The following is a 144179-nucleotide window of genomic DNA, read 5'->3' on the forward strand; positions in this document are numbered from 1 at the left end:
GGATATCACTGCAAAAAGAGATGGGGAAGGCTCTATCTCTGCTGCCATATAACGCAGCTTCCTGACCCGGTTGCTGGTTCTGTGATTGTGCATGCTTGTGGATATGTTAATTCACTCCCCAGCTCTGTTCTGGAGGGAGCTAATTAGTTCCCTTGGGCTCTGTCTGCTTTTGTAATTCAGCACACAAGAGTGGAACAGTCGGTCAAAACAGATGGCGCTGAGGATCCTCCTCTCTCTGTCATTTGTGTGGTATCAGTGCTGTGAAGGATGTCACAGGCTGCTGCCCTCCTGTGATCAGCTAGCTGGGGTTTCCTCTGACAGGAAAGCTTGCCTCTGTGTTCTCTTGCATGGGGAGAACACTTTTATGGTGTGCTCTGCTCTGATGTGCCACCAGGAGCAATGGAATGCCACCACAGCCCCCATTTGGCTCCCAACAGAATGAGAATCACCAGAGCCCCCAGAATGGCTCCCAGGTTCTGGGTCACAGCTCACAGCATGGGCACCGGGCAGGAGCTGTGCCTGGCACACCTGGGACCTTGTGTGCACCACTAATCAAAGAGAAGAGACTGAGAGATGGACCCTGTCTGAGGACAGGAAAGCACTACCTTGAGCTGAGACTCTCAAGAGTATGCAGAGTTTATCTGTACCGCTCTAATAAAAGATATGCTCTCTTCCTATAAACTTCCCATTGAAAGGAAGAACATCTTTTATAGGATACTGTAAAACTCATGCTTCATAGGTGAGTCTGAAGGTTGATTTAAAAAATCAAGGTCGGTCCCTGGGATTTTCTGATATCTCTCTGTTTTTGCAGCCAGTCTTCTGCAAGTTTGGCAGTCTTATCTGTGGAGTAATCATATTTCCTCTCAGCTGGTTTTGCTCACTTAGGAGAGAACTCTTTGCCCATTCAGGAAGGACAGTGTGTCTTTAAAGAGCAGCATAGGAAATCCCCTGCAGCGTGTTGTATGGCAAGATCAAGCTCCTTGGTAGCAGGTCTGGCTGAAGGAAGAGTTTCTGTGTGCTTGGAACCCAGAACAGCAACTTCCACCACCTACAAACATGCCCCCCAAAATGAGACAATTTGTAGTCTATGATTCTGGGAGTGGAAGGAGTGTGGTGGTAAAAGAATTAATATTCAAGATTGAGAGGGCTGGCTAAGAAGCAACTTTCAACTTAAAAAACATTCATTTCAACTGAAAGCTAACAGTCTGTGATGGTTTGCAGCTCCTCGCTTCTGAGCTAAGCTCATACTGGGTGTGCCACTCCTAGAGGCTCCACCAAGGGCCATCCCTCCATATGCTCATGTTATTTACTGCTTGAGTCCTCAGAAATATGAGAGTTAGCAAATGGATTACAGAGATCATCCCTCCCAGGGGTGGATATCTGGCTTTCCTAACACTGAAGTAATGAAGTAATTGTTTTTTCTCACCTCTTTTTTTTATTTTTTTTGAAAGGGTGTGCTGGTGCATCCATCTCCCCACCCCCGCCAGGTCACATTATGATCTGAGAGTTCTTTAAACAACCTCAAAACAACCATTTGTGACCAACAGTACATAGGCTGGGTCTCTACAACACTTGGGAGCAGAGAAATATGCTGTCCCAGAGTTCAGAGTTAATCAAGCTTCTGTCAGACCTGCCCTAAATTGTACCTGCATATTCCACCTTTGGAGCCCCCACATTCTCCAGTGGAAGTTAAATGTCACCTTCTAAGGCAGCAAAACCTGAGCTGATTGAGACACAGGGTCAAGGCTATGCCCACAATTATGCAGCACATGCTAATAAGTGCTGCAAACACACAGCTCTTTCAGGCAGAAGCATTTTCAGAAATGATGTGGTCAGATACTCACAACCTTAATTTAATTTCTTTCCAGACATAAGCAGGAAGAAAAAGGCTGAGAGGATCACAGGGAAGGCACTTGTAGAGCAGATAGAGATTCTCTCAGGACCATGCTATTTTTCAAGAAGACACTTGGATGCTGCACAGGTCCAGCATACCTGCCATGCCCTGAGCATTAGCAATAATGAATATCTTTCTTTGAAAGCCCAAGAAAGCAGTGTCAGGTAGGATAATAGTACAAAATGTGAGCCCATCTGTCTGTGTGATTAATGGAATGAGCCCCTTCCAGAGAATGAATGGAGGCAAGGAGCCATTTCCAGAGTTTGGGCTCAGTTTGGCTTTGCACAGAGGCACAGAAAGGCTGAGAATTCATGTAAGTGTTGAAATTCCCTGGGAAATACCAACAGAATGTGCTGGGTGATTGAACAGGGAATCTGATCCCTGCACCTTTTTCCATGATCTGAACTAAAAGGCAAAAGATCCACCAAGTCCAGCCATGTTAAACCCTTTGAAGGGGAATGGGAGGGAAAAAAATTAGCAGCAAACAACATGATAAAATTTTCTGTAGCAAGTATGAGTCACTCAGTTTTCAGTTAACCAATTTAATTTCAGAGAGCAAAATAAAACCATAATTTGCCTGGTCATCCATGAGGAAGCAGATGAGTAATTTTTGCAACTGGCCTGTGTCTCAAATTATATTTATAAATTAATTGCACTCTGAAACCAGAAGACCCAGACCCACCAACCTGCCGTGACGGTTCAGTAATGGCTTATCCTAAAAACTGCTCCCACTTACAAATACAGGAAAATTCTAAATAATTTTAATATGATCGTTTTTTTCAATGATACTTAGATACTTTCCCCAAAGACCTCAATGGGGATAAAGTACCTAGATTTTGCTGGCCTTTTTAAAAAACGGTTTTATTTTGTTAATTGTGACAGAGACCATCAGCAAGATGAAATCAGTGAGTTGTGTCCAGTGACAATATTGATAGACCTTGTATCTGAGGCTCTCTTTCATGCTCTAGGGACAAAATACACCCCAGTGCCCTCAAGGCTGAGTCACAAACTCTCTTGCTTTACCATAACACAAAACATACTATCAAAACCAAAGTTCTCCAACAACCAAATCTGTGATCCTGAGTCACAGGTGAAATTCTGAATGTATTAGCAAGCTTCTCTGGCACATTTGTTGAACAACTATTTCCATGGCTTTAAGGAGACTCTTTAGTCTTCAACTATTTTAAGACAGTCTATCTTTTTTTTAAAAATAAGATACATTTGGCTTCATTTTGGTATCATGTTGTCATCTGTCTCTGAAGCTTCCCTAGAAGCCTGTAGAGGCAATGTGTTCTCCATGGTGCTGTTAATTTGGGTACAAGCTGAAGAGCAGCACTGACACTCACCTGCTGGGACGGCACCGGGGCCGCCCACGCTGCTGTCTGGGGCTGGGAACTTGCATCTCTCCTCAGCATCTCGCTGCACTTTTCCAGCTCCTGGAGAGGGAACATCTATTCATAGCTGTGCCAGCATGACATTCTCCCATATTTACCAGGAATAATTGCTCTCTTCAATGTTATGCCTTTTGGCCCTGTAGGAGCCAACAGCAAAGACTCTTTTTATGTAGATGTAATTGTCTGCAGTGCATTTTTTTGGTCCCTCTTTCTTCATCACTTTTACCTTTTTCAAGTCCCTCCTTCACACGTTATTTTTGGTCTGTGCTTTTGTTTTCCTTCTGCCCAACCTTGAATATCATGAACTGCTTCCACTGAAAATGTTTCCGGTTTTCTCTCCCAAATAAGTGCCAAGCACGAAGACAGGACTGTTGGGTGCACTTCATTGTCTCCAACAGCCCCCTGAAAGGCAATCCTTGCCTCCCCAAGACCTCAGTGATCTCTTCTGCCTCAGACTGAAGGATGGGTGTGTGTCTTGAAGAAGCAGGTCTGCCAAGAGAACACAGAGTTATTGTATTTACTTGGGAAGAGGGAGGTGTGGATAGCAGAAATGAGAGAGTTTTACCTAAATTTAGGGGTGTTCTCAATTTCTTTCCTCGTTACAAATTTCTTATTTTCTTCCTTCTGGAGACTGCAGTGTTTTCCTGCCTGAAAACAAAAGCTAGTTTGTGAAAGATGGGAGTAAAGTTGGCTTGGAAAGCCTAACTCATCAATGGCAGAAAAATTGCTTTAAGATCAGGACAACAGTGCTAGATATCTGTTAGTTCTCTGATAGTTCATCATGACAGCACAGGAAAATTTTGATCCAGCCTTGAAGCCTGACTAGTCACTATTAAGCTGTCTTTTATCTCTGTGGTAAGAAAAATACAGTTAATTTTCTTTTTTTTGGAAGGAGAGAGGAAAAAAAAATGTCCCTCTGGAAACCCTGCAGAAGGTGTATGTCATTTAAATGTCTTTTAAGCTTTGGTTTGAAAACTTCTGGAGCTCTACACAGTAATTACTTCCATTGAGGATGTGCACACATTCTGCTACTCATGCTAATTGCTGATAAGGAAAAGGCAGAGGGCTCAATGATGAAATGTTTCAGGCGCTTGTCTTTCTTTTACTGAGCCAATTCCTGCAAAGCTGGCAGCAGCTAGGAAGAGTGCCTTCTGTAATCATCTTTCCTCAATGCAATTTTAAAAAAGTTTCTCCTCTTCTTTCCATCAAAGAAGCCAAGGTAGCAGCTCGTGTTGTGTCAAAATGGGCTTCGCATGCTTCGTGCACTGAGCAGCAGGCAGGTCAGCAAGAGGCCATGCAGATGAGTGGGAAAAGGAAAAGCTGCCTCATTTCTTCATTTTGCTGCTCAATATGAGGGAATAAATGCTGTTATAAACATGGGGAAAGGGAAGGAGCAACAGGTTAGCCAAATAATGGGTTTGAACCCAGAACTCAGTTTGTCACCTTAATTCTGATAGTTAGGATTGACAGCTTCTCTTCAGACATGTAACACTTGGCAGCCAGACAGGGAGGAAGGGAGGAATAGATTCCAGACTATTTCCTGCTTCCTAGATGTCTCTAGCTCTTGTGATAATTCTGTAAATTTTGTAATTGGGATGGATTAAGCTTCAAGAGTAGATGAGTAAAATTGGAATGAAATTTTAATTTTTTAAAAATAGGATTTTAAAATCGGTTTTGTCGTTAGGGTTTTTAGTATCGGAAAGTAGCAATATTGTCTGTTAAGGGTCAAACCCAAATTTTTGTAGAAGGCAAGGGGTCCCATTTGAGATTTTAGCCACTTATCAGATAAAACAAAATATTGTTAATGTGTCCTTTGTTTAGTAAATGTATTCTGATACAACTGCCTGCTATTGAAATTAGTTAAATTTCCCTAACTTTACCTGACATTGCTTTAGATTTAATTGACAAAAAGCTGCGCCAAATAATCAGGCCAAAATTAGACAATTTACATTTTGCTGTATGTTAAATTGACATACCTAAAAATATTTTAGAATCTAGGTATCCTTAATATTTGCAAAGCAGTGTATAAATGTGGAGAGTCTTGGGTAGATTTTATAAGGTTTTAGAATTCATTTAAAAAGAAGGCTAAATATCCCTCTGGGAGTGAAACAGTAATTTATGTCCTCTTGAGCTGCAGTACCAGAAGTACAAAACATTTACAGAGATTTTATTAGAATTCAGCATTAACACTGATACTGTGCTTTGGACACTTTGAGGTAATTTTAATTTATGATTCTTGAGTTTCACTTGGAAATGCTAGGTAGAAACAGCTCTCTTGTCTGTTATGACTTCCTTGGTAACTGTATCAGGGGATGAGAAGGTCAAACCTTTCTAATTTGAAGTGTCATTTGAAGAATGACAAAAAGAATAAGCACCTGATACAGAGAGACTGCTTTATTTATCACAAACCTTCAGATTTTGACATTATTTAAGATCAACGCTCATGTTTAACATTTAGCCCATGTTTAACTAATTTTTTTTCTTCCAAAACTGACTGACAAGTTTATACAATCTAAAACTGAAATTTTAAGTTTAAAAAAAAAGAAGCATAAGACATAGTGGGGCTCTTTGAGAGGTGCTTTGCTTTATGTGAAGACTCACAGATTGTGAACCAGAATCTCTTCCATCTCTGTGAAAAAAGTATTCAGATGTTGCATTTTAATATAAAAATCTGTACTGGTTGGGTGAGGAGCTGGAATTGTGTATTGCCTCCCTCCCTCCTCAGATGTGGTACATACAGCTGGGAGCTGTATTTACCTGCAGCCTTGAGAGTCTCTCATGGACTGAGAGGAATTCCTTCAGGATTTTGTTTGTGCATCTCTGTGCAGCCTGTTCTTTCCTTTCTAACATGCTGGGGATCCATTTTCACCTTGTGATCCACAATAACCTCCAAGTGTTCTCCAGCAGAACGTTTGCAGAGCAAGTTGCTGCCTGTGTTTTTTGGCAGTGGATTTGTTTGTGCCTAAGTGTGTTCCTTGTTGTCCAGTTGTCCCCACTGAATTTCACTTTAGTGTTTAGAGCTTTCTACAGACTAAGAAAGTATTGAACTCTAACCCTGGCTTCTAGGATACTGGAATTCAACCTGCTTTGGGAGTGTGTGTGTTTAGCTTTTCTTAAAGGAGGGAGGTGAGGGGAGAGAAGTACTATTGCCCTTGTCATTGTAGGGAAAAAATGAAATATATCCCGACTTCAGAGCAAGGTGTGAGAATTCAGGATAATAAAATGAAACTAAGAAATTTTCATAAAATACAAGATGGTGCTTGACCTGCTAATTTCTGAGTGTATAAGGAGTTATAACACTGCAATTTACTGTGAATCCTAAACATGTCATGCTAGATTAGAAGTGCAAAGAAAGGTCAGACCATGGAGAACCATAGAGCAAACAGATGATATGTATGGAATGACTAAAAGGAGGTAATGTGGTATTGATCTTTAAAAGCATTGTCCAACAAATCTAACTCAATCTCTGCTAAAGTAAAGGAATAAATATTAAGGAGAGTAAAAAGCTGATGTATAATGGTAACAGACCAAGAAGCAATAAGCATCATGAGCTGATGATGGAGGAAAAATCATGTCAGATAAACTTGATTAATATTTTGCAGATTGAATTACAGATGGTTGCAGTGGAACAGATGTAATTTGTATGGCTGTCAGATCCTGCTCCTATTTTTACAGATGAAAATTGTGACTGACTGTTGACATCCATCGAGGAGATTTCGCTGACTGAACTCAGAGAACAGGGAATAACACATCCCTCATGTTCCCTGAAGCAATATTTTCTTTGTAAATATGCATTCAAACACTGCTATGCATATTTGCTCAGTGAGGTAAATTTATACACCATAGAAATGGATAAATGTATAGATCTGTGGTTCTGGGGGAAGTAGGAAATGAGCTATGGATAATATTGCAAGCTTGTTTTGAATTGAAAACGAGATGGTCTAAATGGGAAGTTCCAAAAAGATAGAGTTTTCCTGAGAGGACCCTGCACTTGAGCAGCTTGTACCACATGTTTTATGGTCTGAAATGTGGTGTGAGGAGAATGCCAGGAGTGGTGGAGAATGTAATCCATAGTGGGTAAAGCCAGAGGATTGCAAAGGCTGGAGGGCAACACAACTTCATGCATCCTGCAAGAACTGATCATTAGGAATGATCTTCCCTAACCCTAATTTTGAAGTGCAATAGCTGGAACAACTCAGGACAGAGCTATGGGATGAGACTGGAAACTGCTCTCATTGTCACTTCCAGCCCTGCCCGTTCAGCAGCAGACACATCTGGAATCACAGAGTAATCCAAGACAATTTACTGAATGAACTTGTGCCATGCTCACAGTTCTGAAGTGTGAGTGGTTGCCTCTTTGCAGTGGGAATTAAGATCCCCAGACAATGTATAAACTGCTGACAATGTACTCAGTTTATGAAGAATAATGTGCCAAGTTGTGACAGGACAGCAATATTGCAGAAATAGATCTGATTAAAGTAGAAGTTTGGATACAAAACCAAATTTGTTTTATCTAAAAGTGATTTTTTTTTAATACTAAGAAATACCAGGATTATTTTGAACTTGGTTTGGATAACGCTGAATTTCAATTGCAGATTCCAGGAGTATGGGAGAACCATCAGTGCATAAACACAGGCCTTGAAGTATCATTTTGGCTTGCTGAATTCCCATGTTGCTGCTGCCAGCTCTGGCAAAGGGCTCTCTCTACAGAATGGAAACAGAAATGCTAGTAAGATTCAAAGTTCTGATGTTAGTACAAAGGGATAGAATAATTGGGATTTAATAGATTCTACAGCCCAGGGGTAGTTTTAAGCATACTCAATGTGCAGTGTGACAAATATTGAGGAAAATGTAGTAGGACAGGAAAGCAGAGTTGTTGTCATATAGCTGGAAGGAGCTGCTTGATTGCTATATTACTGCTTGCCCTGAAAATATTGCTAATTTGATGTTTACACATCAAGAGGTAATATTTTTATACAAATGCAATTAAGTGGCAGGACTCATTTTCTTAGTCATCCCTGTTCTAGTCTTGATGTCTTTTTCTCAGTCAGGCACCTGAATTTTTACATCAATGTGATTAGAAAAGCCAAGTTTTAACACAATAACTCTTTAACTCAAAGGATTATGCAGCCTTTGTTTCTCACTGCTGGATACTTAGGATAAGTACTGAGCATGCAGACCTGCAGAAGTGCTGCTACGAGGAGAAACAAACATATGCTGTGGGTGAAGGAAATGGAAGGCTAATGAGGCTTTTGTCAGATGCCTTTCCCTGCTTTTTGTGCGGCTCCCTTTCTCTAGCTTGTTGTTTAGCCTACAAGCCTCAGGGAAACAGATTGTGACAACCCAAGTTTTTTCAGTGCCTTCCTGATCATGGGAGCCTTACATTACAGAATATTTGCTTTACTGATGACTCAAGTATAGTGGGATTTGCCTTCTGTACAGCTTTTCCCTCCTGGTCTCCAGCACCAGCATAAGCCAAAGAAGAGAGAGATTTTACCCAGAGAACAGGGAATCCTAAAGAAAAACTCCTCTGAGGATGCAGCAGTAGCACTGTCTCTCCAAGCCACAAGGGACCTATCCATGTGCCGCGTGGCAGTGATTGTGGTAAAAATCCCTACACTGAGCATTTTAAGGAACTCAGTATTTTCACCCCTGCTCAGGAAAAGCACCCATTGAACTCAGCTGGAACAAAGACAAGGAGAATGTGCCATTCTGCACTGCCCAGGCTGCGAGGCAGTGTGAAACACAAAGCTGTGTTTCGTGTCAGGTACACACAGGCAACGTGTGTATTTGTGATTGTGAGATGTGTGGAAACCGACCATGGGACAGTTATAAAGATGAATTCTAATAATAACTGAGAAAAGAAAAGCATGGAAGAAGGCATTTGAAATTATCCTTTATTTGCAATTAACCTTTATATGTCTTAAGTTGATTTAGGAACATTTGAATTAAAGCTTTAAGGATGTTGCTTTTTGACAGGAACTTTCTGCTTGTAAGCCTTAAAGAGTTTTGCAATAATAACCTTTTGAAGTATAATTTTAGAATATTGCTTGCAGTAAGGATCTTTTGAAACTATAGCTTTAGAATATATAAAAAGGAAACATTCAGCTTGAGAAAGGAAGATGAACACCAACTCAAGGACTAATAGGTTTGACCAAGGGAAGCTGGACATCACTGTTATGAGATTTATAGTCCTTGCAATCAAAAGGTGGACCTCAATCTGGAAACTGGACTTCACCAGATGAAATACTCCTTCCTTCTTTTGGAAACTGGACCACCACCACCTGGGATACTCCTTTTGGGATGTACATCCTGAGAAAATAGTGTATAGAATTGTGATGTAAAAATTTGGAATTAAAACTGCTGATGAGTAAAAATTTGAATAGAAACTGCTGAGAAAGCTTATGAGTACCCCTATAAACACCTGTAAGCCCCAACTATCGGTGTGCAGTTGGAGGGAAAACTTCCCCCACTGTACCCAGCGCTGTATTGCTCATACTTTATCATATTAATTAATAAATTTATTGCTGCTTAAATATTGGCCTAGTCAAGCTTCTTATTTATAACAGCAGTGACAGATGAAGGGGACAGTGAGAATAAATATCCACTCCCCACTCAACTCTGGCCGTGGAGTTGTTTACATGCCCAGTCCCTGCTTGCAGGACACTGGCTGATCACTGGGTATAGGAATTTGTGCATTAATTCTGCTTTTTGTTCTCCTCGAGCTTAGCTCATCCTTTTCTTCGTCCCATGTGGAGGGCACCACTAGCAAAGGTTTTGCTGCCTATTGGTGTAACACCAAGACAGTTTAGTTCAGGTCCCTTTTAATCTTGCCATCTGCCTTTAGCCCAAGAGAGTAAGAGTAAAAGAATTTTTCAGTGCTAAAACTAGGCGGAGTAGAATTGTAAGGGCAGTTCATGTGGAGCCTGGTTCCAAGTGGCTTCTTCCAGCTGATGTAGCTGCTGAGAGTCTGAATCACTGCTCTTCCTTGATACATCTCTCCAACACTATTGTGTCTTTCATGAATGAGTCCTCAAATGTCCTCTAAAATGAACAATACAGTTTTGTCTTGTTTCGCCAGTCAGAAGATAAAAAGATGAAATGCTGTATCTCAGGGAACATTTATTTCCAGGCATTTTTATTGTAAGAAACTGGCTCTGTGAGCATAGCTTCGAATTATCGCCCTTATAGGAAAAGAAGGACATCTGTTCAGGCCTTGCACCAAGTGACGTTAATATCAACTTAATGGACAAAACTTCCAACAGGAGACTATTAAACTTTCCTGACAAATTAATGTTATGCAGTTTTAATGGAGATCTGAAATAAATGAGAATTAAAGAGAATATAAAAACTAGGTGTTCTGTGGAGTTTAACTTGAGCTGATATAAAATCCTCTGCTTCAGATGAACATATAAAATGTAGTTTTCAAGCTGTCTTTAGTGCTTTATGTCAACTTCACTGCACTGAAGAAGAAGAGCTTTTAAGTTATGGCCTTAAGTGATGAATAAAAGTATCTACCATCATCTCTGTGAGATGTACACATTCAGCTGGATCAAGCAATCACCAGAAAGACCACATCTGAGAAGACTTAGTTGGGACCAAGTGGTTTTAGGACTTGTTCCCTATTAGCCCCATCCTATTATAAATTAACCTTGGATTGCATTTGTGCTTTCTGGTTGTGATCTCTAATGGGTCTGCAGGTTGGGATTGGATGCAGGCGCTTAATTCCTGTCCCTGATTTGTGCCTGATAAAATCAAGGCTGCACCTGGAGGGCAGGGAAACAGGTATACAGGCTTCTCCAGTTCTCTGCTAAAGGTAGGTGTTGCTTGCTTTTTTCTTCTTCTTCACTTTGGAGCTTGTTAATTTAGGTTCTCCGTTTTTTTCTGCTCTATTGCACCAAAGCTTAAATTTGTTGTTGCAGCTTTATTGTATTGGTGAGTCCTTTTAAATCTTTTAGTGACTGTCAAGTGCTTGTCATCTCTTTGGAATTTCTTTGCAAATCAATCTTGACAGATTTGGAAAAGTTCTGCAAAATCTGGTTTTGTGTCTCTTTGGGGTGACACTGTATAATCCTCATGAACACTTTTTATGGACTTCCTAATGTTTTGTACATTATATAATTTAAGGAAGTAATTATTTCAGCTTTGTGTGCATATATAAGTGCATTCTTGTTTCTTCTAAAAATTTTAAGAGAAAACATAACTATTTTCCTTAGGCTTGTTTTGGTTTGATGTTTTTGTTTTTGGTTAATTTAGGAAAGTGGGTCTCAAGCAGGAAAAGACAAGTTACTTGGCCCTGAACAAAAGATCTCTGTTCAGGTGGTTTGTGTGTTATTATTACTGTAGCTAATCATGTCCCTGGGCTTTCAGTTTCAAAAATGAGCACTTATGTCTCTTTAAGTAGTTGCCATGGAAATCTTCACAGCATGAACCCCTTCAGTGAACACCTTATGGCAGATAAATGATGTCTTTTGTTTCCGTAAACACATCAGAGACTGGAGTCAAAGGGGTTTGTGTGTCTTCAAAGCACAGGCACAAGGACTGATACTTGTTTGTTCTAGCATATGTTTCCTAACCTCACTGCAAATCAGATAAATCAATGTAAGATTCTAACAGTGCTTTTCTGTTATTTGAGAAAACAATACAGTGAATTGAAGAAATCTCTTTTCAGCTCCTAGTCCTGCTAAAGATTTTCAGATTTTTTTTGTTTTTATTTTTAATACAAAGACTTCTGTATATAAGGCTTTTAGGAATACAAATATAGGAGATACTCCTGGCATTCGAATGCTTTCCTTTTCTCTGCTGTAGAGTCTTCCTTGAGCAGGTGTGATCTCTGTGAGAACAGGGTGAAAGAACAGAAAAGATGAACCAATAAATTTTGTGTTTTGTGTTTTTTGGCTTTTTGATGATTAGCAAGCTAATTTTTAGTTGAATTATAAAATAATGGAATGAAAAAGAAGTTTGTTCATGGACTCTTTTTTTTTTTGGGGGGGGGGTGGTGTTCTCATTGTTTTCCACTGCTGTCTTTTCCATGTATCTTAATGTTGAAGATCAAGATCAAGAATGTGGCCAATAATTTCTGGGGGTTTAACATTTCTGGAAAGACCAACTTGGCTGTAAGGGTATTTAAAGCCCCCAAAATAAGGGTATTTAAAGCCCCCAATATTTTGTTCCATCATCCCGAATAAGACACAAGATTAGAGTGGAGTTATGACCTGGCAGGTTAGCAGCATCATATTGGGGTGTACTGTGTGTTTAGCAACCTTCATGTGCTGATGCAGTCCCACCATTGTGTCACTCTTTAGCCAGAATTCCTGTGCACACAGAGAGCCAAAGTGTCCTCTGTTGCAGTGCTGTGAGATCAGGGTGATTCCATCAGCCACATATTTACCCAAGTACTGCTGAGAATAAAATTTGTCCCAGCATAGACATATAAGGAAATTAATAAAATGGGTTCACTGTAAAATGTTAAGATATAAAAATGGAAAATAACATTTTAATGACAAAATGCACAGGCTGTAGAGTATCATTAGTAACATGGGTCTTAAAAAATGTTTTCTACTTTTTCTACTGCTTTTTTGCCCTGTTTTTAAGCAAGGTGAATAATAGTAACTTTCACAGAGAATATTTTTGTCAGTCCTTGCAGGACAAGGAAGTTGCAGACAACTGTTCAATACAAGCTGTATTTATTTGTCCAGTTCCCATCACTCTGGTGTTGTTGCCCTGGAAGCAGCATCTGTGACTAGTTTGGTGCCAGCTGCAGCAAAAGCCAGTCTCAAATACATGTGGACATGGCACTCATGGTGGGTTAAAGCATACAGCTGAGCAAGAGCTGAGAAGTTGGCTTTGCCACAGAACAGCTCCCCCCATAGTAGATTAAAGGAGCACTTCATTCTCCTGAGCTTTCGGTCTGTCTCTCCATTCACTATGTTCTCTTTTAAAATTGAGTCTGTTTAGCTTCCCCTGCCAGACACTCTGGCACAGTTCCTCAGGCACTTAAATATCATTGCGGATTTGGGCTTCTGAGCCTACATCTTATTTCCCTCTGAGGGGGAGGAAGCTTTGCAAGTAGAGTTAATTTTGCTGCAGAGGAAATAAATGCCATGAACCCTTTCTATTAGATTAAAACTGATAATAAAGAGCAGCCTTTGTCCCTCCATGAAGAACATCTGTGAGCTGCACAGCCCCACTGCCTGGGATGCTGTGAAGAGCCTGGGATTTGTGGAGCATTTAGTGAGATTGGCTCCCAGTGAAGCCCAGGATAGCACTTCCCTCTCGTCTGATCTGCTTTTTCTATCCTCCAGCAGTGTGTATGGAGTGGATCCAACCCACAGAGAGCACAGATGTAGCTGCTTCATAAAAGCTTCTGAAACATCCTGTGTCTGACATAAACAAAAATGACCTTTAGTATCGCTCTCTCTGACTGCCAGTAATGGGCTAGTCGTGGTACAAACCTCCAAGCACACGAGGCATGCTTGGCACAAACCTCACCAGTATGGGCAAGATACAACTAATTAGGACATAAAAATACTCAGAAGACAGATATATATATATGTGTGTGTGTGTGTTTGTGTATAATGTGTGTGTATATGCAGTATGTAAATTATGCAGCTATGCAATGGCATTTAGGGCGATGCAGTACACAGCAAGGCAACATCTGCATTATTGTAGTGTAGCTGCCTGATTCTGTTAACACACTGGCATAAATCAGGGCAGCTGCATCTATAATGGCAAAGATGGAAGTAGTGACAAATTGCTTTCAGTGAAGAACTGGGTGTAAATTGCCTCTTTTATATCCAAAAAATGGAAGAAATGGCTTTAGACAGCTGAACATTGTCATCCATATTGGAAACAGAAGCCAGAGTTGGTTCATTTTCATTTTAAACTCGAATTCTGATGGCATATGGCAATCTCATTCCAGTGCTCAAATACATTTTTCTATCTTAGTTTAAAAATAAGCTGAACTAGTATGTTTTGGTAGATAAATACAAAGTCTTATCCTTTTCTTGTGAAGATTTTACTTGGTTTCTTTCAGTATTTGCCATTTTCCTTTTGGCGAGAACAATGAGCCCTTGTCTGATGAGTGGATCTGCCCATTGAATGTTGATTTGCCACTCAATAACAAAGCACATGAGGTCTGAATCATGTGGCTTGTTAGTCACCAGTATCAGGAAACAATTAGGAGCTGTTGGCATTTTTCTCAGGTTGTCATAAGTAAAGCTGATCTATTTGTGTTTCAACAATTTGATGATGATTTTTTCTCTAGGCAAAACGTGGTGTACACATTCTTTTTGTAATGTATGCCAAGACGCTGTAGACAGCTCAGGTCACAAATATGTTCAGGCAAATAACTGCTGATGGAACAATGGCTTTGTAATGATATGTTCTTTCTCTCAGTATTTCTGTTATATAGAGTAATATCATCTATAACTGCATTTGGGGAGTAGGAATTATCTCCTGGCTCACCAGCAATGCTGTGGTGCTTCCTGCAAGGCTCAGTTGAGCTGCATCAGGTGGGGATGGAAATGCCTCTGACAGCAGACCCTGTGACTGGGGTGCTCTGCAGGACAGCAAAGATTTGGGTTTGACTTCTTCCTCCTCCTGTGCAGAGGTGGGAGTTGTTCCTGGGGCTTCTGCTGCTTGTGGAAATGTGCTTTTGGGTCAACAAGGTTATAGATCTCTAGCAGTGATCTGCATGAAGAGGATGAGCTTTGCTTGGCTCTTGGAAAAAGAGCCCTGTGTCTCCTCAGTGAAGGTGGCCTTTGGAGCACCCTGAGAGCAGAGTGTGTCAGAGTGACATAAAAATCACCCCCCAGGAATTTCCTTGTGGTTCAGCTGTGGACAGCTGCCTTGTCAGTGCAGTTCTCTGCTCACCCCAGCAGTCAATGTGGAGCTGTTTGAAGGTGCCCAAGTTTCCTTTCTGCATGGAATCTAGAATTCCACCCTGGGGTCTCCTTGGAGGAAGAGACAGTTAGCAAAAAGCTAGGTAAGGTGCAATGGCTGCATTTCCGTGTCAAACCCCTGTGGCATTTGGGACTTGCATACTGAAACTTTCATGCTTCAGTTCTACAAATTGGCATGTGTTTAGTTGCTTTACACAATTGGATTGTCAAATTTATCTTCAAACTATCAAGTGCATGGTTTGAATATATGGGTAACTCATTGTCTAGAAAAGTTTGTCTGTGCTGAGAGTTTGTAAAGCAGAACTTTTACAAACTCCATCATCTGTGTCCTTTGGTTTTGCATTCTAAGCACACTAGGGTTTTTTTCTTTAAGAGGAAAAACATTAAAACATGCTAAAGTGATATTTTTGCTGTAGTTGTATAGCACTTCAGAAATCCTTTTTTTCTCTGATGTACTAAAGATGTACTTAAATTCCTCACTGAATCTTCAAAAGTGCTTATCCTTACTTTACTTTGTCATAGTTATGACATCTTTCTCTGGAGCTTATGAGATAGTATAATGAAGTGTTTTTAGAACTCAAGTAGTTTTGCTTAAATTTCAGTGTAATTTATCTCCAAAACAATGGTCAGAATTTTACATTTAGCATTATATTTAGCCATGTACATGTACCTATTTGACAACTCTAAAAATACAAAGCAGTGTTCAAATCTTTGGGTATATGGTTCTCATGCAATTCCTACTGAATTGCCAGGCCAAAGATCTTGGAGATATATTTAACCTGGAGCAACAATGATTTAGAAAGAATTGTTTTATCATTTGCAGACCTCAAAAAGGGGAGATGATTTCCCTTATGATATCATAATTTAAGGGCTTATTTTTGGAGTACAAACTGTCTGACTCTGTGTGTGTCATCACTCTAGATGTCAAGCTTCCATCAAAATTACAGTGACATTAAAAGGAAGAGTTTTTATTCACTGCCACAATTTTTGGACAATGACTGAAAATATTATTGACTGGATCCAGCATAAGATCTTTCTCTACCAGACAGTGCTAAGACCTGTAGATCAGGTACCTTGAGCTGAGGGGTGGATATTAAATCTTTCTCCTTCATTATTACTTTAAGAATCAACAATTTTACTTTGGGTCCAATCAGGTATTATTCTGCATCCTTTGATACTAAAGAGTAGCTCTACAATAACTTGTGTATTGAAAAAGAAACACACCAGGAGGTGATGACCTTCATGAGTCTGAAGTGTTCATTCAGGTGCATCTGGCTTGTTAACTGAAAAGAAACTAAACAAAAACACTCCAAAGCCTTAAAATGTCTCCAATATGAACAACAAGCTGGTTATGTAGGAATTTTTTAAATAGCTTAAGTATTTTTTTCCTTTACTTATATGCAATGATGGTGGGAGGATTGCTTTCTCTGCATCTGTTCTATTAGATGTGACTGGGGAACTGAAATCATTACAATTAATGTTTTTAACAACAGAATGAAAGCATTTGTTATCTTCACGTAGTAAGATGAGATTGATTTACAGGTATAAGTAAATACTGTGTGGGTCCGAGGAAAAACCTTACTACAACACTCCTGCTTTTACCAGTTTCCTGATCCACCTAGTCAGTTTTATGCCTCTAGTAGGGTTCACTGCTTCAAATAAACAAGCAACATCTAAAAGTAGAGCAAGCACAGAGGAAGAAGGGTTCCTCTATTGACTTTTACAAGCTGTCAGTTTATCTATTGCAAGCTCAAATGTAGCTAGCGCTAGATCTTGTCTTTTCTGTGGGTTTTTTTGGTTTTGTGTTTTTTAATTGGACAATCTTATGCTCTTCTGTTGATCTCGGATATGTTTACTACGTGATCTGTGTGGATAACTCTTTTCTAGCTCTCTCATAACCATAAACATACAAGTTTTTCATGAACTTGTTTTTTGTAGGTTTTTTTCAAGATTATAGAAAGGGCTGGTGAAAGCTGAAGCTTTATTTGCTGTACCAGGATTATTTAATTTTTAAGTTACTTCAAGCAATACTATTTATTATGAATGGGTGATGATGGTAATCACATATCATTAATCATGTAACCTTGCTAATCAACTATTTTTAAGTGTTGGAATATGAGACCATAGTTAGGAGGAATGCAGTGAGACATACCAATTTACTTCCATCATTCATATAAGTTAGCATAGCTCAAAATAAAAACCTAAGTACCCCATGAGATCAAGCCTGCCTAGCCTAGGAGTAATAGGAAGCATTAATTACTTCAAATATTTTGATCTATATTGCTGATTTGCATGGAAGACTGACTGTAAGTTCCTTGCTCAATATGAAGTACTATAATAATGCTTATATCACTCTTTATATGATTTAAATGCTATAAATAGAAATCAGAATACATCTATAGCTAAAAACAAGTGGTTTAGCTTTCTCTTTACAAAGTTTACCTTTGATCTCCTTAGGGTTAAACATTCTAAAGGCACTGAAAAAGCCCAGGGAAAGCCTTGCTGCTTTAATCAATAGCTGGCAGGATAAGGCTGCATCACCTTTTCCCATATGAAGTGAAAGGGAAAACTCCTGCTGACCTCTAGGATAGGTGAGATTCTTCCTTGGAATAACTGTGGATGCTTCTAGGTGGATTCAAACTTCTTTGTGTGCATCTCTAAGCTTTCAAATCACCTCAAACTTGTGATTCTGGACAATGCTGCATGTGTTTAATAATTTATCAAAAATGGTGCAGGTATAGCTTTGTATCTGTGTAGATTTTATTTTAATACTGCTTAGAATATTTATTTGTATAAAGGTTTTGCTTTTGAGTCTTGCAGAAGCATCAAACAGCAGATGGTCTGTCTGCGCAATACTCTGCTAATAAGGATAGCACAATCCTGTCAAAATGTACCAAGTTTGCTAAGTATCAGGTGTCCCAATATCTGTCTGATTTAGATAGAAAGTAGGCATCCAAACCAGGGTGCAGCTGTACCAGGTATAAAAAGAGCTGTAAAGAAAGGCAGTCATGTGTGTGTAAATCATATGAAGTGTGTCTTGTCTAAGGCACATGAGGAGTGCCTGGGGATGTTAAGCCTGGAGAAAAGACCAGGATGTCACCATGATATCTTCTGAAAAATCCCTTTGCCAGGATTTCTTCTCCTGAGAAGATGAGAAGCCTCAGCTTCTCCATGTTTTGCTCCTCTAGAATGTGTTCTGGAGATTGTTTATCCAAACATGTGAATTGTTTTTAATTAATGGCCAATCACAGCCAGCTGTGTCAGACTGAGTCAGTCACAGGTTTTTATAATTCATTCTTTTCTAGCCTTCTGATGGATCCTTTCTCTTTCTTTAGTATAGTTTTAGTATATAATTTCTTTTCATATAATATCATAAAATACTATATCAGCCTTCTGAGAACATGGAGTCAAATTCTCATCTCTCACCTCATCCTGGGGACCTCACACCACTACACCAGGGAGACCTTAGTGTGCTCCACCATTGCCTGAAAGGAAGGTCTAGTGAGGTGAGGGTGGGCCTCTTCTCCCAGGCAAACAGTATGAGAGGAAAAGGTCTCAAGGTGTTCTAGGGGAGAATCAGGTTGGACATAAGGAAGAATTTCTCCACAGAAAGCTTTGTTAAACATTGGAATGGACTGTTGAGTGAGGTGGTGGAGTCACCATCCCTAGGGGTGTTCAAGAAATGACTGGATGTGGTACTTAGTTCCAGCTGACAAGCTGGTGTTCCATCAAAGGTTGGATCTGACAATCTTGGAGGCCTTCTTGAACTTCAGTGATTCTGTAGGACATGGTTTTGCCAGGTGTGTTTCATGGACAAGCATGAACAAGCACAATGTCAGGAGCGGTGCATTAGGGTACTCTGCAAACAACATGCCTAACTTTGCCTCTGACTTTAGCCTGAAATCCTTCTCTGAGGCAAGACCAGCACTGGAGTCTGCAGACCTGGATGCTGAAGTATCTGCTGAGCTGACTGCACATACACAGAAAGAGCAGCTAAGAGGGCTCCAGGAACCAGATTTGCATGTGGCAAACTTCCTCCTGAGACGAGTAGCATGGGCGCATCTAAATAAAAATGTACCATAGTTGGGGCAGTTTAAAACAGATTCATTATGGAGGAAGAGCAAAGCACTTGAAAATTATTCACTGCCTGCCCAGGAGCCCGGTGGAACTATTTGAAAACCTAGGAAAAGGGAAGTTGCAGGTTTCACAGTTGAATCACAGTGGTTGTTAAGCACCTTGGAAGGAGTCAATGACAAGTACTCTCTGTGCTCTCATTTGTACTCTGGCCATAAGTAACTACTGAATGAAAGAGAGAGTGGGAGGGGAAGGGGTAGGAAATTTGACACCAAAACAACAGAAATAATTGTCAAAAGAGAATATATCTAGAAAAAAAAATTCTTTTCTCTTGGTACTTGGTGTTTCACTGTTTTTATAAATCATCTCCTGCTGTTTTGATCCTGATTTTTTTCCATACTTATGGGCCTTAACACCTCTTACCTAGTCCTTAGAAGACAGGAGCTCCTCAATAGAAATTAATTACTAAGTCCTGGTTTCTGATTGTGGGCTGTGGTAAAACTGAGGATGATGGAGCTCTGGTTTAGCACTCCTGGTCTTGCACCTAGTGTGTGACTTGGGCAGAATTTAGGTGTTCAAGCACAAGTTGTTGTAAAAGGCATCATAAGTATAGTTTGAGTGGATATCAGGGGAGGTACCTAATCTGGAGATGCCTTAACTTTTATTCTGAAAGTTCCATGGCTCTGGGTGGATGAAGAGCTGCTGGTTATTCTGGATTTTGTTCTACATGTTGCTGTGTTTTACTCACTTATTATTCAGTGTGAAATATTTCTGTGATTACCCTGTAACTGCTGGACTAAAAATATAACACTTTGGTGCCCTAGATCCCTCAATCATAGATGTTCACTCAAGCTTTCAATTCTGCAGAGACATAAACACACTAGTACCAATGGTAACCAGAAAAAATTACTCCCTTGTTCCCATTTTGTGTGTGGCAGCTCACACCTATAACACCCTTAAGGACTAGGTTCAGTTTTGCAAGTTAGGCCCCCTGTTATCAGGAGGATGAAGCAGAGTTTTGCTGTATGCTTTGCTAGAAAAGCTGCTGATGATAAATAGAAGTTATAGATTAAAGCCAAGGCATCTGTGTCTTTCTCATGAGATGAATGAACACTTCAATAAAACATATATGACATCTCAGTTTAATGAGGTTTGTAGGTGATAGATGAAACAAATATTTTTCTGAACTTAATTAGAAATAAAAAAAAAATCAGGAATCAGAAACTTTTGCTTTCTCAAATATTTAATTGATAATACCTGCAGGTATCTAAGCAACCTGTTTTCTGATGACAATGTGAAGAACAATTAACTAAAACCAAGAAGAAAACTCTTCTGCAGAGTTCTTGGAATAAAAGCAGCAAAATATAATTTGACATTTCTTATTTCTGCAAGAAACTTGATTGTTCAAAAAGAAGCAGCTGTTAATAGAAACTGATTATAATAATTTTTCTGCTCTCTTGTCCCTTAACGTACCTCTAAAGGTGAATTTGACTTGAGAATTCTGCTGCACAGGCGCACACCCATGACCCAGGTGCTCAAGTTTAGTCCCATGTTCAGGGCTATGTCCAGTGTAGCATGCACACAGCATCCAGCCTGTTACCTAAGAAGTGTAACAGTATCTGTCCCATCTCCTTTTCTACATCTTGTGGCAGAGACTTGCATTTCAAAGCAATCTACTTTAATCTAGATAGTACCAGGTATTATTAGGTAAGTAATCCTGCTACTTGGATATATTGTCATTTCCTTTCAGATAAAATCAAACAAAATACTAGATCTTAAAAAAAAATACTGATTGTAAATTTTGCTAAAAATTTAACTACTTGGGGAAAAACGTTTTAATTGGGCACAGCACTTGACTCCATCATTGTGTTAGAGTATTCAAATTTCCAGGCATTCTGAGTAGAATATAATTAAGCTGGGTAGGTTAAAACTTGGTTATCCTGAAAGCCAAGCGACACAGGAGTTATTTATAAGGCTGCTTGCGTTTTGGATCCTGAGCGATGCAGAGAGCAACACAATCTTCTGCTCTTTTCCAGCAGTACCTGGAAGAATTGAAAGAGAGATGATGCAATGTGTATAGAGGGAAATCAGAGACTCAAACCAACAAATGAAACATGGATGATATTGAAAAGGAGGAGCAGGCACTTTATCAGCTTCAGCCATGCTCTATAGCTTCGTTTCCCTTCTGGAAGCTATTTTCCTTTATGTTTATCACATGTGTCAAGGTTATCAAACAGCTGTATGCATCCTACTCCAGGAGGGAGAGCTGTGTTCTTAGCCTGAACCCCAAATCTTCCTGCATTGATGTTGATTAAGCCTGTTCTGATGCTTCTAGCAACTGCTGTGAGTTGTGAGTGCCTGTGGGTAGTTTCAGGCCATATATCTTTATACAGGGTCTTTTTCCCCCTTTTATTCTTTTTCTTTTTCCCCCTTTTTTTCTTTCTTTCTTTTTCCCCCTTTTTTTCTTTCTTTCTTTTTCCCCTTTTTTTTCTTTCTTTCTTTTTCCCCCTTTTTTTCTTTCTTTCTTTTTCCCCCTTTTTTTTCTTTCTTTTGCCCCCTTTTTTTTCTTTCTTTTGCCCCCTTTTTTTCTTTTGCCCCCTTTTTAGTTTTTTTTCTTTTTTCCCTTTTCTTTCCCCTCCTTCTTTCCCCTCATTCTTTTTCCTTTCTTTTTATTTATTTATTCTTATTTTTTTTTTATTTTCTTCAGCTTTTATCATAAGAGGTGAACTAGAATGAATGTCTGGCTTTTCCTCCTGAAAACACTTTTGCCCCGAGAAATAACAGAGGCTGTTGCAAATCCTGCATTCACAGATGCTGTGTTTCTGCACCAGTGAGGCCCAACACGGTGTGCACTGAATACACAGAATTTATGTGGCTGGAAGCTGGGGGATCACGCTCTGAGCCCCTGCTCATCTCTACTCACACAGACTGGGCACGGACAAGCAGGCTGTCACCAGCAGAGAGAGTCAGGGTTTTACCATCCATGGCAACAGTCGATGTGCCCTCCTGAAAGGAAAGAAGGCTTTTAGTTTTCCATGTCCTGTCCCCAGCAGAAAGAAAATGCTGCATGTACAGAAATCTGTCGTACTGAAAGAACACCTCAAACCTGTTCTGGTTCATGAGGTCTAGCTAAATATTCAGTTGATCTTGTCTGTCTAACACTATTATCATCAATAAAAATATGTTTCTTTGTTCATAAAAAATGAACTATCATAAAGCAGCAACCCATTGCCTGATTCTTGGGGTACACTGCCACCAATCTAAGCTAGCAGCCTACAAGTTGGTACAGCTCCAGAAATTACAGAGAGAATCTTCTGGAGTAGTTTAAGCTCCTCTCCTACTTTTCTGATTCTTCACAGCTTTTTAAGTCTTGAGGAGCAATTCACAAGTCAGCAGGGGGCTGACTGAAATTGCTGAGTCTCTCCATATTGGAATGCACTGGTTATTATCTTGTCAGGCACAGGAGACAGGTTCTTGCCAGCCACAAGGTCTTGATTCCACAGGCTGATGCAGTGTAAACAAATGTCCTTCAAGATTTTTTTTATTTCTTTGATTTCTTTAATTAGTATTTGATAGTCCCTGTGAATTTCAACAGAAGAGGAACTAATAGAAATATCTGCCTCCCAAGTTAGCCTGACTTGTGTAAGCAAAAATTAGCTTTTCTTTTTCTTTGGGTTGCATTCTAGAAGCAAGTTGAACAATGGACGTCTGGATCACCTATGGTTCTAATTTAGTATAAAAAAGTTTTCAGATTTTTTTATTAGCTTATTCTACTTGATTCCAGTTTGACTTTAGCATGAGGGCAAATGTTTCGAGGCAGAACTATAAGAGGTGATGTTGCTTTATTGCTTGAGCTGATATATTTACAGGATATAGCCTACGTAGTGTGCATTAAAATTCCCAACAAGGATGGATGCCAGTATCTCTGGCATCAACATACATGATGAGGAAAAAGAGGCTATTTTTATTGTGGCAGCACTTTACAGTTATTTTTCATTACAGTTTAAAGCTGAAAGGTGGTGCCTATTGGTGATCTTTTCTGTGAGAAGGAAGGGAATCATTCCAGTTTCTGTTGCTAGAAGGCTTTACTACTGTTCCGTCTGAACTTAAACATGAACTCATCAGTTAACAAGTGTGAATTGCCACATACCAGCTGCCATATCCAGATATCTGAATCCTTTTTACTTTTCTCAGTTGTTCCTGGTCCATAAGCTATAGCCTAAAAAAAAAAAGTAATGGCTTCATCCAAATGACCAAAATGCCCATATTCGTCTCCCAGCAGCATTTAAAACATTCTATTTTTAGAGGAGAATATTCATAGAAGATGACATTATTTTTACAGACATTAAAATTCACACTATGTTTGGTTTTCTCATATTGATTCCTACTGATAAAAAGGGAGCTGGTCACACCTGCCACTCCTTATGCTCCTCTGCATCCTTGCTTATCTACTCCTCCTGCCTCCTCCCACTCTCAGCTTTGCATCTATATGTTTCCTGCTTCTGTTCCTGGAACAGGCACTTCCTCCTCATGAACTCTGGGCTCTGTCAAGAGCCTGTTGAAGTAGAAAGGTTTCTTCCATTAACATTAAAAATTCTGCAGACAGGACTTAATCTTTGTCATTTTCTATCCCCTCTGTGCTCTTCCTGGCATTCCCACACTCTGTCACTTTGCTGTCAGCTGTATTGGGTTCTTTGGAGTGTGACTCCAAGTAATTCTGGGGAAGAATATGTTTTGTAAACATCACGTGTACAGCACAGATATCAAATGTTGACAGCTTCATTTAAACCCAAACTAGGCTGTGTTTGACTAAACTGTGAAGTGGAATGTTTTAGGGCAGCCCAGGCTCTCTGGTTCCTGTCCAGTTTTTCTTGTTTCCACTTTACATAGATGGAGGGGGAGGAAAAAAAAGTGTGTTTACACACACAGATTAGACTTGGACCACGAATGCTGCTCAAACACATAAAGAAGCTTGATTTGCAGCACACTCGTGCTTCTGATTTGGGAAATATGGAGAGAGGGACTGGGGAATTAATGAACTGTTTTACTCCCAAAGGAAATGAACAGAAATGCGGTTCAGGTTGACTCTGGACACGGAAGTAATGAAAAGAAAAAAGCCCCTGCCCTAAGCCAACCAAATCAATGGACAAAAGACAGGGGTGCATAACTTTGCTGGGGTGCCTAACTTTGTCTACTGACTTTATATTGATCCCAAGCCTGGATTCATTCATTCTGAGCAGTAGGCACCAATAATCTGTACATTTAAAAATATCTCTTTTTTTAATAGAGAAATGATACCCCCTTACCTCTGTTTCAAAGTTATCTCCAAACATACTCAAAGACTTTTTCTGTTTTATTTCACCACGATGGTCATTTAACCAGCTTGAGAAGGAAAATGGCTCCATAACAGAAGTGGAATTCAGTGGGAAAGGCATTTCTTTCAGGAGTTCATCTGTAAGCAAGGCAGAGGGCTATCAGTGACAGACCTTGTTCCCTTGGTCTTTGCAAACATTTTAATTGAGGGATCAATTTACAGACACTATCTAGCCAAAAGTTTTAATGGTTAGCAGTGTTATGGTCATTATCAGGACTTTTTGAGGTTGAAAGATGCATATGTTATTTGTGAGTCTTGATGGAGTCATCAAGACTCACAAATAACATATGCATCTTTCAATCTCAAAAAGTCTGACTACAAAGATGTCAGAACTGTGCATTCAAACAGTGTGCAATATCCTACCTACTTTTTCCTGGCATAGTCCTCATTCTCTTTCAGACCATCTTTTGGTCTGGTAAAATATGATGATGTGTCATCTCTGAGTCTTTGCTCACATCATATCCCTCTAAAAGAGGACTTGGGCCTATAGAATAAGGTTATTCTACATCTCTCACATAGTTAGTACTGGCTTCTATGTTTCTTCTTTATGCTTCTTCTCCCCTATGTTTTTAAATACACTGGCCACAGTGAATCAAACAGATTAGTACAACTTAAAATTTAATACAATGTATTTTTTGTGGAGTTCTTGGAGCGTGTCATGGCTTTGGTTTTGGTAGCTGGATTTAATTTCTAGTAATTCTCCTTCCTAAATAATTTGATTTAAAATAGCTGGAGGACTAATTGCAGTATAGCTGGCAAAATTCATGCTGCATGTTGCTGGTATATGAAATGAGCTTTAGTTATTTAGCAGCTCACAGGGAAGTGCAGAGACAGAGCAATTGCCTTGGTGATTCTGTGTAGTTTCTTCTGAGATATCATGGGAGAACACCCATTGAGTAATTTCAAGCAGTAATGCCAACCAAATGCTGGGAAAACTCCCTGGATGGTTTGGTCCCAAATGTATTGTGGTAATAAACCTGCAGCCAAATCTTAGTGCTAGGAATAGAACAGCTCTTTTTTTAAGTATTAATGTATTCATTATGCAATATTCTTTTGGTTCTGTTCTAATGCTGAATTTCACTGCTCTGCAGTGTTTTGAATGTAATATTTCAGTTTTTCATTGAAGACCATTTTGTACACAGCCTTTGAACAATATGTGGGAGGGTCAGGGTATGCAGTGTACTGAAGATGCTGTTTCTGCTCACAGGATCTCAATAAGCACTGGGTACAACCTTCTCCAGATAATCTGGGTGGGATCCTACCCCTTTTGTTGTAGAAACAAAATTTTGCTATTCAACTTTCTTTTCCATTATTTTGGGAGGTTCGAGTTGCTAACCCACTGTGGTCCCTTAACCTCACGTGTGCTGTGATTTTGTGATATTAAAATAATTATATTTTAAAAAATAATTTCTCTTGGAAATGCCTCTTTCAGGAAATTCTGAAAGTAATCTGAAGAAATCTGTAGCAAAAGAATACATTTATTGTTTGAAAATTTTCTTCTGCAGGTTTTTGTTTTTTAAAAAAAACTTCCTAGTTTTACATTATTTAACTCAAATATTTTAAACAACTTTTACTGAAAAGCAAACTTGTCCAGAGAAACTAAGAAGCACCAAAGTAAAAAGAAAGCCTTTACATTAGATTTATTTTTTCTGAACTTGTAAGCATTAACATGATCTATTCTTGAATGTTCTATATATTGTCTGATAACACTAAAATGCAATGTAAAGGTATTTGGTGATTTAGTTTTGGTCCTTCATTTTTCTCACTGTAATATGACTGCTTGGGGTTTTTTCCTTAATTTTCACAGGTTCATCAAACATCCTTTGGAGGTAATTAGGAACACATACACACTTTGTCCTTAAATTATGGATATGTGCAAATGAGATTTGAGTGAAAAATTGCTTTTTTGACTAGGGACTGATGTGAAACAAAGGTCTAAAATATTATTATATATGTTCAGACACAGCAGAGGAAGAAAAGAAAATTTATCAGAAATTTTATGAGAAAGTACTCGATGCAGCTGGTGTTCCAAAAGACATTAAAAGATTTTGTTCTATTAATAACAGAAATCTTTACCAGTTGTTTTTGGTTTATTTTGTTTTCAGATTAAAACTCATCATTTGAATTCAGAAAAGTTCATTGTAGTTTTGGAATACCAGAAAGTTACCCATTTGTAGACTTTCTACTAAAATGCATGTCCTAGTTGTGAGAGGTATATGGGGTTTTGGTGGTGGGCTGTTTATTTGTTTGCTTGCTTTTAAAGAAATAAAAGCATATGGGAGCTGGTAGGATAAGAGACAAATACTGAGATACCAAAAACTGAGATGTTGTGAGTATCCTGCTCAACTTGGGGAATATTTCTTCTCCACAGTTTAAGAATTCCAGCCTCAAGCTGACAAGTAAATTCAGATTTTATATGCTGGAGAATGCATAGCAAAAAGCTGAGTCTCAAGGATGGGCGTTGTGATGTTTTGTGCAAGGAGAATTATGAATGTTCCCCATGAGCTGCAAGGAACTTGGGGTAAAAAAAGAAATCCAAAGTACTTGTTTATATTTTGACCAAGAAGCAACACAAATCTAGAAATAAGAAGTCTAAGTTTGTAGTTTAACTTCTGTCTGTTATTCTCCATAAACAGAATTTCGCTATTTTCCTCTTTCTGCTGATCTCTGACTCCGGTTGCCCTGATCAGCTGGGACAACACTCAGGGGACAACAGCACAGAGTGATCTGTGCCTGCTCAGGGCCAGTGTAAGTGCAATGCATCCTGCACTTACTGCACTGCCCTTTCTTGCTTGTGATAAACAGCCACCATCTAACAGTTTATTTTGCTTTCAAGTGAAGGTGGGATTTTCTTTATTTAGACTTTCAGTTCCTCAGTTCAGAGCTCTTTTTTTTGACACTTGTCTTATCAGCAGGCCCAGGCCTGTGATGGGGTATTGGCTTAATACTATCTTTGATGTTAATGGCACTTGCTCAGTGACAGCATAATGGCCTTTGAAAGCTGTGCCTGCATGGAATTAAGCTTTTAGTGTGACCTGCTATGATGACTTGATTATCTGTTACTGCAGAACAAATGAGAGAGTGCTGTGGTGATGAGGTACGTGACAGATGTGTGACATTATCAATAGACTGCTTGGCTGAGTCCTTATGTAACCCTGATGCTGATCCCTTGCATGATGCCAAGAGCTGTAGGTGTTCTAATGCTTGTGAACTTGAGCTAACAAGCTACAATGAAGAGGATCTAACCTCTTGCAGTTCCACACATATTGGAGTCGAAGCCTGGTGCTACTAAAGGAACTGAGTATTTCTAATCAGGCTAATGGCTTATATTTAGATATTGTTGCATATATTTCTGTTTAGCCTGTACATTTGCTTTCAACTCAGTATCTGCGGAAGTGCAAGCCTGTGTTCCTGGAGTTCTGTTCTAGCAATACTGTGAGACAAGGAGACAACATGTTTAAAGATGGGAAAAGTAAAAATATGCCAGCAAAATGCAAGAAAATGGCACTTCTAAGCTAGACAGCTAATAGTCTGGTGTAGGTTTTTCCAAGTAATATAACACTATGTGGAACATCAAATCTAATATTTTCTTACATTTTCAGACATCCATTTAAAGGCTCAATACTGAAGTCCATTTCTGCAGATCATTACTATTAAAAATTTATATCACAGTTCTTTATGGGATTATAGCTTTTTTCAGATTTTAATTACAATGTGATGATATCATGTTAAGCTGAAAAAATGTCATGTTTACAGAATGAGTTTTTAAATATTTAAAAAAGGAAATTACAGGTTTTAGAGGACCTTGACTTCAGTTAAACAGTATTGAACTGTACTGAAACTGTGAATATTAAACTGGGCAAAGAAGGGGAGAACAGCCTTTGAGAAAAGAGCAAGTTGGATGTACAGGTAGTTACAACCTCAGCAGAGACTATCTAAAGAAGAGTCTGAGCTTGCTGGGAGTGCTGTGTTTCTGATGCAGTAAAGAGAACAGGTAAAGAAGGCTGACAGTGACCTACCAGGAGCATGTGGCTGATCTGCTTAATTCATATGTAACCTGGAAGGCTTCCCTTCCCTTCCCTTCCCTTCCCTTCCCTTCCCTTCCCTTCCCTTCCCTCCCCTTCCCTTCCCTTCCCTTCCCTTCCCCCTCCCCTCCCCTCCCCTTCCCTTCGCTTGTGATGCCTCTAAGCTTTCCTGTCAAGAAATCAAACCATGTCATTCTCCTGAGCCCTACTATCCCCAAGCTCTTCTCATAGCTCTCATTTCTTCAAGATTTGTTCAAAGGAAAAGAGCAATAAAGCACTTGAAATATATCAAAATAAGGTCAAAAGATTGCATGTTGGCTTTATGAAGAACTGTATCTTTCAGTGATGTGTCACCCTTCACTTGTAGACAAAGCATTCTAGATGGAACAAGGTTCAAATCGTTAAATCCCCATATATTCTTACTAATTATCCCACCATCCTGAGGTGCTGTGCTGCCTCAGTCTGTCCCTACATGCTGTGCCCCATCTCCATGCAAGGATGTGACACAGTCCATGACAAATGGTTTCCCCCCCTATAGCATCACAAGACATCATTCAAAGTGGAGTAATTGAATCTTCTTTGTTTTTTCATCCTTTAACTGTAGTGTCAAATGGCCCAGACTACTCGTGAATTATTTTTAAATTATGTATTAATTTTTCTGCACGCTTTCTAATAATCATTTCCACGTCTTCAATACTATATCATAATGAATAATTCCAGTGATAGAGTTTTGCAGCATTTCACATTTAATTGCCAATGCCAGTAATAACACATTCCCTAGGATGTTTTTCCCATATGTGCCTACCTAATTTCTATGAAAAAGTCTGTTTTATTCTCCAAGTTAACAGAAATGTCAATGAGACTAGTAGGATTTTAATACCTCTGCAAATAAAACCTGTGAAATGTGGGACATAATTTCAGACATCTGGGTTTAAGCCCAGTCCATACAAAAACCCAGAGTGAAAGCACTGAAAGTGACTGATTACTCTGAGGGTTGTTGGTTCATTTTCCTGTTGTGGAATATAGATGCAGAAGCATTTAGTTGAAAATACAGTACTCACTTGGTGCAACCATACATTTCCCTGTGTAACTGTATTCTTTTTTTGTAGCATGTCCTGAGAATTTTCATGACTGCTAATTTATGACTTGTCCGTGTAATTATTTCTAGGCAGATTTTTCTTTGTGTCATTAAATCTATGCTAGAAACTGAACAAGCCTTTTTTTCCTAATTGAAACGAAGAAGTTTGAGAAAAGCTTTGAAAAATATTTTTGTAATAAAGAAATATAGCTTTTTCAAAAGGAGATGTCATCAGCCAGAAGGAAAGGAACAAATTAAACAAAAAAAAAAAAAGTTACTATTATGGCCATAATTTTTTAAAGGTTTTTCATTATCTAGCTAGGTTATTGTAATTAAGAATGATAAATTGGATTGAGAAATGCTGTCCACTCATCCAATCCTAACATAAAGAATCTTAATTCTGTTTCTGAATCTGCCTTTTATAACTCAGGGCATTTCATTAAGCCTCTTTGTATGTAACTTCAGTTTGCATAGAATGGGAATAGAATACTTCATTATAACAAAAGTTGAGACCTCACTCTCTTGGTGAGACAAGGATTTTTACAGCATGTGTGAGCTATTACCACTAAATAGCCTTAGAAACACTAGTGAAAATGTCAGACAAACTCCATTAGTGAGTCTTCTGTTTCAGATGTTGCTGTCTGGGGAGCATTTAAGAATGTAAGGAAGAAAGAAGCTACTTTATTAGAGAGGACATACCTGCTGTGAAACTGCTGAGCTTTATAGCTCTTAAATATTTCTTATTTGTTTCACAAAAGTCTGAATAGAAAGGAAAACAACACTATAGGGCATTTCTTCCTATTGCCATGATAGGTTTATTGTGTACATTATGCACTGTAGGTATGTATAGATCAGTAGTGGCTTGGTTCATGTGGTGAAGCATCAGGAGAGCTCCCAGAGCCTGTAGTTTATGTTCTGCCCCTCTATGAGGAGGCTCACTTGAGAATATTGTGGGAGAAGCAGATTTATTCCTGAAGACTTTCTTGGGGTTTTTTTTTGATGTTGTCTTTAGCAGCTCTGGGCTCTGAGAGCCTAAGGAACCTTTTGGCTCCAGAGAATGTGCAGTCTGCAGTCCTGAGTCTTGGATGATCCACTGTAGTTTGGAACTAAAAAAACTCAGTAAAGTTTTCATATGGAAAATTATAGCAGCTCTACTCCAGACATTGTGATCCTTCTTTATTTCTGCATTAAATATTGCTGACTTAGGTTGGTCTGTCTGAGTAGCTCATTTTCATTATGAGCTCTGTACTCATTAGGGACTCCTCATTTAAATATGAGAGGAGAGGAAATAGATGAAATGTGAGAGGTAACATGCTCATAAGAATTGAAGGAGTTTATTATATGGCTGTATCCTCTTCTTCCACCTACATATCCTTTGCAGTTTGGGTGCAGATTGAGGACTGATATCAACATGACTTGGATATTACTTAAATGATTGCCTATGACAGGCTGAAGATGAATAATGTGTTTATATGGTCATCTTTGCCAGAAGAGAGTAATGAGGATGGTAGAGAAAAGGGGAAGATTCAAGTTGTTGATAAAAGTTACAGAGATGGTGTTGTGGGGAACTGTACAATTTTGATGGGTCTAGACAGTTTAAAATTATTTGGTCTCTGTATTGGTTAGTCCTTAATAGGATATTCCTTAATATCTAAATGCTCATATACTGTTTTTTCTAAATACAAGTACTCAGAGCAGAAAGGAGTACCATGTTATAGAAGAGAAGGAGTGATCTATTTAGGTGTGTTGGAAGTCCTTCAAGATGAGAGTAAAGAGAATCAAATAGTCAATTTTGTAAACAGATACACAGCAAATAAATTTTATGTTCAAAATTAGAATTCTTATTTGGGAAAAAAATACCACAGAGACAGTATCTTTAGAATTATTTCAATGTACTGAAAACAGAAAGGCACAAATGTTTATACAGTTATTTGAAGTTCAAAACATGGCCTTGTATTTGCTCTAGTGCAACTGTAGACAGAATTTATTTCTGCAGGTTTTTAGTCTTCTGAAGTAGTTTTAATTGAATTAACATTGCCAACTAGCCAGTTAACTGAAAAGGAAGAAGAAAAATAGAAGAAAAAATATCTGCTTGTTTTTATATATCAGTGAAACAAGACTGAGCAGCAAATATTGTCTATGGAGGTTCACTGGATTAGCTACAGAGGACAACCACACAGAAGCTGATTTTTATAGTGCTGAACTTACCCTTGTAACTTTTTTAGCACTGCTGAGACCACAGAACATTTACAGAGCATGCCCTAGGCTCATTGGTAACCCCTGCTCCACTGACTGAAGAAAATAGCTATTTCTTCATGCTCATTCAGTTGCTTAGGTCTTGTTTGCTCTGAACCACAAACATAAAACTGCACTGTATTCTAACTATCTTGTACTAACAAGATTCCTAATCTAGACTGAAAATTACCCTAGATGCACCAAAAATCAATGAAACTTTTTCTAGTGAAGTCACTACAGGACTGGTTTTTACATTACATATCTGAATGTTCAATCACGATAAAGCTTGTTTGGGAAATAAAATTTCATTGATAATCAGAAGCAGAGTAGTTTGGATAAACAAATTCCTGACCTTCTACCTATACCATTAATGTTCATGAGGTTCATTTTCAAACACACCTAACTGTAGAAAAAAATTTTATTGCAGTTTTTTCTCCATCAAATTACTCCTAAAAAAAGTCTGGATTATTTCAGGCATGGCAGGTAAAGCTTTGGAGCTTCTGGTTACTGCTGCAAAGAATATTTAACCATCACTCTTTATTAGAACTGAGGGTCTCTGTCTGAACTAGAGTCTTCTCTTGACTAGAAAAGTGGGGTGAAATTGTTACATTGGGGATAATCTTGCTCTCAGGCTGATTGAACTGAAAGTAGCAAGGCTTGTTTTGATAACTATGATTCCTCATGTCAAAAAATATGACAAGTAACCCAAACCAGCCCATCTTGAGGGTTCCCTGTACAGCCTATATCCTAAAAATATTCGCCCTTTTTGATAAAAAAAGGGGAGAGTATTCTCTTAATTTCTGCACATGGAAACAAAAGAGTCTCGTAATAAAATACAAAACAGTTCCAGAGAGGATGCCTCAAGTAGGGATTGCATGCAATATATATTTCTGATTATATTTTTCCTGATTTAAGTCCCTTTTCTTCTGTGTCTTCATATACTCTGATTGCCCTGCTTTCAGAGGGACTTTCCCTGCTTTTGGCTAAGCCAGAAACCATAAATAAATCAAGAAAAGGTCTGGATTTAGGGTTGGGGTTTTTTTTGAGGGGGGGGTGTCTTTTTTTTTGCTTTTTTAAAACCCATTGGAGAGCTTGATTGATTCCATTTACAGCTTTCCTTTATAAGTGAGCTGCAATCCAGGATTTCTTTTAAGATGTTTTTCCTCAATTTTATTCCATTTCTCTCTAAGAAGGTGAGGCAATAGTTCAGGCTTATGTGGAGAGGAACCTGAGAGTGCTTCAGCTGGCACTTTTAAATTGAGGTGAATCTGGATTTTCAGAAGAGAAACTGAAAAAAAGGGCTGAAACTCCATCCTCTGCATAAGCCAGCTCAAATGATGTTGAGATAGGTATTGAGTGAAATATCATGACAACTGGTGGTAGCTTGTTATGTGTTACAAATGTCATGCTGGTTGCTGAACTCTCCTTATGGAAAAAAAAAAGAAAATTAAAAAAATAATGAGAGCTGAATAAATCCAAAGCATTATTTTTATATCAACTGGATATGCCTTCAGAGTGAACATATTACCAGCTTAATTCTATCTCAGTCAAACTGTTTGTGGATATTTTTTTTTTAACACTGTCAGTCTCATTGAGAGTTACAGGAGCTATGAACTAAAACTTTTGTAACTAAAAATGTGGGGTGTTTTCCTCATGCATAAGATATCACTGAGATATTGAGTTAGTTATTGTCAAACCTGAAAATTGGAAAAAGGGAGCTGTTCCCCAGGCTGCAAACCTGCCAGGTAAATTACAAGGAAATAGCTTCTGTACTAAATTTTTCAATAACAGTTTCTCAGAATTACTTGTTTAAAAAAAGGTGTCAGGATGCATTGTAGCTTCTGATTGATTGTCAGGTTTGTTCTTTAGCCCTAATCTTCTGCAAAATTATCAAAAATATAAATCTTTAATGTTATTTGTTTCTGACATTATTAATTTGTTACTGACATTTAAACTCTTAGCCTGGTGAGGGATGCTTACTGCAAATCCCTGTATTGAACAAGGATATTAAGCATGATATGGTATTTTTTTTATTACAGCAGCATCTAGAGGCTTCATTTGAAATTATATTTCCTCTGCTAATCACTGTATGAAGACACAGTGAGGCAGTACCTGCACTATAGCTCTCACACATTCCATGCAAAAAAAACCCCAAACAAACCAACGCACCAAAACCCAAACACTGGTGACATGTTCAGACTAAAACAGATTTGGACAGTGCATAGAAATAATAGTAAGATCTTGGAGACAACCCCATTTTATTGATAAGAAACATGGAGCCTTTCCCTGAGAATGACATTCCCCAGTCAGTGAAAGAACCAATGCCTAAAGCTGGTTCGGCAAAGTTTTCATTCAGGGTTCCTGACTGCTTTGCCACTTTCTGACTGCAAGGGATTTAAGCTTTCTATCCCATAGAGAAGACTCTTTAAACTTCATGTTGGCAACAGTGTTTTAGTTAATTATTTTTAAGAACATTGATATTAAGACAAAAACAGCTTAACCCAATTTTAGGATTTCAGTAAGAGCTTTGTTCTGTTGTTGGTTGAGATGGCAGACTGACTTTTTAATGGTGACTATCAATGGAACAGATGTGGAAATAACATTTCCCTGAAACTTTTCTCTCTCTTAGAGTAATTCATAACAATCATCTTAAGATGTTTAGGAATTGATGTGCAGATTAAGGACAGCTGGTTCCAAAAACCTTTCGGAGAGGGGAAACTAACATTTCTCTTGTGACAAGAGCTATGGAATTCAAATTTTAAGTGTGACTGGAAGATGGCATTCAAGTTGGCCATGAGGTCAAGAGTAGCATAGCTGGGTGCAGTGCACCTGAGCTATACATACATTTCTTGGTTGGTGCAGGATGTCCCTCAGTTGCCAGCAAAGATGAGACAGATTTGAAAGAACAAACCTAGCTGAGCAGTGGGAATGGCTGAGCTGGTAGCATTTGGCTAACTGGTGTAGGAGCTCTCCAGGAAGGAATCTCAGGCTCTCCTAGAGATTACACAGGCAGCTTCTGCTGCTCTTATGATGATTTTCCATGTTTCAATTAAGAACCTTGAAATGTCATGGAGACTTTCCAGGTAGTTCTTGTAGGAGAACTGACCAGGCTGCACCTAACTAAAGCACTTCCAAATAGTCTATAGAGCCTGCTCCTGCAGGCACACAAATGGTTGCATAGTGTGGTCTTTTGTACATAATTAAGATGTAAGGGTGATATTTTGGGCATAGTTTATGTTTTTAATGGCAATGGATCGTGCATATGCTGGGTGCTCATTTAAAGCTGTGGTCCAACAGGATTGCAAGATTTCAGCAAAACAAATTTCCTACTGAAGGTGCTGTTGCAAGATTCCTGCAACTGAGGCTTTTGTTGCCATGCAGAAAGGCACCATCTTGTTTGAGAGATCTGACTCTTAAAGCCAAAACCAATAACTCTGCTTTCTAGAAGTCACTTTCTCTGTCCTATGTCTCTTTCCATCAGATTTAAGTGGAGTTACAACTGGAGTATCTGTTCCAGTGTGGAATTTTGCAATCACTATCCACAACAGAGACAAAATAAAAAATGTGGCAAGACAGCATGGAAATAAAATGTTAAACAGATCAGACCCTATGGGAACTAAAATCATCTAGGTTTCCCAAGAGTAGATCACAGCTGTAGGTAGAGGAGTACAAATAGGTATAAAGTGTATTAATTCTACTTGTAAAAATCACTTTATGGGCTGTCAGAAGTGAATTTTTGTTAGTATAAGACTTGAAAGGCATGTAAGGATAGAGATACTAGCATTTCACATTAATATAATTATCTGATAAGTGGTTATGATGGCATCACATGACCAAGCAAGATGCTGTTGGCAATCATTTATATGGAATTTCCTTGTGGTCATGGTAATGAAAGGAATTGCTTCCCAAAAATAACTTTAATTTACACAACCAGAAAGAAAAACAGATACTTATTTTATATGGTGAGAATCATTGCTCTTCAATCAGCAACTGTTCTAATTCTGAAATTAATTTGTATTACCTGGGTTTGGTTTTCCAGTTTTATATTGCCTTGAATTGAAAAACCTGCAATAATGAACATTTAAATAGAAGTGAAAAAGTTATGTTCTGTAGGTTAACAAAGACTAAGCAGTAACACTGGCCAGTAAGTTTTGTGCTGATTATCCTCAGATACTATCACATCTATGCAAGACTTTATCTATTTTAGTGATAGAGGATTTGTCTGAAGGTCCTACAAAATTAATGTTACTAAACACTTCCCTTGTTCACCTTTAGTAACCATTTAAAAACTGATTAGTTAATGACATTCATATGTTTCTTAGAAAGCAGCTCTCTACCAAATTTGCCAGAGTCCTAATCATGCATAAATAATATAAATTTAAAGTATTTAGATTAAAGCAACAGTGAAAAAAAGCCTTAAAGCAGTTCAGTGATTCACCTTGATAACCTAGCATTAGTCAGTGACAATTTTTCACACAGTTCTTTTTGCACTTAGAAGCAGTGTGCCACAGTTCTGTGAACAGTTTACTGGTTCAAAAAAGTGTGCTCCAGATGGATGTGTGAAATACCTGATTTCTCTTTTTTTAAAATCTGATTTGATGAATTTGGGGCATACAAGACATGATTAAAAATTTATAGAGCAGCAATTAAATATTAACAAGTGTATGTAAAATGCAGCATAAATAGCAAATTAATGACATAAGCCACAGACTGACAAAGATCTACAATATAATTTCAATTATTTAAAAAATTTACAAAGGAAAAAGCTTACTCTTGAATTATTGGTATAAGTTGAGTGCCGAGATCTTCACAGTGAAACCATTTTTCAAAGAGGACATCAGTTGATTCTCCAACATAGTATCTGATAAAGTACACACATTAGTCAATCCTTTTACTAAATACTGATCAGGTAGTTTCAGTGTTTTGAAGAAAATAGCCACTTGATGTGTAAGAGCAACTTATTGTCAAGCCTGGTGTGCTTCATTCTGAGGAATGGTTATTTGGGAAAGGTTTCTGTTTCCCTGGTTAGGTGACTTGGTGGTGAGGTGCCTTGTAGTTCTGTTGATCAATCACAACTCACCAAATTCCTTCCCTGATTTCATCCTGGAAATGACTGCAGCCATAATCTCTTGGGACCAATAACTTTCACCTTGGATAAAAAAACCTGAACTATAAAAAAACCTGAACTAAATACCATTTCCAGTAACTGCTTCCATGCAGCTATGTCATAAATACCCAGATTTGATTAAGTCGGCTTACTTAATGCCCATGCATGGGCTGATGAGAAAACAAGGTGGCTTATGGACTTGTTAGTGAAAAATAGATGGTTTTCAGCTATACAGATTTGGGAAGTGCTTGAGTCGCCCCTCTGAAGAGGAATTTAGTGTTTGCATTATTTTCTTGTCTTAACAAATAAATAAATTTTGGTGAGGTCAAGTCAAGGTTGCCATATGAAATCAAGCTATGGAACAGCAAATACAGGATTTACACTCAGATTTTTAAAAGACTGCAAAAAATGGCAAGGAATGATGCTCCATTCCTGTCACTCACACCGTAAATGTTTTTAAAAAGGTCCCATGTGTCTTTTAGGTTAAAGTTATTGCAATGTGTGTCTGAAGACGAAAACAAAACTTAGGTAATTATCCTGTGCATATCTGTATGTTCATATCTGTCTTAGGTATCAATACACATACTGTCCACAAATTTTCTGAGAGCTCCCTGGCTCCTCGTGTTTGCAAAAAGAGGATACACTGAAGAGAATAAAAGTATTCTCTTCGATTAGAGAATACTATATTCTCTAATATATATAGTATATTATAGATATACTATAATCTATATAGTATATAGATTATATACTATAGTATATAGATTATATTATAGAAATATAATATAGAAATATAGAATAGAATATAGAAATATAGAAAAAGCTGTGTTGCCAGCACAAACTCTGAACACAGACAATCTACAGAGAAAGGAGATGCTAAATATATCTTGTTTGGTACAAATAAAGTATCTGGCAATATGACTAACATCAAACTTATTCGGTTTTGTACTTATTTGCCATGGAATTAAGATTAGCTAGATGATTTTTCTCGTAGCACAAGACACGTAATCATTACTTAGGCTGGAACACTGGGGCAGGCTACTTATTCTTCACTTGCGCAGTAATCAGCATGCTGGGGGCTCTGATTTATGACTATGGTTTGTAGACATGATAAATAATGGAACAGTAACACAGTTCTATTAGACTTTGAGTCAGCATACTTCAAAGTGCATTATGATTTCCTCTTGTGCAGTCTTTGCTGCAGGTGGCTGGTATTGAAAAAAGTAAGAGAACATTAGGGGTTCTGGTTGTAAATTCCCCATCTCTCCCAGGAGCACACAGAGGGAATGTAGGGTTCAAAAGCATGACAAGATTGATCACTTCCAAAACTTCAGATATCTTTATTCACCACATCAGTGTGAACACAAGGGCACTAAAAACGCCTGATTTATTTTCAAGCATCTGATTAGATACTTTTAATTGAGGATGTGTTAATTTCCACCTGCAAGCCATAAGGCAGCTTTCAGTTTAGGCTCTCCACACGAGCATGCCTATACTGGAGTGCAAATCTTTAGATCAGCCTGGATCCCTAAAAAGGCATTCAGCATTTCTCATACCAATCACAGACATCACATGATAGGTTGTTTTACTTTAAGTGAAGTTTCCTTTACTTTAGTACTTAAGTTCTTTTTTTACTATTTTGTTCTTTTTATTTTAATAATAATCTTTTTTATCTAAATCACTAGTAATTTTTTTTCTACCTCAAAGTATCCTTTAAATACTGTAAGTCCAGACAATCTACAGATCTGCAATGAAAGGAAAAAAGAGAGAAGTGCATGGGTAAGCAATACTTTAAATGAATTGGACTTGTTTTTAGCTTGGAATTTATTGTGGGTTTCTTTTCTTGAATGGTCCCTTTCTTAATATCTTTCCATAGCTTTTTTTTTTTTGAATAAAAAAGTATATCTTTCTAGCTCTGCATACTTGCAATCTTCCTGCTGTGACACTACCCACGCAACAATCAAAATTGTAGGTAAAAGGACAGGGACAGCACTTTACAGATATCACTGCACTTTTAAATCTGTATGGATTATATGGACAGTTATAAATTCTGCTTGGTCGGTGATCTCTGGTTAATACCAAGACAGCTTTTCTAGATTATTCTAATGTTGTACTGTTGTGACTTTCCCTCTTAGACTTGTGAGTCTAAGAGGGAAAGTCACAACAGTATGGATACAAGACAAATTCTGTATGGATACAAGACAAAGCTTAGTCCTGCTCCCTCTAGAATACAAATCAAACCACTCACTTACATGAAGATGTTCTTCTCAAAAGGCAATAAAACCTAGGCAGAGGTGTGTACAATGTAGAGGGACTAGTGGTGAGAAAACTGACTTTTGTTTTTAGCTTCCCACACACTTGACCAGAAAGCTGCTCTTCTTCTTTTTACTTTCAGTGCTTGCAAAGGAATTAATATTCTGCTTGCCTGAACTGATAAAAAATCTTTTTTATTTGGGTTGTAAGAGAGCTCTGATATATTTTTTAAAACTTAAGGCAATAGCAGCATGTAGTGCATAAGTAGATTTCTATAACCACAGCATGTATTTCAGAAATTTCAATATGGTCCTTGTTTAACTAAAGCAAATGCTAAATGAGATCTCTGTTTATGCATATATAGAAAATTAGATGTGTGGACAGAATTAGTACAAAATTGCTAGAATGAATCAGATAAATTATCAGGAAATTAAAACACATCATTGTATTGATACGAGAAATTATTTTATATTATGAATTCTAACAGATTATACTTCACCTTAGCCCATCCATTTCTGTTTTTAATCTTTCCCTCTCAATCACAAGACCCACAGTGTTTTTGTATCTCTGAGGAGAATGAGGTATCCTGGCAGGTAGCAGGAACATCTGTTAAGAGAAATCAGAAAGCATCAGTGTCAGGAAGTCTTTGTCTTTTGCATTGTCCTTTTTCTGCCCCTCAACCTGCAAAGTCTTCTGCTCCTTTCCCTGCTTCTCCCCTTTTTGTTGATCCCGTGTTGCTCCTTTGCAGCTGCACCCTGTGGTACCCACAGCCCTGCCAACACTGTTTCTTGCTTTCTCCGTGAATGATGACACAGTGACTGCAATCAGCACTGCCTCGATGGCAGCCAAGTTCTCTCCTCCTGAGGTTTGATCATCATTGCTAGACAAAATTGAAATGAAAATCTAATCAATTGCTCATCTGAAAGTTATAAACTTACTGCAATTTCTGAGTAATCGAAATGGAAATAAAAAAGCAGATTTTTTTGTCTGCTCAATAAAATGTCTAAACTAATCAGCCACATGTATCCTCCCAACTCAGTGAGCACCTTTGATTGCATGATGAGGAGTGCTACCCTCTCCAAAAATAAATAACAAATATGAGGGGCTATTTAATCATGCAAGTGACAAAGTGAATAGGCAACATGTGGTTAAGAGAAGTCTATTTCTGAAGCTTGAGAATAAACCCTTTCCTAGCAGCTAGCTGGTAACCCTGTATTCTTCAGCAGTACAGAGGTTTTTGCTAAGGCTGGGCAGTCATTAAAGTTTCTCTGTCTACAAACGGAGCTAATGAGGGTGCCTCAGCAGTACTAGTGTCAGTCCTTCCACCAAGTATTGTGCGCTCCTTTTCATTAGCACTTCTCTGACATGCTGAGATCTCAGCTGGGTGTGCCCCTGAAGTGTAATATCCGAACCTCATAGCTGAAAAACGTGGTTCTGTTTTGTCACTGAAAAAGTTGTAATACTTTCAATGGCATTAAGCTATTAGGTTTAACACTCCTTCCATTTTAAAGACTGTCTCCACTAGACCTAATAATCCTTTCCAAGACTTGAGTGCAGTCCAAGCTTGTGTCAATAACCATGAGTGGCAGTTGTAGTACATCTAAGTGGTAGTAACAGCCAGTGTCTATTCATGCTCTCGGTAAAAGCACAGCAATCCATGCTTTAGCAAGTGTAATACTAAAAGGAAAAACTAGATACATTTTATTCGTAAACTGCTCTTTTAAAGCTGTCCTACTGTGATGGTTGGAAAGGCAAGCTGTGAGGACTAAAGAAGGCTGAAAATGTATGAATAATTTCAATTCCTCAGTTTAGGCAGTTTGCTTAATGGTGTGGGTGGGTGAGTGAGAGTGTCTACCTGGCAAGGTGTAAATAAAAGACTGATCCAGCTGAATGTACATGGCAGATCCCATGCAATGCAGGGGAATAAGAACTTCTCTCAGTATGTTCTATGACTATCTGAATAGATGCCCCAGTTGTTCAGAGGGATTTTTATCTGTTATTGAAACAGTCAAATGTTGAACACAGTTTATTGTAATTTCCTATTATTTACTTAAAGTTTTCTATACAACATTCAAGCTTTTGTTTTTTTTTTTAATAAATTCTGATGCTGTCTCTTGCACAACAGGGATAAATTGATTCTAAATAACACATAAAACGTTCATTTAACATACTTATGTACAACTACAACAGAACAACAATCCTGTTTTACCTCCCCTTCTCGGATGACAATGTCTTTGTGTTTCCCATTTTCAATTATCTTCAAACACATATCTCCTTGAACCTGGTAAAAAAGCTGAAGAAATAATAATATAGCGTTAAAGCAGTTACTCCAAAGCATTCTGTACTTTATATTCTCTATACAAAGAATACATGTATAAATACATTCAATTTGCAGTTGCAAGTATTTACAGATTTTTTTCTAACAAAAACTGGCTTCTAAAATCTGTTGATTTTAAAAAAGTTACAGAATATGTATTATTTCTATTAGCTTACTAAGAATTAACAATCTATCGAAGAGGACTGTAACTGCATATAGAGCTATTCTCTGGACCTGGTGGAATTCCACTGTCCTGGTTTTACCCTTGGAATTACTTTTTTGGAGGGCTCAACATTGCAGTTCAGGCATCCATTAATTACACAATATAGAAAGCTTAATTTCAGATGTAGCAGAGTTTTTAATCAATCAAATTATATGCCAATTCTCCAAATAAGCTCCAAATATGCACAGCCAGGTTTTTTGGTGTACTTTTTCAATTTTTTAATGGTGCTTTCTCATTTGGGAAGAATTGCCTGTTTGGAAGCTGTTCTGCTTTACTTTTGAGGCTAAACCTTTTGTGGATACCCTCAAATCCAGCAACAGCTGCTGCTCTTCCCACTGTGTATATGTAAAAGGGTTACATTCTAAGGGTGTATAAGGACAGAACCACTGAACTCAAAATTCTGTCTTTGGTGACCTTTCCCTGGCTTTCAGACCAAAACCAGCTCTGCTTTGTGGGGGCTCTGAGGTGCTCAGCTCCTCATGTTTCATGACAGAACTGGATTTTCATCTGTAAGCAGATCTGTATCTTTGACCTGAAATAATGGGCATATTCCTCCTCATTTTTATGTAGTGCAGAGCAGTAATATCTCCAGAAGTCACTTTTGTCATGCTTTCCATGTTCACTTTACCACATCTAGAAACCAGAGTGCTAGTGCAGCTGAAGTAGTCTGAAACATGATTCAAAGTTAGAACTATAATTGAAAAAATCCCTTATTCATAGCAAGTCACTACAATTTCATCAAAATAAAAATAAATAGGGGAAAGAAGAAACCACTGGAGAATGAAAGCCCCCTGAACTGAACTCTTTCCAACATTAGAAAAGTTTAATCAATTTTTTAACCAGTATTATTTCTGAAAGAGTTTTTAAATATTAATACATGCCCCTTGGAACTGAAGAAACACCTCTGTGAACACGAGAAAGAATAAGTATGCATAAGGGAACAAAACAATAGGGAGAACTGAAGATACACTGGAAAAAAGCTCATGCTGAGAGCTTTTACATGAGTGAAAAGTTCACCTTGTGCCAGGGACATCACTACAGATAAATTATAACTCTTGTCTAGAAGGCCACAGTGCCAGGCTACTGATACTCACTGCAGTCCATTCCCCTGTGTTCCTTTGCTCTGGCTTTCCTTGGCATTTCCAAAGGGCAGCACCCAATGCTAAAGCAGCTCTCCTTCCACTGGGCAGGGCCAGCTGCTCCCTGCACAACAGAGTGATCTCAGTGGGGAAATGGCCTCTCCTTCAGTTCACAGGAGATTGATCTAAGACTGTATGATCTAGATGATTGTCCCACCAGCTGTGGGTCCTAGGGCGCTGATAATACTAGAACCTAAAGTATCGTTGTGGAAATCTTGAGCTTTGGAGTGTTACTTCCCCTGCAGCTACTGGGGCAGCTATTACTGAACACATGCACAGGACGTGTAGAGGAGGAAAAGGACAGCAGAGGTAGAGTTTAACCTGGTTCTGACATGAATCATGCAGATGAGAAACCTTACTGGAAATGACAAACTTGAGAGTTTGGATGTCAGCTATCCAGTTCAGAGGCAAAGCATGACAGCCATAAGGAAAGATTATAAACACTAAGTTATGAATTAGAAGAACTGTTTTGCAGTGGGAGAGGAGGAATGACGTGGGCTACGCATTGTCAATGAAAGTGTTTTTCTGACTGAATTTAAATAGTACCTTTCACTGAAAATTATGGTCTGTTCTTAAAAACGTTTTTTCTTTTAAATTGCCTGAGTGCTTCAGTCATCCATGAATCATCTGATGTAACTCTGATTAAGACGAGTGGCAGCAATTAGTGAATATACTGCTTTGCTTATAATATAACCTGAACTTTTTATCAAGGGAACTGTCAGCTATTTAATATCTCAGTGAGTTACAGTCCACGCCCATTTCAGAGGCCAGATTGGCAACACTGTCTTTTTCTTGGAAACTTTTTTCTAAATACTGACTGACTTTTGCCTTTTGGGCAAATCTAATGTTTTCGTAAGTCTTTCTTGGGAAAAAAAAAAATCAAAAAGTTAGAAGATTCAGGTGTATATATATGCATATACACAAATATATACACCTATAGGATAGTAAACCAATAGAGTTCATGCCACTTGAAAATATAAGCTTTCCCAGCTGTACTGTTCTTACTGCAATGATCTAGTATCCATTCTCCCCAGCAGTACTAAAAACTGAGGAAATGTGCAATATTTCTGCTCTATCAACATGTTATTAATGGCAAGGCCTCTTGTTACATTAAATGAATATATCTCTTCTTGTAGAAAAGCCTGGATTTGTATATTGCTACTGCATAATAGCTCACAATTGGGCATGAATTTTGTCTCTTTCTGGGTGAAAAATGTGTCTCAAGGAAGAAACAAAGGTTGTTCACCATTATTTTTATCCTTTGTTACTAAATGTGCTTATTTATTTATTATTGTATCTTCCTCCTTCCTTCTTCTTTTCCAGACTTCAGCATTTTGTTTAGTTTTCTGCTTACTATATGGTATCTTCTCGTTATGATTACACTAAAAACACCTCCTTTATTAATGCTCATCTTACCTCTAGAAATTATGAAGCACCTAAGAGTGCTTCTTTGCCCCAAGCATAACATTATTTCATAACATTACTCAATATGATCATTAAAACTGCAGATATACCTACGAAACTCAAATGAAAACACCTTAAGACTGAGAGGGTTTTTTTAAAATTAATTTAATTTCCCTTAAATTTTCTTTGCTGTAGGAGAAATGCATCCTTCTTCCTTAGTCTGCCTCACCCTTTTTGATCATGCTTCAAACCTGATAGCATTATGCCTGCAGGGGAAGGTAGAGTGGCCTGTGCTGAATCACTCTCGATTCTGTACAGGGGTATTCCATTCAATTATGAATACTCATAGAATGAAGTATGCTGGCATTTCTGGAGGCAAGAAGGGGAGATGCACAGAGATAGGAATTCACTGTTGCCATCAGTGGAAGCATTGCTGAAGCTGCTTGTCTTGACAGAAATTTCAACAGGGTAGTAGAACAAGTGGATACTACCTTAAAAGAAGCGCTAACATCCTCACTATATTAGTGTGGTGAGAATTGCTCCTTCATCCCGGTATCCTAGCAGAGTAAACAAAGAAGCATCTAGTAGTGGAAGAAGACAGGATCTGTAATTGGTTTGTATTGACTAACTAAAAAACCCACAAGTCTATTTTATTTCATGTACAGCAGTGAATGTAATTTAATTTGGATCCACCTTTGATATCAAACTCTGCCTAGACACAGGAACTCGGAGCTCCATGAGGGCTTTGATAACTGACAGCTTACTTACAGACCTCTAAAGTAGCAAGATACTTTCAGTTCTGCCTGCATCTAAAAATGGAATTTGGGATTGCTCAGCCACTTCTGGGATTAGGCTCTGGCTTGGTACATCCTGGCTTGTATTGCTTGTCATATGGCTAAGCATTAAATTAATTTGCAGAGCAAATCAAATTCTGATGTGGGAGTAGAGCCTGGGTGCTCTCCAGACTTCAGTGGTGACTGATCTATTTGGATACAGAAAAACACTTTTCTCCCTTTCTCATCACAAGGGTTTTTCAGCCATCAGAAGTCTACAAGACAAACAGATGAGGAAGGTAAAGAAAACTATGTTGAGGGCTTTTGGTGTGGTTTGGTTTTTTTACTTCCTTTTGCTCATTTACGTGTCATCTGTGAGATCTGAATACTAGCCAAAACTCATACCAACAATCTTACACAGCAAAACCATTTCTGAAGACACAATCTCCTTCTGATGGAAAAGGATCATCATTCTTATTACATTTTAATAGGAGCTTTGTTTCTTATTAAAATATTCTAAGAGTCTTTGACAGATAAATGTGGGTTTTTTTAAATGTAAAGAAGCAAAAATGTTTCTCTTGCTTTGCTGTGATTCAGGTTCTCAGATTTATTTGAATATAAGCACCACAAAACAACCTATGGGAATGCTCACTGAGCCCCACTTTCCCCTTGTTTTCAGACATCCACTGTCCTTGTAAAATGCCAAGGACAAATTGATCTGAGAGGGGAGAGTTTCTCAAAAGCATGCTGACTGGAGAGCAGCATACACTAGAAGGGGTCAGGCTGCATTTAGGCAGATAATCTGTCAGAAACTGGAGCCAAGTCTTACTTGTGGTGTCTGTGGGAGAGGGAGAGAAAGAGAAATCAAAACTCAGATGAGATGTGGCAGATGTGACCTCAAACCTGTATCATGTTTCAAAGCATGAAGTTGTATCTCAGTCAGACCATGTGAATGTGCTAGAGGAAGCTGAAGAGATTCACCAAGGTGATCAAGGGAGGGGGAACTCCTTCTCTGAGAGTTCTCTTTAGGACTGCAGTATGAGGGCTTTGGTTTGTGGGACTGTGCCAACAATTAGGTGGCTCTATCCATAGGAAACAACTTAGATGCTGAGAGCAGAAATTTAGTGTAAAATACAGCACAGTGAGAAGTGGGACTTCTAAATCCAAGTGGGGTTTGTGTCAATGCAAATGTGTTGCAGGTGGTAGATGAAAAGCTGATTTGAATTTCTCTGCATGGAACTGCACTGTTTTACATAGACTCAACATCAGAATGTAAATTGTTAAGAAATCAAAGTCAACAAAATGAAAGTCAGTTGAGATTCACTGTGTGTAAATGGTGGACTGAGGTGGGTAAAGAGATAGCATCCTAACTACTTTTGTAATCCTAGATTGAGCTGTTAGCATATTTCACTTTTCCCCAAAGCAGCCCACACATTGCAGTAAATAAATAAATTCTGAATTCTTGTACTAGAGCTAGGATTTGTTATGATTGTGGAGTTTCTCTGTCATTAACTTTCTCCAAAATATATGGTCCTCTTGAGTTTTCACTTACTTCTTTGGAAGAAGGTTTGTTTTTTTTTTTTTCTACCCTCAGGCTTTACAGGTAAGTAAAAATGCAGTAAATACACCATGAAGCCGGTAGGCTATGTAAACACTGAAACTCTTCTTGTCACAAATTCTATATATGATGAAAAATCCAAGACAAAGGTATGTTGAGGACTGTTCCCTAGTACCTGCTACCCCATAGTTCTGAAAGGTTGAGCACAAGAGGACACAGCCTCAAGCTGTGCCAAAGGAGGCTTGAGTTGGACAGCAGAAAGAATTTCTTTATGGATAGGGTTGTCAGGCATTGAAATGGCTGCCCAGGGAGGTGGTGGAGTCATCATTCCAGGAGGTGTTCAGAAACAACTGGACATGATACTCAGTGCCATGGTCATCTAGACCATGGTGGTTTCAGTCAAAGGCTGGACTCAATGATCTTGGCAGCGTTTTCCAACCTTAGTGATTCTGTGATCACATCAGGCCTGCCACAGAAACTTTCAGGGGCCTCAGCAAGTTCACTGCACAAGAATTGTAGTTACTAGTCCATGGAACACAAAACTGTCTTGACAAATGAGGCACATCAGAATAATGATTCTTTTGAAACCCTCAGAACTCATTACGTAGCACAAACACTTGCTAGAAAGTTCTGTCAGTATCAGATATATAGGTCCATCCTCACAGTACTTTTTTGCCATGTTCCAACAGAAGATGCATTTTCCAAAGCATTTCATTTTGCATGAGTCTGATTTAGAGGCAGAGAATGTCTGAGTAGAGGTTTGCTGACTCTACCTCTGTTCTGATGGAGAAGGGAGCAAAAGGGAACTTAAAAATAAGAATGAATATGACTTCCTGGTAATTCCAGCCGAAGACTGTGAATGGTTTAACTCTTCTAAGTTACAGCTTCATATTTCTCTTTAAAAAACCTGTCCCATGTAACACAGTCTCAGGTATGAGATTCTTTTTGTGCAGAATGGTGGCAATGAAGTAGTGCACAGAAGTTTAAGAAGGCAGTGAAGAGCTACAGAGAAAACTAAGAAGGAACAAAATATAAGGGTTATTTAGGAAATGCCTGCTTGTTGAGAGGAGGAAAGAAATTGTGCTAGACTAGCTGTCATTTTAGCCTAAATGGGTTCAGGAGACAATTCTAAAAGGCTTTGAAGAGACTTCAAATCAAGCTTCTGGGTTTTTTTCCTCCTAATTAGCCAGTCAGACCTAATCTTCCTGATACACCTGCACGTTAATGGCACCAGCAGAGAGCAGCTTGGGAGGAGGAGGATGCTCCTCAGCCCTTATCTCTGCGTGCCAACCCTTTGCTGCTGTGAACTGCAGGCTTTCAAGCACAAGTTCTGCCACAGGACACTCCATAAACTGTGTGATAACAGGCACGAGATAGTGAGTGGACAGATATAAACAATCCTAAATTTAACTTTCTCTCCAAACCAACCCTTCTTTGCTATGGGAATACTAACAGCAGAAGAGCATCAGCTAAATTTGCCTGAAGGATTTGTGGGTTTTCACATTTGTGATTTGGCCTGCTGACAGTATGTCTATACAGTCTGCCTTCAAATTATCACCCAGAACTATAAATTACCCTTTTTCTGACAAAATAATGAGCTGAACATGGCTTTGAATGTCTTTTTTTTTTTTTTTAAATCCCAAATCTAATTTAGGAATATGCCCTTTTGCTAGGATACTCTCTACCTCACAATTCTTCTCTAATGAGAAACATGGTTCTAAGTTAGATCATGGGAAGATGTAAATGTGTCTGTTAAAAAGCTATGGTAAAATGCAATGAATAACTATAATGTACTTTTATAAAACTGAACAAAATTGGCCCATATGTCAAACTGGTACATAACTGATAATGCTTCCAATGTGTGTATTGCCAAGTTTCCGATGTTATAGGGTTGTTATGTTTCCATTTCTGGTTTCTGAATAACTGTGGGAAGCTTACTATGTAAATGAGCATATACTGATACCTAAAAAACCTTGTTTCTACTTAAGTTAACAACAACATCACTATGCAACAGTAAATTAAAAATTACACCTTTACAGATATGGCTAACTTTTATATTGTTGAGAAGTCATATAAAGAGTTTATAAAAGGGTAGGCCATGTTATTTACAAATACAAGAACAACTTGCCGCATGAAAAAAAAAAAAAAAGTTACATTAAATCAGCCTAACTTTGGTTTTAAGGAATCCCAAACAGAGTGATGGCCTGGTCCCAGGTGCTGCCAGAGCTCTCCCTGCACAGCCCACGAGAAGGGACACAGTGTTGGTAACCTGGCACGTGATGGATGTGCCTGTGCCCACAGCCACAGGTGGGCTGGGAGATGGCAGTGACAATCCAGCACAGGTGGGAGTCACCCAGGGAAAACTCAGCACCTGCTCTTCCAGAGCTGTGTGTCTGCAAGGACTACACTCACCTGCACAGCACAGTTAGAACAGGAAGTCAGTGAAGGCTCCTGTGAAATGCTGGGGTGGGTTTGGGGAGAAGTGATTCAATGATAAATAAAGGAATTTTTCTTTCTTTTCAAAAGGATTTATAGGAACTTGACCCACTTCTGCCTTAAACTATGTCGATGCTTAGGCTTATGTTTCCAAATATACTTAAAATTAGGTTGCCGAATGTCATTGGAATGACATAAAGTTAAATTATTCTGCCGGGAAGCAAGGAAAATTGCCTCCATCCTGATACCCTTACTTCCAGGCCTCTAGTAATCACTTTCCCTTAGGATTCTTTCAGAGCCAGGGGTGGTGAAGTCCCCAGACAGAGCAAGCAATTTCAAGAAAAAGGCAGTAAACAAAGAAGGTGAAAATTGTTACAAATTTGTTAGGTTTATACTTTTTCTTCCTCCATGCTGCATTTGGTGCAATGGCTACTCATAACTCAAAGTTGGAATGACTTTGAGCCACCAGTGGAAAGGCTTTGAGCACAGGGGAATGATGCGAAAAATATTTAAAGACCCAATTCTTTACAAACTCAAATGAAAGCTGAAAAGCTGATGATTCTCACAAAGTCCACAAAAAGAGAAATTTCTAGTGAATTAAAATATTTTTGATTTTTGAATACCAAAGTAACTTTTGAAATATAGAGCAATCTTCTGCAATAAAATATTTTAAAATGCTTTGTAAAATGTATAAAAATATCATTAATAGTTTTTACAATGTTTTAAAAATATCATTACCTTCCTAAAATTCTGTTCCAGAATGTTGAAATTAGACACTTGGATGTGTCAAAACACTTTCTCTAGTTTCCTGTTGGAAATTAATTACAGCAAAACAGATCTGATCTCACATGCTTGTTTCAAAAGAAATGCACAGATGATATATGGTTCTGGTGAATGATTCTGTTTAAACCTATGAATATGTCTAATGAATAAACAGCACTGAGCCTGTCATTGCTAATCTGTAGCTTTAAAAGTAGCTGCACTTAATCATTATAGATAAATTAAATCTGAATAATAGAAACAGCCTATAGGTTACCTCTTCTCCTTCTTCAATATGATAATCTTTCCTTTCATTTGGCCCTCCAACAAACATCACATTTAATTGATAGCGATGCCTAGAAGAGAAAGTGACATTTTGAAGCTACTTCTGTTAATGATGTTCTTTATTTCATTTATTATTTTTAATTCTTTTTAGGACAGTGAGTCAATGAAACAATGTTGAGTGGAAAGCAACAGCCTATACAAGAACTCATACACCTTGGATGCACCTCTCTGCTCTGGCACTGTCCTGTTGGGTGACCTGAGGCCAGCTACCTCCCTCCTGGAGTTTCAATGCCTCCAGCTATGAAAAGGGGACTACAATAGCTGCCAGCTTGAAAAGAGCTTTGAATTGAAAAGATGAAGAATGTTACCTAAGAGACAGGAACTAGAAAAGAGGTTTTTCAACCTGAGCTGATTATGTAAAGGTAAAACTCTTAAAAGTTAATAAAGGTAAAAACATACTTCCCCCCCCCCCCCCCCCCCACACACACACACACACTGGTAGAATTACTAGCAGTACTGATGGTAAAAATTGCCAGTTAATTTCTGTTCTGCTTATACTGGTTTTGCTAAACTGGAATAACATTACAATGGTTTCATTGTGGTTGTGGCTATTTCAGAAAAGGAGATTCCAGGAAATTTCTTAACTCTGCCCCTCTTAAGAGCCCCAGTGAGCATTCCTCTCAGTTATCACAAGAAATGGCTATCACCTCAATTACCTATCAGTCCATTCACACTAATATAAAGGTAAGGTAGTAGGTTTTCCTTTGCTAAACAAACCCCTCAAAATCAGGCCTGTTAGCTGTGAATCAAAATTTGTTGGTCTGCTGTTGGACAAGCAAACTGAGGTGTATGAACCTCTGCTTTGCAATGAAGAGGTTCTGGGCAGCAACAGGGAACCAGCAGGGCCACAATCCCCTGAAACACAGGGAATGACAACGTGTCCCTGTGTCAGCACCATGTAAGGCTTAATTGAGAGAGGCTGTTCTGAGCGGTGGCACACACACATTCAGTCTGCTACTGTTATCACTTTTTCTGTGAAGAATGTTTAAATGATAATGACCAACACAGTGGGGACTAGTAAAGCAGTTAACCAGTAACAGTGACAAATTAGTTGGTCAAATAAAACTAAAGAATTAGAATTGACTGTTCTCTCCATAGGAAGCTGTATATTTTACAGCACTGGGCTTCATATCTGTATCACAAAATAAGGAACTGAAATCCAAATTGTTTGTACCACGCAGATTTAATATTCCTTTTCAACAGCACACTGAAATGCTTCTGCATTAATGAACACTTCTACTAAAGAAGGGCAGGATGACTGAAACAGCAGCAATACAGAAAATAATTAATGAAATAAATGAAAACTAACCCTGAAGAATAAAATAAGAGAAAGGCAATCTGTGTATCTTGTAGTCTGCTGTTAAGATGGGTTAGTTTTGGTTTTTTTTATAAACATTCAGTTTTGTTATTAGATCACTAAGTAAAAGTGAAAATATTGCTAATTACTGCTTGACTTCTTAATTTGGCAAATTTATGATTAATTATCCCATAGATTTACCTGGGCTATGGGTTAATCAATTAATGATTAACAAATGTATACTGACACCATTAAAAGATTCCAGCTATGAAATATGAGCAGGAACTCAGTGTGCCCACCTTGTTAAATAAAGTTATCTGGTTATTTACAATAAACAAAACAATATTTAAAGTTGCTTTAAATATTGTTATATTTAACAATTACTTATTGTTATTAAATATAACAAAGAAAGGTTTCAGTTAAGACTGCTAAAATGCAGGTAGGAGTATTGTAAAGGTTTCAGGGATGTGAAAATTACTTGACTGTACTGTTGTTAGAATAAGGACCTAATTAATGGAGTATTATGTTTTCCATATTCTAACATTTCTGTTCTCATCCCCATAAAGAAAATGGTACCAGCAGGTAACCCTTTAAAAACGTGGTATGACTACAAAGAATCAGATGATCCATGACCATACTTAGTAGTCCTTTTGAAAGGTAAGCATCATATTCTGAACTCAGAAGAGCTTTAGAAGTACCTGTGAAAATCAGCTGTGTCAAGGGGTTTGATTTTGCACTAATTGCTCATTGTTGAGGTTAAAAAGCATTTAAACTTACAAGGTAGTGTCATTAAAATACAATGTCAGAGCTACAATTTAATTAGATGTATAATTTTCTTTACTTTACTAAAACTCTGAATAGGGAGTAGTTCAGGAATTGAGGTTGTATGCTGCAATCCCAAATAGGTATTTAAAAATTGTGATCCTCTCAAATGTATGGAACACAATGTCATAAAAGCCTGAAAGCTGTAATAACTTTAGATACCAAAAGCCCTACTGATTTGCTGTAAGACCTAGTTTAAACTGCTAAGTCTTCTTCCTTGAAACAAAGTTACTTAAATTTTGTGGTGGTTGCCTTCCATGAGGCAGTAGGGCAGTGAGAAGATTGCCTTACAGCACGTGAAGGATCAAGCCTTTGAAAAAAAAGTTGAAAATCTATTAGCTGCTTCTTGAAAAATCACCTAAAACCTTTTCGAAAATCCTGAAAATTTAGGTAGCACCAGGTGCAGGTGATGGTAGACTCAGAACCCATGCAGTAGATGGTTTTACTCTCCTTCTACACAGGCTAAAGCCATGTTGGAAAAATGGATTTTGTTTTAAACGATGTGATTTTTATCACAAAAAATGTTTCTTGTTTCACTGTAGCTTCCTAAAATGTTTATGGGGCAAAGTTCTACGATAGATGCCACATTTCAGATTTACAGAACTACTAGTAAGCAATACAGAACAGTGTAGTAAGCACAAAGAAGATTCATTGTGCTGATAAGGAAAGAAACACGTGAATATTCCATATAAATAAAATACTAAAATTTTCCCATTATCATTGGTAGGCTTCAGAAATGAATATACGTCATAAAATGCTTCCTAAAATCCATTTTGAAAATGAAAGAAATGGGAACACTTGCAGTGATTCAAGTTTCAGAATTTTTCAGTTCTATGCACAGCTGTAGAACTACACAGACATGGCAGTAATCATGCACTCTTTACCTTTTCTTTTTTCTTGTAACCACTGCTTTGAAAAGTAACCCTTGCCCCTGTGAATGGAAATTAACGTCACTGATACATTACTGCCAATTCAGCTTTTCATTAGAAAGGGGAAGGGCAAGAGGCTTTTTTTTTTAATGACTAAAATTGTAAAGGAAGTTTTTTTTTTTTAATTAAAGTTATAGAAAGAAAATGCTTTTTCATTTCTTTATAAAACCTGGGTCTATGTCACTCCTTAAAGAGAATACTTCCTAGTGAAAGCTTTCTGCATACAGAGTTTTAGACAAAGTATATTCCCCTCAGCTTCACTGACAAAGAAATCCTCATTAATATTTTGAGACACATTATAATAATTTACATTGGAATTTGGAATAATTTACATTGGAATTTGTTCACAAGCTTTGACACAGAGTATATGCATGGTGCACATACAACTGCATAATGCCCACACTTTTTTCCTTTATACTGGCTGTCTCATTCAGAATACTGTAAATAAATGGCTGTAAACCACCCCTTCAGGCTCCCTACCCTTCTGCCTTGACAGATCTGGAAATGCCCTGGGAATCTGATCCTCTGGTACCTCTGCCCTTCCTTTCTCCTTGTTTTCCAGCAATATAGCCTTCTGATTTTGATTGCTCCTGCAGCTTTGGCTCCTCCGTGATGTTGGAATGATTCTCAGCAGCTTTAGCTACTTCAGGTTGTAATTTGGTTTTGGATGTGATGCCAGCTCCTCCAATTTCTAGGAGTTTGTTGTCACAGAGCCTGACACAAATTCTTTTAACTCAGTCTCCCTGCCTACAAGTAACTTTGAGTTGAGACAAGTATCTTGTATTCAAGTTGATCTTTACAGATTCTACTGAGTTATTGCAAATCAGATTTCACTCACTTTCTTTTCTTTGGAACAGCACTATGGCTGCAGCCTGAGAGGAATTATGGTTCCTCATTAATCTTTGCCATGTATGCATTGTTGCAGCTTCCTCATATAGCTAGGAATATTTGTATATATAATAACTTGTTTTAAAAAAAATCTTCATTTACTTACATAAGCTTATTGCAAACAGGTGGCAAAAAGGCAGCTTTGTTTTCTTCTATCCATTTTCTTACATTCACAAGAAGCTCCATGGCCCACCAGCTATGAAACTTTTGCCTGAGATATCAGAATTTGCAGAGTGCTTTCTCCGTGAGCAGTCTGCCTGTGATTCCAGCCCCAGTGCTCAGGGGATTGGCTGCTAGGAGAGGTGTCTTCAGGCTTCAGTGTCAAAAGGGACAGGTCCATCAGCCAAAGGTTACTTCATAGGGAGCACTAATGCTCCAGCAGCTTGGCTAATAATTGACTAGTGTTTTTAAAATATATATTTTTACTGGAGACTGGGTTTTGTCTGCAGGGGGTTTCTTAATTCTCTTTATTGCATCAACTGGAGTGTGAACATTACAAAAATAGCCTTATAACACAGTCAGAAAAAGTCAGTGAGGCTGGGGCATTCACTCCTTTGAAGTCTTATACAGAAACCTCCGTTGAACATTCTACAGCTGAATGTCTGTGGTATGTGTATTTATTTGAAAATACTGGGATCGTCTTTTGTCAAGTAGCCAAAACACAGATGTCTCCTGCATTTTTAAGACCAAGAGTAGCTGTCCATAAATGCTCATCTTAATCTGATCCACTCTGCCAATGTTATAGCAGGGCCTGTGGAGAGCTGACCCTGATTCTGTGATGCCCTTTGGGAAAGTGCATCAAATTGTCAGGCTGTCACGATTTGACGCTGCCACAATGCCAGCGCCCCTATGAAAATCCATCCTCCCTGGTGTCTGCTGTGAGATGCGACTAGGAATAGAGCAAAGCAGGCTCCAACTTAGGAATAAAGAAGAGAAAACTTTATTAACTTATAACTATATGTAAAAAGAAACACACAGAAAGAATTAAAACCTTCCAAAAAGATTCCTTCTCCCCCCACCAAATTTCCAATACATCCATCCCTCAGATCACCAACTCTCATCCATTACCATCCTTCAGATAATCAATTCTCAGTTCATCAAGGAGTGAGGAGTCCCTCTTGTGCCATAGGCTTCCCCTGGAAACACAGTTGAGACCTCATGTGTTTCCTGTCACATGTGGCACCGCCTGGAGATCATTGCCATTGTGACCTCTTCCTTCCATGTCCAGTGCTCTCACCACTGAACATGGACCAGAGCTGCTTCTAGGGTTCTCCTTTTTAAGGGTGCTTTGCCCAGTTCTAAAAAGAGTACTGTCTCTCACTTTTAGGACACCTGTCCTCCCCCAAATTCACCCCCTAGGGCCGAGGGGTCTCAAGAACAGTGACCTTCTCCTCCACTGAAGATCGAGGGCACTACCACCTTCCTCATCCGTTGTCTCTGTTCACACACTCCTTCACATAACATCACTGCACTCTCTTGGCTCCAAGTCATTGCATCCCCCTAAATGCAGTCTCCATGTCACAGGAAAAATGGTTCTGTCCACGGCTATACAAGAAAAGTCCAGCCAAAGGCCACTCCATCACCTCCTCCCACCTAAGATTCTTCTCTACTTCTCTCGTGGCCCATTTCCTCTTATCTCATTTCTATCTCTCTTCTCATTCAGCTCTAGCAGGATCAGCATCTGTAAGGTTTCCATCATCTAAGAAAAGGGTTAAAAATCTCAGGCTCTGCCTGTCCAGAACTCCCACGCTGCCCTGCCAGGCACCTCCTCACCCCACTCCCTCTTGCCGGCCGTGCTATCAAATTCAAGGTGGCACAAGCACCAGCACCATCTCTCTCTCTCTCTCCTGGAGGGGGAGTGGCTGCCTGATGTCTCTTGGTGCTTCTCCACCCTTCCATCCTCAGGGCCCAGGCCTACCTCACCCGGCTGCACCAGACCCCAAGAGAGAGTTTTCCTGGGAGTGCTCTGCTTTTAACCCCCTGTGTTCTCAGAGGCATATCCATGTCCTCAGTGGCCACACCAGGTGCCAATATTCAAATCTGAGCACCTATTGGTTTGACCACAGCATCCCAAAAAACTCACTTCCTCTCAAACCAGGACACTGGCAAAAAAGAAATTGAGAAGAAACAGACTTTCCAGATCTTTATTAGTTTCTATTCCCTCACAAGTTGCTGTTCAAGATGTACACAGTTGCTATAGAACTGCTTGCTCTGTTCCCTGCCACCCCCAATTTTTTAAATGAATAAATCTATAAAAAGACTCAAAACACAGGAGATGAGTGGGTAAACAAAAAAATCCCAAGACATTACAATATCTTAGCACTTTGCTCTTGACGTATCTCAGTCTTCCACTTTTGTCTACACTGTGCTTAGTGGATGTGTATGGGTATAAGGTGATAAAATGATCTGGTTAAAAGCAAATGGCACATTCTCCATGGCTTGCACTATGAGCGGCGCAGCTACAGGCCCAAAAACTCAGCATGATGAGCAGTACAAAACTGGGAGTTCTTTAACTCGTACTGTTGTAATCTTCCACCAGGAGAAAGCAACAGAGTGTGACTTTGAACTAATAGTGTGCTTTTACCAAGTATTTGTAAGAGTGACTCTGTTTTACCTTTGTCTCTATCACTTCTTTGCAGTTTAGTTTAAACTCATTATGTAATTTATGGAACAGGAAAAAAATCTGTTTATTTTGAGATAAAAAGATCCCCATGTGGATTACAGTTCCACTGTATTGATACAATCACAATGGGACTAGCCATAATTTCCTCTGAAATAAGCCCAAAGTAGTTATTATTTAATTCTACTGCAAAACACCACCACCATATCACTTATGTAGCAAATGAAATTTCTAGCAGTTGCTGGCTGTGGTGAGACACCACCACACAGCAAACACATACGGCCTGGTTTTTTACTTAGAGACAGGTACAATTTGGTACTTTTTGTTCTGCAGGCTGCTGGCGGTTCTGTTCTTAGCTGTGAAGGAAAGAGAGCTTTTATTTAAAATGCACTTTCACTTAAGGGATTATGACCCAGACTGGAAGGACTGGAGAAGTGCAGACACTAGTTAATGACCATGGCTTTGTAAAGCTTTGCCCCATCATTAGTATCTTGTATTGCAGAGCAGGACTCCATTTGTTGGACATGAAAGCCAAGAGAATCTCCAGAGTCACAGCAGGAAAAAACACAGATGCTGGCATTGATTGAGCCAATCCCTGTTCATCATGGTATTAAAGTACCAGTTTTAACTGCAGGGCTCTTGTCTACAGCCACTGCTCTAATCCCTAGTCTCTGCTTTTCCCCACCAGGCAGAATACAAGGTACTATTACCTGCAGAGACAACTTTCTCAGTTGCAGGCTCATAAATCCATTTTGTGGCTGTTATGAGGTATGAAAACCTGACAGTTAAACCTACTCAGGGAGGAAACAAAGTTCACTTAAAAAATTCACCATTAGTATAAGGCTGAGGCTATTTTCACAGGGTAGAATTTTCTGAAACCTTCTGAAAATCAGTAGGTTTTGAAAAACGAAATTAATTGCCACTTCATGCATATAACAGTGGAGCTAAGAAATGCATATAACTGCATGGCATGAAAGGCTATAAAACTATTTCTGTGGAGGGTATTGGAGAGGCACAGAAAAGAACCAGTGTTACAGACTCTGTGGCATCCATGTAAATATGTCCATCTCACACACCTCAGGAACTGATTGGGGCCTAGATTTTACTTGCTAGTCTGTTTCACAATGCTTTTCACACCCATCAAAGCCTGTTCCAGCACCTGGGGTTTCTGTTCTCCTTTCCTTTTATGCAAAGGTAAGGACTTGATGGGTAACCTTTTGTTGCCAGAGAAGTGCAAGAGTACTGAAGCACCAAACTGCTACATGACAATAATTCATTTATTGCATTGAGGGTACAGGAAAAAAGGGTTACTGGAAAAAGTTGCATTTTGGACAACACTTACTCTCATTTTCTACCTTCCTCAATCACCAAACCCATTGAAGATTTAAATTTACAAGCTTGTGTCCAGCGAGAAAAATATGTTAACAAAAAAATACAAGTTAAATATTGACACTGGTCTATATACTTTTTAAACTACATTCTCCATACTACCTTTTTTTTTCCCCCACAGCAATCTTTGTGAGTTATAGACTGTTTTGTTACCATAATGATGTTAAGGGTAATGAAGGCTGCTGCCGTTTTCTGGTATGCCATAGGTATACCTAAATGATGAAAAATTTCTCTCCAGAAATGAACTGCCAGTTCTCTTCTCCAAGCCGGACACCTTCATCAAGGATCACATACAGCATTTGCAGGCTGCTTCACCTGTCCATGGTGATTACCACTGAAATGTATTTTAGGTAATGCCCACAGTAATAACATTAATAGGTGACAAACTTCCTCGGCAAGTGAGGAGCATGTCCTCTCTGTTCAAAAAGTGTTGGGTCATTTACCATGGGGATCATGGGGAAAGAGAGGTAGTGGAGTCACACTTGGGTTTAAATTTCTGCTGATGATGATTATGTTTACCATCTTTTTGCTACGTAAGGTAGGACAGATCTGACTGCAGAATAAATCCAAGTTGGAGGTATACTTTAACAATACACACGTGGTGTTGAACAATTATTTTTAGAGTGCCAGGCACCCCTCGTGTCACACACAACGGCGATGCTACAGATATCAACATTTAGCTCCCCGACAGTAATTGATCACTTTTTGCTGCGGCCTGGTCCTGAGCATGACCGAGGGTGCATCATGGCCCCACGGCTGCCCGTGAGCGAGAGTCTGAACTCCGCTGCCCCAGCGGCCCGAGCCTTTACCGAGGGCCGTCAGGAGGCTCGATCCCGAACGACTCGGGGCCGGGCTCCGTCCCCGGAAAACGGAACTGAGGACGGCTCAGTTCACGGAGCTGCCGCCCGTCACCGGCCACGGCCGCCCCGCCCCGCCCGGCGGCGGAGGGGGCCGGGCTCTGCCGGCACCGCCACGGCCGCTGCCCGCCCGCCTAGAGTGGAGGCCGGGCCCGGAGGGCTTTGTCCGGACTCCGCCGCCGCTCGCCTCTCGCCTCTCTCCCTTGCTCGCGGGCGCCGCCTTCCCCGAGCAGTGCGGCGTCCTCCAGCGCCGTCATGCCTTCCCCGCCCCGCTAACGGGGTAGCGCGGCCCGGGCACGGAGCCGGGGCGGCCTCGGGCCGCCGCTCAGCGCGGGGTGCTGGCGGGAGTATGCCGCGCATGGCTCGCCGGGGCCGGCGAGCCCTTGATAAACCGTTCGGGAGGGCTTGGTGTCAGGGCTCCAGTGGCGCAATCGGTTAGCGCGCGGTACTTATACAGCAGTACAAAGTCGAGCAATGCCGAGGTTGTGAGTTCGAGCCTCACCTGGAGCACGTAGCTTTTTGGGAAGGAAAACGGGCTTTTTTTGGGACTTGGCGGCGCTCCGGACGGAGAAGGACGAAAGTGCGGGGAAAAATTATGCGGCCCTGGCGGCACCGTGGGCCCCCTGGAGAGGCCACAGCACACCTGGGGAAGTGGCTCTGCGGGGCGCGCCGGGAGCGCCGGTGCCTCAGTGCCACCTGTGTGTATCTGTGACTACAGGGACATGTCCCCTCTGAAGGGAACAGGATTCATTGCACCCTGTCGCTGCACAGAAACATATTCCTGCTCAGACCTGCTTGTGAGTGAGAAGTTGCAGGAAATAAAGTTTATTTTACACCATGTTGTTTCATACAGAGTGCAAAAAAATGCTCGACTGGTGTCGTTGCTGCAGCTCAATGGTGATAACATATCTCTGTTTTGTCTCCTTTGGTGGTGACAGTCTTTGTAATTGCTCATTGCCTGGGTAGTGGTTAACGAATGCACACACTGTAGCAGGAAGGCAAGTATTTCAAATAATTTCTGATTTCACCACTCAAGAAAGGCAGCAGGGCCGTGGGAAAAGGGCAGCTCTGTAATAGAAGGCTGCAGGACACTTCCTGGATGTTTAAGCAGGATGCCTCCTGGGTGTTTAGGCCCAGATCTTGTGACCTCCCCTCTACATTAACATCTAGTCTGCTGCTTTCACAGTGCAATTTATACCAAAAAGTTCAAAGAGGCCCTCAAGATCATGTAGCCAGAGATAGCTTCTTTTATTGCCCATATCAGCCCTTTATCTGTACTGCAGGCATTAACTTCAAGAAGTGCCACTTTAAGGCTCTTAATTATCCTTTCTGTCTTTTAGTTACCACTTTGTCCCCTCTGAATTTTGCATTAACTTCATGGCTTTCAATGATGGAGTGGTAATCCCTGAAGCAGGTGCCATAGTGGTATAAGGAAGTGTAAATGAATAAGAGACATCTGTAATGTATCAAAGGATGAATAAAATTAATCTTTTGCTTGCAGTGAGGTTCATGCTTTCTTCTTCATGCCAGGATGTCCGTGTCTCAGTGCTGAGGTCTGTACAGAGGAGTATTTGGACAAGTATTGGGAATACTAAAAATAAAAGTGCTGTTTTTATGTAACTGGGGAAAAAGAACCCAAGCCACAAATCATTAGAAAGGGAGAGGGACTCCTTTCCTTGGACAGAGACCTCTTAAGAAACTGTGTGGGGACAGCACTACTTCCTTTCTCTCTTCCATGGTGGGTTTCCAGGAACAGACAGCAGCTCCTGCACCCTCCTGCCAAGGAGGAACTGCTAGTTTGACATTTGGGGCCTTGCTCTGGCCTGCTGGGTGAGTGATTATACAATTTTTGCCACATTCAGGGTGTGTGAAGCAGATGAGGTTCGTTGCCTGCACAGCTGTTTTGCAGCCTGCCTCCATGGTGCTGCCAGAGAGCAGCCAGGACATGCAGTGGGACCATAAAGTGCTGTGATCTTCTCCATAAGATCTCCTTCATCCCCATAGTCTTTACCTCGGCTTTTACTGATTTTTAGCTTGATTCTGGAAAAAAAGTAAAAAAGAAACAATGGCTTCGTGAGGCGACTCTTGAGTTTCTGCCCCTCCTGATGGGTAGACACCTGTGCCTGACACCTGAAGGGCAGCATGTTCCAAGATGAGCATTTCACACTGAAAATCATGCTAAATCAGGAAAATTTATGTGGATTGACCGGAAACCCCAGGAAAATGAGAATGTTGTTTATCTGATGGCTGTTTACAACATGAAGTCAACGGCTGCTAAAGCACGAGGCCTTCCATGGAGGCTGTGAGGTTGCTGGGCCCTGGTGCCGCTGGCTGTGGAGTGTCTCTTCCCACCCAGCCCATGGCAGTGCCGCAGTGGGGGTGGCCTGGCTGGAATGGTGCCGTGCTGGGGTGAGCTCAGTGATTCCACCTCTGTCCCTTCCCCAGGGGCTGCTGTGGGAGCAGGTGAGCTGTGTGTCCCTGGGAAGGGATGGGGGTCAGACCTGGGCTGGTTTTCTCCAGGGCTGTGAGGAGCTTCTTGTGTGATGCTGAGCTGGGCTCCAGCACGGCCATAGCAGCTCTCGTGAGGGGAAATGAGGAGGGCCTTGGCCTGTTGCTTGCATTTGCAACTTTTTCCTCAAAATTAGGTACTTACAGACTTAGGAGAAGAAGGTAGTTTTTTATTACACTAACTTATTTTTTTATTAGACATTTTTGTCCTGATTTGTTGGGTAATGCTTTAATGCTACTTGACAGCAGCGTATGTATGAAATCGTGTAGTAGTTACGTATATCAGTTCATGTGGGCATGAAGATACCTTCTCACCATTATGGGAGAGTTCCCAAAGTCTGTGTGTTGGCACTAGCTTATTTTCTAAATCTTAAGTGTAGCCACATGATATATTTGGAAAACACCTGTGTGTGAGGGATGCAAAGTGCCAGCTGCGCTGTGATCTAAGGAGAGAAAATCCCGCCTCTTCCCCAGACAGTATGAAGGTTCACCTGTGCCTCATTTTCCTTTTAAAAGCCAGGTGCCAGCACTTATGCTCTTTTCCTGTGCCACTGTTCATCACTGTCCTCGAGGTGGTAGCCAGGGAAGTCCTGGTTTTAGCCTGCTGTCACCTAGCAAGGGACGGTTGTGGGCTCTGGATGCTCCTGGAAGTGCGTTCAGGAAGAAAGACTTCGCCATGGTGAGTCTTCCATGTTGCCTGGCTTATCTAGGGGCCTGCCTTTTTTTTTTAGCCTCTGTTTCTCTGTTTAATTGCATGGTGTGGATGGTGTGCCTGCAGGCCTAGATCTCCCAAACTCCTCTGGAATTCTTCTGCAATCCTTTTGAAAAATCCCTCTTCTTAAAATGTCTTTCTCTTTGTTTAATGTTGACTATGGACTATAAGTGCTCTACAGGCTTATTCTGGCTGCTCTGAGTTTCCACTGACTGCTTATAGGTGTAGGAAAGCTTGATGTGTGCTGCTCATTGATGGAAAGAGAATTTTCAAAGATGTATCTTTTGCCTGATCTTGGAAGATTAATAACAATAAGGTTAAGGAGCAGGATTTGTATTTATCCCTGTATGATCTAGCTCAAACAGGGAGCCTCACTGCAATGCCGGATGTAGGATTAAGAAAGAAAGGCTAATGCAGGGTAGACCTTCCTGATGTTTATTTCTAAGAGTGGGAACTCTTGTCTCTGGCTTGTTGGTCCAGTTGTGATTGTGAGGTTCTGAAGTGCTTGCTTAAGTTCCTTTAAATATAAAAGGCTGGAATTTTCCATAATATTGAGGTTTGCATATTTTAACAAATACCTATAAAAGCCTATGGTAAGGACTTGGCCTACCTAATTGTTATGAAATCGAAGTAATGAATACTCGGAGTCTTTGCAAATAACAAAGCCAATATCTGCTCTTTATAGCTGTTCCCAATAGATGGCACTGTGGTCCCACAGAGCGAAAAAGATGAACGCAAAACATTCCCAGACGTCCTAAAAATAGAAACCACTTGCTGAATGCTCCGTTGTGCACTGCAGAGGACAATAGCCAGAATTTCAAAGGTTACTTAGAAAACAAAGTCCTCTGGAGGTATAGATGCGTTTTGGTTTTGTTTTGGGTTCCACCACCTCCTTTGTCCTTTGTATGTATGATCTTGAGGAGCTTTCTGAAATTAAAGTCTATTGGTCTGTTGTGTTTGGAGTAGTAAAGGTGAATGGTATCATGTTTTTTTTTAAAATCTCTATGAATTCAGTCCTGTGTCAAAGTTCAAGTTTAGCAGGCCTAACTTAGATTCTCTTAAACAATTTTTTTTTTTTTTTGGTGGAATAGCTGGAATTAGAGGTTTTCATGCAGGGCTGCCTGAAGTCCTGGTGGCTGCTTCCCACTGTGGAGAAGAGGCTGTGGAGGTGTATTTGGCTTAGCTGGGAGGAGAGGAATGAAGTGTAGGTGCTTGCAAACTGTGTGGAAGAACTCTTAAACCAAACAGAAATACTCTGCTTTTGTGGAGAAAACATAAGGTAAGGGTGGTGAGAAAAGGAAAATAAAAATTCGTGTGGAAGCCTCCTTGAGGAAGAGAAGGGCTGAGAGATGAGTGGGACAGTGGGGCTGGTGGAGGCTGATAGAAGGTGGAGGATGAGAAGAATTTGTAAGAGGAGTAGAACAGCAAGCTGACCAAGAGAAAGGCTTTATGCATTGCTTTCTGGAACTGGTGAAGAGGATGACACAAGGAGGGAGCTAAAAGAGAAAGGGTATGGCCACAAAGAAGGAGAAAATGGAGGAGTCAGATAGAAGAACATAGGTAAGGAAGTTCTTAAAAAGAATTTTAAAAAATCCTCCTGTCTGGCTATAGCTGCATGAGTGTGCTGCCTAGGGCAGTGGAAAACAAGTGAGTAAGTGTTAGCTAGGCAAGCCAAGCTAAGATGGAGTTGCTGTAGAAAGCAAATAGGCCTGTCCATTTTGCTTGAGCAAACAGAGAGCGCTCAAGAGGCAGGTTTTTCTTCTCTGTGTGTTTTGAGTGGTTACTTTAGTGTGGCAATATAAGAGACCCCTTGGTCTCTCTAGGGTTTGAAGATGGTGTTGGGAGGGTTAGAGAGCTCAGCTTTCTGGTTTGGAAAAGGAAGGAAATGGACAATCAGTCCTGGATTTTGTGCCCATTTAATTTTCTTGCTTGTGCTGAGTTTGCTGTGTTAGGCTCTGCTTTTAAGGTGGAAAAAGACTCTTGGTTTCTTCAAATAGTTTTGGTGCAGCCTAAATATTTGAAACTTTGGAGAAGTTTCAAAATACAGCAAAACAAACTAAACCAAACCCAGAGGAAGAGCAAGCTGGGGAAGTGGCTGAAATGGAAGGGGGTAGTCAGAGTCTGTAATTATGAATTTTGGGGAAGGGATGCTCCCTTGAGGTAGGCATTTGAGCATGTACAGACTGCTTTAGTTCAGAGATCTTCATACATGGGGTAGCAGATTTATGGCACTGTGAAGAAATACTTCTGGAAATTTAACTATATATATAATAAAAAACACATAGGAAGATTATGGAAGAAGATAAAGTAATAATTTTAAAATCTATCTTTTGAAAATATGGTGGAAAATTCTTAAGAGGCAATTGTGTTGGAAGTCATGTGGCTGCATGGTGTAACTTAGATGGTTTGTCAGTTTTGTGAAGAGAAGCTGTCAGTCAATAAACACAAGCATTCAAAACCAGTTGCAAGGCCTCAGTGACAGTTGACTTCACTGTTTGCATTTATTTTCCTTGCATTTATTTATTTTATTTATCCTACCCACTGAAATGAGGATGAGAATCCAATAACTATACATCCTAATTTTAGGCACCATTTATATGCTGTGTAAAGAAGGATGTACATCTGTCTTTAAGGAAAGAACACCTCACAAGTGTGCCAGCACACTTGAAAGCCATTTAATATTGAAAAGCTCTTAACAGTGCAAGTTTCTGCAGTATGTAGCTTTGTCAGGGAGGTGCCTCACTTTTTTTTTTTTTTTTTTTTTTTTTTTAAATTGTTGTGTCACTTGGAAGTGAAAATATATCTGGCTTAGGGTGATTTTGTAGGAAAATGATCAGGAATTAGAGGAATTTTGTAGGAAAATTATGCTGGATTTGGAGATGCTTTTTGAGGGTCTCTGTATTAAGTGCCTGGATCCAGGTTTGGGAAGTTAACCTCTTTCATGCTCTGGGCCACCCTGCCTCATCTTCTTCCTCTCAGGGGGGATTCAGCCTTAAAAGAAAGCCAAAGGGTTGCCTTGAAGTTGGCACTGGTTTAGGGAAGGTGAGAACATCCCTTCAGATGCTTCCTTCCCCACCTGCATTTCCCCATACTCCCAACTGCTCCTGAGGGGTTCAACTCATTTCCCACTTTGGTCGAGTGCTCCAAGGGGTTTCCACTGCAACAGGAGGTCCACCCCTGTTGCTTTGCCTCAGCACAGCTGTGACTGTGCTCCTGTCAATCCCTGGGAGTGGCAGGAAGTGCTGTGCTTCCTAGGGTACCTCAGGTGGCTCTGGGTGGTTGCAGCTTGGGCCAGCTCAGTGCCCAAAGCCCTTTGCTGCCCTGACACCTCAGTAGTGCTTGTTCCTCCCTGAGACTTGCAGATCAGTTCAGGTTGGTGGCTGGGTCCTGTTGAGGTCAGTGCCAGTAAAAAATGCTTACATTGAGACCTGTTGAGATTTGTAGGAGCTTGCATCTGTATCATGTGCAAGCTTTGGAAGTTTGACTCCTACTATTGAACTGTTTGCAAGGCCTAAAGTAGCCTCCATATGTTTAAAATACTTCTGTGACAGTTAGATATATCTGATTGTGTCTGTCATTCTTACTGAGCTGTCCTGCACTTTCAGTGTAAGCAAACAAAAAAAATACTGCTTTTTATTATGATAAAGGAAATGCTGGGTTATGCAACTATTTCTCAATTTCTTAATATGTAGTATCTTTGAAAATCCTTTTTTTTTTTTCTGGAATTGGAGACTTTTGCTTCATTGTGTGTACTAGGAGGGCTATTGTGTATCTTAGTGTTTGAAGGCAAATTTCTTTAATGGAAAAATAGGGCAATTGTCTGTATGTTCCTAATAACTGTAGTCCTTTGACAGAATTCTTGTAACACTTGGACTAATTTTTTGAGCTGTTTAGGAATGCCTTCCTGATGCTGGTGTTTGCCTGATTCTAAGCATCTGGGTGTTGTAAAAGATATCTAGCAAACAGACCTCTTATTGGAAATGTCATGTATTTGAAGTACTCCTGGAGGAATAACCTCTGTCGTGTGAATAATTCCATAAGTAGAAGTCAACCTGTCAATGAATCAAGACTAAAGTGACTGGTTTTTAAATGTATTAATGTTTGGTACAAGTGGGTGCGTTTTCACCGAGTTCTGTGAATTTGCTTCATGTTCCATAAGAGGATAAAGTTTGGCCCAAAGTAATGGGAAGCTTATGTCTGGCTGCAAGGAAACCAGGAAATTTATGGGGCTTTAAAGTATGACCCACTGCAATATTCAGTATGTGTGATTTTTGGCATCATTCAGCAGTAAATACTAGTTGAAAACAGAAGCACAAATTATAGGGTAAATAATTCAGAGCAAAAAGAGGCTTGCTTATGCATACATGGTAAAGGAAATGGAACTACAACCGCAAAATACAATTGCTGGGAAGAACACCAGCAGTTTGGAATGGTCACTGTTGGAACTGTGGAAATGATCTTCCTGGATGGCACCTGAATTGAGAGGGGCATAATGATCTCCTTTGTATGCATTTGTGTACACTGCCCAGTAAATCGTGTGAGGCTGCTGCGTTTGGCAGTCCTCGTTTTGGAGAGGACTTTCTGTTCCGTGCCTGCTGAGTGGGAGGATGTAATAGGCACAATGCTCCTTCGCTCCTTCATCTAATAAATGTCCGTGACTTGACTTTTAAAAGCTTTTTTCTGGCCTTTTTTTCTTTTTTCTTTCTTTGTCATTGGTAGAGGCATCATGCCCTGGAAGAAGAAAACTGTGTTAAATTGTTTTTCTGAGCTTTCTCTTTGCATTTCAGTTATTGTTTAAATAGCTTTGGCTGCTGATATAAAGCAGTGCTTGGTTCTTACTCTAAACATAGAGAGCCACCCAAGCAAAATTCCGATGTGCCATTTGATAACACCTTTATCTTCTGGTTAAAAAAAAAAGCCCAAGAGTAGCCAAAGTGGTCTTAACAGATGTGTTTGGCTGGCACTGTGGCAGAGTGATTGGCTTCTACTTGCTTCATTTGGAATGAGGAGTAGCAGGTTCCTGTCACAAGTGAGATGAAAATGAAAGCAAATAGCAGAATGAACCATTAGCACAGTAAATTCCTTGCTTGGACATCTTTTAATTGCTTTTAGAGCATAGGTTGCCTTGCTTTGTTGTATACCAGGCTTTTCAGAACTGGGACGGGGTATTACTGTTGTGAGACCTGTAGAGACGGGAGCTAAAGAAAACAGCCAGCAGCACTCGTGAGACATGACCCATGGTGAGCTGTTGCTGCTTCAAGATCGCTCCCTTGTGTAGTGTTATAATTGGAAAACTACAGTTCCTTGATGTCTCCAGTGAATGCTGGTTTGAAACACACATTGGACTTTATCTAACTTTTATATGGAATATTTCTACTAATTAGGTTGTTTGTTCTCTCAGGAAGCTCATCCATGGGATAATGGGGTGAAAATTCCTGTAACTTACTCCATTAAATGACTGCTGGAGAATATCAGAAATTGGGGTTTAAGGGTCAGTTCAGAAAGTAGCTTAGACAGCAGTTTCCAATAACAATTGTGGCTTGGATGCAGTTGAAATAATAACAACACAGCTAAATTCAATTGTACTTGCATTGGCTAAGTAATAATCTCAGAGAAGATGTGAACAATAGGCATTGGAGACTAACAAGTCATATCCTGAAAGAAAATTATAACTGATACAGACAAAGTGGGGAAAAAACTGGTAGTGATTACTAACTATGAAAATGCTGGTCTTAGCTGTCTCAATAAATAATCCTGCCGGGGTATTAGCAGCATTAGTAGTAGCAGCATTTGGCCATCTGGCTTGGCTTCTGTGGGAGGTTTAAAAAAATAAAATACCACTGTTAGTGGAATTGCATCCATTGAAACCATAGGAGAACTTGGCTCTGCCTTTTCACATTCCCATTCATTGTGTGCTGTTCATCCTGTGCTTGGGTCTCATGTGATCATTTGGTTCTGCAGATATTTTCTTGATGTTCATGGACCACACCAATGGTCTCTGAAGTCCTAGCTGGTGGTCAGTTCAAGTTACCTGTCTGACTGTGCTGGTGGTTTGTAGGAAACCTTGAGGTGACTTCAGACCTGTAAACATTTGTCCTGTAGTATTGGTAGCTGCAGCTTTGAGCTTGTGTTGCCCATTTTTCTGTGCACACACAAAAAAAAAAAAGCGCTGTATCTGTCTCTTGCATAATCAAATCTACTGACTTTACTGTTCCTTGGCTTGGAATTGTAAACATGAGCATTGATGTGGCAAAAATTCTTCTTGCTCATTCTTTACTGAGTGGGTATTTATGAGCTACTCTGACTAAATGAGTCTTTGCTGTAGCTCAGTGTCCCTGTGACTGTTTCCCATGCGTGCTGTTTGTGTCCTGGTTTACTGATAAGCTCTTCTCATCTTGTGTCTGTGTTAAACTATGTAAACATTCACAAGTTATCAACTGAAGTGTAAAATGCCAGCTTACTACATCTCATCTTTTCTACTGACATTTTTTTCTTAAAATTTCACTTTCTTCATCTTGTAAGAAAGTGAAGCTAAGGATGAATGTTTACATCTCTGAGCAAAGGCTTTTTTGCATCTTCTTAGTGCTACTGCTAGAACTAAAACTGTCTTGAAGTATGTGGTTGAAAGTATTCCTTGGTGTGTGACTTGTTCCATAATCAAACTGACAGACATCAGTGGAGCACTTACAAGTTTTCTTGGAATTAAGTCCAGTAAAATGCTTCTGGAATTTCCGAGTAAATTCCTTTTATCAATGTAAGTGATGCTGTATTAATCCATTATAATTACTGCACCAAATTAGATGGTATGATCAAGGCTCGAATTTTTCCAGTGGATGCTTTGAAGAAATGAGAGATGGTAACAAAGAGGAAGGCTGGGCAGCATTCATCATTTGATGAGTTTGCTTGTCCTCCTGTACACAGAAGAGACCTGTTTCTGCTCTTCATATTCCCCATTAGATTGCTTACAATCTGTTCTAAGTGATTTTCAGCTACTATTGTCATTGAGTAGTGATATGTTATAATTCTGCTCTTGCTTCAGTGCGAGGCATGGGCAAATCAGGCTTGTACTGTTAAGCATCTGTATCTGGTAGAGCCATGGGTGACTGAACTCTGTGCAGTGGCTCACACACTTGATTTGTTTACACTGAGAGAAATTGAGGTCTGTGTCCACTCAGCTAAGCGGAGTTATTTCAGATTTATACTGGTGAAATGGAAACAAAAATATCTGGCATGCACTTAAAAGAGTTCATCCTGGTGCAAACACTTGGTCTCGTTTATTTGAGAAGTGCTAATCAAACAGCAGAGCACAGGGCATGAATGTCAGACTGCTTCAGGGTAGTGGTTGTGCATGACAGCCTGGGCCATGGGAGAGCTCTGCACACCTACCTAAATTTAGTTACCATGGTTTATACAGGTAACAGTGAAAATGACATTATGGTACTTCTGCACCAGTTCTTCTGAGGTTTTTTTTTTTTTCTCTTTATTGACTTTTGCTATATGGAAAACTTTGGTGTGGCCCACAGCTGAAAAGTCTTGTCTCATCAAACGAGATGAATTTGTGAAGTTTCAGCAAGGCCATATCCATCACTTGGAGAGGACAGATTTTTTTATTCCGTGAATAGATATGGAGAAATAAAAAACCAAGGAAAAAATATGGACTTGGAGTTTCCTAAAAGTCAGCCACCTCTGAGTGCAGTCCTGGAACACCAGCCCAATCTGCTGGAAGGAAAGGCATCCAACCTGATGCGTAACTTTGCCTTGTGCATAGCCAGGGGAAGCTGCAAGCTTGGATGTTCAGATTTTTTACATGTCCAGATCTGGCCCAGATTTGTCACTAGGCTTGAAACATTACTTTTGGGGTCTGCTGTTGATGGAGAACCTTCTGCAAGGCTGTGGTGCAGCTCTGTGGGCAACAAATGGAAACAGCAATTATTACCAAGAGCTGGGTGGCCATCCCATTCTAGGGAAATACAGATTCTGTACTTGAATACAGTTGACCTTGTATCTGTAGGCACAAATCCAAAAATATTGGTAACTCATCCTCAAATTTCTCAGATGAAACACGTCTGAGTAGCTGCTGAGTGCTCAGAAGCCTGCAACTCAATTAGACAGGAAACTTCCAGCAGATGGCAGCATTGCACTCTGTAACTGAATTTTTTGTCGGTGGTTTTGCAACTCCTGACTCCGTGGGCTGGTTGGAGACTGCTGGCTAAGTGGCAATCCAAACCACTTCTAAAATGTTTTGAAATGCAGGTTTCAGTAGATTGTGATAATTGGGTATTGTTTCAGACTCGTGAGTTTCGTGTGGAAAATACTTCTGTGCTGGTAAGAAAATGTACTAAAAACCAGTGCGAGTACACCTACATCTTCTCTGTTAAGTCTCTAAATAACTGCTTTGAGACAGAGGGAGGCTGTTTGATAAAAGTCTTCTTCTTTGTAAAAATACTAGCAAGTCCCTTAAAGATGTTAAGAGTTCAAAGTGGAACCATGAGTGGGGAGCTTGTAAATTATTTCCTGCATACAGTCCTTAAAACTACATCATGCTCCCATTATTTTTTATTAAAAAAGGCTGACTTTCCTAATGCTTTTTGTATGATACCTTTTAAACACCATGCAGCCTGATACCATAGTTCATACCTAGGCAACATACAAGTGAACTTCTAATACCCTCATTAGAAGTTATCAACTCTGTGTTCAAAGATGCAATAGTTAATTTTTGTTTGTAATTACTCAGTTAATAATGTTACTTGGTATACAAAGCACATGTTTGATTGGATGCTCAGTCTGGTTGATTAGAGACATTCTTCCCACATCTCCCACCTTCACTGTTGATTCATCAGAGTTCCAGGGAAACTGTGGAGGAAATGAAAATTGTTCCTGCTATGGAAAAAAAAAAGGGCTGTGTACAGAGGCCTCTTCAGAAACCACCCTTCTACTTCCAGATGGTTATCTCTCTGTGATGTACTACTCTATACATAATCCTAAAATGTGTAAGAGATTTTTTGCGTGTGTGTATTCTCTTAGGGAGGATATAATGCTATTCTTAGGTTTGGCACAAGATGCAGTTTGACTGATGCACTGCAACCAGCCAGTACTGGTGTAAATGGCATCACACAAACACAAAGCAATAACAAATAGAAACTAGGTCAGCCATTGCAGCCCTTCAGAAAGTGATAAAAAAGCATTCTTCTCTTGCCATCCAAACTTGCAGTTTGTTGAGGTGGAAACAAGTATCTTGATATGAATGAAACTAGTGGTCTCCTTAGGAAGCTTTATGCACCTACTTCAGAGTTTGGCTCCAGAGTAAATGAAGGAACCTTCAGACTTTCTCCTTTCATTTTTTCCCCTATAGAACAAAATAATACTGTAGGTAAGCAAAAGCTCAGACTTATTCATTTGGGTTACAATGGGAATTTTGACTTATTATGTTGTTTTTTTTTTTTTTTTTAGTCAAAGTAGAAATACTGCAGGTACCAGAGTAGTTTGCCAAGATGAATGGTTTCTCTGCTTTGGTGCTATCTGGATGTGACTATCTTAGTATTCTGGAAGAAATTAAGTAGATACAAATCTCACATTCATGGGAGAATTTCAGGGACATCAGCATCATGGAACTGATGTTTTGGAGTTAGAGGGTCCTCATTCCAGTCAAATCCTCAGAAGATGATCTGGTGGTCAGGGTCAGTCTAATGCACACTTGCTTTTCCGCTCAAGAAGCATGGAGGTGTTAGTGGACACAGCTTGTTTGTTTTGGAATAGGAATGTGTGGCAATGAACTTTTTCATCTAGCTGGATTCCCATTGCAACTTGAGCAGAGTAATAAGACTTGGAACTACTTTCCTGTCTTCGTTATTGGTTAAACAGAGTTTGCATAAGCCTGTTTAAAACAAAAAGCAAAACAAACAAAAAAGTTAGTTAATATTGCAGAAGCAAGTCCTTTGAAAATATTAGTAAACGTAATATTTTATCCTTAAGGGCACACTGAGAGACTGGGACATCTGTGCATATATTGTGAAAGGATATCACTGGGTGTCTTTCATCTTGGTTGCATTTTAAAGCTGTGGTGTGAAGATTTGGGATACTTTGAGTCATGCATTACTTTCTGATCCCTACAGTTAAAGACATAGGTTTGTTGTGCTGTCATGTAAGGGAGCAATGTTTTCTTTGTGAAAAGCAGCCAGGATTGTATCTCTGGTGTAGTAACATCCCTCTCCCCCAGAAGAGGGAAGGAAGAGAAGCTCTCCGTGGCCCTTCCAAAGTCTAAGCCAAATAATTGTCAGGAGATTTTTTGGTCTTGGAATAAAATCAGACCATCCATCTCCCTTGTCTCTTTGGGTATTAGGTTTGTAAGATAAGTCACTCTTTCTGAGACAGCCTTCACAGGTCACTTCATTGTGTTGCATAATTTTTTTTTTTTTTTTAATGAGACACAAGGCTTTTTAAAAAAAACAAAAGGCAACAAAAAACCAAACAAAATGGGGAGCCCATCTAGCCACAGGAGTGAGGTCTCACTTTGACATATTTGTCCTTCCAGCTACGTGTACTGTCTGCCTTTGAGCAGTTCTGGGGAAGGCAGCTACTTTGGGTGGCTTCTGCTCCTGCACTTTTATCTGTGAAAATGTCTTCCACTCTGTGTTGCTCTGGTCTTTCAGACCTCTTATATCAGGAAGAGTTGCACCACAACTAAAGTAGCTTTAATGGTGCATCATTTTTTGGTGTCACTTCAGTAATGCTATAGAGCATAGCCTGAATTTGAGATAAAACCTTTAAGATTAAAATAGTCCTCTTCATTTGTGATATGTTCTCATCTGTTTTTTCAGCACTGACTGACCATATTTTTTTATTTTAAAGGAACACTGGATTTCTGACTCTGGTCTTAAAGAGTACATTATAAACAGCTTAAATGATCTTGTTTATCTTTGAGATGCGGAGCAGCACTTTGTGAATGGATAGAATGTGTGGATATATTGAAGTTAATGTGGCTGATGTAGAAATCAGGGACTGCTCCAGGTGATTTAGAGGTTGCTTGCCATACCATGGCGAAAGTTCTGGGTGTGTAACTGAATGTGGAACATGAGATCTGTGTGGAACACTCAGCATTCAGTGGTTGTATACTGTTAGTGTGACAGGAGATGCCATCAGTTCTTGCCTTAATACTCCTAATGAATTAATTTGTGGTTTTGATGGGCTTTAATAGCAAATAAGCTTGCAGTTTTTTAGGTAAAGAATTTGATCTTTGTTTGCCAAATCCTTTATTTCTTAGTTGATTATGTCATTCTTGTCTATGTTTCCTGAATACAAAGTAAGCATTGCTCACTTACACGTTCAAGAAAACAGTATAAAAGATGTTTTTTTCATGTGTGACAGCTACGTGATAGTTATTTGCATGTTGTGTACATTTTAGAAGCAACCTATTAAATAGCAATGTAAACCATTCAGATAGACTTCTTCAGGCTCTGCTTGCTTTTATAGTACAAATAATTTAGGAATTGTTTGTGGTTTTTTAAAAGGATTAACATCTTTAAAAACATGCTTTCCAAAGAATTGCTTCTGTTTTCAAAGTGGGACAAAGTCGAACGGCAGACAGGCTTGCAAAGCATCTCAGTTCTGCTGTACTTTGGAACTTGCCTAAAGAAATGATTTCCTAACCTGTACAGCCAACATTTCTTCAAAATAAGACTTTTAATAGCCTGCTAGGAAAACTCTGCAGTGTTTGGAAAAAGGAGAGAGCTTTATATCTGCTAAAACAGAGGACTGGACTGGTAACTGTAAATATGGCTAATATGTTGAAATTGGATAAATAGCTTCACAAAACTCTACATGTCTTTTATCTTTCCAGAAGAAGTAAATTATGGCATTCTAAGATTTTTTTTTGTTGTGTATTTTGTTGCTGGTTTTGGCTGGGGTAGAGTTAATTTTCCCCATAGTGGCTAGTATAGGGCTGTGCCATGTTTTGGAAAACAGTTTTTTTGAAAAAAGTGTTTAATGCCATGAGGAGGAAAGACAAGGTTTGTGGGCAGAGGTTATGAGGTTATGCCTCACTAGTTTGGTTGGTGGAGCTGGTAAGAGCAGCCAGGCTTTGAGGTGCACAGTGCTGAGTGCCTGGATGCGTGTGGGAAGTGTTGGGCTGCTGAGCTTAAGGGAGAGGTCATCCCTGTGAGAGGGGCTGTCTCCTGCCTCTGGAGCAGAAATGACCCTTGAGACACAGGGGTGCTGCTCAGATGGGAGCTCTTCTGCTGTGGGAAGGTGTTCCAACACATGGAAAGGTGTGCAGCTTCTGGTTGTGGCTGGAGGGAAAGGCTGGAAAACTGGGGAGACACTGCTGCACCTTTTTTTGAGTGGGTGGTGTAGTATCCAGTCCAGCTGAGACTTTCACTTTCCAGGATTGCTGCTCAGTGGAACAACATGAAGTTGTGATGCAATAAATTATATGAATCAGCATTATTTATATGTTACAGAATGAAGAAATCTAAAGGTTTTTAAAAACAGTTGTATTCCACTCAGGTTTGATGGAAACAAAGATACTACTTATCCTGTTTTGTCAGCAGCAGGAAAACTGTATTTATCACTGATGGAAGGGTCTGGTTGGACTTGGGCTCTGTGTACACAAATGATTTCTTTTTCACCCTCAATGAGAGATGAAGTATAGGAGTGTTTAATTTTTCAAATAGGGCAAATTATGACCACATGGAGAGGATCAACCTTCAAGTGTTAACTTTCAGCTAAAGCTGTAGGTCAAGGTTTTTTCTGTGGTCTTTCTTATCTGCAGAGATTTTCTGTTTGTTGGCTGTTCTAGCTCTCTGCTGTAATCTCCCACAAATATTTCACAGATTTAGCTTTTAGCATCCCTTCAAAATAAAGCCATAATATTCCCTACTTGCTCATGGGGAGGGGACAAAAAGCAAAGGGATCTTTGTTTCTCTGGAGTCAGATATTTAGAATATTAAATTCCTCTTGATAAGAACAGAGCAAGAATAAAACACAGTATTTGCTTTAATGTTTTTTTTTTTTTTCTTATTACAATTCAAAAATCTTTCAGTTTAGTTATGCTGCAGCCTGCAATTGTATGTAAATGTTGCAGTGGGAATAAGAATAGCAAAAGTAATAATTATTATTCTACAAACATAGGTTTTAAAGTTGTTCTTGGACAACTGCTTGCATCTTCTGGAAGATCCTGGTTCCAACAGGAAAGCATCTTTATGGCAAAGACTCAGCTTCTAAATGAGAAAATGGAGCACTATGTTATCTCAGTTGTGTAGTATGAAAGCAGGAAGTGTGTATTTGAAGTTAATTGCTATGGAATTTGTTTAGGCCTGTACTTTTCAGTGATGTTTTTAGACTATTTGTTTTAAAATATTAATAAAGCTCCATGTCTCATATCTAAATTCAGGCAATCTGAAACTCATTTCATTAGGGCTCTGTAGAAATATGAGGCAATGCCTGCACTGTTATCCTTGTGGGATGTGGGAAATCAAAAGTTTGTTTTAACAGTGAAATTATAAATTGGGATAGTGAATTTGTAATATTAGGTAATACTGTGTGGCTGACTTTTCTATTTCTTCTTTCCCTCCATTCTGGAGTTGCATCAGAGTAAATAATAGTATATAGAACCTTTTCATTACTGTACTACTTTCAATCCTCATTACAATTCAAAACTGTATTCCTTTTGCATTGAAATTTTAAGCAGTGGCCATCTGATTCTGGGGTGGGACCAATTTTACCCTTCCTTTCAATTGGAAATAACAAAACCCCTCCATAAACCTGAAGAAATATTTTCCCTGACAGACAAAAGAGCATTATGCCACCCCCATGCCTGTCTTGGTGTTTAACTCTGTAATTCAGAAAGGGACCAAGGAGAAGTGCTACTGTGGAAAGATATGCAGATCCAAATGCCCAACAAATCTTGTGGCTGCACACATCTACAGAGCCAAGGGTTTCTCAGAAATAAGAGGAGAAACTGTCTTCTGTTTATTAGACCTGGCAGATTCAGCTGACCTTCAGAGAAGCCATGGATTTGTTCTGTTCTGTATTTCACTCCTCTCCCTGCAGTTAGAGATCAAAGTGGACACAACGATTGCTGTGTAATTCCTGCATTTGAAGGGGAGCATATATGGGGCTTAGCCTACTTCTTCACTTTCCCATATGGCTTCAGGAAGATGAAATTAGATCTTCACATTTGACTGGTATTATTGTTACTCTTTTCTCCCCTCAACAGAATTAAAGCCATGTCCCAAGATTTAGTCATTCTCTTGTTTACACTTGGTATTTTTCCCTTCCTCTAGTAGAGAAAATAAACCAGCAGTGAGTCCTTTCTATACTGTCAGTACAGCTAGTGGATGTGTTAAACCATGTGCTCTGCTACCAGGTGCATGCTGGCCTTAAGCTATGCACTTTGTGTGCTTACTTGGGTTTTGTTTCCTTTGTCATCCAGTTCAGGTATAGTGATACATAGTTTGAAAATTCAGGAAGATTCTCAAATTCTGTCATACTGTTTAAATCTAGTTTAAATCAGTGGGGGTGCAATATAAATCAGTGGGGGTGCAGTATATTTAAATCCATATAGATTTTTTTGTGTGTGTGCATGAGTCATCTTAGCAAACAGCAGAATCCAATTGAAAAGTGGAAACTGCCATTATGTGGGTTAATTATTCTCAGTAATCCATAATAAAGCTTTGGTAAATCTAATAGTTGCTCATATATTCTTTGGGCAGTGGTTTTAATTACAAGACTTACTGCTCTGCAATAATTAGTTTTATGTTGTGATTTCATCAATGTAAAAAGCTCTTAAATAGCTAATAAATAATGATTTGAGGTAATGATCCATCCAAAAGATTAGAAGAGAAATTCTCTGAGAACTGATAACCGTTTATTTGACACTATCTTGTACACACTAGAAGATAATCTTTCAAAGGTCAGTTATTCCCTGGCAGAGGAGTTTGTAAGGTATTAAAATAGGCTAACATAAGCCAGAGTTGGCAGTGATTTAGACTTGTGGTAGGTAATATTTATGAGAGTTCACAAATGTCTAAGCAACCCTGCCAACTTATTACTTATCCTTTCAGTCTTTAGAAAATTAAAGTTGTTTCTTCAATATGTTGGCATTTATGGTAAATACTGAAGTGTTCATTTCTGTTTATTTTTACAGAAAGCAACTTCTCTGGCTTCTATGAGAGAGTGATCATGATGGGATTTAGAATTGTTTTCTTTCCCCAGTCCTCCAGTTACAATTACAGGATGTCCTGGTTTTCAGTCTTTTGGTCCTCCCCCCCTTCCCCTTCCCTCATATGACTCCAAGCAAAACTTATTTTTGCAGTTCTGTTTCATGGTAATACCAATGCTGTGCTGTCTTTCTGGCTAGTATCTTTTCAGTAATGAGCCTAGTGATGTCTAAACTCAAATTCATGGAAAATTCTGCTGGAAAGCCTGAGAAAGGTCATGTTTCTGGTTTCTGCATCCATTGAGGTATTCTGTGGAAAGCTCAGCAGACCATCTGAGCAACTGTTTTACTGAGAAGAAATAAAGGCAGTAGGATGTTGGCCTTGCTAATAACAGTGTTTTCTTTATTTCCCTAAGCTATTAATTTGGATTTTATAAATGCTGCAATTTAATGGTTCTGTGTTGAAGGCCTAAGAGTTGGCAAGAATTTCCACGTACTGGCTTTGTGCCTCAGTCCCCAGTCCTCCTACAAAACTGTTTTCCTTGTATTTTCTGTTTCAACAGCAAAGTGTAACACACTGATGCTGTGCTGGTGGGTCAGAGACCTGCCAGGCAGATCCCCTTGAGAGAGACCCAGCAGCAGGGCTGAATGTCTCTGGTGACATTCTCAGCACCAGATACAGATCTCTGGCTGCACATGCTGCTCCCTTGGGCTGTGCTCCCTCTTGGTGCCTGGGACTGTGCCCAGTCAAAGGGCAGTGACACACCTGGTGCAAGTCACCTCCACACACATGGGGTGCTTGCAAGGAAGGTGCCTCTCAAGCACAAGAGCACTGCAATCTCAATGTTTATAGAAGTTGGGGCTATTCTGAGCAGCCAACAGTATCTATATCTGAAATGCTTTAGTACCTGTTGGAATCTGGCACTTCTGTACTAGTTGTCAATATTTGCCTGCTCTAATGTTGTGGACATGGATAGGCAGGTGGCTTGAGAAAGGAAACAAGAATGAAGAAAAAAATGTGCGACCATTGTAGAGAGAATGGTCTGATACTGTGTTTTGATACACTAAGGTAGTAACACCTCTGTGTTTATTGAATACAAAAGTGTGTTTGTAGAAAAATAAACATGTAATGGTATGGGCAGGAAAGATCTTTCTGCCTTGGAGAGTTTCTTGCCATGCCAGCTGTGTGTTGGGTTCAGTTCCCTGTACTGCTGTGCTGTATCTTTCCAGAGCTGGGGGGAAATGGAAGTGATGCTCTTTACAGATAACTTGGTTTAACCAAAGCAGAACAAGCTGGTTTAGATTTGAATTTTACTTATCTTCTTTCAGGCATCATGTTTTTGTGGAAACATCAGTATTTGTGGAAAACTGGTGCTCTTTCTCTGGCAAAACCCCAATGACTATAATGCAGTCATCCAGGAGAAATTATGGACAATGCAGACTCTTTAAGTCAGACTTACTACTAATCTTGATGGAAAGCAGAAGAACAGATAATAACCCCTTTCTTGGCCTGTAATATTATTTTTCTTATCCATTTAAACATGAAGAACTCTTCATTGGAGTGACCAGCTTTGCTATGAGTCAGAAAAATTTACAATTTTATCTCTGTTTTACTTTAGAAAGTGTTGAAACTAAAGCTTTGCATTAATTTATGTTACAAGCACCAGGTTAGTTTTGTCTGTAATATTTCTCTATATTGGATGCAGACCATATGAGGAAGTAAAGTAAGGAGCAAGTATTTTAGCAACTTAGACATAGGATTTTTGCAAGGAGGAGACTGGCTTAAAGTAGCTGGGGGAAGAAACAAAAAGTGGCATCTTGTCAAAAATGAATGCTCAGATTAACTCCAGTGTCTGTTCTGATGAAACCAAAGGGAAATTAAATAATACAGGTATTTCTTAATGTCCTAGGCAAAGGGAGAAAAACACAAAGTGTTACTGGATTCTTCATTTACAGTCAATACACATGCAAACGTCTCCTTACATTTATTTCTGTTATGCAGCAGAGTCATAAGTGGCACTTGAGCTGGATAGGAAACAGTTTTCCCACTTCATGAGATTTTGAATCCGTAAATATTTAAATGTCCTGATCTACCTCTCTTATTCCTAAGTCCTGGTTCAGTTACTGATTTTACCACTTAGATTTTTAATCTTAAAAGTTGTGTAAATGAGAATTTATTTGAAGATTACAAATCAATTGCTGAAGGTTTTCTTCCCCAATTTGATAAGTGAAATTTTTCACATGCAGACTCTTTGGATGAAAACTCTTTTATCCTGGTTTGTAATAAATCAGCAGTTTTGAGAAGTAGAGAAAGAACCTTGTATTCATCTTAAGCTATTAGATCTAATTTGGGTAGCAGAGAACAGTATTTAGCAGATCTATGAATTACAGGTTTCATTAGTTTCCTTTTTATTTTTTCTTTCTTCCTCCTTGGCTGTGAAGTTATAATGACAAACACTGTTATTTCCCTTCTCGGCATATGCCACATGCTGCTGGAAAATATGCAACAAAATGTAATGTTAACATTTTCCTGACACTTCTAAAATTAAACAAAACCTTCAGGGAAAGGAAGCTTCATGTTAATTTATGTATTCCTCAGCTTTCAGGCTAGGGAAAGAGGGTGGACACCACCCATTAGCTATTTCTTCAGCCAAAGTTATGTCTTGTTTACAGGCACAAAGTCAAATCTGATGAGCAGGAGGCTTGAACAGTGATTTTAATATGTGGTAAACATGCATTTGTCTCCATGTATTGCTTGTCTTCTCCAGAATTCTTTGTTTTTACTATATTAAACCTCTCAAGTTAATACTTTACACTGAAAAGTCTTTATGATTTGACTAATCATAAACCCTTGGTTATCATGTTTCACTTGGAGAAATAATGCTGCTGTCTTACTCTTATGTACCAACTCCTACTTACATGCATTCATTTCAAATGAAATTTCCTCTTTTAATGTGTCTTTTACATTAGCTGAGTGCATGACCAAGTGTACAGAATGCTGTTAATGAATGTTTCTTCATGATTTCTTCAGTTGTGAAGATCTCCCTTTCTTGTGCTTCAAATACTGATGTGATAGAGGTCACAATGTTTTCTGGGGAATTTTTTCTTCTCCCTAGAGCAGAACAAATATGTTTTCTCCCTCCACCTCTCCAGTAGCATGGTAGCAGCAAGAAACTAGGCTGCCTTAAGGATGGAGATGTATCCCCTGGAATAACAGGCCAGTCACCTTGGAAGGGCACAGGAACTTACAGACTCTGAGCAGCCCAGCTTTCTGAAGTACATCCAGATTATACTTCTATGAAATCTCCTGCTAGCCTAAATGTTCTGCATAAGGAAAACTCCATGTTGCATACATTGAGAGCTTGGCACAAAATTCTTCTGTGGATGTAAATGTTATGTGCAGTAACAAGACATCTGCAATCCCATTCTCTGACTTCAGTTCCCCTTTCCTATGATTCTTTTTTTTTTTTTTTTTTTTTTTTTTGTGATAGTCTTTAAATACACACTGCATGAAGGTAGGGTCTAAAACATATTTTTTTTTCCTCCTGGCCAAACACATTTAGAAGTTTGTTCAAATCTGAAGGGACAAACAAGGTGATTTGTGGCACAAGTACTATTCCTGTTTCCTCATCTTTTCATCCAGAATAAATTTTGTTTACGTTTTATGTGTGTTTAGCTTACTCTCCTTTAAGCATTGATTTCTTTGAAGATACAGTCAGCAGGTTTTGGGTATGCTTTGTGTAGAAGTCATACCTTGTTGATTACACATTTAAATCTTCTGTGTTCACAATGCATGAAGGGAAGGATTTTGTTTGTGAGATATGTAATCTAATGCTGGTTTTTTGTGTTCTTAATTTCAATTTTCAGTGAAGACTCACAAATGAGTTGATGAAGAAGCTAGAAAAGAGTTAAGAATCATAAATTATCTCAGAGGTATCACAGAACACCATGGTCATCAAACCAATTTTCGGTCAACTGTCTTTTTGTATAAGTAATAATGGGTGTTTCCTCTCTGGCATAGTTGGTTTGAAATTTAGGGATGTATTCTCTCACTGGCATATGTGGAATTTTTTTATTAAATTTCTGTTAATGTTAACAGATGACATTTGTGGACCAGTAATTCCATGGCACAGCTATGGAAGAATAAATCCCTTCAGTTTCCTTACTTGGATGTTGGATTTTAGCAGTAGTCAATGCACACTGTGTCAGCTGGTTTCAGTGCCAGTGCTGCAAAGAGGTAGCTTTGAAGGTGATTTTCCTCAAGTTCAAAGCTCCACAAATGCTAACAACTTTCCAAGCAAAATTCATTCTAATGGCAGCATTCCACTCAGTCTCCTGCATCCTGTGCTACTTGCCCAAATGAAGGAGGAAGAAGGGGTGGCATGGAGACAGCCAACAGTCTCGCAGGGTGCCTGTCCATATCTCTCAGAGTGGGAATTTGTGCCTCTGTTCTGGCATGAAGGGATGTGGCAGACAACCTTGGGGAGATTTTTCCTGCTAGAACTGCCTGTGCCTTATGGGCTGCCAGGGAAGTGAGCCTCTTGGGAATGGCTGCTGGCTTGTGGAATGGCACAATGCTCCTGTGCCTGGTGAGTCAGGTGTTCCAGGCAGACGTGGTGAATATCTGCCTGGCCCACTGAAATATGGTAGTGGTACATGACAGCCCAGATGCAGAAGCACTGCATTTGGGAAAATTTGGGTTTGTGATGAAACACATGTTTAATATATTTCAGCAATTACCTAACATAAATGCACTGCTTTCAGCTGCTCTGTATCTCAGGAAAAGCAGCAGCATCTGTGAATTTGCTGTGTCCAGACCAGCAGTGCTGATAAGGCTGTAAGAGCTCACCAAGGGCTGTCATTGAATAAAACCCCCAAAACTACATGTACTTAGGAAAAGGGATTTTTGTTCTGTTTGTGAAAGCCAGGCCCCTCCTTCCTGTGCTGCGTTAATGGAAACCCTTGAACACAAGAATTAGGACATGAATTCTAGAGAAGATCAGTGAGACAGTAGTCAATGACTAAACTAACATGTGCTTGAGGGCTGTAAGGGATAGCATGTGGAAAATCTGCTCATCAAGTTTGCAAGAGCAAGCATAATTAAAAGGAGAGCATTTGGTATGTTGCCCAAGCTTGACAGAAAATTTTGGAAGAGGCTGCTAGTGAATAGGGTGGATAGAGCAGTTAAGTCATAGTATGTAGTAATAATTATTAGCATATAATTCAGTGATTTACATGCATGGATTTCAGTGTATTCAATTAAAGGTGGAGGAAGAGGGTTAGTAGAACCAGATGAAGGGTAAGAGCTGTGAAACAGCTTCTGCAAAGCATGCAAATAGTTTAAAAATGTAAGACCAATCACGATGAAACATCTTCAGAATGCAGCCAATGTATTTTAAGGTCCTGGCACAAATAAAAGATTCATACCTGTAAATCAGAATAAAGTCTACTTTTTAAGTGTTTTACAGCATGTCTGCTTCTCTAATTATTAACTCCAGTGTGAAATTAATTTGTTTTTAATGCTATATCAGGGTCTAGACTGGGTCTTATATCAAGATGCAACAAATACTGTGGAGATCTTGATAAAATGAACCTTCCAAGTTACTCAGATATTGTAATGCTCATTTGTGTCTACAAATGAAAACTGAGTTTGGGTTATGCAAGATTTGCAGCAGGCTTGCTTGTTGGCACTCACTTGGTCCATTAATGTAAATGTTAACTGTAGTATTTTCAGTATAAGACTATGGTTGCACAAATTGACAGACTCTGTGTCTATTGAAGGTGGTGTGAGTAGGAAAAGCAGCACCAGGAAGTTTTATTGGTCTTGCTCACAAGGCCTCATGTGTCATCTAGAGTGGGAATTAATGAAGCTTCTACTAATGTAACAGTGTGGAATAAGATCAGAGACATGGTCAAAATCATTATTTTTGCTCAAAAAGATATTTTGCATGAGCTTTATCATACCTGCATGCAAGGAATAATGAGGTTTCTGATTTGTGTATGTGAACAATGCTGGGATTGCAGGATCTGCTTTGAGTTTAAAATCAGTTAAAATTTAAATTAAATATATACCATGAAGGGAAGAATGACTTCTTATTAATGTAAAGTTACTAACTTCACATCAATCCCTTTAAGTTCAACTATTTCTGTTGAAGTAATTAGAATTTGGTTGGATAGATTTTTTTATTTCATATAAACCTATTAATAAGCCCCATTGCTTGTTCTACCTGCTGGAAACAAAACACAGTTCAGACTGTAAGGCACACAATGAACATCTGAAAACTTCTTTAATGAGTTCCATCCAACTGTGCTTTTCAGCCTCATTTTTTGCCAGTGTGCATGTTTAGACTAGGACTTGAACAAAAGATCATTCTACAAGAGGAGACTTTCAATGAAGCTAAGCGTTTGGTTGCTGAAAGCAGTGCTGTATTTAGAGAATGTTTCGGGAAAAAATATTCTGTTTAGGGAGACAAAAACTTGGTGTGATAAAGAAATCCTACGCATTCTTCATCAGAAGTAGCACAAACTACAAATCTGACAAGTCAGGAAACCTGAAGGTGTCCAGTGCTTGTAGAATAGCTTCCCACCCTTCCTTTTCCAATTCTAGACTGTTTTTAATTCTGTAGAAATAAATGTTCAAATGGACCAGAGGAATATTCTTATGTCTTATGAGGAACAGCTGAGGGAGCTGGGTTTGTTTAATTTAGAGAAGAGTAGGCTCAAGGGTGACTTCACCTCCCTACCTGAAAGGAGGTGGTGAGGTGGGGGCCCATCTCTTCTGCCATGTCTGGAGTGAGAGGAAAAAAGGAAATAGCCTTAAGCTGAGATAGGAGATTCAGATTAGATATACAAAAAAATTAAATTTCACTGTTAGGGTGGTCAAGCATTGGAATAGGTTGACCAGGGAGGTGGTGGAGCCACCACCCCTTGAGTGTTCAAGAGGCATCTGGATCTGGGTGGTGTGGTTTGTGGTTACTGTGGTACGGACAGGCAGGCAGCAGGCAGCTGGACTGGATGGTGTTGTAGGTCTCTTCCAACCATGATGATTTTATGAGCTTTTAGATCTTTATGTGGAACTGGAATGGGCATTTCTCCCTCAGCTTGTTTGATCCTTCTGAGAAGTTTTGAAGAATAGTTTTGGGGCAATTATAAAGTAACACTCTTTAAATGCAAGGTGGAATTATTTTGTTTTCTGTTCTCTGTATGGTTAAGTGGGCAATAAATTGGTTTTTGATATGAACAGCACCTGGATTGTATTGGGCATGCCATTAGAACTAAGCAAGAGAAAAACCTGTATTTACTTGAGGACTTTGTGTTCATAAGGGCATATTTGCCACACCTGAATTTTTTCCTAGAGAGTTAACCAAGTACTCAAATGGTCAAACACTGGTACTTAGGGGGAACCTGCAACATTATCTGCATCTTCCACTTAACAGTGAAAAGAGGTGGATGTGAAGTGTGTAGACATACCATGATTACAAGTAGGTTTAAGATTGAGTTTAGTGGAAGATGTACAAATAGATCAATGTATGTTAGATTTACTTTTTTTATGTAAAAAGAAAAAAATTAACTTACTGCTGTGTATTTAAACCAAATAGGATTGTTTGATACGATTTGTAAAGGTACTTAACACTTGAAAATTAGGAGCCTTTATATTTAGGGTCCTTAAACTTGTTTTATAAGCATCTTAGAATGAAGTTGTTAATTCCTTTAGTTAATCTTCAATAGCATGAAATCTTTTAATGCCTGAAGGCATCCATTACCATGCTGGAAGAAAAATGGAAAGAAGTCTTTTGTGAAATGTCTGACAAATCACTGCATTTTGAAGTGATGGAGAAGAATAAATTTCAGGGTTTGAGTTCTGTGTTGTGTGTGATCTAAATCCCAGGGTATGGTTAGAATGGGAACAAACCTAGCTTTTTCCCTCTTCTACTGGAAATATTTACAAAAAACACATTCTTATGCTATAAACTCATGACAGTTTAAATACAAACCTACTTATCTTAGCAGTCCGAGTCATGTAGTACTTGCAGATTATTTGGGTTATGCTGAGAACTTTTTGAAAAGAAAAAAATTAAAAACATCCACTACCTTCTTCATCAGACTTCAAGTCTCTTGCAATGCTATCCTTGTGCACCAGGAGCTGTTATAAACCTTCCACTGATTGCAGATCAGTATATCAAAGTTTTACATTTTTGGTAATAAATTACTTGCAACAGTTTGTCTTGTATCAGTTCTTTGAGAGCAGAACTACTTTAAGCATTCCTTTAATAGTTGTGTTTCAGTTTTGATTTTGTGGTCCTAATATCACAAAGCTTAAAATCTAAACAGAAGAAAAATGAAAATGGAAATAGATCCTCTACCTTTATACCTCTGCTGTTGGAAATGTTTGAGATTCCTCCCTGCCTTTTTTCTATTTTCCCCCTGCCCTTGGCTATTATGAGTCATGGTGCTTATTCCTCACTTTAATTCCTGTAACAAGGGAGATATAGTACAGAAGTGATATGGTAGAGTAGGGAATTGATGCAAGTTTCTTTCTTGGAAAAAAAAAAGTTTGGAAAAAGTATTCTTGCTAATGTGTAGCAACTGGCAAACAGCGATGAGATCTTGTTGTTTCCCTCTCTATCCTGATGAATGTGCTTTGCAGAGTTCTTTACTTGCATCTGACTCCATTCCCAAGTTCATCTAATGGTTCCTTTCCGAAATGGAAGCAGAAAATCCAAAGCTTTCAGTTTTGTTTCTTAAGTAGAGTCCCTATATATAGCATTGGTGGAAACACTAGAGGAAAGGCAGCCATGCTGAGGAAGGAGCACTGGATGTGTGCTGAATTGTTCAGCAGGGAGTTCCTTTGCTGGGCAGACACTGTGAGCCATCAAATGCACCAAGGCTTGGTTTGCACAGGGACATCTGCCTGGCCAGAAGGATTTTATGGTGGGAGCTCCCTGGCTGGCACTGTGTTTGGGACCTCTGGTCAGGTGTTTTATTTGGAGGAAAGCCCTTTGGCTCTCTTCCTCTTTTATTATGGCCCTGAATCAGTTAATTATCCACTGAGGGAAAACAAACTAAACAACTGAGATAAGAAAGAATTCCAGGGAGTACCTCCAGCAGATACCACATACCCTCCTCTCTCTTCTAAACTGCAGAATATGCACAACCATTTCTGGCTTTCTCCCAATGGCCAATGATTTGTTCTTGCCTGATTTAAAGTTCTTGTTAGGAAATCAGACTCTGTCAAGAAGTTCCTGAAATTTGTTGGAAGGAGGAGAATGGCTCTGGCTGTCATTTCTTACAGTGACAAGGATGTCACTGTAAGAAATGACATGATGAATGTCATTTGATGAATTGATGAATGAAAGATTGTGCTTGGAATCTGAAGACTAACGAGATTATACAGGAGGAGAGTGGCTCTCAGTTTTGCAGCTTGGAAAAGCTTAATACTGTAAGCTAATAATGTAAAGGTGTTACTATTCCATAGCATTCTTGGAAAAAAAAGCATTCCCATCTATTGTACAGGAGTTAATAGGTCTTGCCTGTGTGTAGAAGCAGGGTGCTTTACAATTGGAGAATAAAGAGTTATGTGCTGGTTTGAAAATGCAGTAATCAGCAGAGATATGACTCAGTGGTAAGAAAGGTATCTCATGACAAAACTTTTATAATAGATGAGAGAATTAAAGGATTGCTGGGAAACTCCCCTGCGAAAATTGTGCAAAACAGGAACAAAAAGCCTCTTGGTGCAATGAAATCTGTGTTCCAAACACAGCTGAAACTAATTAAATAAAAACTGATCTAGGCAAGATTGATCAAGTTGGTCTGGAAAAGCTGTTACCTGTTTTCATGCAGGCTGTGATTCCCTAGAAGATTAAAACAGCAATAAGTTTGGGGATGATAGATGAATTTTGGTTTTATTTTCTGGGAAAAAAAAAAAGTTAATAACTTTTTTGTTAAGATTTGGAAATTACTAGTTCTGTGGTCAATTTTGTCACCTACACAAGAATATAAACAGATATAATAGAACATATATAAGCCTTTGGAATATATTTTTAAAACTTCTGTATTTATAAAGGAACAATTTGATAACATTCAAAACATAACTTGGAACTAGTATAGTACTAAAATGAGAAAGAAGAACATTCCATTTTTTTAATAATTTCATATTTCTAAATACATTAAGAATAACTTGACTTCTAGAGAAATTTTCGAGATCATAAGTTTCCCTAGTTTTTATCATATGTGATTGCCAAGAAAAGTTTGGAAGGGGGAACCCTCATTCTGTTCTGAGCTGCATGGAGATTTGCTTGGTGTTTGTGTTCAAACAGAACTATGATTTCAGACCAAGTCATGTGGATATCTCCACACACTGTAGAACATCTTGATTCAGAATTCATAAATGAGATAAAATAAAGGGGGTCTATTAGTGAGTGTGGCATGAACACACAAATTTCTTAAGGTTTTTCTGATCTGTGGCTTATTTGGGAGCTATCATCATTTTGAGTCCCTGGAGGAAAGGAGAGGTCTGTTCAGCAGGTTGAAAATGCTAATTTATCACCAAGTTTCCCCAACCCTCTGACACTTGAAGCATGGACAGACATACAGAATGGTCCATGCTGCTCTGGCAGGGGTTAAGGACACTGCAGATACTTCATTGCTGTTCATCTACTGAGAAGTTAGAGCAGACCAACCCCTTAGTCATCAGTGTTAGTCTTCTAATAAGCATTTTAAAGACCTGAACTAGTTGAAAAGAAAATCACATTCTCTTCTAAATATATTTCTTTATCTATCTTTTTGTGTCTTTGTTTCTTGTACAGGAGAAAGGGTAGGAACAGAGCTTGGATTGCAGGGTGTTTCAAGCATGTACAGAATATATACTTAGAGTTGAAAACAGAAGATCTTTTCTGTCTGCACAGATTGTGCACACAGGGTCCAGATCAAAGCATGGGATCCAAATAAGTGAAACCCTGCATTTTATAATAAAAGTGTTCACCAATGCAAATTACTGATTTGTCATGACAATCTCAGAAGGCTCCTTAAACTGGTAAAGGATCCACAAGGCTTGGACAACTTTTTACTTGCTATCAAATATCAGTCTTCCAGCAGCAGCTCTGTGTTTTTACAGTCTATAGTTTCAATTTTTTTTTTTTTTTCCACTCTCATCCTATTGTCCTTGCAAAGTCCTTTTCTGAACTTTCTGTCTTGGGAATGGACCATCATTGGTTGTTCACATTTCTAATTGACCACTCAGCTCTTCAGCACCTGCACTTCCCAGAAAATCCACCTAGGACACTGAGGAAATGGTGCTGCTGCTTATTGGTTTGTGCCATGGCAGAGGCTGGAGCTGCACTCAGAAAAAGTGGAGTGGTGAGCTAAGCACATGTTGGGCACTCCTTCCCTTGAGTTTTCCCTTTGCATGGCTGGTAACTGAGCTCAGCAGTGAAGTGAGATTCAGTGTGGTGTCACTGCGTGGTGTGGTGACACACAAGATGGTGCCACCCCTGAGTGAACAGGAGCAGAGATATGGTTTGCTTCCATATGAGAAAGCACTAATGTGCTGCTGGGTTTTTTGCACATGACAGCTGCCAAGATAGCATTTTAGCAAAGCAGGCAGCAAAGGCTCTTTGGATTGCTTTCCTTCAGACAGCTTCAAACTGCAAATGTAGTCAGGACATTAGGCTCAAGGAATCAAAATAAATCAAAGCAGAAATCCAAGAGAGTACAGTACAACAGAGCCTGCAAAACCAGGTGCTCCAAGCTGCTGATCTGCTGCAGGGTAGTACTGGACCAAGAGGCTGTTTCTACTCAGAAATGAATGTGCTGAATTTGTGCTTGGGCTGTGTATGAGGGTTTCTCTGTCACTTGAGCTTTTTCATTGACTTCAACAATTTTTTTTTTTTTTTTGGCAAGTAAAACCATGGGGGTTTTTTTCAGAATATCAATCTCTCTGATTTTTGATTAATTTCATAATCAATGACAAAACACAGCAACCTGAAGAAAGGGTCTAAACTGTAAGTGCTGGGTGAAGATTTTTATCTTTACCTGACATTCCAGCAAACTGCTTATGTTAGGAATAATTTACTTGGAGAGACAACTGGGCTCCTAAGGGCCTAGCCAAGACTGCATTTCTGCAGGTTACCTTGGGATCTGTAGTTAGTTCATAACACTTTAAGGTGTGATGGCTAGCTAGTAGAAAATTGGGTAAATATCTGAAAGGTCCTTCACCCAAAACAACAGATAACAAAGTTACCAAGTGGTTGCACACAAGTGTCTGCCGTTGTAACAAAAGGAGTATTTGGCAGCAGCTTCTGATTTGTGTAAATTCTAAAATTTGCAGAGCTGGATCTTTAGGATTGAATCTCCCAGTGGTTTGTTTTTCTTTGCATGTGTGAGAGATAAAGTTTCGTTATTCATTTTCCTTTAGTGTTTATCCAGTATTGTAACTTGTTCAAGTATTTTAGGGAATCTTGTAAACTGATGGTTTGTTTCATTGATTAAGTACGAGCTGTGTGTAGGAAAGACTTTGTCATGACAATTGAAACTATACACATAATTGCATAGTTTCCACTCTATAAAAAGCGATCTGCAAAGCTGGAAGATATCATTAGACTTGTGTTTATAACACAGGATGGCCTCATTTCACCAGCTTTTCTTGAAAATTAGTTCCCAGATGTCAGATAGATTGTCTGGTTGCCAGCTATTGCATAAACTCTTGAAGTGTGAGATATGACTTACTGCTCTTGCACTGACCTCAACTGTCAACAGGAAAATAAACGATCATAAAATAGTTCAGATGAAGCAAGACTCAGAAAAGCAAACTTAATATCTAATTTTAAGTGACCTGATTGCACAACGATCACAATTGTATCAGAAATACAGAATTTTGACATTTCTAAACTATATTAGCAAGAAAGCCTTGTATTCTTGGATTACCCAAAAACAAAAACACTTTATACTGCTTGGCAGCCGTGTTTAAATCTCCAGCTTTATGTCTTCTAACAGCATTTCTGTGCACTGCAGAAATGAAAACCAATACTTTTAAAGCTGGCCTTGGGTGGAGAACTGATTCCTAAGCCTATGTCCCAGCTTGTTGCTGTTGAAGCATCTGATTTTAGAAAGACAGTTTGTGCCTTATGTGCTTTCCTATGAGGTGTTAGAGTCCATGCTATCCCCATGTCACAAGTGACACCACTGCCCTGTATTGTACACTGTGTCAAAGCATGAGTCTCCAGAAATGACCTCCTGGAAAAGTCAGCTTCTCATTGCTGGGCTGGTCTGAGGCCTTGGCTGGATTCAGGAGCATCAAACTGCTCCTTGTGCTACCAGTTTTCTCTTGGTCCCAGAGGATGGGTGGTTGAACTGTAGATCCTGCCACACAGTTCCCAGAGTAGCCCAGAAATCTCTTGGACCAAACTGTCTGAGAAAGGCCTTCACACCCTGAGGAAGCAAGGAACTGGTATATCCAATATTGAGAGAGGTCAGCTGTGCTGTAGCTGCTGAAATAGATTTTTACTTAAAGTGTCAAAATCTCCCTGCATCATTTGTTTCTTCCTATTTTCCCCTATGTGATGACCCACCCTTAAGGGGAAGGATGCGCCCAAGATTTGTAAATGCTTGTGGTTGAAAGGAGTGACAAAAGTCAGAGGGTCTTCAAACAATCATAAAGATATATTAGCAAATCACACACTTAGGATAGAAATTGGTATATTAGTCCCCAACCTAATACATGAGCATACAGCAGTGATTTTTGGATAAAGGGGTAGGGTGACAGGGAAGAGAGAAAATGGGAAAAGAGAGGAGAAAAGACAGATAAAGAGATCAGCTGTCCTGGTTCCAGTGTAAATCCAGGTCATGAGATGTCTGTCCTGGTTTCAGTGCCAATTCAGCTGATATCTGTAGTGTCAGTGTCAATCCAACTGTGGCAAAATGCTTTTCCCCACTCACAATATCTTTGTTCTGTCTCTGGGCCTCTACACCCTATGCATTTTATAATCTAAAGCTTGGCATATGAACAGGGCTGTGGTCTTGCATGAAGACACATTTTAAATTTTGGTGACTTGGACTAATGTAGGAGAGGCACTGTTTTTTCCATTTATTCCCAGTCGTGCAGAATTTGCCAGGGTTGCTATTGTAACCATAGAATTCAAATATCACTATCTAGTTCCTAGGACAACTGGATCATCTTTATAAATAAGATTTTATTTATCTTCTCTTTTATGAATGTTTGGAAAATCTATTCTTGTCTTTGGAAGCTCTCTGCCTGAGCTGAACTTAAAAGCTTCCTATGCGAAATTCTTTCACTATCTCATGTTTCTAGAAACATAAATGCATTCTAGAATGGACTTGCAGGTAGTATCCTTTAAGATTGCTGTGTAATAACTCCCTTGCATAGTCCATGTGTTTGCAAATCTGATGGCTGTTCATATCCGGAGCTGTCATACAGTTTGACACCTGTAGTCCTTATAGTCATCTATAGTTGTCCATGCACACATGGATGAAGTTGTGGCTGATTATTCAGCTGTCCAGATAAGCAGAATGTTTAGAAAGACATAAAAAAACCCAAACAGTTCTGCACTGACTTTAAAACAGTCAGATGGAGTAAGTCTTGTGCCCTTGGCTTTGACTTTGCACATATCAGGCTCATTCTTCTAAAGAAGAGTTCCTTGCTGTGTTACATTGCAAAAATGTAAGGTAGTCATCTGTAGCTTGATGCAGTATTGCCTTATTCCACATTTGCACACTAAAATGATTAATTTTGGGCAGATGGCAGACAGTTGATGTTAAATCATGCAGTGTTGTCAACTCACCAGTCATTGAATCTCAGCTCTTAAAAGTGGCACTGGGTTAATGATCTAATTGTGGATAGGGAAAATTGCATTCACAAAGTAGATTTTCACTGAAGTTTCTAAAATGACTTCACTGTACACTTTCTTGGGCTATTGTTATTCCTCCATTTAACTTAATTTGTTTTCGCTGTGCAGACTCATTAATTAGATGGCTTCATAATCAAATTGCAAGGTTGGCCATAATTATGCAGTCAAAAGTGGCTAATGGATCAATTCAACTGTAAATTCTAGCTGAAGGACCTGGGAGAGGGTAATTCTGGAGGGTTTTTAAAAAGAAAATTAGCTTAAATTGATTTTTTTCATTTCAGAACTAAAAAGATATGTTCTAATCAGAACCTACATCACTGTATTACTTTTTAAAAAACCCTTTATTACAGTTTTAGTGTTAAAAAAGTGATTCAATTTTAACAAAAAAATTCCATGTCTCAGTGCACCCATTCTTAGTGTCTTTTTAGCCCAGGTTCACAAATAGATCTTTAAACATCAATTTGCCCTGAAATTTTGTGAGGTTTTTGATCTGGTGTCTTTTTGTGTCATTCAGACTCAGCTGATTTGGGCAAACGAGTGGATGTTCTTAGTTTGTTTTCAGGGAACCTGGTAACATACCTACCTGAAATGCTTTGCAAAAATGTTGTAGTGGCTTTCTTGCAAATTGTTGTAGAAAATGCCAGTTGTGTAGGTTCCCTCTATGCAATTGTTGAAGAATCATAATTTTTTCCTAGGAGAATAATTTTGGTATATTTCTTTAGAAAAATGAGTAGTTTAAATAAAGTCACAATTATTCCGTTTCCCCTTAATTTACTAGGTTGGCACTTAAAAAAAAACACAGTTAAACTTTCTATGTGGTGTGCTCTAGTTCATGAAATACCTTATTTTTTATATGTATGTATTAATGTAAAAACATCTTTGAAAGTTTTGGAAATATCTGCTCCAAACCTTGTTAAAATAAAAAGCTTTTCTTGAACACAGAAATGCTTTCACAGAAATGTTGGGAAGAGTTTTTGTCCTCACAGAAGGCAGTCACTTTCATAAATTGTAAGAGAGGGAACTTGCAAAGTTAAGCTTCACTTTCCAATACCTACAACTAAACTAGGGGATTTCCTTCCATTTATAGGGTTTTCCTCCTGCCCTTTGAATTATTTTCATGTCTCAAACATCTGAGATTGCTCTTTTGCAAAACCTTATTCTCACTGATTTCTAGCCATGATTGAAGTATATTTCTAAGCATTAAGCTGTTTTGTGCATGTAGAGACATTTTGGCAGGGTAGGGAACTGATGAGGGATGGTCATGATGGAGTTTCCACCATGTGCATTTGAATTCCAAAGCAGGCCTAGAGCTGGCCTCTTTCCTTTCTGTCTTTGCTAATAAAACAGGCCCCCAAAAGGGGAGACTTGTGTTGCTTTTTGTTACCACTACTCCCCTCCTCCACTTCCTGCTCAAGAGCAGCCATTTAAAGTGTGCTGATGCTCTTTGATCACTCTGCTTTTACTCTTCCTGGTTCAGGAGCAGTGGAAAATGCTTGCTCCCATCTCTGGAGCAGAACTTTGGCAGCTGCCTCATAAACTCATTGGTTTACAGTGGAATGAGATTAATAGCAACAAGGGCAGCAGATCTTGAAGAAATTGAGCTACTTTGTGGGGTTAGAGTGAGGGAAAAGTTATTTTAAGCAAGAAAATAGTCTTAGTATTTCTGTGATAATACCTATGTGGTTAGGTGGGCTCTATCCTAAATCAGAAGTTCGTAAGACTAGCTTATTAGGAAGAATTAGGTGATCCAGCTGGCTTAAAGAGGAGAGAGACTACAGAATGCTAATTCTGCCATTATTTTCTGCAGGAAGATTTCATGAAACTGATTAAAAGTTTTAATGGCACTTCCTAATTTCACATTTCCTATAAGCAGTTTGTGTGGCTATTTTAAAAATACTCTTGAACAATAGAAAAAGTGCAATATTTTGTCTTACAGTGATGACAGAATCTGTCAAAACTGTTTGGAGGATGCTTGCCCAAACAAGTTTTTACTCTGGTGGCCAGATGCTTAACTGAGAAGATTTAAGCATTTTTTGAAAATTGTTGTGAAGTGAAACTAAAGGAAAACTGTTACAGTAATCTCAGCACTTTCCAATGCATTGGAGATTCCAATATAAGAGAAACAGATTCCAGTATTAGATATCCCAGTACAGAAAGATAGACTGGAAAATAATGTGAGGAACTATAAGTGCACAGTGACTCTGTCTACAGTTTAATGATTTTGTGATTTGGTGCAGAAAAACTTCTCATATCTAATTTTATGCTGAAAGTCACAGGTTTCAAGTTTTTTTTTTTTTTTTAATCTCTATCCATGTGCTCCTTAAACCAAATCAAAGACACTAGGTTTATTTACAGAAGATTGTAAGTCTGTAGGATTTTGGTGTCTCTTGTGCTCTTGAATTCTCTTTATAGTACAGTATTCTAGCAGAATTTATGGGCTTTGCTGACCCTTTGTGCAAATAATTTAATACCATATTTACATTTAATTCATTTATTCAGCTTTAATATAAAGCAATCCTAATAAAGAGCTCTAGCCCTAACACATTAAACATCTTGGAAGTTTTGAATATTTTCACAAAAAGTTCTTGTTTTCACAAAAAGATATGACTGGGGTCATTCTTCTGAGATTTTTTTTTTCCTTTTTAGTTTCGGTCTAAGTCTTCACCTAAAAAATGTGATTGTGGAGGTGTGCCTTTCTTAAACCTTTCAATATGGTGGGCAAACAAGAAGACAAAGAGTACTGCCAAGTGAATCAGGCACTTGGACTCAGAGTAATGGTTAACCCTTGGGAGTGTATATTTGGATAGCTGTATGCTCATACTCACTGTAGGCTTCTATGTGAACACAGGAGTGCTGGATAGAAGTAAAGCTGCATCTTAGGGATTCCTGGTTTTTCATCAGGACTAAAAATGTAACCTGCTGTTGGGAGGCCAGATGTGATGTTTGAAGCATGATGGTTCATATGCCATGGTGTCTCTGTTGGGGAAGAGCTGTACAATGTCCATTGCCAACACCTGTGCAAGGGACAACTACACCCAACTACAAGGCTTTGTGACTTGCTTTTCCTGGGGGTCAAAAGGATCTAGAATTCTTCTTTTGGGATTTTCCTAAACTCCTGGCTGGATGTGTGGAAAGAAGGAATGCTGCAAAGGGAAAAAAGGCCAACATTTTAACCAGTATCATATCCTATACAGAACTAAGGAATTTCTAGCTAAAATTTCTAGCAAATTTCTTTTGCTGTCAGAATTTGCCTTTAGCATAAAGGGCTGAAATTTCAATTAGAGAACTTGCTGTTGCTTAACAGTTTTGCAGAAAACAGCCTCTAAATGCATATTGTTAATGTTAGCTCCTATAATCCATGTCTGGTTGACTTCCAGGTGCCCACACTAGATAAATACTCAGTGCCATGAACACTGGGTTAGTTGACTGTTGGCTGGATGAATCAAATTGGTTGTGACTTCTCAGAAAGGGATGGTTGAAGAAATTATCCTTCTTCCTACTTTTTTTTCTTTAAGAGTACATTGGTGTTAAAATCACCATTATTACCCTTAAAAGAGTTATGTGGTACAACTGATCTCAAACTGGTCAAAATAAGGATGCTTCACTAAGGTCATATCTTAAAAACTTTAGCCATGCCACTTGTTAATATAATTGTTGGCTTCAACTAAATTTGCTTTAGCAGTAACTTCACCAGATATAGTAGAACTACAATCTAAGTTACTTGTGTCCTTTATTAAATATTTTTGAGGGGTTTCTCTGTTTAGATGTGTCTCTGTCCAATATTGTTTTTAGCTTTTGTAAAGCCTATCTGGGAGATTTTACTCATATTTCAAAAGCTTTCGTTTGTATTTAAAAATAAAATTATCGAGAAATATTTGGAACACCAATCCATTTAAGTTACACTTGCTGACTCCACAAAGGCTTTAGTTATTTGCAAAAGAAACAGGCCATTTTGTTTTGTTATTGTAATTGTTTTGGACTGTAATTTTGCTGTATGCAATTGCAACAAGAAAAAAAAAATAACCTTTTTATTTCAATAATAAACGTGTTCAAAAGGTAGCAGATGTAAATATCTTTGAAATCAGCATTCTACAGCTGGCTGATTCCCTTCACAACTGAACTGCTGGATAATGCTAGCGCTGACTTTATATTAATTTTATACTTTGGTTTTTATCTATGTGATGAAAAGTGACAGTAGTTTATTTAACAGAAACTTAGTGATTGTTATATTTTGCTCTAAATTTTACCTAATTTTGGCTTGATTGTGCCTGCCAAGATTGAAACTGGTGTAAAAGACTCAGGTAATGGAGGAAGCTCACTGTGGCTGTGTCTAAGAAAAAGAGAATGTTCTTTATAAGGGTTAAGTTCAGATATAGCAGTGTTAGTTAAATACTATCTCAAGTGTCCTCACTGCTTACTTTTATGGCATATTTTGCAGTTGTTTAATTTTATATTTGCACTGCACTATTGTTTAGTTTTGAAAACGCAGCCATCTCTCTCTACAAATATTTGCCTAGTGGGTCATGGAAGTTGCTTCTGCAAGGTCAAGAGAGCTTCTCTCTGAGCAATGCCCTTTTCTGTGCTTCTGGCTCTTCAGCCTCTTGCTTGGTAGCATTGTTTTGGCTGCTTGTTTACCTGGGAGCTGGAGGAGCCTAAGGCAAGAAGATGTAGTTAAACTTTTTAGTTCTGTGAATAGCAGGCTAGGCATAAAAAATGTACTTCAAATTATGAGTTAAGTCTGTATGCTCATCTGGGCCAGAGATTTATCTATATTTTTTTATAGGCAGACTCAGAGAATGAGACTGTGGTACTATGATTTGTAAAGAATAATTTATTTTTCATATATTGGTTGCATTAAAGGGAATGTAGCTAATTGTACATAGTGTAACTTTTTCACATCTGATATATCAAAATAGGGCCCTTAGATGCTTACTGCAAAATGCTGGGAATGGGCATTGCTACAGAGAGTTGCAACTCAGCCAGTAGCTGCTCAGAGACATTTCAGACCATGCTGGAGTTGCTCATGTCTTCAACTAATATTCTCTTAGAAAATTTCTATGATATAGTATTAACCCACACAGCACAGAGTGCTTTATAACACACTTAATTGAGAAGAGCAGTGAGGCATCATGTGTCCAGTCAAAAGTGTGGTGTAAATGCAGTGAGTATAAAATTGCCTCTGAACTACAGAGCTAAGAGCACAATAGAAACCTTCCAGGATAAATATAATTCCACTCACATTGATTTACTATTTGTGTTACTATTACCACTAGATGCTTGTGGTATAATTTGAGAAGATAAAAATGCATAGTTCAGTTTGAAAAACCATCATAAGTTTTCCTCCTCAGGCTGAGCATTCCACACAGTTCTTTAGTTCACCTTCCTCCAAGTTTTGATTTAGCAATGGTGTTTGTTACTGAAAAAAAACTCTTGTGCTTTCTGCATTCTAACTTTTCTTATTTCCTGTTGCACTTATTATCCCCTTCATTTCCTTCCCACAGCTCCAGGATCATTCATTTGAAAAAAACCCAACCCTGTATTATATTCTTACCAAGCTTTTGGTACCCTCTTTCAGCATCTTAGGTATTTCATGGGTACATGAAGACAGGAGTTCAAATTCCAATGCCTCCCAAATTTAAACCTCTTGACCTGAGTATCTTGCTTTGATCCTAGAAAATATCTGAGGGGGGGAACAAGTTTTTTACTTACTGAAGTACCTCTTGGGAGGAATGAAATAGCTGTAACTTCTTTTCACCCCCATTTTGCCTCTTGAATGGGGATGGACAAATGTAGTTACACAACATGCACCTACATCAGCTCTGATGCTTCTGCACTGGGAGACTGCATTGGTAGTTCTCATAGAATGGGAGACACATCAAAGAAAGTAAAGAGTTCTGATAATTTTTACATCTGAGTGTCCAAATAAGACTAACCATTGATGTAACCAGCATGGAATGTCCATGCTTAAGCCTTTAGAAATGGTTCAAAATTGTTTGATGCAGACACTAGCTTTGATTGTATGTGACTTCACAAAATTCAAGTATTGAACAGCCCCTTTCCAGCTTAGAGCAAGAGCCTGACACTTTTGGGTCAGAACTCCCCATCCCTGACAAATAAAACACTGGATGGTTTCCGTTTTCCAGCACAGGAGCTAGGTAGGCTTCCTCCAATTTTGTCTAGGTTGGCCATTTCTGGATCTGCTGTTATCATCACTGTCTACTGTGCCTCTTGTACAGTCACACTGTCTGCCAAGCCTCAGCAGCAGAACTGCATCACTGTCACCTCTGGTTGTGAAAGATCAGATCTGGAAATCAGCAGAGATGTGTCTGTATGCCCAGTGAAAGAAAACCAAGTCCTATTAAAGAGCTGGTGATCTTCTAAAGTTTGACTGAATGACTGGGTCTCAAATCTCCTCAGTATGTTTCCTGCAAGAAAAAACAAGTAACATTTTTTTAAACATTTGCAACTGCCTTCTCTTAGTCAGATTCAGCTATGTTAATTGTAGCATAACCCAATAATCTGCCCTCTTCAAGCAACTGAAGGCACCAGGGCACAGCTGACTTTGCTGTTAATTGTAGGTATAGAAGAGAAAGGCATCTGACTCATATTATCATCTGTGATATAACAGTTTGGAATGGCAGGCTGAGTTGCAAGACATTTCCATGCACATGTGGAGCCTTGAAATGATCATCACTTCCAGCTGGAGCCAGGATTGCTGTCTGTCTTTGTCCTTTTCCCCCACTTGGTTTTGTTAAACAATAAAAGCTTGGGCTGCTTCAAATAGTGTCAATATCCAGTGTCTTGAGCTTTTTCAGTAATTTGCCTATTGTATATTTTCATTCATATCAAAATATGAGATCTGTTGTTTTATTCCTGGTGGAATCTACTTACAGACACCTGAGTTGAATGTGACTGTACCATCCATGGCAGTGGAGAGTTGCATGCTGGATAACTTCCCTGAGTATTGTCTCACATTGCTCCTGACTCCTTTAGCCCAGTGCTACAGGTTTCACATGAATACTTTGGTTTTTGCTTCTCAATAACTTTATTGGCAGTTTTGTTCATGGGTCATACGGCTGAGCCAATGAGTGCCCAGGTGGCCAAGAAGGCTGATGGCATCCTGGCCTATACCAGGAATAGTGTGGCCAGCAGGACCAGGGACATCATTCTTCCTCTGTTCTCAGCACTGCTGAGGCTGAGTGCTGTGTTCACTTCTGGGCCTCTCCCTTTAGGAAAGATGTTGAGATGCTGGAGCATGACCAGAGAAGGGCAAGCAAGTCTCTGAGTATCTCTGGGTTTGCTAATGGTAAAATTGTTCCTTTTTATTAAGGAGCAGACTAAAAAGAATGGAAATGCTGTGTTTGGCCATAGCCTACTATTGTATTGTGTCTCCTAATAAATTGCATAGTTTTGAGATGGAAAGTGGTGTTTGACACTTGGTATTCCACTTCTGCACTAATAAGGTACTGAGGTAATAAATAGGCCTGTTCATCATTTTGTTAAGGCAGTTTAGTAAGGGTGTCATATCCTCTTTGGCCTGACAAGCTTAGCAAAACCTGGTACATTACATGAAACCTTAAGCTTTGCAGAAATGCAAAAGTTACTCTTCTGGGGGCCAAAGAAATTCAATATTGCCTTTGGATAAGCAGTAAAACAAAAAAGGTGTTCAGTGTTACGCTTTGAAATTCTCTGAAATAATTAATGATAATATAAAAATTCATTTCCCACAACTGAGCATGACTAAGGATGTTAGGTCTGGGATAGGTAGTTTCCTTTGTTGATTGAGGAGTTCTTCCCACAATGTGATGATTTGTTATCCCTTCAGCTGTCCTGACACAGCTGTTGTGTGCTATAGATTGCATCAGCAAAGCCTTTTATTTTCAAGTGGTTGTAAACAACTCTGGGAGATAACTGAGATTTCATTCCTTCTATCTCCATGCCTTCTGGAGGTTTTGATAACTGAATGCCAGCAGTGAGGTGGGAAATGCTCCTGCAGCCCTGTCACTTCTGTGTCAAAGCACATTTGCTCTGTGAGCAGCAATGACTGAGGATGTCCAGGAGTTCCTTTTTTGCATCTTTTTAGATGCCAGAAGGATTTCCAAATAATTGCAAATTTGTAATGCAGCTCTGTGTGTATTTAAGGTCATAAACTGGATAATCAGCCTGTAAACAGTATTCAATTATGTAAACGCCTTTTGTTTAGATGATGAGGTTGTGCTCTAATGCATATTAGAAAGTTTTCTGCTATATTGGCTCATGTCAACACTAAACAATTACTTTGATATCAGGATCAATTCTGCCTGCAGCACAGGGCATGTGAAATCAAAACCTGGGGTTTGTTGTTCAGGCTCATTTTGAGACTGTAAAATGCTCTAACACATTCTCCTGTAAGGTGAGAGGTTAAGTGTGTTGAATTATTTCCTCTTTTCTACTTCTGTAAAATGTTTTTCTTGAAATTACCAAAAGTTTGTTTACAAGTTGTTTTTTGGTTTGTGGTGTGTGTTTTGTTTTGGTATTTTTTCCTTTTTATTTTTTTATTTTTTTTACCTTAAGCTAATGACGCTAGTGTAGCGCTGGTAATGTTCTACTAATATTTAATTCATTGAGTTTTTAAAGTCTTTTCAAGTCTGTTAGTATTTATGTTAAACCTTCTGCCAAGTCTTTCAGTGTCTTTGCTTCCTACTAAGTGCTTGAAGTGGTGAACATTAACCAAGACACCTAACAGACCTGCCAAGACAAACCATTTATGAAGCATTATCTTTTCTTTAACTCATCTGGAACCCCTCAGTTTAGCACAAGGGCTTGTGCTGTGTGTGCAACATTTTCATTTTATAGATACTGGGAAAACAGAAAAAAAAGAGAATCTTTCCATTGAGGAGACACAAGCCAACCAAGCAACTGGTGGTGCTTCAGAAGCTCCTGTGGTTTCAGGGCTGCTCTTGCATTGTTGCATCCTGTTTTGGTTGCCAGTTCAATGCTGGAGGTTCTGCAAGGCTTTTGTTTTTGCTCCTCCCCTACTGTACTGCTGCCTTTCTGAGAAACAACCTCAAATATAAAAATTAGCAGGAATTGTAAATTTTACTACATGCTATGGGTTTAAAGTCGTCTAATGTGGCAGAACTCCTCTGCAGCTTTGTCCTTTTGAAGCCTGGCTACTTAAATTTTGTTTGATGTGAAACTGTTATTTAAAATAGCACTTTAATATTTACATTTCTGTTTGAAGATTTCTTAGGAGCTTTAATCTGATAGCCTGTTGTAAGGCAATAACATTTCTAATTTTTAAAGCAAATTCAAGTATTTCATAATGTATCTCAGATGGATTGAAGCCTCTGTTAATCCCAAGTAATTACTGCAACACTTTGCACAATTAGCTTCCAGCTTTCAGGTCAACAGAATAATAACATAAAAAGATGAACCTGTTTCTCTTCCAACACCCATTTAAGTGGAAGAATAAATTAGACTAAATAGATGCCATGGATTTTATTTGGTTAAGAGGAGATTTATGACCTAATATTTTGTTAAATCACAATTTCATGTGCACCTGTTTTAAAAGAATGCAGAGGTTTATTGATAGTTTATTGTAACAACTTTTCCTTTCAGTAAATGATTACATTGAAGAAAAGAAAGCCAGAAATTGTAAGCCAGACAGAATGGAATTGAAATGGAAGACAGACAGCTTCCTTCTCTTCTGTATTGTGAGATGTTTTCATAAATTAAGCTTAAGTTTGTTCTGCTTTGTTTTGGTGCAGAATTCCAGTGTATACTTAGTTTAGGAATTGACGTATATTTCCAAGACTCATCATGTTGCTATTATAAGGAAAGTGCCCAAAGCCTGATCTGTTGTTATCATGGAAGGTGCTTTAAAATGTGTTTTGCACAACAAAACAACAAAGAAACCCCAACAAAACAAAACAAACAAAAAAAAAAACCCACAAAAAACCTTCAAAAACCCAAACCAAAACAAAGGCTAAAAAATTACCCCAAAATCTTCCCAACAACTGCCCTATATGAGCAGAATGAGAAAAGGCCTAACCTTAATTCTCTTTGAAGGTTTAAGAGAAATCTTTCAGGTTGTATTCACAGACCTTTTAATTTGGTGGTTTGATATATTTAAATACCAGCTTTACACATTTTAAAATTAGGAAAAGCATCTGGCTCAGTATTTTAAGTTGATTCAGCCTGGCCACACCTTTGTTTGGTCAGGTGCTGGTACACTAATTAAATTAAAGCCTCTATTCATCTTGCCAGCCCTGCCTGACATGATTCAAGAAGCCTTCACATTGTCTCTGGTAATCTAAAGGACTAGAACTATGTATTTAAAAGGCTGTTACCAAATACAGTGCTTTTTAGTTTATTGTAATGAGATTCTGGTGCTTCCCTATAAAATCTCCTCTGCAAATTGCCTTTTTTTTTTTGGCTAGTCAGTGCCAGGTGCAGTTACAGTAAATATTTTCTGAGTGTAGTTAACCAAAAGGCCTCTATGTCTGTTTCAGTGCTGGTAAATCCAGTTCTTCATTTATTTCCAGAAGTATTAATAGTGTCACAAGACTCTGCTTACTTATTTTCCCTGCCATAGAAAACCCAACGTGGAGAACAAGAATAGTGTTTATACTGTATTTAGAGAAGAATTTCCTGCTTTGATGGTTGCCCAGGATAAGCTAGCTAGCTGTTAATACATTAACAAATACTGCTAATTCTACTGTAGGACTTTTTAAAAGTGAATTCATCTAATCCTGATTAGATCTATCCAGAAAATTGGAAGCACAAACAGACTTTTTGATTATTATTATAGGTGTTTTGCTGCATGATGTTTCTGCTGCTGTGTTAATTCTTTCTTGCCTTAATGAGAAGAACTCAAAGTTTGTGTTATAGTTATGGAGGAAAAACAGTGTCCTAAGTACGCAATTGAGAGTTCATGTGCAAATGACAGGAAGGTAGAGCCAAATATCTTCTGCATTCTCAGATTTCTGTGCTGCCTGCAGATGTAAATTCAAACAATCAGCATGATGAATGCATTTTAATTAAAAACTTTCCCCTTTGACTTTTTTAGTGTAGACATGTCCTTCCCAGGCTGTTGGCTTAGCTCATAGTATAAATACTGTTCTATAGAAATAGTGTATTAGTTTTTGCATATTTTTGCAATTAGTTCATCTGAGAGGCAGCATGCTTTCTTTTCTTGAAAGGGTGTGATTTACAAAATATGCTCAGTACCTGTGAGCCCAATTCCTGACAGCACAGATACTTCTGTCTTCAGTCTGTCCTCCTCCAGATGATTTGCTTCAGCCCCTGCCACTCTCAGTTCAGCTATTTCTGTGTCTGTGCCATCAAACTTGTTTGGGTTAAAAAGAAAGCAAAAGCAATGAACCAGCAGGGCTGGGTCTTCCTGTGTTGGCTCTGATGCCATTTCAAACATTTTGGGAGCTGAGGATGTCTGACAACAGACCTCCAGGAGCCTCTCTTTCTGAGTGCTGCTGGAGTGGGATTCCTTGAGCAGTGGTAATTAATGGGGTGTTGGGAATGGGTCAGCTTTCACATTTTGAAGTGTGGAGCCACAAAAGTGGAAGCAGAGGACACGTGTGCTTGCTCAGAAGAAACCAAAACCCCTTCTGGTGGTTAAAGCAGAATAGTTTACCTTATGCTTCTCTTCCTCCTTTTCTCTACTTAGAGAACATTTCTTCTTATTTTACTGTAGCTCCTAATTGTGGGATTTTACTACTAGAATGGAGGGAATCAACCTTTTCTAGAGGAGCACATGACTAGGACAATTACTGAGGAGATTATCCTAGTGAAGGCAAACTGGTCAAGGAAACTGCATTTGGCTATCCAAAGTGCAAACACAGAAGAGGAAGAAATAAACAATGCATTAACGTGCTTCATTTCATGCCCCACTGATGTTTCTCATTGAAAAACCCTGCTTCATTATGCACTTTTTGTACTTATTAGAGAACCAAGCAAACCTTTCTTCCCCTTTATCATGCCCATAGCATTTGCAAGTTAACACTTGTATGTAGTCCCAGGCAGTTTGGTTAGTGTGCAAGCTGCCTCACATGAGATCCTGCCTGTGTCAAAAACCAAACCAGAGCCCTGTTGGGAAGGGAAGCTCCCACCAAGCTGCAACTTGCACGAGTGCCACGATCACCTGGCGCTGGATGAGACAGCCTGCCAGAGCCTGGGAGCAGCACGTTGCAAGGGTTGGCTTTGTTGAAACAACACCACGGTTGCTAAGGAGAGGGTAATTAAACCAGTCTATTAATCTTGAAGTGCCTACAGCTAGATCTGTTCAAAGGCAATATCCTTTTGAAGTTGGCTCTTCAAACTGCATTGCAGAAGTGGCCAATTGGAAGTCCCATGTGACCTAAGCTGCTCCTACCCCTTGTCTTGGGGCTGTTATTTTGCACAAAAGTTGTTTGTCTCAGTGTCTAAGGTAAATGTGAGGAGTCATCCTGAAAACAAGACAAGTGATGGTAGAAAGATAGCAGCAACAGTGCTGTACTAAACTTCAAACTGTGTGATTGAGAATATTTGTGAAAAAGAAGTTTTAAATGAAATGAATGGAAAGCAAGAGCTAAAACATCCCAACTTTTGTTTCCCCCCCTTTTTTTTTTTTTTCTTATGATGATTGCTCTGTATCCTGGATGTACTGTCTATATTCCTTGGGTCTGAGTAGTAGCCAACCCCCCAGCAGTACAAGTTTAGTCTGACTGGGCTGAAGCATGCAAATAATTCTCGTTGCCTTTTTTGTTAGTTATGGGAAGAAAAATAATATCTAATCTCACTAACTTTTTGACATTAATGATCTGTAGTCTCTCTGCTCATTACTGCACTGAGTTTGTGTGAACATGCTGTTACTGGGATTTCTTTTATTGGAATACCTTTTCCTGGAATCCCTCTTTTGTTAAACCATGATTTTCCTGTTCTTTCATGCTTCATGTAACTTGTGGCAAGGAAGCACTCTTGTGGTGCTGTTATTCTGGGTTTAGGGAGCTGTTTACCAACATGTTGTGACAATTACTTAAGTCTGTCTGTGTGTTAATATCAGTCAGAGGAACTGATTTCATTAGCCTGGGGGCTAGCTGGATAGTAGATCAGTGGGTGCAAGACTGATCACAATCTAACAAGCTGACTGTGGGATTGTTTGATAATAGAGAATGAAAGTTGTGTTTAAAAACAAATAAATAAATCCCTGGAAGCCACATATAATGACAATCTCTAAAGAAAACTAGATATAGTAGAGGATTTTTTGTGCTGTATGTTACTTTTTTTTTCTCTTTTGTCAATTTAATATGCCTGATCTGGAAAATGCTCTACTAAGGAAAGTAAAGCAAAAAAAACTCTTGTGTGGACTAGGTTAAAAAAATTCCACTTATTGAAACTACTCACACCAAAAACTTCTTTTTGCTACTATTTCTCTGGAAAGGTAAATGTCAGTCATTTCTATTGGTCAAGGGCTTATGTGAAGTCTTCAGATAATTGTGAAGAAGCCTAAATCAGCAGCAGTGACTTTGCCCTACTTCATATAAGTAATAAAAAACCTTCTCTTCTCTCTCCCCATTTGCAGAAGCCTGAGAGCAGAGGGCCATGGAGTGGGAACAGGGCACAGTGGTGTAGCAGCCTTCAGGAGGTGTTTGGCTGATGAGGAAGTAGTTTAGTTAAGTAAAGCAAATTCTTTGATGTTTGAGACATAAATTGATAAATTGTCAACAGATTACCAATTTATGCCATGTGAAATTTGATTTTTGTTTTTCCCAAGGATAATGTTATCAGCAACTGTCTATTGAAAACCTTTAATTATGAATAAATAATGGTCCTTCACTAGAATTTCAAGCCCATATCCAACAGTTTAAAAAAACCTCACATTTATGTCAACTCAGTCAACTACCTCAAACAAATAATGAAGGGGCAAATTATATAAAGTTGATGGCATTTACCCTTCAAAGGTCATATTCAAAATAGCAGATTATATTTTGTAAAATATTTGTGTGTGTGTTTTGGGGGTTTTTTTTTGGTCTGTCATAATTTAGGAATGGTACTGCCCATTTTAGTGCTCCCACTGAGTTTCTCCAAACTATGTGCAACTCTGGTTTCCCCCTCTCCTTCTCCCAGCAATAGGATGGAGAGGAGACTTGGAGGCACAAAAGATAAAGACCATGGGCTGAAATAAGAACAATTTACTAGAAACAGCAATGAGGGAAGAAAAAAATAGTAACAGCAACAATAGGGATGACAGTGGGTACAAGAAACAATTGACACATGAATTCTCACTGCTGACAATACCTGAGCCCTCATTCCACCACACTCTGATCCAGAAGGGACCCTTTCCCCATCCATGGGAAATGCTGTGTGGTGGGATAGATTAACTCCCAGGTCCTACCATGCCCCCTCCTGACTACTGCAAAAATTAACCTTGTCCTGGCTGGAGACAGGAGTGCCCTTATTATTTATTCAAAATGATCTCTGTTGTCTGTCTTACCACTGCCCTATGATGCAGACACTAATTCCAAGGACAGTGCAGCTAATTACTGTTGCTTCTGAATACCCTATAGGCCTTATATATATATATATTTAGGTAGATGACTCACAGTTATGAGACAAATGTCTGCAGGCCCTTAATCATTTTCAGATAAACACAGAGGATGAAAGGACACTTCTCTGCAAAAATATAAGTTGTAGCTTACATTTGTCTGTAGTAATAAATAGGGTACTGTGGCAAGCAAGAACTGAGAATTACAGATGGTTCCATGGAGGCCGTGAAATTGGCCTTTTTCTGTCCAATTGCTAGCTAGAACTGTCCCTCCACTAAGTTTTAACTCTGCCTTATTGCAGTGAGTCAATCTGCTGAATACGGAACAAACACTCTCTTGTGTATTTAAATAAAATAAGCCAGTAATTGCATATGATAATTTTTTCTTGTTTTCAATCTTAGCTTCCGGGAAAGTCATGAGAGTCTTAAGCTTCTCATCAAGCAGGATGCTGAGGTCAATTCTTTCCTCAGTCCTTGTGTATCTACATTTGTTCTTTTTTTATCACGTTAGTTCTCGATGAAGATTTTTTACAACAGAAAATATTCAAAATCTCCTAAAATGTATGCATGAGGGTAGTGGAACAACTAAACAATTGTTCATTTAGAAATGGAAACAAAGCCCCAGGATAACTACAGCTCTAAAACTCTGATCTTTTCTTGATTTATACTCAAAATCAGACATTCAAACAGCTCTTGTTTTCAAAGTGCGATCAGACGTATTCCCTGACATTTGTTCTCAGCTTGTTGCTGGCTAAGTGAAAACTGCCTCCCTAGCCAAGGAAGAAACGCTTCACCAGGAGGTCATCCTAGGCTTTGGAAAAACTGTGTAGCTTGTTGGTCAAGATACTTGTCAAGTTCCATTTCTCTTTTGCACTTAAAGAAGGTCCCAAAGCTGATCTCATCAAGCACGTGTCCAAAGCCCTGATGGCTGACACAGTGAGAGGCAGCACAGGAGACAGGACTGTTTGCAGTGGAAAAGAATGACTAATGGTATGGCCTGTCTGAGGAAAAGAAGTGATTTAATTCCTCGATGAATTTCAAGTTATTCCTTTTTTTTGTTTGCTTTTGTTCACAAATGTTGCATTAAATAGCAATTAGGCAGATGAGTTGTGAAGTAAAAGAGAGCATAAAGAAAGCATTCTCAAATATTTCTGTAAGAATGAATGTCAATAGTAAAAATGCTCTGAGTAAAAATGTGTCAAACATGTTAAAGTTTTCTTTCATTTATGAAAGCTGTAATATCATTAGTAACCAGAAAATTAATACTTACATTTGAATTCCCAGCTGACTTCTTTCTCCAACGCAATGCTGGTACAATATTGTGGTAATGCAGCAAAGAAAATTGATACAAGACAACTGATTTGACTGGAAAAAGACTTGCTTATTTTTTACTGCTTTCAGACAGATCAGTGTCCTGAGCTATCTTGTAGCATGGCCTCACGGCTTTGCAGGAGAAAGCAAGGAAGGCAGAGCAAGCAACTTCCCCAGAGACAGAGGTGTCTTCGTTACTGCTGTTGCTGAATGTTAAGCCTTGCTTAAATGTTCCATGTTTTTCTACAAGTATGGACAGTGATACTTCACCTTACAGAACCATAAGCACACATTCTACATGCTTCTACTGTATGCTAATATTGAAATATCTGGGGTTTTTTCTGGGTCATATTGGGTTTGAGTTGTGAACATCTATATTAAAAATCTCTGTTTCTCCTTATTTTGAAATGTACCTTTGCAGTGCATTTATGGTGCTTTAAGGAACCAAGTGAACATGAATGCACTTCTGATCTATAAATCAGAAAGAAACATGTAAGTGAAGAAACTCATTGTGTAAAACAAATTGAATGGAGAGGGACCATTGTGTTGCAAAACTGACACTGGCAGCCACTAAAGATAAACAGGGAAGAAAAAAAAAAATATGTGGACAAATTTTCCTAAGGGACAGAAACTATAGTGTTAAAGGAAGCAGGATTTTTCTGCGCAAGAAAACACCTAGAGGCAGTTTATAGAGCTGAAAATCAAGTGGTAAATGGTTGTACTGGGACTAATATAAAAGTAACCTCAAATGGTAATTTATTGTGCCATAGTACTACTGTTTACTGTTTGATTCACCTCTGAGTACCCCTTTGGAAAGTCATGGGTGGTAGGAGAATAATTTTATCTCGGGAAAATGTAAAATGAAGCATCTCATGTTGTGCTCATTAGCAGAAGAAAAGAAAGCAAGCAAACAAGCTATAAGCCATGCTGGGAATGGTTCAGATGTCTGTGATCGTACTTAGCAGTAATTTTAATTTCTTCCCACTAATTTCCTTTGTCATAGCTAAATGAATATTGTCTTCAATTTTTTGTTATTGCTGATGATTTAATTTTGTGTAGAAATGATCATATTTGTTGCAAAAAAACAGTTGATGGCAGTTAGTTCATCCATGCAAGATGCACTCTTCTTATGTAACTCTGTGCCTATTATAATCTACCCTTTCATCAAGCTTCACACATCACTCTGTGCAGACCCTGTCCTGAAGATTTCTACAAAGCAAGGTTTAATTAACTTTATTACTAAAGACAGATATCAAATCCCATGATTTACAGGTGAAAAACTTTGGTCAAGAGCAGAAATCTGTCTGTGATTAAGTCATAAAGAAGTAAAGCTAAGACAGCAACTTTTCTCCCTGAAACCAGTTTTTCTGCTAAGCCCCTTTGCCTTCATGCTTATATGTATTGCTTTATTGGGAAAAAGGGAAGGAGTGGGTAGAAAATAAAAGATGGGATGCTGTATTTCAGATCAAGAACTAGGAGAAGGATGACCTCACTGCAGAACATAACAGGAATTGTGGATAGGCTGATACATTATGTTATTTGGGTTCAAGAGGAGGTATGTTTTCTCTCAAGGAGACATTTCTGATATTATTTCTACTACATTCATGACTACTATGCTAATCTCTTGTGATGAGTGGCAGTTTTCAAGTTTTTGGTGTCTACTTTAATCCAAAAAGAGATGGAATATGTCTACAGATATGAAAAGACCAGATATAGCATACTCAGATTTTTGTTCAATTTGCCTTATTTCAATCTAGAAAAAAAAAAAGGACCTGTATAACTGCTCCATAGTATAGGAGTACTTTTCAATAATGAGTGCCACTAAATCTTTCAATTTCTGAAGGGCAGCTTGATGTACTAGAGATCTCGAGGATGTTTGGACATAGTTCACAGATGGAAAATGTTCTTGGTTTTTTCTCCCTTCCTTAAAACAATTTATTATTTTCAAGGGAGCAGGGACCATTTTTACTGTTTCACAAAGAATTGCCATTGGAAATGTGGGTGACCCACTAATGAACATCTCTAGGAAAGGTTCAGTTCAGAGCCAAGGAGGACTGTGGATAAGGACCTGTTGGCTGTGTCTTGGGCTTCCTTGATGTTGTTGTAGTTTACTTTCAAGATTGATAAAGAGATTGAGTAAAGAAAGTGAGTGATTTGTGTTTGGTTGGTTGGTTTCTTCAAAATGTAATTATTTTAAAATTTTGTTATTCTTTAAAACTCTTCCTGTGCTGTTGGCCTCAAATAGATTCCACAGGGATTGTGCTAAGCCCACAGCCATCCATACTGGCTTTCAAAGTTCTGCCTTGCTATTTCATGGATGCATTCAGCATCAGTTCTGACCTAAGGGAATCTAGTTTGGCGGTACCAGGTCTGGAGGGGTTTTTAACAGTCCTTCAGTGATCAGGACGTGTTTTGTGACCTGGGCCAGAGCTGAGAGCCTGAGATCTCTGAATCCATTAACAAGGCAGAAGGTCAAGTAGGGAGTGCTGAGTTACTCCATAAGATGTCAGTAAATCATTCTGCTAATCTAGAAATTGTCTCATCTGGAGGAGGCTCTTCTAAAAAATGAAGAATAGTGCCTGAGAAAAGATGTGGTACCTCCAAACTCATGTTACTCTTTTTCTCTCTTTTGTTTAGCTAAAATAAACAGTTATATTCAAAAGACAGGCTGAGTTCATCATATATGTAGCCATGACTGAAATGTTACCATTTTGGCCTTCTAAAAGTTGGCTCCAGAAGTAGCCCTTAACTGAAAATGTGTTCTGGTAAAAAGTGTGATTTCTGCTCCCAGTCTTTATTTAAAAATACAAGTTCTTTATTTATGCCATGTTCTTCCAAGGGCTGAGATTTGACTCAGATATAGCTAGTGTCTTGATAATACAAATGATTAACTTCATTTTCACTAATTCAAAATCTAGAATTTTTTAAGTGAGGAGGAAATTGAATGACTTAACGAAAAGTAAAAAAAACCCCAAACCTTAGGTATTCTGGCATTGGTTCAAGTGCTTTGCCAAGTGACTTAGCTTGAAAAATACATTTTTATTACCAAGGAAAAAAGCAGCTCATTTATGAAGTTTAAATGAAAAGGTTTAAAAATGCCCAAGTATTAAAATACGTGTACCAAATGCAATTTTGGGCAGCAGGTAAATAACACCCTGAAATCTGGTTTGAAACTAGTTTTCAGCCTTTGGTGCTGTCCCTTACTACCTTGATCTTAAACTCAATATTTTGCACTTTTTTTCCCCTTCTTGTTTGATTCTCATTCTTTCATGTAGCACCCTGACCCTCCTTTCCCCATGAAAAAAGTGCTTGTGTGGATTTTTATTAATGTTATATGAAAAATGCTGGATAGCCTAATTCACCTTCATATTTCATCTTGAAGTTGGAAAACTAGGGATGAAAATTTTTTACTTGAAATTTATTTGAATTATTCTTAGTTTAACATCGATTTAATTATCTGGAGAGTATTTCTAACAATTACCAAAAAGTAGGAAATATAAATAATTTTGGGGCCAAATTATTTACATTCTTGTTTGGGCATCTAAACCCTACTTTTCAAGTAGAAAAGCCAGAAAAGCCAAAAAGCTAATTTTGAAGTCTTCAGAAACATAAATTACAATAGTTCACCCATATGAACGTGAAGGTGAAGGTTTTGTTGACTTATGTTATCCCAAGAATTCATCTTAAGATTATATGCAGCGTACACAGGTGTCCCTGAGGCTTAAATATGAGGCTTAATTGGGTATTTGGGGATGATGCTTTTGCTCAATACTTGTCTGGACTGTACTGGGGAAAAATCAAGTCTTTTATTTTAATTGCTGTGGTTTATCTTTCGTGGGACCAGGAACAGAATGTAGCACAGATAGGAATCCCCTTCACTACAAAACTGGAGCCCAGTGTTTCACTGAAACCAGGCATTTCTATATATTTGCATTTAAGATTAAATACAAGCTGATATATAAAAGAGTCTGTGTGTTTCATGTGAAAAATCAAGGCATGGTGATACAACTGTAACACACGCTGCCAAATATTACAGATGATAGGGGATTATTTAAAAAATAATAATAATAAAAACATCCATAATTTGGAGGCAAAGATTGAAGCCCAAGGTTTAGTTTCTCTGTGCCAACATTAAAGTAAGAAATACATTCATCCCTATGATGAGTAAGTAGTAACTGGAAAAAAAAGTCACATCAAGGCTCTGGTTTCAGCTTAGTAGTTTGGTATTAAAAGCTGAAATGAAAAAATCAAAACCAAAACAAAGTGTTCTCATTCAGTTGAAAGGTGAATGAGGTTTTTTTCTTCATTAAAAAAAATCCCATTAAAATGTCTTGTTTGAAACGAAATTTTTGTGCAGTGTGAGTTGTTTCAAGTCAAGGGTGCAGGAGTTGGAACTCACATTGGGAGAGAGCACTGACTGGTATTGGTAGGCTGGGTGGTGGATCCACTAGGATAAAATAGAGGAAAGAATGATGCTTCAGACATTTTCACCTACCCATCTTAAATATTATGTTCTGTGCTGCCTCATTTGGTACAGTCAGTTGTCTTCCTCAGAGATGAATTAAAAGTTGTATAGGAGTAGCAAGTCAGGACAGCTTGAGAGGGCTTACTAAGAAACGATAATTTGAGCATTTATCCAAGAGTTTAATTTCACTACCACAAGACAATGGATCTCAATATACTAATTTAAAATTATTCAAATTGAAGTAGGTCTTTTTATTCTCTGACATAAACAAATGCCTTCCTCAAATTTATGTCTTCCACATAAGAGGTTAAAATTTCTGTCAAATTATCTGGCCATTTATCTTTTGCAAGATTCAGTCACTTTGTTGTTACTCTTTTTGTGTCATTGGACCACAGAGAGATACCATGTTTTTTCTTCTCCATAAGTTCTGTAGACAATGTAAAATATGAAATAGCCTCTTTTTACAGCTATTGTAACTAAATTGTTTATTGAGGAAATAAAGGTTCCTGTTGCTGCCAATTTCTCTAAAACACTTTCAGAGGCAGAAATAATAACTAAGTGTAATAAAATCTAGACCTTTAAAATAAGGTCTAATTCAGTAGTCCTTGAATAACATCCTTATCTCCACACTTACTGTTTTTTGGTTTGGTTGCTTTTGTTTTGGGTTTTTTTGTATGAATAGCTGACTATGTGTTTGAAATGGACTTATCTAAAATGACTCATGGCTCAATAAGAAATTTAAAAAGGAAATAATTGTACTGGAGTCTGAAGATGTCAATATAGTTTATGTCTTCTATTCAGAGCATTTTTAATAGAGTTTTAATGTAGTTCTTGCAATGATTTTTGGGTCTGTAAAATCGACTGACCACAAACTGCTTTTACAAGCGTGGTTTTAACTACTTGATGACCATATTAGAAAAATGTCAAATTCCTTTGAATAGAGATGTCCAGCAAGCATATGGCTGAAGTTGAGAGTAATTCAGAAAACCTAATGGGAAGTATGGATTTGCAAATGGGCTTGGGTTTAATTCCCACCCTTATAATGATGTACTCAAGAACCCAACGGATCCATCTGGAATGGCGCTCTGCACTTGACAAGGAAAGGCTGGGAGGAGCTGTGGCTGGGAGGAGGGTTCCCACCCTGCAGCTCACAGCCACTCTTGCAGCCTGGAGCTGGCAGGTGTCCCCAGTGCCTCTGGTCCCATCCTGTACAGGAGACCAACGGTGTGGGACACTGAAATCTTCATTGATGCTTGCAGGCTGTGTGTCGAGGCACTGGGGCACCCATTTGCGGCCACAGGAGACTGTGATTTTTGTTGCAGTTTGAAGCTGCTGAAGAGTCCCCCTAAGCTGATCAAAAGCCTGATTTTTTTCTGGTCACTAGACTTTGGTGTCTGGTGTAGCAAATGCTCACTGTGATGTTTTCCCAATAGAATAATAGAGATGATGTTTGTGTGCTACTGAAGTTGTCCTCCTCCAAAATCCAGGGATTTGTTGTTGCAGTTTCTTTTTTGCTATAACTTCTTTGTGGCCAGATTCCCCCTTGTGCCTACGATCCAGGTAAATGGGCTATTTGGAAAAAGTTGTATTTGTTCTATTATGGATATTTATAGAGCCATAATGTGTGCATGGGTTTAAATCTTCATCTACAACTGGCTTTACAAAATTCTTTAGCTTTGCTGGGGATTCTTCCACCAGTACCCTCACAGTCTCCTGCCATTTTTGGAATGTCTTTCACTCTTTGCCCCGTCTACTGCAAAGACTACTTATGGTGGACCCTCCTTACAGTGAAAGTAAGTGTAAGTCTACTCTGGGACATTCTTCAAATCATATAAATATGTACATTCAGTAACTGATAAGGAATTTTTCAGGCATCTTGCTTAAGCTAATAATTAATAATAATACAACAGGGTGAAGAACATTTTCTAAACATAAATTTTTTGAGAGGGCTTAGCCAAAAGGAGTTTAAAATTACTCTCTAAATAAACAGATTTATTGTTACAGACTTATAGCTGGCAGTTGCAGGGCTAGAAGTGGTCAGAACTGTTGATATGCATAGTTACAGAAATTTATAACAAGCTTGTGAGCATACCACACATACATGATTTCTTCTACCTCCCAGTATACCACTAAGAGTTCCAGCTTTTGGCTTGTGGAACTTGTTATGAAGTCACATTTTCCTTGGAACAGCACAGCTTCCTTTACTCTTGCTGATCTTAAAAGCCTGTTTTAAGCACAGGGCAAGACCCAGACTATTTGGGATGATGATATCAGGTCTCCCTCATGCCTTCATCTCCGGAGTCCAAATGACATAGTCATTTGGCAGCTGAACTCGAAGGATCAAAATGAGCCAGATGTTGAGTGGACAGATCTTTGTTTGCCAGCAATCAAGCCTTTGCTTGCCATTATGGCTCTGATTTCCATGTCTGCTACCATTTACTTCATTTTGGCTCATTAAATTGACAGCTTTTTAAACAAGGAAAGGGGAGAGGGAAAAAAGCATAAAAGATAGTATAGAAAGCGGTCGTAGTCTCCATCCACATTTATTTTTAAAATCTCAATGGTTGATTGCACTTATGACCTGTTTCTTTCCAGAACTTTTGCTACTCTGAGTTTTATAAAATAGGTCACTTACTACATTCTGTGAATGTAAATGTTTGGTTTATGATGGTTCCAGGTATACAGACATACACATCTAGGGAAATGTTATCATTATGTCTCAGATTTTTGTGAGTAAATCACAAAGCCCTATCATGAACAGGAGGGAATAAAAGCCTACAGCTCTGGTGCTTTTTGACAGTGCTCAAGTGTTAAGGTGATTATTTTCTTTTGTTACACTGCAGACACTGATAACTCTTCACAATTGGAGTTTGTTTACTTGTTTGTTAAGCCTGGTAGCTAAAAGAGGCTTTAGATGGTCTAAAACCCATCATTTTCTACTGTGAACCAGTCATGCTGGTTCAAGTGGATCCAAGTTGGTACTGATCCATGGAGAACACACCTCTGGTATAAACTTAAGCATAGTGGCATGTACTTTGTGCTCTTCCTTTGCCTCACTTGATGGTACACCATTTCCATGGAGCTCTCTGCCTGACACAGTCTGGCACTAGTCAACTGTACTGAGAATGGTGGAATTATGATAAGATATGGCTCCTAAGAGGTACATCCTGAGAAAATGAGGAGATTCCCAGTAGCCAACTTTTGGTAATGTCTGTCTGGAATATGAGATCACTCAGGAGATGTCTGGGAAAGAGACAGGGATGAGCTCTGTTAAAATTCAGGGCTTTCAGCTGATCCTAAGTGGCTGAAGCAAAAGAGATATGGGGAACCTAGGTAATTCCTTTCTGGGATACACAGAGCTTGATAACAGAAATCCTGTGTCCTACTGTTGGAAATTATTACTTAGACAAAGTAAGCTATTTTTCTGCTACTGGAAGTGTCTGTGTACCATGCCTGCATTGACACAACTAATACAGAAACAAAAAATCATTAAATTTGTGGAGTAATACATGAATATTTGCTGAGCAATGCTTGGGTCATCCTGTTATCTGAGCTAGAATTCATGTTTTCTCCTTGCCTATTCATAATCAAATGGGGAAACTTTCCCATATGTATTTTTACACAAAAAGTTTAGGGGTTGTAGCAGTTTTCTGTAAAAGAAGAAACTGTATGCAAAGACAAAAAGGATGTCTTTGTTCTTTTTTGTTTTTATATGGTTTTATGCAGAAGGGAACATGGTCCACGGAAGGAATTTGACTGGATGGAATGGCTTGGTGTGCTCTTTTGCTCTGACTTAAAAGCAGGACTTAAGAACTCTTGTTTATAATAGTTGTTATGCAAGCATAAAAGCCAACACAGATGAATTTTTAAACATCGTCCTCTTACCAGTAAACTGTGAAGAGGAATGCTCCAGTTTCTCTACACATCTAAAATCACAGGGTTGTTTTCATAAGTAGATAAATTACAGAATTTCCTATTTTCACAGTCTTCCAAATGACTTAAACTCTGCTGCTGTGGATGGACTGTTTCCTTTCTGTTTCTGTTGGCTGACCAGAGTTCAGATGTTGGGTTGTTCCTCTTTAAAGGGAATGCTGACTTGGTGGTAGAAGCCTTTTTACAACATTCTCTGATCCTCAAGAACTCCAGATGTAAATTAAGACAATAAATAGAGAAAACCTTGAGAAAAGTGGGACTGATTGATACCAATTTTTACTGGAAAAGTGTGTTAAACATTTAAAAGATAAATATTTAAATATGGGGATGGGGAGGCTAGTGATGTTTAAAATGCTCTGCTACCACAAGCATTATTTCTAGTGCTTTATAATTGTGTCAAAACTTTAGGGAATGCTTTCTGTCTTCTGGTGGATATTTTCTGTGGCATTTTGAAAATGAGAGGAGGAAGGGAAAGAGGAGAAGAGAAAAGGGAGCTTGGAAAACCTCAAGAGTGGCTTCCTGTAAAATCAATATCCTGGGTGTACCTGTAGTCTGTTAAAGAAAGTTAGATGTGTAGAGTAGTCCCAGTTGCATGTGATAACAGTATGTAAACAAAGCTTGACACAAGAAATTGCTCTGTTGTTGAAATATTTTCCTGTCCAAGGCCTTTTCATCCAAAATCTACATTTCTTCATTTTCTGAATCTTGAAACAAGGTTTCTAAGCTTCTGTCATTTTATAACATTAAGTATTGCAACAGGCAGACCAGGAAAGTGTGGAATCATCATCCCTGGGATGATTTAAGACCCGTAGATGTGAGACTTTGTCTTCCACTATGTCCCTTTCAAGTGTTGAGTTTATGATTTGGCTTGATGATCTTAAAGGTCTTTTTAAACTTAAATACTTCTCTAATTCTATGTGTCTTGACATTTAGAATAATGTTTTACTACTTCTCCATGAGGATTACTCTGTGTACTCACAAGGTAACAATGTAACTTCTCGTTTTTACACTGGTTTCATTACAGATCAGGGAATTCACTCTGGGTTTTAGAGGTAGTGTTCTCTAGAAGCTTGCATCTGCCTAGAATTTGACTCATTTTTCTTCATATTATTTTTTCTTGTATGGATTCCTTTTTGCATTCTTCTAGAAGCATTTTTGGTGCAGATACCTCTAATACAGATAATTGAGTTTGGCTCAGAAGAAGAAAACCTGGAAAAAGTACTCTCACTGCTGAAATGTAAATGATTTTTAAAAGTTTTTGCAAAGCATGTATTGGCAACATATTTGGTTTTGTTGTTTTGTTTTGTTGTGGGTTTTTTTGTTTTGTTTGTTTTTTTGATTTTGTGAAGCTTGTTTGTTTTTTTGTGGTTTTTTTTTGTTTGGTTGGGGTTTTTTTGTGGATGTTTCTTTTTGTTTTCCTTTTTCTGCCTGTTCTTGTCCCTTTGAAGAGTCAGGCATTGGTAACTTCACTTCCAGCTATCTGCAGTCATAGAATCATGGAATGATTTGGGTCAGAAGGGACCTTAAAGATCATTCAGTTCCAACCCCCAATCAGTTCTGCCATCTGCATGTGTGTATCCTGTTATCACTTTGCCTTCTCCTGTGGTTGTCCCACGTTTTCTTGTCACCAGAAAGTATTGAAACGATCTAAATTCTGATGCAGATCTTTGCAGGGCCTAATTAGCAATATAATGAGGAGAACTGGAAAACCTTTCCAGGCCCCCTTGAAAACAGGATTGCTGCTAAATCCCATCTTGTTTTAGTTGTTTAGTTGTTGGTTTCATTGAAGAAACCCAAGAATTCCAGGACACAACTCTACCACAAACATCACTGTAGTCCCCCAGTGGTGTGCTTTGGACTCCAATTACTGTTCCCACTGTCATATGAGCAAGGAACTCTGAAAACCATTTTAGCTTTTGTTTCTTGAAGATGGAAAGCTGTGCCAGGCAGGGAGTATATGCAGTTTAAATTGTATCAGGTTTATATTGTATTTCTTATGGCTTTGGAGGAGTTATTCCTCCCTTAGTGAGCATAGTAAAACTTTATTCCAACCAATGTGTGTTTTACAGACAAAAAGGCTGCAGCAGAACACTCTTAAATGTGGCACTGAAGAGGCTGTAATTTAAAAAGGGCTATGAAACAAATATGAGACTGAGAGTTATATCAGCATTTGCTTTTAGAGGTCTGGCTTCCTTGCATTTTATATATACATTTAAAAAAAGAAGTTAAACAATGGCATATTTTAAAATTTTCTAAAGCTTGGAAAACTAAAACTAATCTTCTCACTTATTTCATCATATAGTAGGTTTTTTTCTAGCCTATCAAAATAATATGTTAAAGATACAAGTCTCAAAATCTTCAAAGTGAATAAGGAAAAACAAACCCAATAGCCAACCCTCCTTTCTTTCCTCTTTAAACTCCCAAAGAAAAGAAAATTAATTTTTCAAAAGGCAGAGTATGTTTCTGGAACTAGACCATGTAAGCATATTTTAAATGTATGTGTACTTTCCAGTAATCACATTTCTCTCCTTCTCAAGTTTTCATAACACCTTCTTGCAGCATAATCAGTCTCAAGAGTGGCCTTTAGCTTCATCAAAATAAAATTGCTTTTAAGAGCAATTAACAAAAGCACACTAATTCGAGGGTTGCAACATGGTTAAAAACAAACCAGTATTTTTTATAAGTCATCCTGTTGCAGCTTCTGAGCATGTCATGGTCATCGTTTGTGCAGGAATAGGGTTGTTTCATCTGCCACCTTTTTAAACCATTACTCTGAAGTTTTAGTGTGTTTAATGCTGGCTGTTTTTCTCAGTGTTGGTGTTCAAGATTGCAGCACATTATGAAATATGGAAAGAGCTCTGATGTTTTCATTTAACAGTGCTATCAACAAGTCTTCACATGAAAGTAAACCTAAGGCTTTCAAATTCAGAGGCTGTGGCTTCCCATTCAAGAGATCCTATTATTTTAGCATTGTGCTCATAATTCCTTGGATAGTTTGTGCCAACACCTCTATTGTAACCTGCTCCACCCATCATGTATTTTATACCTTGGCTTTTAAATTCTCCTCCTAGTTGAAACTTGTCCTAATAAATGTCAACACAAGAGCAGATTTTCTTTGTCAGGTTTTTTTTTAAAGGATTTCTTTTTTTTTCTACAGGAAACCTTTTTCAGGAATAATAAGCTGTTGGTTTATTGATAGATACGGTGTCTGTGGCTGATATCCATGACATATTTGTAGAAGTATTCAGAAAATACTGAATCTACATGGAATAAAAAGTAAATGTAATGCCATCACAAGGTCCAAAGAAAGTTTAGCAGCTGTAAGGTCTGGTTTAGTCCGCAAACAATCTAAAACCACCTTGAAAAATCAGATTTTGCCATCTACAATTTAGCAGTGTCCCAGAGCATTTTGCTTGGAATATGCAGATTCCCTTAATCTATCATAGGCTTATGAAGTTTTCTAGGAAATTGAAATATGAAACACACATCTGGTTGAGTTACACACCAGATATGAGGCTTTGGGACTCTTAAGAGAGGGGATCTCCACCTTTCTGTGCCTTTATACATTTACATTTTCTATATCAGGAAAGTGATGGTAGCATGGATTGGATTTGTGCAGCACAGAAAAATATCATCAAAGCATGATTGGCTAGTGAGCATTTTAATCACTTCTTTCCTGCTTGGCATCCCTAGGTAGTTCAAGATCCTACTTCACATTTCTGCCTGGGATGTTATCCTCCAAAAGTCAGTTCTACAAATCTGTAAATAGAGACTTGCATGTAGATTGGAGGTGCAAAATTTTGGAATGTGCATGCAGATACCATTTTGAATCTACTGCAGGAATGTAGAATCTAAATGAGTTTGGTCATTTGCTTTTGGTCCTGTTCTAAGTGTAAACATCTGTTCTGGTCCTTCATTGCTGTTCTCTGCTGTGCGTTTTAAATGAGCTGCTCCTGCTGTCTGAGGTTTAAGCTGATCAGATAATTTACCTGCCTGCTCTGCCTCCATGTGCAGTAGCTCTGTGAGGCCTTTCAAGGTTTTTACAGATTTTTGTACTGTGCAGCTCTTGACGACTTATTAGAAATTTACAATTGCCTACAGCATATACAAGGAAAAGCTTGGAGACAGGAAGGAAAAAGCAAATTATCTGGTGTGTAGCTCATAACCAGATGTGTGTTTCAAGGGTGAAATAGACAGAAATGTTGTTTCCATTTTCCAACTGGAGAAACATGTAGTACAGGGGCCATGTTTACCTAAATTCTTTTCTTTACATGCGAGCTGATTCTTTCTCCACTGAACAGGCAGAGATTTGAGTTAGGCTGTAGTGCAAGGATGTGGTTTCCGGAATGCTTTTTCTGCAGGGCTCTGTGATGGAATAAGTGTTTTAGTAAAGTTTTTGAAGGGTTCCTTGTGATATGGGGTTTTTTGAGTTTTTTGGGTTTTTTTTTTTTTCTCCCTTGCATCAGGTAGTGGCTTTATGTCTAGGTACTGCCTAAGTGTGCTCTGAAAATAGGAAAGTGGGTTTTGTTTGGAAAAGTTATACCTGCACAGATCTGTCCTTTTTTTTTTTTTTTCAATTCTTTAAGAAGTAAACCTGCATAGCAGCAGAAGTAGAGCTTTGCTGTTCTGAGAAGGGGAGGAATAGGTTTGGCATCACAAACTTACTCCACCGTTCTGATTACTGGAAACTCAGTATGTCTCTAATATATGGACAGCTATATGCCTTGTTTTATGGATCTAAACAGCTGAACAGATCCCCTGAAGGATGGACAAAGCATGGAATAACCATACCTACTCTACAGGAAAAAGGCAAAAAGATGGAGCAGTGCCTTTGAAAAAACCTCTCTACAGTATATAATCTCTTTATGAATGGTGACAGAGAGTATCAAAACACATCACGTCAAATGAACTTTTCCTTGATTCCTATTCATGAGTTTTTCTTTTCCCTTTCAATCGTCTCCCTTCAGCCCTAAATATGAAATACTGTAAACAAGAGAGATTAGTATGGAAATGGACTGTATTTTCTGGAGAGGGCAAGAATGCCTGCTGTTGTATTTTTGAGGTCCCTTTTGTGTCCCTTGTACTACCAGTACCAAGGTCCCCATGGGTGGTGAATTAGTAAAAATACATGTAATGTCTATTCATCTGCCAAAATAATTTACCAAAAATTATGAACTAGCTTAGATGTTCTAACAAAAGTGTCTGATAATTATTAAAATAATCATCCTTTGGTGTCTCTGCTCAGTATTTGTCAGGACATGATATGTGAAATGATGACACGGTTCAGTCCTAGCAAAATAATTATAAAGTTTTTTCCTCTATCCCAAAAAATAATGATTCAGACTAGAGAGCCACCTGTCCCCCAGTTCCTTGTAACCTACCATTGCTAGGAGTTAATTCCCTGGGAAGTAAGGACAAGGCAAGTGTATAATATTTCTTTCTAAAGCAGTCTTTCAGCCTTGAACTAATTTCACTTCATTTTGAATTTTTTTTTTATTTTCCTAAACCTGATCTGTTTAATCTTTTAGTAAATCCACAGTCATCTCTCTCATGAATCTGTGCAGCCTGTCCTTTAACCTGTGTAAACTGTGCACACGTTAGCCTTTGGTAAGAAATTCTTGATGTCTGTCACTTGTTGCCTCTACAACCGCATGTATTTTTCCTCTGATACCTATCTGGCTTCATTTCACACATCCCAGTTCATATACCAGGACAAAAGTAAACTCTCAATACTGGTTTTTTAATTGTTCTTGTAACACTTAGGATTTTATGGGCCTCTATCACATCTCCCTGTTAGTTACATTGTTCCAGGCTACAGAAGCCCAGTATACTTGTTTGCTTCTCTGTAGAGCTGTTTTCAATCCTGTTGCTCTTCTCTGAACTTTCTCCATTTGCTGTACATTTTGAGAATTGACTGGAGCTGCTCATCATGCTCCAGTCCATGTCCATGTCCAGGTGGACAAACTGTAGATTTAGGTCATAGCATGAAAATGAGATTCTGATAATTTTGTTCCTCTAGTGCTTCCTCAAATGCTCTAAATTTCCTAAAACACAAGAAATTTAAGCCCGACATAAGGAAGAACATTTTTATATCAAGGGTGGCAGAAGATAGGAATAAGCTGCCCAGGGAGGTCACGGAGTCTCCTTTCTGGAGATGTTCCCAACCCAGCTTTGTTTCTGTGTAACTTGCTCTAGGGACCCTGCCTGGGCAGGAGGGTTGGACTGGATGATCTCCACAGGTTTCCTCCAAAACTATCTATTCTGTGATTCTCTGGTTCTGTAAAACATTTCATCTTCTGTTTTGATTGTTGCTGTAAGTGTTGAGTGAATGCTAATGTCCAAATAGCTTCTATAACCCCAGAGTTCTGGAGTCTGTCTGGTGAGTGAATCCATGGATTGTTTTATTCCATGCAAAACAGTTTTATTTATATTTCTGGTGCCTTTTTATTGTCCAGAGACCTTAAAGTCTTTTTGTAGTTACTCACTTTGCCATTCCCCCTTACCTATTTAAATACCTTTATTTCATCAGCAAATTTGTTCACCTCATTGGTTACTGCCTTCCCTAGGTCACTTTAGAGTAGGTTAAACAGCACAGTCCCTCCAATAGACTCCTCTGATTCTTCTGGGATGTTTTTTTTTTTTCCTTTTGTTAATGTTGTGCTTTTACACCTCGTCTAATTTATTCAATAGACATGGTATAAAATCTTCTTAAAGGTCCTATGGAAATATAAGTTAACAATGAAAATTTATGCAGTTCATTTTATGAGCTATATGACAACACTTTGCACCCTTGCAGTCAGCTTCAGGAGGTCTTTAAGGCAAGTGTTCTCATCTTAGAAATGATGGCAACTTTTCTCTGAATAGACAAAATTAGCAGACACTAATGAAGGAATGAAGGCTGTGCTTTGTAACTTCCCTCTATATACTCCAATACTAATATGTGCTGATATTAGCTCTTTGCCTAATGTGAGACGCACAGGCCTTTGGGTGTCCCTTTTATGAGAAAACTTTTTAAAAATTCTCATTTGTGTTTTCACATTTATATTTACATATTTATATTTAGTCAGAGATTAAGATGGAGCTTAAAAATGGGGTTATACAGAGATTCATATTTTTGTCAAAGGAGAAGATAAAAAAAGTGACTGCCTTGAAGTCTGGATGGTTTGCCTGAAGTCAGAGTTCAGTATGGAAAAGTCTTTTTATGTCATCTTGATGTAGAAGGTTTTTATATGTCCAGAAACGCAAACATCTTTGCTCTTTTCTCTTATTCTGTTTATGACCAGAAAGTTTTTTAAGCTAAGATAACAAACATTTTTATTTATTCAGAGTTGTGTAAAGTACAGAAAACTCAAACTTTAGACATCCTGTGAGGACTACTATGTAAATATCTTTAAGAGATGTGGACAAAGATTAAAAATACATGAAAGCAGTTCTTAATCATCTCTGAAAAACTTCTTTTTGGAGAATTCTCAGATTTCTTCCCCCAAAAGGTTCTCTTTTATGATGTTTATTTTCTTGTTTTCAAAGTCTGTTCTGTAGCAAGGTAGAATAGCACTTGCACCAACATGTAGACTTTGGGAAGGCTGTAAACATTGCTCCATTTCAGCTGATGAGATAAAAGGACGTGCTTTACAAATAGCTAGATGGTAATTGCATCTAGTAATTGAAGCTACTCCTTGTGAAAATGCACAGATTGTACTTCAGAAATTAGGTTAGTGTTTTGTTCCAGTCACAGAAGCAAGGAGGTGAATATTTTCCACTTAAGTAATATGTGACAGCAGGAAAACAAGAATAGGCTGATAATCTGAATATGTTCTGTGCTGGAAGCCTGGTGCAACTGTTTGAATGTATGTTTTATTGCACCAACCAATGCAAAAGACAAAAACAAACATTGAAACAGATTATGTGAAAATATCTTTTGAATAGAGGCATTTCAAAAGCAGTTATTCAAAAAATGGACAAGATTGACACGTGACTACAGTAGTTAAAATTCATAATATAAAAAAAAAATTAAAAAATCACAGAAAGAAAAAACACACGGACAGAATACTGGCAACACAATGGATTTTCATTTTCATTATGGCTTTAACAAAAAAGGCTAAATGAGAGATGAGACTGGTCTACTGTCACAATTTCATTAGGCTGGAAGAAAGAGGTGCTTGCTATTAGCTAAGTGCTCAGTATGTGGAGGAGTCTGAGTGGTGGTAGGTGGTAATGGGGATTTGAGGAGCATAGAGAGGCCAAAGAACTGGATGAAGACAAAAGGATTTTTTTTCCTCAAAGAAGCAGCAAGAGAAGGTCAAATGTGGAGAAAAAGGAAAGTGAGGCAGATCAGTGCAATTGGGACTTGCATGTGCTTGTGTGAACAAATTGTTTGCATTTGGTGAAAAATAATATTTAAAATACATCCGTTTGATATAATTTTTTGACAAATATGGTGTGGGGTTTTTCTGGTTTTTTGTGGGTTGTTTGTTTTTTTTTTTTTTTGTTTGTTTTTTTTTGTTTTGTTTTGTTTTGTTTTTCTTTTTAGGATTTTTTTTTGCTTGTTTGTCTGTTTTTACCCAAAAGAGCATGTATGTCTAATGCACAGAGTAAAGCCATTGTGAATTTGCCAGGGCTTTAAATACTGTCCTAAAAGGCAGTGTTTTCCTAACCAAATTAAGAAGATATGGATGGTGGTGCACTCTGGTTGGGAAATCTTTTTGTGATTAAGCTAACATCACAAGAGAGGATGCTGTGTGAGATCATACCCAGCTCCAGTCTGAGCTGTCTGCTGATTTCAGTGATTTAGGCTGATGGAAAAAAGTAGGAACTATCAGACTTGATAAGTTTATTTCAAAGGCATTGCAATCTTGGGAAGATAAAACGAGAATGGTCTAGACAAATCAGTGGTCTGAATCAGAAGATGGAGCTGAAACACAGACACAAAGTTTTCTGCTTAAAATGAGGGGGAGTACAAAGTGAGAAACAGGAGCTGCAGAATAACAGTAATAATAGTGCTATGAAACAACAGTATTGCAAAGAAGATCTGGGACTTATGCTAGATGATAACACATGGTAAAATACACATTGTAAAGACATAAAAATGTGAGATGAAAAATTGATTAGCCCTCTTCTTTTGATGGTGACTATGAAATCTCTGAAAATTGTACTTTCAGTAATGTAGGCCAATTCACAAGAGTGCAGAGAGAACTTCCCTTCAGTAGTGATCACTTCAGAAAACATGAGCTGCAAGGACAGACTGAAATTTAGAAAGGATTAGGACTAAACAAGTTGCCAGGGATGGATTAGTATTCTGCTTAAATAAAAGAGCTGGGGTAGATAGGTTCTTCTTAGTCCTGCTCTTCAACACTGATAGTTTTGCATTCAGTACTAAATGTACTCTTTTGGCAGTAGCTACTTGAATAGGATGAATGAAAAACAGAGAGGACCAGAGACAAAGTAATCACTACTGATTTTTTTTATGTGGCCTTGAATAAGAAGTAGATACAAATCTCATTTTTCTTAAGTTCTAGGCTACTGAGGGAATTTCCAAACCTCTCTAAATAAGCAATGGTAATGCTATGTCTCTTAGATCGGTAGTTGTTATTAAAAAAATAGCAACTTGAAAACACAGAGACACTGTGCAGAAAATGCCCCTAAAAATGGTTGCTGCCATTGGTTTCCCCAACCACCACTACTTGCTCACTTCTACCCATAAAAATTTTGGAGTGCTCCATGTACAGGATATCCAGATGGTCCCATGCAAGTGGTCTGTTCAAGTGTGGGAGTTCCTACTGTTGGGAAAGCCATGGGAGAATATTTTACTCTATGTCTTTTGAGGTAATGTGCAGACCCTTTTGATAAGATGAAAGAGGGAAAAATGAAATTTGTCCCAGTGCAGAGGTTTCCATCAGAGAGGCTTCCTTCCATAATTGTTCCCGATACAAGTTAAAACAATGACAATGAAGATTTCCTCCCATCTGGCTCCCAGCTTGAGCTAGACTCCTACTGGTTTTCTGCATCCATACATAATTATTGTTTTGACCTTCACTTTTAAGTAACTTATTTCCTTTGTTGATGCACTGAGAAAGTGTAAAAATAGTGCAAAAATTGAGTAAAATGCAGAAAAACTTCAAAACTTCTAAGTAGAACATTATGGAGTATTAGTAATACTTTTTGTGTCTGAGACAAGATTTTTGTAGACAGGAATAGGGATTTCCTGAGATGTTCCTGGAATGTAATTTTTCTGGGTGTTAGTGCTTAGAATAAATACCACATCAGGGAGCTGCAGTAGAGGTGTAGCTCTAGTTCCCAAGGTGTGTGTGGTTGAAGGTTGCATGAGAATTCATCTATTTGTCAGGAATTTTGGAAAGAAGTTGTAGTACTGTCCTGTTTCCATGCCAAAAGGGCTTGTTGTTCACCTGTCCAAAGACTTTTTTTGTGGCCTTAATTACTCTTAAGGATGTGGGCAGAGCTTTGGGGGAATCCAAAGTGTCAGTTATTAAGGAGGTATTGTTTATTTCTGCATTGTTAGTTTATTTCTGGAATCAAAGATTTTTTACATGAACTGTGCGTCATTGACTAGTCTATAGAATTAACTATCAAGTTACTAAAAAACACCTAACTTTTGAGAAATATTTTAATAATGCAAGTTATGGTGAAACCAGAGGTAATGTCTTTTGCATTATTTTGCATAAAATTTTATTTTATGTTGGTGATGGTATCTAGAGATGTCAGAATCTGTTATGATATGGCATCTGACTAAAATAGATAGCCTATTGTATTAGTGGCTAAAAGGCATCTCATGCAATATGCTGTGGGCATTACTGACATGTAAGGCCTTCAAGAGAAGAGAAGAAAAACTGCTTCTATATTTCTGATGGGTAACTTGAAAATCAGAGTTGCTGTATTTCATGTACTGGAAAAAGTAAATAGAAATTTTCAGAAGCTTTTGGAGCTCTCAAACCCATCTCATAGAAAAGCATGATGCAAGGACATGGTGACCCACCCTTAAGAAGACTTCTCAGGGCAAACCTGTTGCTGGCTAGTAGAAGCTGTGAATACTCTTCTCTAATTAGAATACTCTTCTCTAATTTTGCCCACAAATGGAGGGTCAGGCGTCCAAGGAGCCAGCAAGCTGAATGGGAAATGCTTATGCTGCTTTCCTTAGGCCTAGAATGTTTTATTCTACTTGGTGTGGGCTTCCACCATATCAGCTCTTCAGTTTTCAGTCTCCAATTGCTTTGGAACCTAAGCCACCCAAGTGGGGATGTCCATGCTGTGCCACATGACTCTTGATGCCTTGGTGTGGCCCCTCTCAGTATAGGTGGTCTGCCTCTGGCCCTTCCTTGGAAGAGCTGACGCAGATGTCCAGAGCAAGTCAAAGGAATGGGAGTCAGCTTGAGAACTTTTCTTTGTGCAAGAAAAATACGGCACTTCAGGGGGCTTGACTCAGTATTTCTGGCCAAAGCCACTGAAGTTTGTGGCAGCATTATGTTGAGCAGCAGCTAGCAGGGAATTTAAATGTCTGGAGGGATGGTGTTTGAGCAGTAGCCCTAAGCAGCTGCAGTTGTGTAGCCTCAGCTGCCTGTTTGTCTCTATTGAGCTACCCAAGCATGTGAGAGGATCTTAATTTGTAAAAGCTGCCTCTTTTGTTGTAGCACTGATTCCCTAGACTCATGTAATCAGTTTCCTAATAATTTTTCACCTATGGCTAACGTTTCCAATGTTACGTTTCAGGATTCTTCCTACTACGTGAAATGAATATCAAGATAAGCTGAAGATGTAAAATTGATGTGATTCATTTATAAAGTGTTACTTATGTAGCCTAAATGGTGACATTTGTGCCTGTAATATTGTTTGTGGGGTTTCCCCCCACTGTATCCTTAATGTGTGATATAAAAAACAGATTATTTTTTTACCCTGCCTCTCTGAACCATAGGGTGAAACAGTTGAATTTACTTTGTATACACTTTTATTGTTTATTAAACAGGCTCACAAAATGGAATTTTAGGAAATATTTTTATTTCTTGGTGGGGAAGTGCTTGATATCAGACAGCCAGATGGTTTTTTAAAAAATCCACATGTGGCACCCTGGGAATTCACCTCTTGTAAATGTGTGTTAAAGATCTAGATGCAGTTCTTGGGTGCTCTTGCCAGGTACTGACAATCAATCTGTGCAATGAATGCTGCCAGAGAACTGTTCTCTAAATCAGAAACCTTACACAAATCGTGTACTGATTTGTGAAGCACACAAGCTTGCACATAAATAATCACTTTGCATGAGATTGTCAATATAGTCTGCTGAAATATTTTTCTTTTAGTAATCTTTTCTGTAGAGCATGTTTGGGGTTTTGTCATAGAAATAATTTCCTGTCTTTCCCCTACTGTTCACACATACTTGTGTGAGTGCTAAAGACATTGAAATTGAAACATATGGGGATTTTTGTTTTGTTTTAAATACTCTGCAGGAACATGAGGAAATTCCCAAATCACTTCAAACTCCCCTTTAAGATGAAGTGTGTAGGGTTTCTCTTACTGGGATTACTTTAATGGCACTGAAATGAAGCGAGGTGCTGCAGCAATGTATCAGAACATGTGTTTTTGACAATAAGTGTTATTCAGGGGAGCTGAGGAGTTTCTTTCAGGGATTTTAACATCCTTTGAGTGTAATAATAATAATATGTTTGGTTATAAACTAAATACTTTTAGTGTATGTGCTACTTTAGGAACTGATTTGTAAAATTGAACTGTGAAATAAATGTACAAGTGACATTTTCTTAGGGTTTTGCTTGCAAATTCTAGCTCTTGTGCTATTCAATATTGCCTTTCTTCATCTACAAAATTCACTTAAGAAATTTTTTTTGACAAATTCTGCTTCTGAATCTTCTACACATTTGTCTTGCATTTCTCCTCTTGAAAGACTCTTTTTCAATACAATCATCTCTTGATTCTCTGCAAATCAACCAGTCTACATCTATTTACATACTAGATCTATATAGAATTGCTAGTTCATTTTCATAATGATGCTGGGAATCCTGCATTTTTGACCTAGTTTCTCAGATTGGTATTAAAGCTGTGTTTGCAAAGTCTGTTCCTGTAGAAATGGAGAAATTAAACTCTCCACATTTGTTGTGCAGTGTAAACAAACATTTTTCTGCCTAGGTGGTATGTTTGCTCTCTCTTGGTAAATAGCTACTGTGTCAATGACTGCCAACAGAGACAAACACATGTCTCTTGTTTCTAAGGGCAGGAGTTCTGTCCTTTCTTTCTGTTCTTTTTGCAACATGAATTCTGGCTTTAAACTGTTAAGTGCAGTAATTTCTGCATTAAAACAGAGAGCTCTGGATTTAGGGGATAACATTCATTGTGTGCCTGTAGTGGCTAAAGAGGATATCTGTCCTCATCTCACTGCTGTTTGGGTGTGTAGTTTATTTGGTATGTGACCCAATCTAATGTGCTCACAAGGGGTTTCTTTAGGCTTTAAAATTCCCTGTACGGAACACGTTGTTTACTCTGTGTGAACATTGCAAGTATGTGAGGTGAGACTGGTTTGTAGATCTGTGTTCATCTGGCCCATTGCAGTTCTCAGAACATGTCTCTGACACAAAATGCTGTAGGCACATTTGCTGACTTAATTGCTGTCTGATATATTATTAAGTACCATATAGCTTCTACTGAAAACAGACTGCAGATCTTTCTTTAGTGGAATTAATAAAACTACAAAGAATTTTTATGGCTTTAGATTAGAAGTTATCTTGATGCTATTCAGTTTTATTCCCCCTTTTTCCTTCTCCCTTTGTCTTATTTTTGTGACTTGTATTTCTGTAAATTTTTGACTCCTTATATTTGTACTTTTTAATATAAGCATATGTAAAAATGCATAGTTCATTAAAAGTTTGCACTGTATTCAAAACAAGGAAACTGGACAAAGAAAGAAAGAACAAAATTTAGCTTTGGCAGTAATTGTGTTTTAATGATAGTGTTTGCTTGTTCTTTCACCACTTTGGGAATTGCACCTTGTGATTTATGTCTAAACCTTGCAGGCCTCATTTTCTAGACCAAGACACAAATGGATGTAAACAGAGATGCCCTAGAGAGAAAACTGCGCCAAATGTAGTCAGGGTTATTGGTCTCTTTAGCCAAAATATCTGATCTGAACAGCTTGAAGGTTTGGAGGAAACATTGTGCTTAGCTTTTGGTGGCAGCCTATCTCTGAGAGCAAGGTGTCTCTTCAGTTTGATTTGAATTGCTGATATTTTTGTAAATACTTGACAAAGGCAAACCAACAAAGACACAGCTGTCCTGAACAAGAAATGATGGTGGAGAGACAGCTGAGAGGTGAACAATGCTAAGGAGGGCTGAGGGACAACTCAGGGCTCTAGCAAGGCATCCCTGCCACTGGGCAGTGAAGCTGTAGTTGCTACTTTTGAGGCCAGTTATGAAGTCCTGGCAGAAAAGCAGGAGACAGGGCTCCTGTTAACTAGCAGGAGAAACCTAAATGCAGGATGTGCCAGACACTGGAATGGGAAATTTTTCACAACATTGCTCGTTTGAGCACTGACTTTGTGAGTGCTTTCATCCTCTGACTTCAATTGCTCTCTAAGTTATCTTTGTAAAATGGATTCAGTGTTTCCATGTATTGTCTAGTACTGATGACACAAGAGGTATATGCAAGAATTAAGTGTGAGCCTGAATTGAATTTTCGGGAAGCTTTTCAGCAGAAATGCAGACACAGACTGTTTGCTACCAAATCCTCTCAGACAGTTACACCTGGATAATCTATGCTTTCTGCCTTGATGTTGATCAATGTTTGCCACCCAGGTCTGTGGGAACATCTAATGTTATGATTTAATCAGCACATGAGTGAGGTAACCAACTTGCAGAACATGTTTTATTTAGTACAATGGCTGTTATAAAAGATAAGTGCAAGATCCAAGTAACTGACAAAAGTTGCCATAAAATTACTTCTGCCTCATGGACATGGAGAATGGTTGCAATTTCAACTTTGTGCCAGCCTAGCTTATTGACTATGCCAAATTTCATGCTCCTACCATTTTTAAAAAACAGAATGAACTAGGAAGAAATTAGTCTTTCCTTAAGAAAGCATGATTTTTAATTTTTTCCCCTAAATTTTATTCACGTTATACCTTTAATACTAGGGATTTCAACTCAGGATTTGTTACTTTGAAGAGAAAAAAGCCATCTTAGAAAACTATAAGTAGAATTGTGATTGTGGCATACTACCTGTCTCTCACTATGGTAGAAGGGAAAGATTTTCTTATGTTGGAGACTATGCAAGTAAACAGTGTTAACCTCTCACTGTGAAAAACATAGAACAGCTGAAGTTTGAGTTTACATTGTCTTCAGAAGTCAGGGCAGACCTGCGTTGGCTGGAACAGGTTGCCCAGGGAAGAGGCTGAGTGACCATCCCTGGAGGTCTTTAAAAGCTGTGTAGATGCGCTGCTTAGGGATGTGGTTTACTGGTGGACTCGCCGGTGCTGGGTTAATGGTTGGACCCCATGGTCTTGGAGAGCTTTTCCAACATAAATTATTCTCTGATTCAGATGTAACACAGTTGTAGAGCAGTGATCAAGGCAGTAAAGAGAAAATGGTGGCTCATGGATATCTTGAGTATCTGTTTGGGCCAAGCTACAGGCAATCTTTGTCAAGATTGAGCACTCAGCAGCTCTTATTTGGAGCAAACTAAACCTTCTTTTACTTCATACCCACCATTCCAACCTTAGAGATTTGGAATAAGCAGGCAGAGATCTGAAAATCTGAGAGGTGCCATAACTAGATACTCTTTCCCATGCCTTTCCCTGCAGCTTTTGTATGAAGTTTTCAGGAGGTTCTCTAACAGCTTGGTAAGAGTAGAGTATAATTGTAGCAATCTTCTCAGGACAGCACAAACTCCTCATGACCCACCTTACACATGTGATATGATGGAAAGGCTGTTAAAATGGAGCTGAAGATGGGGACCAGTTTTTCTAAGCAAACTAGGAAGTCTTTCTCAAACATAGAAATGTTCCAGTGGTTATGAGAGGAGAAATAATCCAAGTTTGTGCTTGCCCACTCTCCACTGAAAATGTGAGTTTTGATTAGAACATTTAGCAATATGACTGTTAAACACTGTAATATGGATATTTTGTATCCTCATCCTTTTATATGTGGGCAGGATCATTAGCAGGTATAAGTCTCTTAAAATGAAACACAGTCATCCTTTCTTCAGAACTGATCACAGTAATTAATTTCCTTTGGGAAAGCTGATGGCCTGATATCAGCAGGTAAGAATTTCCATGAAGGCTTCAAGAGGCTTCAAGATTTAGAAGCTGGAGTTGGGATTCATGTAGCTTTTCTCCCTGAATGGGAGAAAATGTTGTGGTGGTGGTTTTTTTGGGTTTTTTTTTGGTTTTTTTTTTGGTTTTTTTTTTATTTGTTTTTTTATTTTTTTTATTTTTTATTTCTTTTTAGAGGAGGATATGGTATGAGGAAGCAGATAATGTATGAAGTTTTTGACAGAAAATTCAATTTGAAAATTGTCCTTTTCCAACTACAATCCATGGAAATTTTTCCTTTACATCTGGATTAGTTCTAGCTAAGTTAATAAAGATTTGCTCTGGGTTTGCTGTGGTGCAACAGTGCAACGACTTTGTGAAAGGCTATCAAATCCTACTTGCACCTTTGTTCAGGTTTATCAGAGGTGTACTCCAGGGTTTTCACTCGTACTTTGTTGAGGAGATGTATTCCTGGAGGTCCCACTAGGAACTGAATAGCAACCAATAACTGTGACTCCTGACTCAGGAATGTGGAAGATGCTGAAGTTGCAGGGGGGAAGCATCCTCAGGAAGTGCAGACTTCTCTAAGGTGCTGTGGGAATTCTGTCAATCTTGAGAAGCTGGTGGAGACCATCAGCACACGTAGATTCTTTGATGGTTGGTAGTACATTTGTGGATTATTGGGTGGTACCCACCCTAGGGTGTATCCTAGGACTATTGATATAGTAATCAATTATTCCAGATGCCAAGAAGAGGATGAATTGGGAAAATGTGTTATCCATGAGGATCACTTATTATTTGGCTGTCTTGGATGTGGTAGAAAGAGACGGAAAATGCAAAAGCAGAGTTGGAAGTTAAAGGAAAAGGGGGTGACATGAAGCAGAGATGGAGTTAGAGGAGACAGGCACTGCACCATCCTGAAAGGTAGGAAAAACAGAGGAGATTTGTTATTTCAGTAAGGATATTAAAAGAAAAAAGTGAAATAGAAAAATGGGAAAGGAAAGACTGCATACAGGAAGCTGAGAAAGCACTAAAATATGTGAAAAGGATTCAGTGAGATAGAAATAGATTCTTGAAGAAGCAACTGAAAGGTTTGAGACTGAATCAATATTTTTGCTTAGAATTCTGCTGAGAATTATTTTGGCTTATATGTAGGAATTACTTTTTGTAAGGGAGGAGGTGACAGATGGACCCAGAGAGGGTCTTGACTTTCATGTCCATACAGAATCTCTTTTTTATTTGTGTTTGTTGAAAGCATTAAAAAATACCTCTGGCAGTTTTTCCATTTCCTTTGGCTTTCGTGTCTAAAGAAATATTCAAACTGGGAGAGGGGATGGGAAGCTGAGCCAGGTGGCAAGCCTATTTATCACCTAGTTGGTGGTGGAAAATATTGAATGATCAAATGAAAGTGTTTTAAAATAACATGAGCACAGAGACAGAAAAAACTGCCAAGGGAAGGAATTTATGTTAAAAGAAAACTTGCAGTTTCCTTGTCCAATTGTAATACGAGATTCAACATTCAGTGGAAGGCAGTATATGTACCATCTGTAGCCATAGATTTTTCTTTTTTTTTTTTTTAGCATAGTTAGAAAGTTGTAAAGAAATGCTTTTAGCTGAAAGGCATTCAATTTGAATAATTTTATGGAAAATATCTCTTGTATGTCAATGTATGTGAGTATACCTGTACACAATAGGTCAAAGTCTCTGAATTTGATTCTAAAGAAGAGAAATATTTTTTTGCCCATTTTTGTAAAGCAAAATTATTTCTGTAAGTTATTGAATAAGCTGTGGTTTGGCAGCTCTGTCAACTTCAGAATATGAACCGAAAAAACAGGAGAAAAAATTGTATTTGAAATCAAGAAGTTTCAGATCTGCAGAACTGTAACTGTGTGTGGCATATCAGCTACAAATCTTCATCAGGGTGCACAATTTAAGGGGGTGAGGTTAGTTTTATTATAACCCCTTGCCTATCCCTTATTTTTCACAGTCTGAAAAAGATCATGTAGCAAAACTTACCTCTCACCTTTCTATTATTTGTCTACTTTGTATTCATGAACTGGAGTACCGTGTCTGCTAATAAAGACTACAGTGTTTTAAAACCATTCTGGGGTTTTGTCAGAATGTTCAAAATGTATCTGCTGGGAGGCTCTAATATTTTGCTGACAGCTGATATTTTTAATTATTTTTACTGTATTCAACTAAATTTAAAGGGCTTAGCTAACCATGAATTCTTGGTTATTTTCTGCTCAGGGATCTCTTTCTTAAAGCCCAGACACCTTAATCAAAATCATGCGACACATGGGAGCCGTGTAGCAGCAGGATTTAAAAATCAATTTATTGCTTTGTAATCCTACAAATATAAAACTTTGAATGAATTTAACTAATATTTATCAGTAGGTAAAATAAATTGATGTGAGCAATGCTGCTAGACTAGAGGTAGTTTTCTAAAGGATGGGAGCTGTATTGGAAACTCTGCAATAGGCAAAAGAGGGCTTTAAGGTGTAAAATCTGTAATTTACAGAAGTCAGCGCCTAGAAGATACTGTTGTAAACCTCTGTGTGTTACCTAAATTCTGCATTAATTAGGTCCAGGGTATTTAATTTGATGTTTAGGGTCTTCAATTAATTACTATATGTTGTATTTGGTTGCAAGCATGGAAAAATGTGTGAGGAGAAATTAAGTGCTTCAAAGTCTTGGAAGAAAGGAAAGGAAATATTTTTGAATCACAGATTTGGGTTGATATATTCTATATAAAGCAAAAGCCTGATTTGTTTCTCCCTCTTTTTTAAAGAAAAAAAGGCACTTTGACCAAGCTGTTTTGCCAAAACTACTTGGAATATTTCTTCCTCCATCCACCCCCCCCTACCCTAATTGTGAATGCAAATGCAGCTCAAGCTGCAAAAGCTTTAAAGACAACTTAAAAGAACTGTTCTTTGTCCAGTTCTCAAAATAAATAATGTCCTATTTTTAGCATCACTGTCTAACAGTTTGTAAAACATGTGAAATTGTCAAATTAGCATTTATCTATTGTACAGATGCCATTCATCAGCCAACACTATTTGCAAACAAGTAAGTCTAACGGATTTTTAAAATCCAAATTGCTTAAATTAAAACCATGTTTCTTTTATGTAGCAGATGCTGTGCTAGGATATTTGTTTTCTCTGCACATGAGCTCTTTGGAATGAATTGTCCTAGCAATTATTGCTCAAAGTTGCCCTTCTTGGTGACAGGGTTGTTGGGTGCTGCTGTAGTGCAGAAATCAGTAGTGCACTAGAAATATTTTGACACGCACTTAGAGAAATAGGGGAGTAAACTGTCTCTGAAGAAATAGGTTCTAGTGTAAAAGTATCTGTGGCCATTAGGGAGCAAAGAGATTAGGAACTGACTTTATTCAAATATCCTTTACTGGTATAAATCCAGTGCTGCATATACATTCTGAATCTGGAGTTTAACAATTGTAACAGCTTGAACTCAAATGATTGAACCAATATAATTGTTTTATGTTAAGTAGCTCTTGGAAATGTCCCTGCTTGAATGGTGGCTTACTCTTCAGCAACCTGAAGGTTGGTCTTAGAAAGTTCTCAGACTTGTATCCCAAATGTATTTTTAAATTACATGCTGTGCTTAATGAAAAGCAGAGAGTTGATTGGAACAAGTAATATAGGAAATTAGTTTTCTACATATATGAGGGAGAGATTTATAGTTCCTGTAGTATATTTTGTGCCTTTGTAGGCTGGAAGGCAGCACCCTGTGGCATCAGAAAGCAGACATGAAAAGAACATTTTAGATGGAAAAGGAAAAAGCAAAGAGCTTTCTTATCCCAGATTTTGTGGGTTTGGATACTGGCACAGTTGTGTTTGATGGAATTAGTGGGAATGGCTTAAAAAACTGGTCATTTTCACCATGACTCAATATGTGTAGCACTATATTATATATAAACATATTGTTTGGTACCAAAAGAGTGAGTTTTATTTTGTGGTTCAAGTAGTATTATATTGATATGATTTTCTAGAATTAGATTACCTTGATTCCAACTTTGCCATCTACATATTAATGGACCACCTCTGTACCTTCTTTATTCACAGCTGGCATCTTTAATTTATTTACACAGAAAGAAGTATCCTCTTGCTCCATCCAAATGATACACATCACAACAGCAAAAAGTTGTCCTACGTCAATGTAAATCCCTCATTGTTAGTATTGTAGACTAATTCGTTGATATTCCAACAAGGAAAATTTGGTTTTCATTTTTATCTGAATTTTCACCCTAAAAATATTGACTGTTATGAACTAAATAGTGTCAACTTTAAAGTCTTTCTTTCTAGAAATCTGCAGAATCACAAAGGCTGCCCTGGCACTTTCCTCCAGAAACTTCAATCTTTGCTCTGTAACGTAGCAGTGACATAAAAGTAGACAAGTTGACAGTTGGGTTCACCTCCTTGGACCTGTGAAGGATCCAGCAGACACATTTTGTGTGGTTTTTTTTGAGCAGATTTCCACAGAGAAAAAATTCAGCAATTGATTCAATGAGATGGATTCTACAACACAACGCTCTTGATAGAATTCCCTCTATGTATGCTTAATGTCTACCTAAACAATGGTCGAGTGCTGGGCTAAATCCCATAAATACAGGTTAAACACCACTGTCTGACCCTTCTTTGAACTGCAGGGTCAGATCCATCATAACATAATTGGTTTATCCCCTTCTGTCTAAGATGCCTTGTAGTAAACAGAGTCTCGAAGAGCTTAGATTGCAAATGAAAACTTTTCTGAATCTGGTAGATTTGATTAATTGAAGTTGAACCATTTGTGTGGCTAAAAATGCTCTTTTAACATTTTAGGAAGTCACACTAGTTCTGTATGTAAAACCAACTCTTGTTTAAGCTGCAGGGTCAGAGCCATCACCATATAATTGGTTTATCCTCTTATGTCTAAGATGCTCTGTAATAAACAGAATGTTCTTATGTCCTGGAAAACTTTAGCTTGGCCACTGCTGATTTTGGTTGCTCTTCAGTAACTCTTGTAATGGGAATCATAATCATTGCTCATTCTCTGTTAACACTGGATGGGCTGGTAATGTTGTACAAATTCATAAACATTTTGTCAGGCTGGAAAAGAGTGTAAGTCTGTGTAATCAGTTGTTGTAGGTAAGTTGTTCCAAGTAGCTGGTTGTGCAGGTAGCCTTCCTCTGTACTTTTGTTAGCTCTGTGAGACCTGCTCTGGAAAGAAACAATCTAAAGACATGGTTTTCTAGTGTATTTGCAAAATACTGTTGCTCTCATATTACCATAATGCAATAGCAGGTAAGATATCTAAGCTGAATTTTTCTTATTAGGATATGATTTTAAAAAATTATTTTGATAGCTCAGACTATTGAACTTAAGTTTAAATGAAACTCATTAACACTTAACATGATCCTGTGATTGAAAACATTTTGTGGGGTGCCCTTTGCCTGACCAAAGGACAAATTCTGAAGTAAGCTGTGCCTCAGATTAAGTCTTCTGCTCCTTTTGCCCTCCCTCCCATAAATAGATCATGCACAGCTATTTCTCCCAGGATGCATGCATGCATGAAGCTAGGCTTAGGAACTTATGTTAATATTTATGCTACCTCTTTTGGAGATCTATTCTTGACACATTTAATACATAAGAAAAGCTTAATGGGGTGGGAGGAGAAAACCTTGCAATTAAATCTTTCTCAGTGTGATATTTCTTTTTTTTTAAAATTAATTACAAGATTTTACAGAATATGGAAATAAACTCGAACTATATCATAAGGCCTTCTATGGGTAAACACTTCATACAAAGGGAAATGAGAAAGTTATGTATTCCATATCTAGATATAGGCAACACTTGGGACAGCATGAAAATGTTTCGTCTGTAACTAAGCAGATTTTTATGCATGAGGGGTTTTGACATCCCCTCTCAAATTAGCTTTAATTGCTCATTACTCATCTTGCCTATGCACTACACTGGGGGCGACAAGACTGATAATTCTTCATATGAATAATGTAAGGTGATCATAGAGATGTTTTCCTCCTACTGCTACTCTACAGATAGGGAAAATGGTATAGACTCTCAAAGCAACAACAGCATGATCTGTGACTGCAGAGTTAGTTTGTATTCAGTTTAACTGCATAGAAAAGCTAAAAAGTGTGTCTTGGGCTGTACTCATCTTAAAATTGTGCCATTTGTCTCATCTTCAAAGACAACTTAAGTGTTGGAAAAGTTAACAGTGAGGAATTTATTCAAGTATAGTGTGTGTAAGGAACAGGATGTAACTGTCTGATGCTTTTTCAATCCTTCTTGTTGTTGCCACTAATTCTAGAAACTTTCCTATATGTAGTAGAATTAAGTATTTTATCCCAAATTTGGAAAAGATCTGTCCTCTCTGAAATCAGTCTGAACTGGCTTTGCAGACTAACTTTGTGCCAGATGTTGGTGTGCTGAGGTGGAATTGTGTTTCCATTGAAGATGATGGGTATTTAAGTTAGCACTTCCAAATAAGGGAGACTGGATGTAACTTTGTAGTTTAACTTTAAATATGATAACTATTCCTAATAGATCTTCTGAAGTTTCGGTCCTGCAAATTCAACTTATGTTCTTTTCTCCTTGTTCCATTTAAGACAATGCTTGCCTCCTATTGTCAGAATTGAGTTCCCAGAGGGCCATGTTGTCTCCCTTATACTTAACACAAGTAACACAGAGGTTCCCTGTGATGGGGGAGGTTGGAGAGCTAAGTAGCATTTTGTAGCTTCTGCAGTTCTTTACAGCTCTGGTAGTGCTCTGTTTTGGAATTAACCAAAGACTTTGCAAAGGACTGATGGACTTCATTTAACTTTCTAGAAAGTTAATGGGCATGGTTCAAGTGTGTTGAGCTCTCCCTTGAATTGGTTTACGGGATAGGCAACTCCTGAGAACAGCTCATCTGGTAAAATGATGATTGTGTAACACAGGAAAAGCTCTCAACTTCAAGACATTCTTATTAACCAGAATTAATAATTCTGCTTTTTGTGTTCATATCACCATGGATCCATTTCCTGTTGGGGATGGGAAACATGACAGCATTTTCTTCTGGGAAATCTGTATGTGACATTTGTATAATTTATATATAATTGTCATTAGAGGGATGAAATAATTTCACAGTAATGGCTGCAGGAAATTCCCTCAGTGTTGTCACACATGTTGTAGGACTACAATGCATATGTTTGATTACAAAGCATTTTAAGAAGCTTACCTCCTGGAAACTTTTCAAAATGGTTCTAAATAGATTCCCTGTAAGCCAAGCTGATGCAGAATGAAATCAATTTTCATAGATAGCTGGTAACCTCTTCTTCTGGCCAAGAGACTTACTTGGTTTGTATTACTTAAATTTGGAAAATAGGCAAATGTACTGGATTGTGTCCATAAAGAAATGACACATGTACTTCAAGCTCACAATAAGATGCTGTGATTTTTTTTTTATTTGCAGATATCCTGTTTTCCTCGGTTTACAAAGACAACTCAGTGTCGAGGGAACTGAAGACTGGGGTGTGCTGGGCTAACACAAATTTAGCTGAAGCCAAGAATGCCCTGGTTTGGCTCTGGAAAGAGTACTAAGCAGCCAAGGACATTTGGAAAGCCAAATCTAAACCAGTACGGTGAGTTTCCTATGTTGTACTGGATACAGCGATAATTATATATGAAAATTTTATTCTATCCTGCCTTCATATCTTGTTTTAACAGAGGATATTCTGCTTTTTGTGTGCCAGAGCAGCATGACAATATCTTCATGAGTGACACAAACTATATGTTCTCCTTTTCTAGGAACAGCTTTAGTTTCTTGTCACTAGTTCCCTGCCTTTTAGACAAACTTGACTGTATGGCTCTAGTTTGCCCTGGTCAGGATGTGGGGAAAGCTAAATCCAACATACAGACTGACATAAAAAAGTTATATTGGCACTGAGAGAGATTCAGTAAGTGATTTATTTTGCAACGTAAGCAGAAACCAAGGTGGTGATTAAACAATCAAATAAATTGTAACAATTGTTTGTCCGCTTGTGTAATAACGAAGACCTGGATTTCTTCAGAGGATTCTTATTTAGTCCTGATACTGTGCTTCAGTAATGTCTTTCACTAGACCCTTCCTCTAAAGCTGTTTTCGTAGAAAATGTCCAGCTACATATTTGTTGGAACAGCTCTGACTTTTTGATGTTACATTCTGTAGACTCTCTAGCACTTTGAAAGCCTTTAAATATCTAAAGCAGAAAAAAACCACCTTAGTCTGAATGAAATATAAGATGCCCTAAGTGGTATCATTCTTTAATATAGTTCCTGTTCTGATGTTCCCCTTTTTCATGAATGCACAAGCATTCATGTGGAAACAAGTCTTTTGCTTATTCATACATGTCCCTGGTTTATGTTTTCACCAAGCTAATTATCCCATCTAATTTCAATTATTTTCAACTTGTTTTATAGAAGATCCATTTGCTTTTACTAATTTAAAGCTTTCTGTTCTTCTCTTTCCCTTTTTCTCTTCTTCCTTGCTATGCCTGAATTAAAAACATCTGGATTAAAAATGATGAGGTTTTGATAACAAGTCTCTTATTCATTTTTCTTGTGAAATGCCACAGCATCCTTTCTATACTTAGCATCCAAGAATCATTGAGATGTATTGACAGTTTTCACAGAAACTATTTTTTTAATAGAAAAGCACTGTTTTGATCAAGTTTGGGTTGTTTTTAATAAGAAATTTTTGCTTTATTTGGAGAGTTAGATTTTCATTACACCTCAGGGAAAGAGAACTGGTGGTTTTTTTTTTTGTTTCAACATCTGAGAAAAAAAAAAGAAAAATTGCATGTGTTTTTAATCACTACAATTGGAATTATTATGCTGCTCTGCCTGCATGTATTTTGTCAGTAAATCTTGAAGGGCCAAATGTATACATATACACCAAAGAAGAGGGGAAAAAAAAGGCCTGAAAAGAAGATAGAAAAAGTCTATCCACATGTAGCAAAAAGCTATGCAGAAATTTTGCATGTTCCTACATACTAAAAAGCAAATTCCATGCTACCAAAACAAGGTTATGACAGAAGGACAATGAATACAGGCACAGCAGTCTGACCCAGCATCTTTTTTTGAAAATTTCTTTCTTGCCAATCTGTCTCTGCTGGGACCTGCCCAGAAACAAGGACAAAGAGAATAAACTAGGGAATGAGCTATCATTAGATCCAGTGCTACCACTTAAAATGGATTATGCAGATGAGCAACCTCAATTTCTTGACACAATTTGCAAGAGTGAGATTGGAAATTCAAGTCAAATGCTGTTCAAACTGGAACAGTTACTATAGCAAAAATAAAATGGGTAAAACCAGGGATGAATGGCAGAATTGGGGAGTTAGCAGTTTGTTTACTGAATATCATGTGCTCAAATCTAAGGGAGGTTGTTTTTTAAAAGTTGTTTAATTACTGATTCAGTCCGAGCCACTGAAGCACAACACTTAGTGATTCTGAAAATCTGATTATCAACACAGGGTTCTGTATCTTCACAAGTTTTCTCTGTTCTGCTATTGAACTGGAATGCAACTGCAGAACTGAGTTCCCTGCACATTCTGGGACAGTTTAATTGCAGCCTGAATGTTGCCAGTCAGACATGGTATGCAATTAGAGTATTTGTTATAAGATAAAAACTTTCCAGCTCTGTGGTTGACTCATGAACATTAAAATAAATATGACCAGGAGTAGTATTCATTCATATCACATTAGGAGTAATATCCATTCATATCACATGCATTCCTTTTAGTTCGTACCAAACACTTTGCAGAACTGCAAGACCAAAGAATGTCTGTGGCTCTGCCAAGGAGTGACTGCCTGAATTTCCACTGGAAATTCCAGTAAGCATTAGCACTTAATTACCCTACTCTACCTTCAAGGCAGGAATTAAGTGAGGTGCAGCATAGCTATGGCCCCCTGCCTTCTGCATGTCTTAATGTGTCGCACTCAGTAGAGCTCCCTTGTTGATAATCTGTGCTTGGCAGGATCTGCAAGTACATCATAAATAACTGACTCCCAATTATGTAACATAAATTACTCCTGTTTTCCCAAGGGGATAATTGCATATTAATACCTGCTCATTAATAAGTATTGCAGGGACTGGAAAACAACCTAATTTCCTTTCCTTGTTTATAAAGCTAGACTTACCTATTTTTAGACCTGTTCTACATACACAGAAGCTTAATTTTGCCTTGACATAGTAATTCTCATAGACAAAAGGCATAAAAGTGTCTGTCTTGCTTAAAATTTCAGTCTAGTTCTTGAGCTCTGACCTCATAGGGGTACAGGGTCAACTTTCATGGTTTTGGCACTCCACATGGTGCTGTGTAGTGAATGTTTAGGCCCTCAGAACAATCATGTCTGGATTAGGTTTTGCTCACATGAAAGTTGGAGAGGCAAACAGCTTCTTGCCTTTGACTCCTCACAGGCAGTGTTGTACTGCTTTCAATTAGCACTCTCTTCCTGTCTGCCCACCCAAACCTCCTGGAGACCAAGAATGGGGTAGTGAGGAACAGGAATTTTCATATAGCACAGCATCAAATTGATTCCAGGCTTTGCAGCCGCTTTTCAACCCAAGTTTGTCATGAAGTTTTATTTTAAAATACCTGGTATATTTATTTTCTGCATCTTTGCTGCTACCACCTTTTAAAAATATATTTACTTGGTCACATACAAGGGTGAGGAAAGATTTTTAAGGGTGAAAGATTGCTTGCTTTCATAGCATGCAATAGAAAGTAAGCTTAAGATGACAAATGTTGTGGTGCTTCTTTCCAGAGCTCAAGCTCATGTAATTACATTGAAATGGAACTGTACAGATAATAATCCTTTAATATGCCATGATGAGAAATTCAATTTAAATATTTTGCAGTTTGTGTCTCTGTGTGAGTATATTCTATACGCATGTGAAGTCCTAGAGAACTGAAATAATGGGTTCCCACTGTGAGATTTTATTCAGTGTACACTTAACACATGTAAGTGCTTTGTCTGGCAATCATGCCAATCACCATGGAATAACATGCAATGAGTAGGAAACAATTTTGTGGTAACTGCAGCCCACAGTGGTTTGATGAAAAGTCCTAGTCAGAAATTGCTTTCACGTCAGAAACCCCTGTATCATCAGAAATTCCTTAAATGTCAGCAAGGGTGTAGTCCTCACAAAAATCCTTGAATACTCTGGGGTTATTTTTACTTGTCTTCCTTTGTGTCTTTTATTTTTTTTCATCAGGTATATGAGCAACCAAGTGTATAAATATTATGCAGACTTATGTACTAATAAGGAATATGTCTTATTCATTGGTTTATTTAAGCTTTTTTTTGAAAGTAATAAGGTTGAT

The 144179-nt window shown here is 38.6% G+C and overlaps 1 protein-coding gene and 1 non-coding gene across 2 annotated transcripts; one reads left to right on the plus strand and one right to left on the minus strand.

Annotated features, from left to right (window-relative positions):
* Window positions 1–21228: 21228 nt before the first annotated feature.
* On the minus strand, window positions 21229–54410 carry HAAO (3-hydroxyanthranilate 3,4-dioxygenase). Its single transcript, XM_054280462.1, has 10 exons — window positions 54331–54410; window positions 50221–50299; window positions 41544–41627; window positions 39834–39940; window positions 36749–36838; window positions 35999–36042; window positions 24572–24717; window positions 23416–23484; window positions 22189–22271; window positions 21229–21307 (listed from the first exon to the last, which is right to left on the minus strand). The coding sequence occupies exons 1-10, from the start codon at window positions 54408–54410 to the stop codon at window positions 21229–21231; spliced, it is 861 nt and encodes a 286-aa protein (XP_054136437.1).
* A 5096-nt stretch (window positions 54411–59506) lies between these two features.
* Window positions 59507–59600, plus strand: TRNAI-UAU (transfer RNA isoleucine (anticodon UAU)). Its single transcript has 2 exons — window positions 59507–59544; window positions 59565–59600. It is a non-coding gene; the product is annotated as a tRNA-Ile (tRNA).
* The last annotated feature ends 84579 nt before the right edge of the window (window positions 59601–144179 follow it).

Source organism: Melozone crissalis, unplaced genomic scaffold (assembly GCF_028551555.1).
Source record: "Melozone crissalis strain CALT ecotype California unplaced genomic scaffold, PUWL_Pcris_2 ptg000027l_1, whole genome shotgun sequence".
Taxonomy (NCBI): Eukaryota; Metazoa; Chordata; class Aves; order Passeriformes; family Passerellidae; genus Melozone; species Melozone crissalis.

What these genes read in the sequence shown, in the direction of transcription:
- HAAO (XM_054280462.1), bottom strand. Translation starts at nt 54,410, where the DNA reads ATGGAGCTTCTTGTGAATGTAAGAAAATGGATAGAAGAAAACAAAGCT. An exon ending in ATATTGAAGAAGGAGAAGAG is followed by an intron (nt 41,628 to 50,220) that starts GTAACCTATAGG and finishes TTATTTCTTCAG; the next exon opens with CTTTTTTACCAGGTTCAAGG. An exon ending in CTTATACCAATAATTCAAGA is followed by an intron (nt 36,043 to 36,748) that starts GTAAGCTTTTTC and finishes TCATTATTGCAG; the next exon opens with GTTTTTCAATTCAAGGCAAT.